The sequence below is a fragment of the Rhinolophus ferrumequinum genome, chromosome 14 (assembly GCF_004115265.2).
Source record: "Rhinolophus ferrumequinum isolate MPI-CBG mRhiFer1 chromosome 14, mRhiFer1_v1.p, whole genome shotgun sequence".
Classification (NCBI taxonomy): Eukaryota; Metazoa; Chordata; class Mammalia; order Chiroptera; family Rhinolophidae; genus Rhinolophus; species Rhinolophus ferrumequinum.
The window spans coordinates 4418969-4540864 of record NC_046297.1 but is presented as its reverse complement, the minus strand read 5'-3'; the positions used below and the strand labels follow the sequence as shown (position 1 = coordinate 4540864).

The window sequence follows — 121896 nt, the reverse complement described above, 5'->3', positions numbered from 1 at the left end:
TCATGTTACACAAGAGACTTGGAGACCCTTATGATCACAGAGGTCCAAAGGTACACACTTCTGGTGATACAATAAGTAAGCGCTGCAGGTGTATGGACAGCATGGTGACTGGAGTGAATAACACTGGACTGGTATTTGAAAATTTAAAGGAAGTCAGTGCAGGACATGACATCTCTCAACTTCACACTCACCTTCTCCCTCAATGAACTTGGAGGAACAATATCAAACCCAACCAAAGCTGTGCTTTGACTACAAACTGTGTTTCAAAACTTCCAAGACACAGGAAATTGTTTAAGACGATTACCCCCAGCACAAATGAGTGTGAGGGAAAGGGGAGGAAGGGAAGCTGGCCGACTCACAAGATCTCTCTTCTCCACCAACTGCCCGCAGGTGTGGACCTGACCATTTAAACATCCGCCATTACCTTCCAGCAGTGGGGATGTGCCGGTGGTGGTATTTTGAAAAAGGAAAGAGTCCTGTTTGCTTCCACCTGCAGGCCTCTCGGACTGTGGTTCCCTGAGGATGGCTCTGAGTTTGGAGGTGCTCCCAGTGACAGGACATTGGCAGAGCCCCCGTCTTTGACCCCTCAGGGCCCCCTGTCTTTAGCTCTCTTGGGAGACGGAAGGACTCCGGCTCAGGACTTGGCTCCGGTCTTCTCTTGGCATGTCACCCATTTACTCAAAGTTCAGGGAACTTGACAGACAGAATCTGTTTGTCTGGCAAGAGATGTGAAGAGGCGGGCGAGCCTGTCATGTCACGCGCCACCTCTGTCTGTCTCCTTGCAGGAAGCCTCCTTTCTGACCAGGCTCACGTGCCTGTTCTCCTGGGACCCTTGGCCCTCCAGTGTCCCACTCCGTACAGCATCCCAGGACCCCAGGAGCAGCAACAGTGTGTGTGTGTGTGTGTGTGTGTGTGTGTGTGTGTGTGTGTGTATGCGTATGTATGTGTTTTACTGAAACAGTCAAAAAAACAAAAAGACAGAAGGCTTAGACAGTTCCAGGAAACAGACTGTCTTAGGCTAGACTACCCAAACCCAGCCAATATCATTTCTGAATTTCTGATTATTATTTCTGGTTTTATTCCCCGCCTCCCCACCCAGAGAGTAAAAAACATAAGGAAAACTATGTATAGGCACTAAGCTTTCAAATGACCAATCATTTTCAACTATAGTGTTTTAATGGCATCAACAGAATGGAATTCCAAGGATTAAAGATTATATATTGTTTCTATGAAAAGCAACAAAGACAAAACACAACCACAAAAACCTTTGTGTGAGTCTTTTAAAAATCCTACTTTTTGAAAATAGCAAAACCAGCCGGGTCATGGTCTCCAAGCTGACACGGCCGCCAAGGCATCCGTACCAAGGAGCTGCATCAGGACGATGGAGCCAGTCCCTCTCGTCGCCCTGACAGGACGGAGGGTGAAGGTCAGCGCCGCTTCGGCCCTGTCGGGGCACTGGGAATTGGGTGGAGATGGCGCGCGTGTGAGCAAAAACACCACAAAACATCCCAATGTTTTGAGCGTGGCTTCGTCTTGGTTGGGGGTTCAGGTGGGTGCTGCAGGTCCCTACTGGTTTCTATAGGTCCCAGAAAATGACTGCTGGCTGTCCCCTGGGTCACCGGGGGAGTTTAAAAAAAAAAAAAATCCGCGGAGTCCAAACCACACCGCAAACCAATTCAATCAGAGCCCACAGACACGTAACATACAATTGACCAACTGCACCATGTTGAAGGGTACAGTGCAGTGTCATCAAGGTCATTCACGTGGGGTGCGGCCGTCCCCACCATCCATCTGCAGAACTTTTTCATCGCCTCCAAACAGAAAATTGGTACCACTCCCCCTGCCCCCTCCCCCCAGCCCCTGGCAACCAGCTTCCTACTTCCTGTCTCTATGAAGTGCATCATTCTAGGTCCCTCATATAAGTGGAATCATGCGGGATTTGTCCTGTTGTGTCTGCCTTAGTTTACTTAGCATCATGTCCTCAAGGTTCATCCACGTGGTAACACAGAATTTCCTGCCCTTTTAAGGCGGAATACTATTCCATGGCATGGCTGGGTCCCCAGCCTGCGCTCCTGCCTGGATCTCTGGGCCGAGGGGGCTTGTTTCTCACCCCTCTGTCGCTGAATTAGAGGTTAACCACTTTCTACAGCTGACTTAGAGGCTTGTATCGCAGCCAAAGCGCAGTGTGGATTAGACAGCTAAAGATGTCTTTTCAAGTGAAACAAAGAAATTAATTAAAGCCAGACAGGAAGCGTCTCCAGTGTGGTGTCTGCATTGCAGCCTGTCTCAGGCCTGCAGGTCCAAGGAGGAGGGTGCAATGTGGCAGCTGGTGGTCTGAGCCAGACCTGGCGGTGGACAGAGAACCCCTGGGGGGGTCCCCGGTGGCCACCGCTGTTAGGGCTGGTGAGCAGGCTGGGAGGGGTCCATGCTGTGTGTGTGTGTGTGTGTGTGTGTGTGTGTGTGTGCATGAGCACGCCCAAGCGTGTGTATGTACGCGTGAGTGTGTGCATGTGTGAGTGCTTGTGTAGGACCGGGGCAGGGGGTGGGAGGGGAAGACAGACATTAAAGAGTCATGACGGTGACGAAAGGGCATCTTTTCTTTTCCCTGGTGAAAAGGGGTCTCTGAACAGAGGAGCAGAGAAAACACCATGTCAGGTAAGACAAGAAGTCAGGCATTTCGCGCATTTACTCCTTGTAATCCTTTGTCCCATTTTTACAGGGGAGTAGACTGGCGTGGACAGACTGGCTCTTGCGCTGACAAAGGATGAGTGGTGAGTAAGTGGCATTACTGGGGTTTGATTTCTGGCCTTTGATCCCAAAGCGAGCCTGTGGGCACCCCAGTTCCCACTCTGCTTCTCCACTGGCCCCTTCCTGCAGCCCATCCTTGCATCAGGGAGGGACCTTGTATCCTGGAGACTTAGGAAGTGTGACTCCGGAGGGAAACCACTGTGCCCTTCTCGGCCTCCGTGTCTTATCTGCAAAAGGAGGCCGGTGACTTAGGTGGACACGGATATTCCTTCTGGCTCTGACATGCTGTTTGCAGCGCCTGATGGATTTCAGGAGGGCAGGGCCGGGTAACCCAGACGCGAGACGAAGGTGGATAACTGCCCTCATCGGCCCCAGACACACATACGGACATTTAGTTTCTCGAAAGTGGACTTGGGTCGCACAGCAATGCCCTCTCTCGACTGCAGGCCCGCTGTTCTGAGAGGGGAATGAAGTACTTGCCAAGTCAAGCGCTCGGCCTCGATTTGGTGAATGAAGGAAAGATTGGCTGGAACCCGGTCTCCGTGGGCCATGTGCAGAGAGACGCAGAGCAGCATCTGTACCAACAGGATTTAAACAGACACTTACTCGTGGGGCCAAGTGCTGGTCTGGATGGTTTTTTTTAAAAAGGAAACACAGATTCCGTTTTGGTGGGCTGGTTAAATGGCTTATTTGATGTGGCTACTTTGTAGACCGAGATATCCAGCTCCACTGTTTGTAGCAGAGAAGAAAAGAAGCGAAAGTTTAAAGTCACCGCTTGTTTCTCTTTGTTGCAAAGAGGGAGACCCAGAGTAGGTGGTCTTTTGTATGGAGAGGCCCATTAATTAGTGTTTCAGTGTGTAACTGGAGGACCGGGCTTCGTGGCAGCGGAGAGCGGGACTGCACAGAGTTCAGGGGGGGACCCTGGAGGCCAGGCTGCTCACAGGAAGCGCGTGGGGGGCGGGGGGGGGGCTGCGTGCCGTCCCACTGAGGTGCTTACTCATCAGTGCTGACCTTCACCTTTGGCAGCATCTGTTCCTTTCTCAAATGCTTTGTGTAAGCGAGGGAAATTGAAGAGGTGGGGTCTGGGGCATCATCGCAGACCAGGAAGGAGAACAGTCGCAGGAACCAGGACAGGAAATGGGCGATTTGACACGCGCTGGGGCACTGGCTGTTGAAGGGCCCAGCGCTCCACGGAAGTCGTCCTGGGACAGGCTTGGACGTGCCCGTGAGCACGGGTGGGGTTTGGTGTGCACGTCAGAGGGGGCGTGACCTTAGGTGAAATCGGTGCCGTGGGGTTATGGACTCGTGGGTGTGAGGGACGTCTGGTTCAGGGCGCGCGGTAAAGCAGGGCCCAGAGCACACAGCTGCTCTGCTCCAGGACACCGTGGGAGCCCACCGGTGCCAAGGGACATGAACAGGTGCCACTTTCCCAAGGCAACAGCCAATCTGTTAGTTTTACCCTTCCCCAAGGAACACGATGTAGCTAAATAAGCATGTGGAAGACCCTGGGGACAATCGAAGGTCACTGGATCCCACCGGTTATGAAACGGAATGAAGTGAGAGGCGCCCAAGGGTTGAAGCCCATGTACAAAAAGAGCTAACAACAATCACAAAAGGCTAAACAATAATCTTAAGGGACAACAAGACTCTCTGAACCGAGAACATTTCATTTTCAAAAGCGCCTCAGTAATTAATGAGTAATGAGTGAGAGAGTAGGGAATATGGTTTTGTGCGTGTGTGTATGTGTGTGTGTGTGTGTGGTAAAATGATTTTTAATCTGAATTTAAAAAATGAGAGTTGGTTCGCACTGGCCTGGTCAGGAGAGATGATTTAATCCCGGTACATTTCTGCGTCTCTCTGGCCGCGGGCCAGCTCGCTCCTTCACTGCGTCTTTCTTCAGCGGACACTCGTCTCCATTCACGTGACTGTGGTTTTTCACCCAGCGCTGGCTGTGGTCATGATGGAACATGACACTTACACGCGGCTCTCGTGTGGCCGATCATGCTTCTGTGGAAACTCCATCGTTTCCCAGTTTGTTAGAACTGGACACTTTACCTGTCTTTGCCCTTTGTGCCGTGATATTCCATATCTGTCTCCAGGAAGCTCAGATCCTCCCCACGTGTTAGATGACTCAGGCCTCCCGTGGGTCATCCAACATAAAAGATATCGTCTCTTCCCACCCTCAGCCCCCTCCAATCAAGACACACCCGAGTTCATCACCTTTTTTTTTTTTTACTTTATTCCATCTCATTTATGTTACTCATCACATTCATGATCTGCGATTCATTTTGGTGAATCATTTATCTTCCCCTCTGGAATGGAGGCTTCCTTGGACCAGTGATCCTTGCCTGCTCTGTGTCTCACAGGCTGGGATCGTGCCTGGGCTACTGCATAGTTACTTTCTCGGGGAGTCCGTCCTTTCCTCCTGACCAGAACTGGCTTGCTCGTTAGAAGGGTAATTCTGGTGATGGTACGGAAGGTACCAGAGAGGCACTCAGGATGGGGGTGAGCTGGACAAGGGTGGGGATGACGGAGGAAGAGAAGTCTGGGAGGCCTGGCAGGCGGCCTGTGTTGATTTATGTCACTTGTGTGAGAAGAGCGGGGTTTTCCCGGCCAGGAGCTTGGTGTTGGGGGCATTCTCTGCCTGGGATGCTCTCTCTGTCCTGCTTAACCTTCCCGTCGCCCCTGAACTGTAACCTGCTCACAGAGGCCTTTCTGGACCCCCGTCTAAGTGGGTCTCCAGACACTTGGTAGAGCCAGCGGAGGTGCTGAGTGCTGAGTAGCCTGAATGTTTAAAAGCTGACACTCAGTCCACTGGCAGGAGGGCCCCAGCGAGGCGGGGGTTGGTGCTTCTTTCATCGCTGCTTTTGAGCACATAGTAAGTGCTCAGTACATATTTAGGGAATGGATCAATAGGTGGCTTTCCGGTGGTTTCTTCTGTTTTCCTGTTAGCTTGTTTTTCTACTTTGATGTTGCAATTCTGTATTTTTTTTCCTTTTGGACCTGAGCATTGAAAGCTGTTTGTTTTGAACGACTTGTCTGTTTTAGAAGACAACTCTGCCAGGTGGCGACGCTGTTTATCTGCTTGTCAGATGTTTCCTTCCCGCCCTGCTCCCCCCCCCCCGCCTCCCCCCGCCCTGGCTGCGGTTTTTTGGGCCGGTTTCACTTGGAGGACATGCCTGCCTTGTTACATGGCCATCAGCCCAGAAAGTCACAGTCTCAGAGAGGCATCGGGGAGGGGCAGAGCTCAAGTATAAAATCCTGCGAGTTTATCAGCACGAGTCCGAGACAGGCGCGGAGGACTACGGAAGAGAGAGGTGGGAGAATTCCAATTAGATGAAACCTCTACTCAGGGCTTTCTGTGTGCAGGAAACGGTGCCATGCGGGACACTTCAAAGCTAAATCCTGTCCTCCCCCTCTTCCCCCGGGCAAAGGGGGCAGCTGGGCAAGCTGCACTCCACTCCAGACCACTCGCAGTTTGGGACAACAGCCGGACAGACAGAGAAGGAGCCGTGGAAACAGGTGTGACGCCTGGTGGGCCGTTGGGTTGGGATCACGCACGGTTTAGCCTTGAGATTGTAAGAATCAGCCAGAGGGACAGCAAATATGCAGAATGGTGACCTTAAAGAGGTGCCCGTACCTTCAGTAAGATCCTGAAGTATCAAAGGAGAGGAGGGGAGGGGAGGGGAGGGTAGGGGAGGGCAGGAGAGGAGAGGAAAGGAAAAGACTCATAGTAGGTGTTGTTTTCGCAGAGGGAGAAAGGTGGGCCAGTGAGCAATTGTTTTTCTAACAGTGACACACAGGACAGGCGGAGTATGTCTGGCTCACCTTAGGCAGGCCTCAGAATTCCCCACTCCCCTGGAGGAACACTTGTTAACTGTGCCGTGTGCCAGCAATGGCAGCACACTGCTGACAGAACCGTAGGAACTGTCCCAGGAAGCCTGCCCCAGTGCTGGGCTCCAGAACCCCCATTTCCCCAGGAGCCCGGGTGGGAAAGCTGGTCTGCGACCCAAGGATTCCAAACACGCCTGTACTTCTTAAACTGCAAACGGTCCCAGGAGTGGGGTCAGTAACCCGTGCAGGAAGGAGCTCGTTCGGTAGAAAGAAGCAAGTCGGTCCCTATGAAAACTGGGAAAGGGGTGAATATTTATAATTGTGCAGAAGGGGTGGGGCAGAGGGGGGAGCCTGGAACAGGCCAGAGAGGGAGGCCAGGTTGGAGGGGGTCATACAAGAAGCAGTTTGTGGGTTTTGAGGTACCCTGGAGTTAAGGGGCACAGGTCAAAAGGAGGCAGGAGGATACCATCTGCTTTCCCTTGTGGCCCCCAGGCATTTCTCCAATGACCAGGAAGGGGCAGGCAGGGTCCCATGCTGGGGTCACACCCCCTGCGCCATCAAGCAGGTGGGTTTGACTCATGGCCGGGGTAATTGCGCTGACGTTGCCTTTTGTTACAGGGGTGCAAGCAGTGTGTGTGTCATTAAAAACGTCCCAGGCTGCTTGTGACAATCATCCGTGAGCATTTACAGAGGCGTTAGCATCTGCTGGCTACCACGCTGGCTCTCTCACGGATTCCCAAGACAACCTGGTGAGTGGCTTCTGTACCACTGGCCCTCACTTCTGTGACACAAGGGCACAGAGGAGTCCAGCAGTGTCCTCCAAGTCGTCAGGGACATGGGCCTGCAATGCAGCTCCTTCTTGGCAGAGTTTGAGATGCAGGCCTCCACTCTCTGGCCTGCCCATCAGGCACGCCCTCCTTCCTGCCACGCGGGAGAGTCGATGGTTAAAATCCCCGAACCCTGGATATGCACTAGGGGCACGTAAATTAGCCTGACCTTCCCAAATAGCAAATGAATTTCCACAAGCTGTTATATAAAACTGGCCTTTATTGCAATTAAAAAAGAACAAAGACAATTTGATAAGTGCCTTTAATTACAACGTACCTGCTATTTACATGTAATTCTATTTTTACACACAGCTTGAATAAGGTTCATTACATGTAAACTAGAAGATATTAGAAATTAAACTCCAGCCTTTTGGGAACATTCAGAACAGAAATCCTACAGGCAGAAACACAGAAAACAAATAAGCGTTTTAGTTCCTTAGGTACTGTTGTTGGATGAATGGTTATGATCTGGCCACAGAAGACAGTTGTAAATATGCGTCCAGTTGAAACATAGTTACCGTGACTAACAGTATTGCTATTGCTGAAACCCTAAACAAAATAATTGGATCATTAAAAACAATACAACTTCAATGTATATAGCACCTTTCTTCCCGAGTTCAAAGCATTGGTATTTATCTATATTATCTCGTTTGTCCCCATAACATCCCTATGAGGTAGGCGATGGTTGGTATCATGATCTCCGTTTTGTATTTGGAGAAACTGAGGCACAGAGAAGTTAAATCATTCGTTCAAGGTCACACAGAAAAGTCAGTGCTGGAACAGGGACCAAGAGCCGTGAGCTCATCTCCAGAACCAATGCTTCTCTTTAAATCATAAATTGTCCCCTCTGAGAATTCAACACCTCAATTCACTTTTCCAAGAAATAAAAAAAAAAGGGTGGTTTTTTTTTTTCTCCCATAAAAATTGTTGAAATACTATAGGCAAGAAACATACACTCTGGGGTTAGATGTCAAATTGATGCTACACTTTTCTAGAAACAGTTTATGGAAATCTTTTGTTGGTTTTGTTTTTCCATTATGAAGCATTTCCCAGTTAAAACAAAGTCAGAACTCTTTAAATGAAATATATTTGAAAGGATGCATCCATCTAGTGACCTACAGATTATAGCTTTAGTGGCCATACTATGCTATCCACAAGCCAGGTTTATTCCTGAGTTTACAAAGAAGGAAATATCTAAACAATAATTTAAATCTTTGAGACAGTCTTATGTTTCATTTATATTACTTAAGGTTTGCTCCTTAAGAGAGAGTGGTAGACAGGAAGTTGGGATAACACATTTTCCAGAGACATACAAACTGATATACAAGGGCAGGAAGTCTTGCCCATGTCACTTAGTTCAAATTTTACTTCTGATCCATGCCCGGCCCACCCTCCAGAATCAAGTATGTAGTTGGTACTCAAAAAAAAAAAAAAAAAAAAAAAAAAGACATTGAAAATAAAAGTGTCAAAATCTGAGGCATACAGTACTCTCTCAAATGCTGTTGATTTGAAGATAAAACTTCAGCTTTCCTGATGTATTTCACATGCTTCTCCCTAAGCGACAAGCACGGCTGACTATGCTGCCACTTTCCAGGCCATCGGTGGGCGGTCAGGGCGTCGCCCACCGGAAGTACATTTCTAGTATGGCTCCAGGAAGTACAAGAGAAGCCTATTTTCAAAAAATTAATTGAAAAAAAAAAGCTGATGGGATGGGTCAAGAACATCATGTCAGGTTCGCCGATGGATTCTACGTGAAAAATACGTGAGAACTTGTCAAAGGAATGTTCAGTCCTTTACAGACAGACTCAGGTCTTCAGCGCGAGTTGCGCCTGCCATTTATGAAGACTCTACTACCTCAGTGGGGGGCTAAAGTTAAAGAAAAAAGCATGCTGCATAAGCTTAAGAATGAAAAGGAAAGAGTTTGGTTTAAACGTGTGGTTTCCAACTTGTTGAGTTTAAAAATGAACCAAAACCAGACATTACAACAAGCCTGTTCTGAACTGCAGAGTCCCGGGCCAGGGCTGGCCTCTCTCTTAGCATTCATTGCCCTATTACGGGTACCTAATGGGTACATTGGGTGGACTTTTAAAAATTAAATGTATAAAGAGAATGAGCAGATATCTGTTCTGTTAATTTGGAAAAAAAACTGCATTCCAGAATATCCATTCAAATATCAATCTATGAGGACTTAGAGTGAAATTAAAAAAAAAAAATCCAAATTAAACAAAACTATCAAGACTACAGGTGGTAGATTCTTAGGGTGCATTGAAAGGGAGACCCTCAGCTACTGTGTCACCTCCTCCCCCCCAACTGGGCTGGTACGTAAAGGGCACTTGGCTTCCCACTGCAAGCAGCAGAGCGTTTGCCTAGAAAAGGTCGGATCATTCTCAGTATCCGGCAACTCCACAGTTAGATGCTGGAACCTTCTGGTCTCCCTGAGACCCGGGAGAGTAGCTCAAACTAGTTACAACTAATATAACGCACAAGAGCTATTTCCCAGGGGGCAGGGGATGTAAAAAACTGTTACACTCAATTTACTTTATAAATGATTAATTCTTACAAGAAAGGGTTTTATTTCCCCTCAGAGTAATCAGCGTCCTTCAACTTTCTGGGTAACTATGGGTCTGCTGTCGCCAAGATCTATCTTCACTAGAACTCGAGGAGACAGGTGGCCGTCTCTGTACGTTGTCAGGACAATGAGCCTACCCGGTTAGAGCGTGGTGTGAATTTTCCTGCATTTGTGAGTCTGAATTCTCAATAGAATTTTTAAAAGGTTCTTTTCCCTGGCCCCTTAGTGCCAACCGTGCTCATGAAAGACGTGGCAAGAGTGTACCTGGCTTAGCAGAGCTCACGACAAGGAACCCCAGCATCTGTGTCCCCAGGTGGACCTGCGGCTTTACCTGGGCAACTGGCAGTGCAGGAAACTGAGGGGGGCAGGGCTGTCGGCTCACCGGGTGGTGTGGGGAGGCAGGGGATGGGTACCAAGCACTGCGATGGATCCCTATTGAAAGGATGTGATGGACCGGCCTCTGAGCAGCAGACATGGAGGGGCCGGGGCAGGAAGAGGCCGGGGTGGCACTGTCCAAAGGGCAGAAGGTCACCTGTGCAGGAGGACCCCAGGGGAGGCCGAAGAAGTGGTGCCTTCCTGCCCCCATGCCTCAGCTGGGCTTCTTAAAAGGCCGGAGTCAGGAAGGGGAAACATTGCAAGCTGCTGAAGCCCATAAGAGAGATGTTTGGACTAAAACTCAGGTTTAAAAATTCCCAATATTGAAAACAACTTTCCCATCCTTTTGCGAATTGGACAATTTGACCTTTGGAGACAACGAGTTACAATGTCACTCAGTGTCATGAATGATTTTGGAGGATTTTTGAGTAAGAGCAATACTTTGAAACTGATCAGGGCTGCCTAACAGACAGTAAGTTCACTATTTTTAAGAGGCAAGCAACCCATGAACAATGGAATGTGAATTCCTATTTGCTTAGCAGTATTTCAAACTTCCCCTGAACACATGTTAATCTCTTTAACAGGGAACAACATTAAAACATTTACTGTTGTCAATTTAACATACAGAAGTCCAAGGAGTGACAATTACCAGGCTTTTAATCCATCACACAAGGTGATCTGAGATGCCCAGAGCAAAATATGTTTTTTTAAAAATACCCATAGTATGTAATCGGGGAGCCAAGAAAAATCTCATCTAACTGTATTAAGAGAAATGATTACCACAGCGAATGCTTTAAAAAAATTGCCATTTAAACAAAAATTGCATTTCTCATTTCACCTGGCATGAATAGGATCTGAACTACTATTTCTTAGTTAAATAAAAGAAGACTCTGGAAAAACAATACTTTATACTGTTTAAAAATACTTTATATACAGAGGGTGCCAAAAAAAACCACGTATACACATTTTAAGAAAGGAAAAAGCTATTAAAATTATAATACTCAATATACACCGATAACAAAAGATGAATACAAGTCACGTTTGACTTCTGCAATTACAAGAGGTGCTCAAAGTGGTTCCCATCAGCGTCCAGACACTTCTGATGACGGCAAACTACTGCTTGAGCAACTTGGACCAAAGTGTCCACTTGTAGACATTTTTTGGGCACCCCCGGTATAATCGAGGCTGGCTGTAAACACAGACTTAAGAATGAGCAGTAGAAAAACAAGCACTTATGAATGTTTGTTCTCTTCTGGACCATGATTTTATTCACTTTACTCTGGTAATTCCAGATGAAAACTTGAATGTATCATGGTTTCTGGAATGATCTCTGTAAGTCAGACCGCTGTCTAAGTGTGTACAACTTGTCTACTGTCAACAAGAATGCACTGAACAAAAGGTACAACACAGAGCAAGAACATACGACCACAGGACAAGGAATTCAGATTTCACTGCAAATAAAGCCATATTCCATATTAGAGACACACGTTCCTATTTTCACATCAGTCACTTATTAACACTAAACATTACACTTTAACTTTCCCCAGTTACACGGTACAATAAGCCTGTCAAGATTTCCAGGAAATAACCATCAGAACCTACTACGCGTCCAGCAGCCAAAGAGAAGCTGGTCGGGTACCAGGAATCCACAGTGTCGGAAGAACGGCGTCACTGGATCACACAGAGTCATAGAAGTGATTACAGGGAGTGCTGAAACAAATATCATTTGCTTGTTTAACAGAGTCCTAAGTCAGTCTAGAACTGACAGCCCTGTGGATTCTGGGGGGGTCACCTCGCTGTGGCCCCCACCTGGTTGCTCAGCCCCTGTGGCTTCTGCATCACCTAGCTGAGAACACCTGTTTTCATTTCCTCCCATCAGGGTGAATATATAGTGAGTCACATGTATGATGAAACAATCTGAAACACCCCTGTTCTTCAACTAACAGAACTATGGACATAATTTAGCATCTGAACTGATTCATTAGAAAAATTAAATGAGGGCAACCGAAGAAGGTTTTGCTGTGATTACCGAGTGAAAACTATGGGAGAATTGTTTCTTTGATCCTGCTCTTATGACAACAGTCTTTAGACTAGTTGGCTAAACATTCGATACACATGACAGGATGTATCCTAATTAATGAAGCACCAGAACAACTCTTTAAATATATACATGTGTATATATGTATATATGTGTGTATATACACATCTCATATATATGTAACTTATTACTGGTTAAAGTGAGTAAATGCTGTAATTAGAAAAATGAGAAACAGATATAGTGACATACTGAGGTTAAATTTTAGTCCTTTGTGTTGGCTACATATTGTGCATTAGCACTCAGTTAGAATTAACTCAGATTTTGAGGGCAGATAAATCAGTAATTAAGCTTTTTTTCCCACAAAGGAGAGCAATACCTTCAAAAGCTTTATTAGAACTAATGATGTAATTTCGTGCAGGGCAGGAAAAAAATATATGTGGAAAATATATCTACCAATATGACTTTCTTCTAAAATTTAAAATTTCCTCAAACATTTCACATAAAACAGGCTATGCTTTCCTGCTGACGATATTGGAGAAAAAGCAAAAGCAGCAGAAAAAATTCTTCTACACTTTCCAAATTTCTGAATAAAAACAAAGATCATATTTTTAGGCAAGGTAGGTTTATAATTCTGATTTATAACACAAAAAAATATTTCCTAAAACGTGTTTGTCTTTTTGTATAATTTCACATAACCTAGGTTATTATTATTGAATGATATAATACGGATGTCAAAGTTGAATTTTAAAGATACAGTAAATTCCTTCTTTTTGATAATCACCTTCCGTACATTTAAAGTCTGTAGCATTTAGCTGAAGATGAAACAGTTTTTTTTTTTTTTTTTTTTTTTTAGAAAGAAGCCATAGGCTTCTGTGCAATTCAAAAGTTGCAGCACAGATTTTCAGCAAATAAAGTAGAAGGGACGACATTTATGAAATACTGTCCTATATAAGGTCAAAACAGATGATACGTCAATAAGTATACTTCACCAAGGTGCCAGGGGTCTCAAAGGCAGAAGCGTCTCCTGACGTTTACTCTCCCTCCCCCACCCTCCGGGGCTGTGCTGTTACTCTTTTAGGATCTGTGCTGGAAGGCTTACAGTTCCTTTTTAAGTACACTTATCAGACTTTATAGCCTGGCTTATTTTTAGCACGGGTTCTCAGATCAAGAGAGACGATTCAGTGCATTTTTATGGCTATAGGGCATAGCCTTTATTTCAAAACTTCTTCTGGGGGAAATTCTGCTAATGAAATTTCAGGAGGATATGGCTGTCTGTAAAGAGCTGCTCTCTCTAGAACTGGTGTTACGCTTTGGAGATGACACCTACTTCCCTGGCAATGAGTAAGACGTCATGAACTACAATAAACGTTTGAGCCGTTGGGTGCTCCCAAGAGACGTTACTGCAGTGTGCACAAAGCCAAGTGTGCAATGTGACATGGCTATGTCACCATACGCTAAAGGAACCCCAGGACGGAGAGACTGTTGGGTCAAACTTGTGAAAACCGCCAGGCGAAACGTGAAGGCTATGGATTCAGAGCGCAAGGCCCTTGGACCTTCCCCATCAAGTCCCCGACCCGAAGGTTTTCTGCCATTATCTTCTAATCACTGGTGACTCCTCCTGCCAGCGAAGATTTCACGTGGGAGAGCAGGCTGATTGGAAAATAGTGACAACCAACCAGATGACCCAACAGGGCTCACTTTAAAGCTTCAGAAACGTATTATAGAGTGGTCACAAAATCAAGCCATGAACACAAGGGATGGGAAACACATGCCAGGGAGACGGTCCCTCCAATTTGTAAGACGCCTCATCCTCCCAATTGCATTCTTTGTCATCAAGAGTGAAAACAGCCAGAGTAGCCCACCTGGAAAGTCCCAGCTGTCACAGCGGTCGAGAATAATTGCTTCTCTCTCTCTCTTTAACAGTACAGGGTAGCTCTCTTTCTATAACCCACACTGCATAATACAACCCTTCAACCAGGTTTGTTTCAAAATGAAAAGTGAACAAGTTTCCAGAGTTGGCCTCATAAAATCTAAGGAGATGCTCAAATCCAAACCAAGCTGATTTCTCTGTCTGAGTTATTCCAAATACTGATTTTTGTAAAATGAAAGGGGAAAAAAAATCTCAACAGATAATTTGCATTTGCAAGCACTGGGACTGAAGAACCCATCACCGTTTCCTTAAAAGTGTAACTAAACTTTAGGTGTTGTATCTTCATGAGGTTCATAATTCACAGTCATCCTTAGGCAGGTTTTGTTCTTCTTTCCATTCTCACCTTTTCAAATTTTTCAACATTGCCCACCACAAACCACTGAAAATGATCATTTGGATTATTCCACTTATTTTTCCAGTGAGCCAGCTGATGCTAAGAGCTCCAAGTACCATTTGAAGAGCTGAGTCTTCAAAAACCTTCCATGTTTTAAACACTTGGTTGGAAAAATGATAACGACTTATAACTACCTAAGCTTATGTGCTTTATGGTGTCTTTTCAAAGTGAGAATATAAATCAGTGTACATAAAATCAAAATAGTTAATATACATTTTTTTTCCTGGCACTTTCAAGAAATTAGGCGTTAAACATAAAACATCTTATAAATTTATATAAGAAAAATAAATGTTTACATTTTAATCTCAGATAGATTACCTTAGGGCAGCAGTTAACTTAAGAAACCCACACTGCTGGTGTGGCCGCAGAATCGTCAGAAGCACACATTCCAGTCCACAGCCCTTCAGGGACGATGCCACGGCTGCCGTCCAGATATGTGGTCTGCGTCCCAGCATAGAGATTAAGGCTCTCTCTTCTGGAGGAATGAGATCTGGGCTAAAACAAGTATAGAGGTACCACAGCGTTCGTGGAAAATACTGCACAGGTTCTGAAGAGTTTCAAATACCAGCGGGGGAGGGAGGTCATGTTTTGACTACAAAAATAAAATGAAAACATCTACAAATGACTTCAGGTACTTTGGGGGAAGCGGCTGACGTGGAGTCCCTAAATCAGACACTCAGGAGGCGCCCCAGGAGACGATCCGGTGAGTTGACGGTACCAGCAGCCGGGGTTTCTTACCATCTTCAAACATCTCCGTGGCTGGCCAAGGTGAGGCCTTGTGGGAGAACTGCCTTGGACTGAACCGTCAGAATTCGGAAGGTTTCAAGGGGCAATAGCAGACGGCCACAGCAGAAGAAAGGAAGGCGACCTGGCTCCTCTGAATGGCAGTGGTTTAGGCAGATGGGGCCGTCTTGGCGGGAGTGGTTCTCCCACTGACACCGGGACCTGTCCCAGGGCACGGGGCGTGGGCTGATGGGCTTGGGCGTGGCAGTGCCCGGCCGGCAGGCCACCCTGGGACACAGCCAGCTACGTACCTCACAGTCCCCGAGACTGAGACATGGTTCCAGCATCTCCGTTGTCTTCAGTTCACGGAAGCAGCATGAAAAGTGTAGGAAATACCGCTTCTTCTCTTCCATGAAAGAGATGTCCCGGCCAGCTGGTCCTGGGCTGTCTGGGGCTGTCTTCTGGGCTGCTAGAGCCTGGTGACATCTCTGCACTGCTGCAAGTCCCCGATGCTCTCGTAGTCGTTCTCCTTTAGGAAAGGGCCATGGTGGCCATTGGTTTCCAGGGGGACCTTTTCTTCCTCTCTGTTCAGAGCCTGTATTGCTTCATAATCAGGCTCCAGCTCCTCCCGGGGTCTCCCCGCCAGTGGAAACGGGCTGACGCTGTTGGGGGTTTTCTCAAAGTCCTTAACAGTGGCATAGAGGTCACTACAGGAAGAGGGGGACCTCTGAGCAGCTCCTGGGCTTGAGGTGGAGCTGGACTCTGGCACTTTCAGCGACTGTCCTGATTTATTCCCGGACTGTCCAGGTTTATTTACGGACGAATACATGGCCGAGATCTAGAAAACAAAGGGTGAGTGGAATAAAAAGGCTTCAAGCTTGACTTTCTCTTCCCCCTTTTGGTGACAAGCTAGATACTTAGCACTATGGGCGTGTGTCCCTTTAAGATGTTTTCCTCTGATTTCCCCCACCCCTAGCTTTATTAAGCTTTCTCTGACATACAACATATGTAAGTTTAAGGGGTACAACATGATGGTGTGATACACATGTGCTATATTGTGACACGATTACCACAATAAGGTTAGTTAAACCTCTATTACCATATGACCATTTTTCTTTTTTTTTTTTTTTTTTGTTGGTGTGCTGGCTGATAGTTAAGCTCTGTCCTTTTAACAACTTCCAAGCCTACAATACACTATCGTCAGTGCTAGTCACTCGCTGCTCATTAGATTTCCAGAACTCATTCGCCTTAGAGCTGGAAGCTCGGACCCTTTGACCAGCATCTCCGCAGGTCCCCCAGGGTCTCCACCCCTGGTCACCCCTATTTTACTCTGTGTCCAGAAGTTCGGCTTTTGTAGACTCCACATGTAAGTGAGATCACACAGTATTTGTCTTTCTCTGTCCGCCTGATTTCACTCAGCATAAGGCCCTCAAATTCCATCGTGTCGCGAATGGCAGGGTTTCCTTCTTTGTTATGGCTGAGGCACGTTCCATTGTGCACGCGTGTGTGCCTGTGTGCACATATTACACTGTACACATTATATAATAAATGGCCTATGCATATGTACATAAAATCACATTTTCTTCAACCATTCATCGATGGACACTTAGGTCTTGTGAATAATGCTGCAATGAACTTGGGGGCACAGATATCCCTTTGGCATAGTGATTTCATTTCCTTCCGATATACACAAAGAAGTTGGTTCTTTATCTGTGCTAATCCTGGAGGAGAGTTCTAGAGAACAATTATATACCTTATCTGCAGCTTTGTGAGCAGACCAGTCACATCAGCATAACTACATGAAAACCTGTATTGGAAAGGCAAATAAATTTATGGGTTCAGGCCGGACCCCAGAACCACTGAGTTGGTGCTCTGGATTCTGACGCCCACGAACGTGTGCGAACCACTGAATTAGACTGTCTGAACCACTCTTCCCACTTCAGTGGTCAGAGCAGGAGCTCCTAGATCCTGGTTGGCAGTACACATGGATTTGTGAGAGGATTGTTTTCCATTATTATTATTTTTTTATTTCATTGCATAACTGTGGGTTACATAAACATTTACAGACAGGGCTAAGTTTTCCTTAGTGGGAAAATTCATTCTTATTTGCATCCCGCCAACTCCAAAATGAAATCGGAGGTCATTATGGAAACATTCTGTCCTATGGGAAAAGCAGGCGATTATCCAAGCACACCTACTCTGTCTCACTCAGCCATCCCATACAACCTCTAAGGCAGAGAGCGACCCAATTTCCATTGGTAAGGAGAGAGTAGATATAGTGGTTAAAAGATTATTTGGGGGGGGGAGGGTATGATTTTATTGTTAAAATCATGGCTGGAAATAAGTAAAAATATCCTTTGTCACCTGTACTTATCTCTGCCATGGTGATTGATTTATCCAAATAGCCAGGAAATAAATGAACATACTTCATGGCAGACGCTTGGCAAGTGTGGGGAGAGATTTTCCTGCCTCCATATTTCTCACATGCTGTGGATGAAGCTCCAGCTGGCCTCACAAGCTTCTTAAGACCAGCCAGCCTCCTGCTCACTGGTCATTTGCATGAGGACGTTTCAAGACAGGCCGGTGTGACTCACTGGTGCCAGGCTTTGACAATCCAAAGCTTTAGAATCACAGAAATAATCTTGGGGAAAGCCTGGCCATGCAGATCGGACCATCCTGAGGAATATTAAATTAACACTCTCACCTCAGAGGTTTTAATGGGAAAACGACTCTCAAAATGAAGAATGATAATTTCTTTGAATCCAGGAAGAATAAAAACAATCCTCGGCTTCTGGCAGGGAGGTGCAACCATAGGGAACTTTTTATCCCAAAAGTAGTCCAAGCGAAAAATGTGGGCAGATTACAAAGGGAGGGTTCATGGAGGGTTGTGATGAGGGGAGCCAGCATAACAGATACTCGATCTCACCTTTAGGTGGAGCATCAGGAGGACAAACACACCTGCACCTGGATTGTAACAGTCAGAGTCTGCCCCTCACCACCATTTCTGTTTTTCTCCTCACCTTCCTTCCCCAGGGTCCCTGCCACTAACACCCTCTCCCCAACTCTCTGTAAGTACTTGGGTCTTCCTGGCCTTCATACTCCTGTTTTTTTTTTTTTTTTTTTTTTTTTTAATTATAACCTCTTTTAACTTACAGCTTAATATTATGTCTAGGCACGAATCTAATGCACAGAGGGTGTCACTGTAAGTTTGAACTGTTGTAAAAGTTTATGACGTCTTCAAGTCTTCTAATATTCCTTTTGAATATTTGTTTCTATTTTGTATACAGGTTTCTCTTCAAGCCTCCTTGCTATTAGGCTGGTGCAAAAGTATATGTGCTGCCGAGGCGAGCACAGGTCGGTGCAAAAGTAACCACGGTTTTTGCGATTATTTTTAACCTTCTAAACTGCAATTATTTTTGCACCAACCTAATATTTAGCTTTGCAATTTTTCTCTTTAAAATCTTCCATCTTTATTACTCCGTCTGTAAGTCGTGCTTATGCCCTCATAAATTACGTTCCTCCTTCCCCACCATTTCTCTTTTAATAATCAATCCTTTCTCCATCATTCGGTTAAACTCAGAGAACAGTACTTAAAACTCAGGCTCAGTGTCAGCCTGGACTGTCTCCCATTATAGTACATGAACAGGAAAATGTGGGAATCATTAAGTCTTCTTTCTAAAATGAGTATATGTGAATCAGAGTTCTTTATTCTATGTTAAAAACTGACAGTGTAGCTAGGTCCTAGTTTCTTTTTTTAATTAAAGTTTATTGGGGTGACAGTAGTAAAGTTACAACTAGGTCTTATTGTCAAAAGTCACAAACAAATGTAAGATAAGAAGAGAATTAAAAAATTGACATGGTCTCAGTTTATTTTAAACAGGATTCGTTTCCAGATCTCTCTCTTATATGTTCTATTTTCTTATCCCCAGAGGTATGGCTCTGGCACAATGTGGAAAGGCGGGAGGAAAAGCTGCCCCAGGCCGGGCAGAAGGGCACTGTCACAGTCTCTTGAGGGGCGGCCACAGGGAGATGGAGACAGGGGTACAGGAAAGAAATTGGAGGTGGAATTGAAGGGACTTGGCTGCATCTGAGCTCGGTGAGGAAAATGGGGTGTCAAGGGTGAGCCCCAGGGTTTTGGCTTGCGCAGCTAGGTGGCTAGATGGCAGGTCCATTCCCTGGGGAGGACACCTGGAGGGTGGGTTACATCACCCATCGAAAGCACTCCTCCTCCTTGAACTTTCCGTGTGGGATTGTCGCGTCTGCGTATTTCAATACTCAGGGCCCTACATAAGAGGTGACATAGCTGCATATGTACATCATTTCTGTACGTGGACAAAATTTACTGTGCTGGGGAGGCCAGATAGACGCTATCTGCAGCCAGATAAATTAAAGCACTCGGCGCTCTGTCTGAGCCTCGCTTGACTTACTATATATACAGCCTGCCTTTTACATTTTGAACGCTTCACTCGAATTTGACCAGTGAATTTCCAGCCCCGGTGTTTGGGAGAATGTACAACCCTTTCTTGTTGGCTGTTACGCCTGACGTAGCTCAGGCTGGCACCGAATATCCCCAAGTTTCCTGCTTTCTGCCTCTAGCATCCCTCGTGAAAAGTACCTTCCACCCACCTGCTCCAATGTCCTGTAGTTCCAACCCAGGATTAACTTCCTCCTCGGATGGACTTGCGAACTGCCGACCGAACTCCCATACCTAAATGTCTCTCTTCCCATTCTTTTCTCCCCTCCTCTTTCGATTTTTCCTGGTCCTTTCCTACTCAGCTTCCTTTACTTAGCTGAGCGGCCCATCCGCCTTCTTGCCTTACCCTCTCCCAGTCAGTCTCTCTGAGCCATTACAAACCCCACATTCCTGAACCCTGAGCTCCACACAGTAGCTTCAGGGAGCATTTGTGCTTTTCCAGACAAAGGGTCACATGACAGTGCATTTGGATTCAAGAGAGATGCCCTGTTCTTTATTACAGGAGCTTTCTTGTTATTTAAAAAGCAACAAGACTCACCTCTTCTTCTGTGAGATTTGGGTCTTCTTCCCGGGACTTGTAAGACAGTGAACTAAATCTCTGTAGAAAAACATAAACCGAGGGAAGGTGGTGTGAAGTCAATACCCAACCTTTCTTTTGTGTGTGTTTTGACGCATCTATCTATAAAAATGTTTTCAAATGATTTTTAGGGAAGAAATTATTTCTACGAAGAAATTATGTGAAACTCCCGAGGAATAAACACACAAAAAAATCTGTGTGATGGTTTTAGATACCAAGCCGTAGTAGAGAAATTTCTTCTAATTTTGTATTTGAATCTGCAGGTACTATAAATAAGTCAAGTAGTTATGTAGACCAGTGTTTCGATTCCTAATTGTCACCGAAGGAGTGATCGTCAGTGAAGGACCGATAAATAAAAAAAAACACGGCGTATCTTTATCAAATGCCTGAATTTTGTCTACCGTTTGCCTGAGCCATCAGGGGATTCTTAAGTCATCTGGAAACTTTTCACAGCTAATGGAGAAATCGAGTCACGTTTTGTGGCCTACCCTCTGCCTCGTGTCTCAATGATTCTGGCTCCTGGTCCACCAATTCTCTCTCTAATGCATCTCCTGTCTAAATGAGATTCTTCCTGATTTGAACAAACATGTATCCTTTCAAACCTAGGCCTTTGGGTCCTCGACCTCCCTGCACTGATCGTGTTCTCACTAGTCATCTTCTAGTCTGCACCCCAGATTTTCTTGTACCTCAGACCAAAGCTACTCCAGCACCGCAACTCCTTGCAACCCTCTTCAGACCAGCACTCATCGTTCGAGCTCACCCATCATAATGCAGTTCCAACAATCCTCCAACAGTGCTGGGCTCTAACCACCTTTTTCAACGTCTGCTTCTCCTCGGTGTCTTTCCTTTCTGCTCTACTGAGCTTATATGAGCTTATACTCCAGAGTCAGTGCCATAATCATACTGTAAATACTTGACTCCCTGCCTGGTGACCTCAACCCTCAAGTACAAAAGCTTCAACTGCTTCAGGCAGCGTGAACTTTACATCGTTTTACTATCTTTGGTTGTACAAAGGGAAGAAAATTAGACTGCCTGTCTGTATTTTACAACTATATTCACAAACGCTTTCATTGGTGGTCTCGACAGCCGATTTCATGGGTGGTATGAAAAGCTGAAATGCCTCAGCGACCACAACAAAGAACGACCTACTTGCTGTAACCTATATAATCATAGCCAGGGTTCACCTTTTGACCAGGAACTCCAGATATTTTTTTAAGGCTACTCGTGACTGACTAATCCTTACTTGGCCTTCTTACCAAAATCTGAGAAGAGAACCTTGCTTTTGTGTGTGTAGAGAATAGAAATTAGCTAACAGCTGCCTAAAGAAGACTGAGCCTGGTTAAATCCCATGGAAATAAGGACAATTGGAGGCGTGAACGTCAAGCTACTGTGCGACGCATCAAGTTACCAGATGTACCGAGAAGGCTCGGAGAGCGTGACTGCATTTTAGAGCCTTGCTGAATATTTAAACCTAAGAGGTACAGGCTATCATTTAGAAATTGTCGCCAAATAAAATCTCGTACTTGATTTATATAAAAGTATATACATAGTCAGACACAACCAGCGGCAGCTGTGAGCTGGTTTCCTCTTGTGTGACCCTTGCTTTGACCTCTGGCATCTGGGAAGGGTACAGGTCACCTTGCCACTTGAGGGGGCAGCAATGGAAGGGGCTAACTACATGGCCAAGAGCCTCGTCTCTATCGAATTCCTGGCCTTCAAAAGGGAGAAAACAACACTGGGCCCCAATTCGACGTGATGTGAAACCTGGAAAATATCCAGGGAAGGTGCCAAGAGAGAAAGATTTTATAAACATGCGTCTTCAGTCTTTTACTACCTGGGGGGGCGTAAGGGCGTGTGTCAGGGGTCAAGACCAAGAGCTTTCCTCCTCCACCGAACCTGTGTGTGTATACATTTCCCGAAAAGTGTGCCAGTAAAAGCCCTGGATTAGCTAGGTCCCTACTGTGACGGAGCCCGGAAGCAGGGCCTGCCCACCTTGTTGGTTTCACTGGTCCCCTCCGGCACGCTGCCTTCTCCTGTCTTCTTCTCTTCCTTCTCCTGCAGGTTTTCATTCTCATCCAGAAGTTTAACGGGCACAGGGGGCGGGGCCTCCTCGTCAGGGTCCCGAGGATGTCCAAGGATACTCTGTACGCTCATACTTTGCAGCCCTTTCTTGTTTCTGTCCACGGAGGCGTATTCAGCAAAGTCGGCTGTGCCCTCGGCTTGGGGCCCCGGAAGCCCTTTCGAAGCCGGAGGGCACTTGGCCCGGCTGCTGGGACCCTTGCCCGGGGGTGCAGCTACAGCCACCTCCTTAATTTCCTTCACGGTTTCGTACAAACAGTCCTCCACGATGTTTTCCTGGGAGGCACTGTCCTTGAGCACTTCATACGGCCCTTCCGTCCCCACCCCCGGCTCCCCGTCCACGCTTCTCGCGCTGGCCATCGTGTCCACCTCACTGTCAGGAGGGATTCTGGGCAGCTCCCTGCTCTGAGGACATTTTGGCTTTCCCGTGCTGTCCTGGGAGTCCAGCAGGTCGGACGCCGAGGTCTGCACCTCCTCGTAAGGCTGCATGCAGGTCACGGTACTGTCTTCTGAGAGAACTAAAGCGGCACAAGGATTAAAAGTGGACAAAGACAATTCCTGAAATAAGGTCAGGGACTCACAGTGTCAAGTTAACGTAAAGTGTCCACCTGCTCGCTCGGTGGCTCCAGGCTGTATTACAGACATGACGATTGCTGGTGCACATTCTTATTTCAATGATAGTTTAAACCAAAGGCATCTATCTATTACACATCTTTCCAGTATAATACTTAATAAATTGTCTTGGCTACACATTTGGTTCACAGTTACTTTCACTCCCTGTTGTCACTCCTGATGGGACTTTTGTAGGCAGAGGGTCTCATGTAACCGACTGGCAGCTGACAATGACATTCGTGGGGCCAGACTGTGGGAGGCGGGGCACGGGGGGTGGCCACTCTCCCTGGCCCCACTGGCCTCCCCTGCGTGGAGGGAATAATTGGCGGCCGTCCCCTTCCAAAGGTCACTTTTGTGTGGCAGACCCGATGGAAAGGATAGGGCCAAAACATGCCCTCCACAGGGTCACAAAGGGACCTGCAAACCCTGTCCCCCGCCCCCATTTCCACCTCAAATGAGAAAATCCAAATGTGAAATTCTTGGGTTGCCACAGAGATGTTAGTTTCCGAGCCCTGAGCCATCCCTGTAGCGAATGTGTTCTGAGTGCTCACTGTGTGCCTGGGGGGCGTAGGGGCTGGATATGCATCACCCAGAAAAGCAGCAAAGCAGGGTCCTGTCCTACTGTGTGAGCTGCCGCGAACGAGTGCTCCACTGCTGTGTATCCCGTGTACGTTCTTTCCACGGAAGTACGAAAAGTTATGGGTAAGCTTAACTATGTATTTATACCCACATGCTCATACATATATTTATCTTATATCTTCTGTGTGCTCGGATTCCTTATATTTTACATATATGTGTGTGTGTTTCTAACTTATAATTTTTTTAATTTTTATTTTTTAACTGACTAGACTGGGATTCCGCAGGAGCCCTGGAGTCTGGGACAATGCGTAACACACGGCAGGCACCACTAACTGTTTTTGCCTGAGAAACTGAATAAATGAATGAAGTGCTCACCTCCTATCTTGAAAAAAAAGAAAGAAAAAGACTGTCTCTCTTTGGGGGGATTAGAAACAGTGCCCCTGAGCGGTGACTGGGGAAAATGATGATGGACCCCCAACCCCTCTGAACTTGCCCCCCTTGTGCTCTGTGTCACACGTACAGGTGTTAGCGCAACAGCACCCAAAGAGCCAATAAAGAAACCCTAGCTTTTCACCCCAGTGACATCATTTTTGCTGAAACCGGGCGTCATCCCGGAAGGGAGCAAGGCGACATCCCCAGCTGTCGAGCTCCGTTTTTGGGAACCTCGTCCTCTCGGAGGTGCTGAGGCCGCGTGGGAAGCTGGCATTTCCCAGGAACTTACTGTCGCCGTTGGTGAGAGCGCCGTTCTGTTCACTGCTGGCAGGAGCATCCGTGGTCAGGCTCGTGACGGACCGGCTGAGCATCTCCTTGTCCGAAGGCTGCAAGACAAACTGCACTGAGACGGGCTGCCCGGGAGGGGGAACATCCAGGCCCTTTCCCACATGCTGAACCGGCCACGACAAAAGGCCACAGCCACAACTTGGGTTTAAACGAGTGGAATGAAATAAAATGGAGGCACCCAGTTGTCCTCGGCACCTTTCAAGGGCTCAGCAGCACAGTCGCTAGTGGCCCCCGTGTCAGACACACACATCCATCCTGGAAGCTCTCGTCCCATGGGGCCGCCTGAATCTCTGCTCCTAGGACCTGTCCCCGTCCATCTCGTGGAATGCATGGCCTGCGGGACCCAGGAGGGCGCCCCACCGCACTCCAGGTGCCACATGGGACGTGCTGACGTAAAAGGCCCCAGGAACTTGGCTTGTTGGCCTCAGACATCCTGACTCCTGGTGGACCTGCCTCGCAGTGACAGAGCGAATAGCTCGTGCTGTGTCGTCATCTGAAAGCTCACTGGGATCCAGCTGTTCCAGCTCCTAGGGGCAGGGGGCCCATGAGGTGGATCTCTGTGTGAGGGCCCAGGAATTAGCGACGCAGATGCTCACGTCATAGAAGTGACGTTACACCTGGGCAGGTGTCAGGTGTGATGGAGGAAGCCTCCCAGGTTGGCCCGTAAGCATAACACTCCATCCCAGCTGAATGACCGTAACCTGGGCTCTCACCACCATTTCTACTCTTAGCGTCTATGAGAAAATGCGCATGGGAACTGGACAGCCAGAGATGCTGACCGGGGTGAGACAAAGGGTGAAGGGGGTGGTGCCGAGAACCCAGGACGGCTGCCGGGGCACAAAGAGCAGAAGGTAAGAGACCCCCAGGGGCTGCCAGGAGGAGAGGGTCTCAGCGGGCCATGGGCATGAACCTGAGTGGAGGGAACAAGCAGGCCCAGGACGACCAGGCCGCCCCTCACCAGGGTGGATCTGAGATGCCCTTGGAGACTGTCAGGATGCATAAGACACCCAGGGCCACGGAAAACCCAGCAAGGCTGGGCCACAGCTAGAGCATGGGGGTCCCAGGCTCTGGTAAGCTTAATGGCCAGCTGGTATGGGTTAACTGTATCCTCCCCAAATTCTGATATTGCTGTCCTAGACCCCCAAAACTTAGGATGATACGTTATTTAAAAACAGGGTTGTTGCCAATGAAACTAGTCAAGATGAGGTCATACGGGAATGTTTACAAAAAGGGGAAGAAACTTAGACAGAGACAGACACACATCAAGGGAAGAGATGCAGGGAGAACAGGAGGTGACAAGGAAGGCACCAGGGAAGGCCAGATGGCCAGCAAGCCACCAGGAGCAGGGAGAGAGGCGGGGACAGGGTCTCCCTCAGGGCCGCAGAAAGGGCTGCCCTTCTGGCATCTTGATCTGGGACTGCCAGCCTCCAGACTGTGCAGCAGCACATCTCTTAGCTCCGTTTGTGGTCCTTGGTTATGACAGTCCCAGCAAACCCATACACCAGATACACTGTTGGAGCTGGGCAGAGGCACAAAGGAGACATCTCTGCTATGGGCTGGGCTCTCGGATCTTCCTGGCAGGAGCACGATCACGATGACACCAAGTCAGAACCCCTCCCACCCAGCCAGGTGACTGCACAGGCCGCCAGCCTCCGCGCGTCTGCAACTACAGAGAAGATCCAGCCCAGGCAGCCAGGGGACGCTGCCTGGGTTCTTCCCTGAAGGAAGTCGTAAGCTTGTAGGAACATGCTTAGATCACTGGCGGATGTTTGAAAACACACACACACACACACACACACACACACACACAAACACGTGCGTGCATGCATGCATATGCAGACATACACACACGAAACATGTGTGCACACATACACACGCAGAAAGGTAAGCGCACATGCACACACGTGCACACACATGCAGACTCATGTGCGCACACTCACACATGCACACGGGCTTACCACGTTCATCAGGTTCTCATGGTCCCCGCTATGTTTTCTCGGCTTCTTTTCTCTGAAATGGAAAATAAAACATCGCTGCAATATCAAACGTGCCATCTGAAAGCAAACATACAATCACTCCCCTTTCCTAGCCTACCTTTTATCAACATTTACAGCTCTTTGAAGAACCAAGTTCATTTTGCCAAGGAAGCAAAAGCCCGACAATTACTGGTCACTCCTGGGCGGGAGGTTGGGTCTGAGGGGGTCCAATCACAGCAGGGACCGTCACCTCCAGCCCTCCCATTCCTCGAGGAGTAGAAGTTACAAGAGGACTGAGGAAGGATCCTGAGTGGAAAATGATTAGATCTCGAATACTGGGAGGAATGATGCCTTTTAAAAAATTTTTTTTTAAAAAAGAAAATCTAGCCATCGCTTCACTTTGCTTAACTCGGAGTCTTTGCAAAGGCACACCCTGCAACGGGGCTGAGAAAATAACCAAACGAAATACAAATTTTGGCATGTCGGGAAGGGTGCATGCTCTCAGGATGAGTCATCTGTACTTCCAGTTTGTGGAAAAGTCCGTGGATTCAAAATAGAATTTATTTTTACTCAGCACCAAGCCCCCAGTACCAGAGCACGCTTCCCGCAGCGGTGTGGGGCAGCGGCGCCACCTAGCGGGCGCGTCAATAACTACCGCTCTCCTGCCTCTCCTGAATCTTCCCGGCCAGACCCTGTGGCAGCGGCGCAGGCCTGGGTCCAATCTGGGCAGGGAGTAGGTTACTTGGGTTCAGGGAGTCCGGCTTTTCCCCTCCTGACTGACGCTTTAGGGTAGGATGCCATATACAGACTCTTAAATGACACTTTTTGAGTTTCTTCCCAGGCTATTGGGAAGAGAATTTGGAACAGGGCCAGCTGGTCTACCAAGCTGCCAGGCAGCCGCAGATATTGTAGCAGTGTCAGAACACCTTGAAAATTAGTCCTGGTTGGAAAGAACTCTGCTTCTCTCTGAGCAAAGATCTGTTTTCTGGGAGATACAGATATTTTATATGAGCGAGACATAGAGGAAGGGGAGGGGTAGAGAAAGAAAGAGAGAGAGAGAGAGAGAGAGAGAGAGAGAGAGAGAGAATTCTTAAAAAAGACAAGATGATTATTTCATAAACAGCAGGTCTCTTATAGAAAAGCTAATAGGTTTCTTAAGAAACTGTAGTTCTATCTAGATTAGAAATCTTTCATAAAACGATCCCTCCCCCAAAGTCAGGAAACAGCACACATTTTCAGGAACTCTTCAGTGGCAGCAAAAACAGTATCTTGAATGCACGTCACACTTAGATTTCCAACGACCCACAGACGGAAAAGACAACAGGAACTTCAACCAGGGCTCACTCAGCAGAACAGCAAGAATTGCATTCTGGGAAGTTTGGCACACATGGGCTCTTCCCGTTGCTCCCCAGCAAAATCAAATATGGGTTTTCACTGGACGCTGAGGACAGGGCATGGGACCCCCTGCAGCGAGGGTCTCTGTGGACGTCCACACAGTGGGACCTGTGTGTGACAAGTTTTCCTAAAGAATCTCCTGGGGGCCAGGGACGTGTTACCTTAAGACTCTCACCTGTTACACGTGGAGCACAGAAAGATGAGGAAGGTGATGAGGACGCAGGTGGCGACAGCTGCCAAACTTGACCATAGGATGACCTGCGTGTGTCCGGGGCCCAGCACGTCCCCGGAGGGTCCCATGGTGGGGACAAGAGGTGGCGCCAGCAGCTGTGTGAGTCAGTTCTTCTGAGCTGGTGGCATGGGGGCCGAGGGCTGCTTCTTCCTGCAGAGACACCAAAGTGTTTGAAACAACATGTCCTGTGACGACGGGCCAGCGTCTCTAGTCTTTGTGGGGGAAGGCTTTGTGTGGTCAGGGAGGTGCACGCACTGGACATGAAGGGACCTTCGTGCCCACGTCATCTAGGGCCTGAAACCACACACTGGGACCATCTGAGTGCCTGCACAGGTGTGAGGTGATGGGTGTCTTATTCTGAAGTGCCTGGAGATAGATTCTTCATGCCTTCGAATAAAGTTAAGATTCCGGGTTCTCCATAGCAAAGAAATAGGGCTTATTTAGATTCTTCTCCCCCCTCAGAAAAGTGTAAAGCATTCATTACAGCTTTCACAGAAGTCCAGTACGCATCTTCCCTACCTGTCTCCCTAGCTTCCCGAACCTGCGTTTCTTAGAGAAGGTTTAAGGTCACTGCAGTTAATGAAATAGCAGGCCTTTATATTCACCTCTCGAACAGTTACCTGCTCTGAGTACGTAATTGTTCATTTTCAGGGCCGGCTTTCACTGAGTCTCTGAGCGCTCGATAAGCAATTTTCTAACGAATGGATGAAAGTCTGTGGTAAATAAGACCTATTTGTGAACAACTACAAATTAAGCATGAGAGTTGTACCCAGCACATTTAGTGCCTGGCATGTGCTAAATGCTTTCCTCATTTAATCGCTGCCCCAGCCTGTGAAAAAGGCATGGCTCATCCCAGGTTTTCAGACGAGGAGGCTGAATGGCAGAGACTTTGTGTAAGTCCTCCCAGGGTGTCACAGTGGCAGGGTGATGTCCATCCAGGTCTGACCCCAAAGCCTGTGTCTGTGCTCCCAAAGGGCGCCCCTTACCCTCCTGTTCCAGCTACAATGCTTCTAAACAAAGGCACATGGCCAGATGCATTTTTCGAATTAAGTTACAGAATTTGAAAAATAGAGTAGTATATCAAAGTAAAGACTGTCTCTCATCAGAGAGGCCTTGTTTAAAGAGCATTTACTTTGCTCGATTCTAGAACATTCCAACTTACAAGAAACAGCCTTTAACATAATCACAAGTTTAACAAATAAGGCAGGCAGATAAGTGTTTTTGTCTTACAATAACGAATCAGAACTCAAAAAACTGTTTTTCTGGAAGAAGACTGTCGATGCTTCCATTTTTGTTTGCTTCACTGAAAGAGCTGTAAGTATATTTTGCCATCACTGGGTAATGACATCAAGCCAGCACTTGGTGGCTTCGTGGCAAACAGGAGAGGACCGAGAAAGGGGGGAATAAAAGACATTTCGGCAAAGGCACTTCAAGTGGACCAAATGTCCAGGTGAGACACGTCACATCCATTTGAATATTTAAGGTTGAAGAATAATAACAAAAAGCTGGAGAAAAAAAACAGAACGCTGTATACATCTACAATGTATGAGGAAAGAATTCTAGGAGACTATGTTGATTGTTTCCCTTCGGCCCTTGAATCAATAGGAACCCTAGAGCCCTATGAATATATAAACGTACAACTTCCTGTGCAATACGGGACGTCCTTCTTCCCAGGTTGGGAACATGAACACTACAGGCCTACAGTTATGGACGGTCATGTTGATTTGGCATGTTAGCCCCTGGGCGGCTGTAAGTGAATGAAAATCACCACCACTTCTCTTGTGATTTGTTGAAACCACGAAGAGTTCAAACTTAGAGTACAAATTGGCAGCACAATAAGTTATTGAACTACCCTCAAGCAAGCACATATCATGGCCACCTATGAATATATATGGGATACCATTTTATATATAGGTCCAATGCATAGCGCATTTTAGGAAGCACGAACAAAAGACATCTGTTGTGCAGGCGTGCGTTTGTTCTTTCATTCATTCACGCAGCAGAGTTAATCAATGTCTCTCACTAAAGTGACCGGTCTTGAGAATATAGTGTGCTGTGTGAATTATTCAAAGCCAGATATGCATCCAGTAGCTAGTGTGGGGTCGGTAGCACCCCTCCCCATTCCTGTACACTGCTTCTCTTCTTTTCTCTCTCTCTCCACAGGGGGAGGCAGATAGAATACAATGAGAGATGCGAGGTGCCTGGCCGATAACAGCAGTGTAGGGAGAACGAGGATGAAAGATGATTGTTACGAGCTACTGCATAAAGGCTGTGATTTGGACAAAATGTGCCCAAACTCCCCTCTCACTCCCCTTCAACTAGAATTGGCTGAAAAGCTACTGAAAGAAATACTTTTCCCGAAAGGTCTCATCGTGGACAAAAAGTCTCACAATGAAAAGCATTATCATCCATTGGGCACATGTGTCGGAGTCTGATACTTTGTAATCCCCAAGGACAAGGGTGTCAGTTGTTGGGGCAGCTTCCACCTTCCAGAAACCTCTAGTGCGAGTCTACAGGAGACCAGGGCAGCACAGCCCCGTTGGGGGCAGGCGCGAGGTCAACAGGAGCAGCTACCCTGGGAGGGGCCTGCAGTGGGGTGGGCGGGGCCTGCATTGTGGTGGGCAGGGCCTGCAGTGCAGTGGGAGGGGCCTGCAGTGAGATAGGCGGGGCCTGCAGTGAGGTAGGCGGGGCCTGCAGTGGGGTGGTTCTCCACAGTCCTTGGACCTCACAGCAGACCTCTGGGTGAATTACTTCTCTTTCAGAGAGGTCTGCACATCTGTCACCCTTCTCTCCTGGTCTCTTTTTCTGGACTTCTGTTTCCATAATTCTCCTGCCTGTCCCCTCTCTGGTCATCTCCAACTTAAACTTTGGTGGCTTATTTACAATTGAGATAGAACTGCCCTCCCCCCATATGTGTAGATGGACTACCCCCATGTGAGGAGATGTACCTATGTGACATCCACGTTGGAGATGATGGTGGGGGCCTCTTGTGAGTGGTCCAGGGCTTTCCTAGAAGCGGAGTAGCCTTCCTCCCAGGGCTGGGCCCTCACTCACTGGTTCCAGTGAGCTTCAATGCAGTGCTCAGGGCCCTGCGGTGAGCAGTGAGGGATCAGTGTCCTTCCCCGCCACCAGAAGGCTTCTCTCCGGATAGAGACAGAGAGTAAGAGGCAGGAGGCACAGTGTCAGGAAGTAAGTTACCCTGAAAGGAAGGAGCCGTATAAGGGGGGCAATGCTCCAGGCCACTCACTGCCCTTCACCAACCAGACGACCCGCGGCTGCGAAGTGTGTGATGTGCTCCTGCCCGAGGACCGTCTTACGTTCTGCGGATTCCTGTGTCAAGTGAGCTATTTTCTGGGTCTGCAGCAGGAATCCCTGCCAGCAGGATGTGCGAACAACCTGGGGTGCTTCTGCTGATGTCTTCCTGGCGACACCTAAGCCTGGCTCTCTCAGTCCTGTTGTCACCTGCCTCAACCGAATTGCATTCAACTACAGGATGTCATTTCTCCAAAGTATAAAAAAATACTCCACTGTCTGACCACATGCTCTGAGGTAGCCAACACGGGGCAAATGGGGGACCCATCACTGCATCTCCACTCATGTTTATTACGGAGCCCGAGTGCCCATGGAGACGAGCTGCAGAAGGTAGTAATGGAATAGCTGATTTCGTTTATTAGTTGTACACCAATTCGTCATTCTTGGCTGCACTGATGTAAAACCAAGGCCGAGACTATAATTTAATAGAATTGTGTGACACTGCTGCACAAGAGGCAATGGTACATCCCCCACCCCAATTTTATGTAATTTCAGACTACGGTGAGAACTTGCATTGGGGCCTGAGAAAGGTCAGTGCCTTAGGTCCTAGGAGATCTGTTGGGGATCCTTACAAAAATGAGTCTGGATAATTATTTTGGACTCAAATATTTCGGATGAAATTATTTTGCTCCCTAACCTCTTATCTTTTTATATCCATTCATTGCATGATTTTAATCAACATGCGATTCAATCAGTAGAAAAGCCGATGGCCTTGTACTTGAAAAGCTGGTGCACTTTTCCCCACAAGGTGGCAGTATCACGCCATCGCAGCCCTCAGCCTCGGGCTTCCTTCCGGAGGAGACACGCGGAGCTTGCTGTGTGGACCCTATGCCTGGCGTTTTAATTGTCTTCCTCAACCAAGAGTATCAGCCTCCCAAATCAATTCCAACAGGAAAGAAAACAGAAACCAGATGACATTAATGAAAGGTGCCGACCAAACGGCAGCTATTTGTTTTATGGGCCAAACCCTCTTTACCAGGTCTGACCACAGGAAATTCTGCACATAATAATTTGCTGGAGTGGGATGGCCGGCGAGACGAGCTAGCGAGCAGACACTTTGTCCCTTTGAAGTGGGTTTAGGACAGTAATGACAGTCATTACCACTGTCCAGCTGTCCTGATGGGCCCATCATTAAGCATGAGAGAAGCCGCCTGCACTGTGACCAGGACTGGCCCCATGAGAACGCCTCCTTCCTGGTCACCACCAGGTGTGGGAACCAGTGGGAACGTGACACTGTCTGAGCTGCACAGTCACCACATCAATTTAACAATGGTGAGACGCCCAGTTCTCTGCGGGGCCCCTGTCCCAGGAGGTGCCCGGGCAGGTGCACAGGCCGGGGCTACACGAACCTGTCCACAGAATCCGCGGGTCTCCTGAAGGGGTCTAAAGGGTTTACATTCAGGGAGATGTCTCTTCAGATCAAAGGCAAGCCCACCACGCTGAGCTCGGTCGCCCAGGGCTGCTCTCAACACGGGCACCGCCATCAAATGCCCACTGTCCATCCTGCCCAAGCACAAAGGTTCTCTGCCCGAAAGGTCGTCACAAAGATCTCCCCATTTCCTGGGATGACACCACCGGGAGCAATGTCTTGCCATTTCTTTCTGCAGCAGCTTAAGCGAAGCACGAGAGGAAGGAATCTGGAAAGCTTTAATGTCACCCTGCTGACCTTATCGAGGCCAGCTGCTGAAGGCAGACGGAGCGCGGCATTCATTCTGAGGGTGAGACATAAATCCTTGAGGCCGGCTGTCAGCGTAACCTGATTACTTTTCCTACAAACCAAACCTATTGATCCACAGAGGAAACCGCTCTGCTGACCCTTTCAGGGGGGAGGGGTCCGGGGGGCTGTCAATTGTCACCAAAAACACATTAAACGCACACCACAGAAGTCCTACAGTTCATTGCTTGTGAAAGCCCTGCTGCCATTTTGGTTTCTCCTTAGAAAAGCCACTGGGGCAGCGACTTTGATGGGTAGGAAAGGAATGGCTTGTAAGGTGGCTTTTGCTCATATGCAGACTTGAAAACCAATCTCCAAGTTTCATTTTTTAATTTTTTTAATGATAGACCTGGAGAGAGAGGGAGAGAGAGGAGAGAGAGGGAGATGCTGTTGCTTCTTTGGAACACAGGTAAAGGGGCTTCATTTTGCCCAAGCAGGTCTTCATGGGATGTTTCAGAAAGTGTGTGGTTTGGGCTTCCAGGTCCCTTTCTTCCTCCCAGCAGGTCTGCTCGTCTGATGGAAACGAGCAGTGCCCTGCGGGCAAGTACAGGCGTCCACCTTGTTTCCCACCAGCTCAGCCATGACGTGAGCTGGCACACCGAGCCAGTCAAGGCAGCTACACACAATATGTGTTTCTGTGGGAGGGATGACACGTAAGCCGACTCTACATACAAGGTCAGTTACTGATTGATAAGGGAAGGGAAGGAAGGAAAATACGAGAGACGATGAGCTCCTTGCGCAAACAATTCACCACTAAGCCACGTATGTGTGAAGGCAGAACCGTTAACTCTGGAGTGAACACAGCGCCTGGCTTCTCTGCACGGTCACCGAAGCCGCTGACCATTGCCCGGGAAAAGGCACAACGCTGGAAATGTTGGTTTTTCTGGACAGAATCCTCAGCACAAGCAGCCTGACTGCGCCCCTAAACTCAGCGTCCCTCTGACCCCCTCTGGGCAGTGATGTCACACGCCCTCTCCACCGCCTAGGAGCCCTGATGCCCACCTTTCTCCTCCCCTCTCACCTGGGCCTGGCCTGACAGTTCTCAGCGGAGTGACCAGCTCGATTAGAATGGTCAGAACTTGTGTTTGAAAATCGGGCTTCAGGGCTGATCCTTCAAGCTTTCTGCCAGGAGAGGGGACAGACAACTGAAGGGTGTGACTCTCAGGCTCCTTGGACAGGAAGCAACAAGGCTTTGGTGTTTATAGAGCAGAGGGTCGTCCTAGACCAGATGCCTCAGTGCCATCTGGGAACTTGTCAAAACGCAGAGTTCCGGGCCCTCCCCTGGGCTGAGGAGTCAGAGTCCGGGGTGGGACCCGGCCATCTCCGTTTCAACAAGCCCTCCAAGTGACTGCGATGGATGCTGACATTTGAGAAGACTGTTCTGGACGAGCCTGAAGGTCACCCGGGGATTCTGGTTAAGGCGCAGGTTCTAAATTCTGCATTTCTCTCTCTTTTTTTTTAAAATGAACATTTTACATAAAAAGTTACTTTATTATGTACAGCCAAGTAGTGCTTCTCAAAGGGTAGCACCATTTCTTGGCTGAAGGAGTGGAAACAAATCATCTTAAGCGTTTTTCAAAATGTAACACTATCGACCCCTGGAAACACATTCTAATACACCGCTGTTTTGTTTTTTTTTTTAAGCTTTTACAGACTTTAAATTCTAAGAATTTACAGACTTTAAATTCTAATAAAGTAAATATCAGTCTTTAATATCCCACATAAAAATTTCTTTGGGGGCCTCCCCTTTTTTTCAGAGTAAAGGGGTCTTGAAACCCAAAACTGAGAACACCACTGTAGCTTATCCTTAGCCACACAGGGTCTATTTCTGGCTCTGAGCTCATAAAACACCGGTGTGAGGGAATTACCCGTAGCTGCTATAGGAGGCCCTGGCTGGGCTGAGCTTTCTGTCCGTTATAGCCCAGGAAGCTGATTTGTGGGGACCTGTTGGACTTGGACCTTTTAGCTTGTTTTCTCCTTTTTCCCTTCGTATATATAGTCAGTGTGGTTAGTATAGTTATACTTATTAGCATAGTTAGTAACATTGTTGCTACAGTTAGTATATTTACTGTAGTTAGCATAGTTATTATTAGCGTAGTTAACAATATTGTCGATACAGCATAGTTAATATAGTTATTGTTTGTTAGCACAGTCAGAGAGCATAGTTAGTACCGTCAGTGAGCGTAGTTAGCGGGTCACCATGGCACGTGACTTTACACACATCCGTGTGGACGGGAGCCCCTCAGTGCCCATTACGAGCTCCGGGGAAGCCTCGGAGAAGGCACCTTTGCCAAGGTAGTGTCGGGCACGCACATTCTCAGGGAGACGAAGGTGGCTGTGAAAATCATTGACCAATGGGTCTCTGACAAAATGCAAAGATCTCTCCTGCACGAAGTCCGCTGCATGGCAGACTTGCACCATCCTAATATCGTCCAACTATTGCACATGATCAGCTTGGCGGAATCCCTCTACCTAGTCATGGAGCTGGTGCCCGGAGGGGTCATGCTGGACTACCTGTGTGACCACGGCCGCATGTCGGAGGACACGGCCCGCGGCGTCTTCTGGCAGCTGCTGTCAGCACTGCACTACTGCCACGAGAAGGGCATTGCTCACCGGGACCTGCAGCCGCAAAACGTGCTGTTAGACGCTCAGATAAACGCTAGACTTGCAGACTTTGGACTAGGCGCATCCTCCAATGTCCATCGACTCAGCACGTTTTGTGGCAGTCCCCTGTATGCAGCCCCAGAACTGTTCCTGAGCGAAACACAGGACGGTCGTGCCGCGGACATCTGGAGCCTGGGAGCGCTGCGGTACCAGATGCTCACGGACACAGTCCCTTTCGAGGCAAAGAGCTTGGAAGAGCTGCTGACGAAGACAGGCAGCGGGCAGTATGCGGTGCCAACCTATCTATCCATTGACGTGGAAAACTTCCTCAAAAACCTCCTAAACCTCAACACTGAGCAGAGAGACAATCTGAAGGACATCATGCCAGATCCTCGGCTAAACATGGGCCAAGAGGAAGAACTGAAGCCTTACGCTGAGCCACCCGGTGATGTCAGAGACCCCTGGATAATAGAAGAGATGGTGAATCTGGGCTTTCATTGGGAAGACTTCAAGGACACACTGTCAAACAACACATACAATAACATCGTGGCCACGTACCGCATCTTACACACACACAAACCAAAACCCCAGTATTGCACCATCAAGGTAAAGCCCTTCCATCCCCCTGCGTTCCAGAGCCGCAGGCCCTCCCCAGCCCAGGAAGTTCAATCCGAGTGGTCCAGTTTCCAGCGGGCATAGCAGCAGCCTGTGGACCACGAGCCAGGGCAGAAGGCCCAAGAGTCCGGCAGTCCTTCAGCCATCCTGGAGTCCAGCACCACCATTTCTGAGTCCAGCACCCCCACCCCACCATCCAGCACGGGATCCAAGACTGTCACTCCTGAGCCCAGCTCCATTCCTGAGCTCTCCACTCCCAGGCACTGCTGGTGCTCCAGGACCGCCACTCCTGTGCACAGACCAGGCTCCAGGACCGCCACTCCCGAGCTCAACCCTGGTTTCTGCACCACCAGCCTTAGCCCAGCCCCCCGTGTCACCCTGGGGACTCTCTCTCCAGCCACAGCACCACCAGCAGCAATGGAAACCCAGAAGAAATCAAGCAGAGCAAGCGGCGCGTGGTTAAGAGGTGCTTAAACTTTTTAAGAAAACTCTTCTATCTGCCTCCCAAGAAGGGGTACTGCAAATGCAGTCAGGTAATAAAGCCTCTTTAGAGTTTGGACGGCAAAGGCAGGGCTAGAACAAGACTCCGGGGAGGTCAAGCCTGGCTCCCTGAATTTTAAAGGCTGAACTGGATGAAGCTGAGGTCCAGGGAGCCCGACCTTGTGGTGGGGGAGATCGGCCAGAGGCTGGATGCAAACTGCAGGTTGCAGCAATACAAGAAATACACATGGTGTGTGCAAGGAGCCGTGGGAGAGAGGACTTGGTCCAGCAGACAATGGAGATGTGACCAGTGCCATGGCATCTCTGCGTGGGATTCCCAGCCAGGGTATCTGGCATCGCCGTGGCATCCAGCATCGCCGGGGCCTTCAGAAGGACCTCCTTGGAGGACGGCCTGGAGCTCCTTGGCAGACAAGAGGAGGGACCACCCTCGCTGCAGGTCCACCACTTCGGCTCCCAGCTGGGTGAAACTTCAGAGACTGGACTGTTTTTCCTGGGGTCCTTCTTCCCTCCCCTGCTCTGTGGGAAGGGGATGGTTCTTATTAAAGTACTTGGTTTTCCAAACCTTTCAATAAATGTCTAACTTCAGAAAGATGTGTTGGGTATTCTTGTTTTGCATCCTCCAGTTTGAGGAGCGCGGAGTGATGTAATACTTGGACTTAACTGGCACAACTCTGTACCTTGGCATGTTGTACCCTCTTGGTCTTCTGTTCCCTTGGCTTTGAGCCCTCAGCTCCCTTGTCCATTTCTCCTTTGTGGCAGGATGGTGTTGCCTGTTCACACAGCACACATGCTGCCTTCTTCCTGTGGATGCTCAGTTGGAAGGAATCACAGTTGGTCCAAGTCGGTTATGGCAACCACTCTCCTCCCCCAACCCCCTGCTAGCGACTGGATGAGGCAGGGACTCATGACCCAGTTTTGGCCAATGAGATATTACAGGAAGCCCACGGAGGCTTCTGTGAGAGACTCTCCTTCCTGGGCGCTGGATGATGGCAACAGGACCTGTTCGCTTTGCCTCCTTCCCTCGGTGCTGGTGAATTCTGCATTTCTAACCAGCTCCCAGCTGAGGCCCTGGCTGCTGGCCTGAGGACCACATTGGCGTGGTACGCAGGCAGGTGTGCACGTTCCTGCCAATGGGGTGGAAGGGTCATCCCGCCAGGTGCCTGCGGCGACACTTGGTCTTCATCTCAAAGTTATGCAAAGAGGAGGTCCGAGCTCCTGTGTCCTAGGAGCCTTCTTGATTCCCACGCAAGTATTCAAATACAAGGCCACCATTTACCAGTGCAGAGTCTGATGACACGGCAGTAAGGGGACACGGCCCCAGTATGTGCGGGCACAGCCCCGGGCTCCGCTCCTTTCCTGTCCACTACGTGGCTGTGCAGCCAGAGGCCAGTCCCAACCTCCTGGGCCTCAGTTTCTCCTACTGAAAAATGAGGTCTCTCCTTCTGAAACAGGGGGTCATGTGTAAGGTTTCTTTCCAGCTCTGAGCTTCCATCACTCCATACAAGGAGCTGATGGCCGAAGGTCTAAGGCAAAAGTTCAGGACTTTCCCACACAGGGAAATGTCGACCCTGCAAGCACCTGAAATTCTCCGTGTGATCAATGGTTTCAGTTCCCTGGAAAGCATAGTCCTTCTAAGTCCCGGGAAAAGCTGATGAGGTCACACCAGTGACAGGAACGTCAGGAGATGAAATTGGTGTCCAGTGCCAGGGGCGGTTCCAATAGTCCCTACTACACAGCCCCGCCTCTGGTGCCAACGCCACCGTTGCACGTGACTGCTGGGCTGACTTCAGAGTCTCTGTGTTCTCATGAACGTCTAGTAGGTATACAACTCACATTTATAACAGCTTTTCAACCACACTCAACGATGAAACCAACCTATGCAGATGGGCACACAGAGGTAACGTAGAGAGAAAAAACGCTACTGCAGCAGGAAGCTTCCGGGGCTTTTTAAAGGCAGATGCCCTAGTTTAGGAAAACCTTACAGGAAGAGCAAGTCTAAAAGGGATCCATTTAATTTGCAGTCTCAGCTCCTGATAAGCCGGAGGAGTTTCCACACGTGATAAAACATTCTGGAGAGTTTTTCTGCCTCTGTCATAAATGATAGTCCTTTGGGTGGTTTCACTGGCATCTTGACTAATACCTCTGAGGATATTTCTTACTCTTTGACACTAAAGCACAGCGTATGTTACTCTTTGACAGTCTGCGATTCATTAAACATATAATTGCTAAATACCTACTATGTGGCAAGCACCATTTCATCTTCACACCTCGAATACGAGATGACCCTGGTCTGTTGCAATTGAGTTGCAAAAATTAATTTGTAAGAGGTGAGAGATATTTAGATTGAAATTCCTAATACAGAGGTATATGTTGATGGCAGGTGAAAAACCATTGACTGTTGAGTTCCAAGCATGTGAGACCAGAACAAAAATCAAAGGCCCCAAGTCCTTTCACTTCCGCCATCTTGCATCACAGACTCATTTAGTCACAATAATTGTAGCCTGATTCTGTTCAGCTTGACGTGGCATTGACACAGCTGCAGTCCCCTTGGACTGGTGTTGTTTCAAGCTGAGAACTGTCCTCAATGTGTCTGTGGATTCTGAACACAGCCTCTGCACGCTCACAGGGTGGGGAGGGCCGCCGGCCACGCAGACACAGGCTCAGCCAGCCGCTGAGGACGGGGGAGGGGGTCAGGGGGGTGGGTCACACGTGACATCGAGGACCTGGGAAGGTGCCTGAAGAGAGTCCCGCAGTCCCTCCTGACTGGGAGAAAACTGCTTTCATTTTGCAGTTAAAGCAAAAGCTCAAAGAACCAAATATTTGGGAGGGCTGTGGCTAGAGAGGCAGGAAAGGGGACCCACCTGGGAGGCTTTCCCGGTCATCTTTTCCTGCTTTGTCACTTTGTCTATAGCTGGCCTCAGTCCACGGGGTACTTTGTGAATTTAAGAATGACTTATGTATGTACATGTCTACATACTTCAATACATTAATTTTTTTCTCTCCTCCTTTGCCCAATTTCAGGACGATAGAACTCCATAGATGGAGGTAGAGGAGCTGGTGAACCAGGGAAGCCACCCCAGTGAGGCGTCTGCTTGCACGGGTGAGTTGTCGGGTCCCGGGTGGAGACATGGTGGAGGGTAGGGCACATGTCACTTCTGAGCCAGGGAATACTTCCTCAGCTTACACGGATGCGTGTTTTCTGTGGCCTGACCCAACAGCTCACCTGGATTTGCATCAATGTGCACGGCCACCCCTCCCCTCCGTCCATCAGCCTCACCAGTGGGCCTGCCTTCCTTCCCAGGTGTGAGAGCCTCAGCCACTGCACAGATGTCCCCCTCACCCCCCCAGGGTCCCATCAAGTCCTGTTCACAACACCTGATGTCCAGCCTGATCCTCAGATATTCTTATATCACAGAGCTAAAGAGGGGCCCAAGAATCTGTACTTTTCACCCACATTCTAAGTGATTCTGAAATAAAGAGTTCGCTGAAAACCCTTTGCTCAGAATGTTCCGAGCCCAAGGGGAATCCCAGTGAGGGGGAGTTGCTTATCTTACCAAGCCTTCAGAAGGTCAGAATTCCTCAGGACTGACACAGCATTTGGCCAAGGGATTCCCTGGAGAAGGAGTTAGGAAAGCGTGAGAGGACACGTTTGGGCACACTTGGTTTCTACACACTGTTCTGTTTTCATTGGCTCGTCCCGTGAAAGGCACAGTCTAACGCTCCAGTAGACAGAGGCGGTGAAACTCTGGGAAACTCGGGGGGGGCCTCCACAAGGCACGTCTTCTCCTTACGACGCCACACCGCTAATGTGGTTGTAAGACTTAATGAACGGAAACTAATACCGTTGTGAAAGTCTTCGTAGCTAATGGAAATCACCTCTCCTCCCTCAAGATTTTCCTCTTTTTTTTCCCCCCTGTTTGTAAAGCACGGATAAAATGGAAGTTATAGGGCTCTGAAGCGTCTAGTATACTTTGGAGAGTTTTAGGTGTATTTTGAACGTCACAGTGGTTTCCGAGTTGGAGGATCCCATGTGGAGCTCTCACTGTCTGCCACAAGAAGTAAGAGCTTCTCTTCAGCGAGACCGAGGCTCTGGATTCATAACACTGACATGTTAAAGACAGCCTTTTCCTCCGCTGCGTTCAAACCACGCTGAACGTCAGGTAGTCCGCACGGTTACTGGGCCCTGATTTCCATGTTCTTTGGAAAGTAGGGAACAAAAAAGAGCCTTGAGGTTGCACAACGAGAGCTCCTATCAGGGCATGGCTTTGGCCCCCCCACCCCCCCACTTCTCCAGGCCATGTTGTCACCTCTTTTGGGGAAGGGACATTTCCAAGGCATTACACTGACAAGGAGGGGAGTGGGCTGAGGGCAGGGGCAAGCTTGGCAGGCTGGGAGCGGCCCCTCGTGGGGATGTGTTGTGTAAGCTCAGGGAAAAGATGCCAGGCCTGTGTCGACTGCCCAAGTGAGTGGATTTTAACTTTAATTTATTAGTAAAAGAAACAGATAGTAATGGAGTATGAGAGCTTTAAAAATGGGACATGAGAACTCAAGGAAAGTTTGCACATGGAGACAGAAATGCGGGTTCGTTCTTCTGTGCCACTGAGGCCTTGAGTAGCTCTGGTCCAGAATGAGAGCACAGACGCTCACGTGTAAGTGGCGCCCCCTATGGGTGGGGGAGTGCACGGCCCAGCTGTGATGGCAGCTCCGGAGACACACACTATGGGAAAATGGAACAGTGGGATTCGATCTTGAGACCGTCACTGGTTAATTATTTCTCATGCCTCTATTGCAGGACAACTAAAAGAAAAACACACTTACAAAATGGAACAAGAAGGGGTGTTTTTTTCAGACACACACACAAAAAGTTAATTTAATTAAAGTGATCATTTTAATTCACTGGATTAAATCACCGAAGCCGCATGGCTTCGTTCCAGTCCTTTTTGGAAGCAATTGTTTATAGTGGTTATGTGGTTTCTCAACATTAATTGTAAAACAATACATTACTATACCTTAAATTTAAGAAAACGATTCAGTCTTTTTTACCGTACTTTTCTTGGGCCTTTCTCCAAAGTCTCTGACATCCTACTTCATTTTACTTCCTAATATGCTGCCGTATTATAATGTGTCAAGAACAAGCAGATTTGAGGAACACTGTCCATCAGTAGGCACCGATACCCTCTGTTTCATCTAACTGAGAACATGATAAGAACAACCTTACACGTTCCGCAACATTCACTAACCTACCTAAGACACTAGGGTGCATGATTTCAGTACCGTCCCCAAATCGTCAATACGCTCTCAAAGACTGTGCTATGATTCTACCACTGTGAGAATTAAAAAGTGTAGGAATTGGCTGAAAGATCAAATGCCAATCTCTCCCATTTCCTAAGGGAGCTGTGATCTGACGCCTTTCCCCTAATTTATTACTGGGTGTGGCTTTCAGATGATCTGAAGGATACCTGCTCCTCTCACTGCTGACCTGAACCCTAATTCTTCCATATTACAGCCGACATGGTGCTAGTACCCTGAGCTAAGGGCCACATTAGGTAGCAGCTGAACCCACTGACTAACTCATGTCATAAAAGGGTGGCTTTTAGGAAACAGTCACAGAAGAAACTGTCATGATGTTTATCTGCATTTTTTGGTAAAACTATTAGTGATACTGTCCTATTGTATAGTACTTAAAGCTTTGTGTGCCTGAGTGATAAACACAGAGATTTTAGTGCCTGGAAGGAGAGTTTTTTTATCCTGACAAATTAGTTGCTAATTTTTTGTTTATAACAACTAAACTGTACACACAAAAATCATATTTCCTTTTTCTCTTTCCTGCTCCTATGGCGAGCTGGAAGCTCAAAGCTGCAATTATCCTCCAATGACAGCAATTACCATAGTCTAGATCTTTCTTTCCTCGCTCTACACCAACCCCAATGACAAGTTTTTGATTTCACACTGTTTGAAGACTCTTATGTAAGTGTCTTTATTACAAGAACCTCCATATTTCTTAGAGGCAGATTTTAATTTCTAAATATGGCATACATAAAGCTTTATATTTATTAATAATTACCATGGCCCTTTATAGATTTCAAAAGTTCTCAATGTTCAGATTAGGCTTTGGAGGAAGATACATTTTTAAAAAGCAAAGGATGAAAGAAGGCAAAAGGAAGGAAGGAGAAAAAGACTTTCCCACTGAATTAACCTTTGAGAGGGTAAGTTCTGATCTCTAAGCAAATAATGAAAGAAGTATGCAGATGAGCTGCAAAGACTAAGAGGATTTAAACCAAACAACTCTATCCGACAGGCTATAGAGAATGATTAAACTCCTCTGGATTAGACAGGGTTTTCAATCCTGGCCGTACATGAGAATCACTTGGGAAACTTTTTACAATACACCAATGTCCAGATCTAACCCCAGAAAATGGCTTATTTGGGCCGGGATGTGGTCTGACATTGATATTTGTAAATACGTCCCAGGCCATGTGAATATCGAGTATAGTGAGGGCTGAGAATCCCTCAGCTAGACTATTCATTCATATTTCTGAGCTCTTACCTGGCACATGCGACCTAGTTTATTTCTTACAGTAGTAGTGGAACATGGCATGGTCAGGGCGTGATAACACAAAACACACACAGCTCATTGCTCCTCTTCCCACACACCCCTGCCCTGGGGACCACCTGAACCAAGCCTTCTGCACATGCATGTCCTTCGAACCCAGGCCAAAATAGAGCACAGAGGGAGTCTGTTTCAGAAAGTGGTATCTGAGCTTGCAACAGAAACACGTAAGCTCAGAATATACAAACATTCAGCCACGTTCCTTGATTGTCTGCTACATTATGTCTACATATTTTTTCTGCCTCCCTCAAAATACTAACCTAAACGTTGTATGGCTCAACATAATTGATTAGATAAATTAAAATAGTACCACCTTAAAGTATTTTCAAACACAGGCATTTCAACAAGAAATATTAAAGAAAATCACCTGGTCCGTTATTGGTTCTCACGTACCAATGTTTTTAGGTTGCATGTCAAAGCTGATCTAAAATACACTGTCTCTCCACTTGCAAAATGATCCATAATTCTTGAGGTAAAGAGTGTTCTGGAAACCAGTACATTACTATGACCATTCTTTTCCTTATGCTTTAGGTGACTTAAGCTTTTCTCTTGATCTTCAATGCTTAAACGGACACAGTACCTTTGGTTCAGCTCTGTTTGACAAACATTTATGGAGGGACGACCACGGGCCAGGTGGGTCCAACCCCTCAAGGCTCAGCTGGTTCCTTAGTCTCAATGACCATGACCTTGCAATCCCACAGGCTTTTTCTATCTAGCTCTTGAACACGTCGAGTTTGCCCTCAGCCTGGAGCTGTTTACCTTCAGGTCATCGGGCAGCTTGTTCCTATTTTATTTTATTTTTTGTCCCGTTTAAACAGCATGTTCTCAGAGAACCTTTCAGTGACCAATCACTGTAAAGTCGTCCCATCTACCCCGTGTTCAGCCTCGATCCCAGCACCCTCTCTTCCTTTCCGAAGGCATCTTATCTATTGGCCTTTGTGTTTACGGCTGCACGATGCCCTCTCGAATGTAACCTCTGTGAACACCAGCAGTCCTGTCTTTGCAGCTATCACTCCAGCACCTACAACAGTAGTAGGTTCTTGATGGGGTGGACGAATGCGTTATCTTTGCAGTCTTGCCGGGAAGAGTTCCGAATATAGTCCTGTAATCTTCGAGGGTGAAACGACTGATGCTAATAGATAATGAGTGTGTAAGGTTGCCACTGTAACGTACCGACCCCACGCAATATGCACGGGTTGGGATTTCAGTGAGAACCACGGAACCAGCCACTTTGCCGAGACAGCGGTTTGGACCCTGGACCTCGCTGACCTCTGGCTGGCTCTCAGCTTCTGCCGGAGAAAACTTTTCCATTTGCAAAGCTTGCAGTCTTGGCTGTTTCTTTCAATTCCCAGCGGAAGTCAGCTAGACATTAATGTTTGAAATTGCACTATCAACCTTCTGTTGAGGTTTCTGTAGATCACTTTACGGTGGGGGCAGGGGTAACACCCTGTTTATTTGGCGTAGGGTCCTCGGTCTCCCATGGGAGAGTTTTGGGGTCTCTTCTATTGTTCATTCCCACCCACATCTGGCTTGGGCCAGGAGTTACGCTGCAAAAAGCAACCACTTAACATTGGTGGATTAAGAGCCTGGGAGCTTTTGTCCACGATCTTACTCTTCCATTATTACCACACGATACTAACAGTACTGGCCAAGAAGTCAGCTGTAATATCTTCAGGACAAATCCTACTGACATACGGAATCGACAGCTGGACACAAACTCTGTTTTGAGGTGCTTCCGGTATCAACAACTTCAAGCCATGTTGCTACCACCCTCTACCACCCTTTCGAACGCGTGCCTGCGTTTGCACGTCGGCTCCATTCCGCCTCTGCAGTATTTCAGTTTCCAGTCTGTGTGGAAAAGTGTATTTGAGGTCACTATCGAAATCAGCCCCGTTCGTGTCTTGGGCAACACGCACGGTTGAGTGCTCTTGCCCTGAAAAGGCTCCCGACACATATTAGTCCCTTCTCTGCTTTTGTGGCTATTCCAACAAAACTTAGGTTATTCCAAAATATACCTAAGGAAGAAGCTGCATCTTTTAACAACTCAGGTATACAAAGCATTCAAATATACAGCTCATCTGTGATTGTGTCTCTTGGTTGGAGCTATGTTAAATTCAAATGATAAATTGTAATCATTATTGAGATCAGAATCAGGGACTTCAAACTGCGGAATTCCGGTGACAGAATCAAGTTCTAAGAGATGGTGGTCTTTGCCTCAACTAACTCATATATTTAGTGTATATATACTAGTGTATATATAAATTTGTATTTAAAAAAGACTGGCGTTATGAAATGATATGAATGTTTTATAAAACCCACTATTTGAAAATATGATCAATTCGAATTTGTTTAAGATATAATTCCATTTCAAATAGACTTCTACAGAGATTTGCAGGAAACTATGCCATGCACTGCAGGCCATAAACCCTCACACAGCCAACTCCATTATTTCTCGGCTATGACTATCCAAGGCTGTTCAAACTGTACGATTGAGGGACGCTGGTAGTGGGTAACTCGGGAGGATGCCACCCGAACCCATGGAGGAATCTCAGCGTCACGAAGAGAGGCACAGCCAGACCCTGGGTTGTGTGAAGCAAGAGGAAGCCCTGGCGGTGCAAGCTTCTTGCCAAAAATGTGAACCTGAACCGATTAGGCCCCTAGATGTGACCGCCAGGCTTTTATTTACCTATTTTCACTTCTACCACGTAAATGATAAAATAATAATGGAGGATTTTCATCTACTCGTGTCACTTAACTCACATTCACAAGCGTGTGAGGTTGGTGCCTACGTTTCTGGATGTCTCTCTGTGTAAAAAAGAAAAAGCAGAACACATTTTTAATGTGCAACTTGTATGACTAGCCATCAGTGTGTCCATTAAAATGCCATCGTGTCATATGTAAAAAAAGGAAAATGACAAACCGTGGGGGTAACCACACATTTGAGAGAACACACCCACAGCTTTCTCCTCGCCCTAGTTGTGAAATCCTGTGATTTTTGTTCTTTGAGGTTCAGCCTTAGGCCCTTTTCTTATTTTGTGTCCTATTTTCTTCCTGGTGTCTTATCCACACCATGGGCTCAATTTCTCTGGGGTTGCTTTGACTCCCCATTTATATCTGCAGGCCCAGCCTCTATTCTGAGCTCTGGTTGCACGTCCAGCTGCCCCCTGAACGCTGAACCCTCCCCCAGGATGTCCCAGGCTCTCGGCCTCAGCGTGCCGCAGGCTGGACTCCCCATGTGCCCTTGCAGGGCTCCTTCCTTCCGTGAACGGTGCCACCTCTGCTAATTGCACCAGGTCACTTCCCAGGTCCTGTCATTGACCCCTTCCCCCTGCCCATATCTAGTCCAACACACCTCTTGGATGACTTGCAAATCCCTCTCTCCAACTCGTCCTTTTCTCTGCACCCCAGAGTCAACCCCTTGCCCAAATCACCAGCATCTCTTGTCTTGGCGACCGTATTCTCCCTGCGGCCCTCTGATCCCCTCTTCAAGCCTCAGCCACAGGGGTCTTTTCAAAAAGAAAACCTGATCACACCAAGCCGTCTGCTGAAAACCCTTACACTGACCAAAGGATAAAGAAAATGAAACCATAGACCAGCCTGCTCCTTCCTGCAAGTTCAGGAACCTCCCCTACCTGAGTTCTACCCCCACCAGATGCCAGCGTGGCCTTCCCAGGCAAAGGTCACCTCTCATTGCCATGTCTGTGTCCTCACTTTCCTTTGTCCACCTACTTGTGTAATCAATTTGACTCAGGTTTGTCATTCCTACCAGATGGTGTGGAAACCCTACTATGAAATCACACCTGAGCTGGCCATCAGCAGATGCTGTGTTCTGTCGTGGGTGGTAGGTGGCGACCTCTCCTCCAGTCACGTTAGGGTAATCTCGCTGGATCTGGACAATCTGGTCCGTTTTTGTTTGTTTTTGTTTTCATAGTTAGTTGTGAACCATGAGGTCAGATTCAAAAGAGGTCCCTTGGCATCCTTTGTTCCTTCAACAGCCCTGCCATAAAGCGTCACATAATTGTTTCCATTTTCTCGTGTCAGACCACATAATGATTTCACGAACTTCTGAGTTCAAACTTATGCAAAACCAAAACAGCACAAAATATTAACTAATGTGGATTTATAAAAAGCATATCATTTCAGCCTGACTTAGCACTTTTCTTGTCAGACAAACGAAAAGGACAATAAATGTCAACATTAACACAGCAAGAGTGCTTGGGCTTGGAGTCTGAGGGACAGGGGACAAATCCTCTCTGTGGCACGTCCCCCAGGATCCAGGCTGAGCTTCCTCATGAGTCCTGCTCATCTGCAAAGACCGAGAACCTTCTCCATCTTCCCTCACCCCACGGACTCAGAGCAGCTATTTTTATTACCTTATTTTTGTGTAACACTTCAGAGTTTATCAAACATTTTCACAGATTTTACTTTTTGAGTAGCTCAACAATCTCGTGAGAAATTTAAAGCAGCGTTCTTTTTTTTTCTTCTTTAAATCATTACTGATGTTTTACACCTGAGAAAACAGTAGCCCAGAAAGCTTAAGGGGCTGCCTGAGACCCATCCTGAGCCAGGAGGCAGCAGAGCGCTGTTTTCTACTCGAAATCCCATATTCTTTCCTTGTTACACATCGTACCGGGGGAAAAAGTGGTTTCATGCCACGTGACAGTCTCACCCCCATGCCAGGAAGGCAGACACCACACAGCTGCCAGGGGCACAGCCTCCAATGCCGCAGGGTCCTCGCGGGTCCTGCCAACACAGCGGCAGGCCCGGTGGGTATAAACCGCGTAGAATCTAACAAACACCAAGTTTCTCACTTTTCTTTAATGACATGACCTGCTCATTCTATCTTTTTTTTTTTTCCTTAATTCTACCTGAAGGAAACCACAGCACAAAAATAACGAGACATGGTGATCGACACTCATCTTGATGGCTGAGGGTCACCGAGCAGGGTGGGCGCCGGGCCAAACTGTTCTCCCACCCCCTCCCAGCTGGGTGTTGGTTGCCATTCTTTTACACGACATGGCATCATTAAGAGGTGGAACCTGGGGTGCCATTACCCAGTGTCAGCCTGTGACAACTCCTGGGAACACTACAGACATTTGGGACAGGACTGGTATTTACGCTTTACTAATCATCTGAAATCTGAAAGGTGAAACACACGATGCTTACCAAATTTGTGGATGGCATGCATTTGAATAGCGTTCCCCACAGCTTTCAAGACATGTGCTCAGTGTGAAATGTTTAATATACTGTAGCTTCTTTATAGAAACAATTTTAAAAACCTTCGCATGTCCAGGGATCTTTGAGATCTGCTCCAACATACGTGCATTTAATTTTTATTTGTTAAAAACTGTCATTGCAGTAACATAAGATAGCTGCAGGGTTTGCAAGGGTAAAATTCTCTTACCTTGAGTCCAGAAACCTGTGGACAACGTCTCGTTTGGCAAACCAATGTCAAAAACGATGGAATCCCCCCCCCCCTCAAGATATCATGTGTAAATAGAGTCATCCAGTTTAGAATAGCAAGACCCAGATGGTCTATCAGTATCAACAAAAACTACTTTCCTTGCCAAAATGGATTTGATAAAGCAGAAGTCATCTCAGGCACGCGGAGACAGACATATCAAGTCTGCAATACTTATTACCATATGCTCGGGACCAGGCGAGGTACTCTGTTATGTGGTCTGTAAAACATTGCTTTAAAAACAAACACTGAGTGTTCAAAAAGTGAACCAACCGTTCAATCCTCTATAGCAAAGGCCCTGAAGGCCTTTTGGACAGAGCGCCCTGTAATCGTGTGTTTTAGAGGGACGCAGGTTGGCAATGGCAAATGTGACTCGCACGGAAGCAGGGCTGCGCGCAGACCTGTTTCTATGGGGCTGTTGTGAACATTTAAACCTACGCTCCCTTTTTCTTTCTGCTAACCTAGATTTCTGAGATTCAGTCTTTAAGTCATTGTTAACAAAGGAACGGCTTCTCGTGTGATGTAACTGCCATGTGCACACAACTGTCCTTGTGCCATTACTGACAAATAAGAAACTGAGGGTTACAGACTTTCAGTAGCTCCTGGCCCACCCCGCCCTGCCACTCAGAGAGGGAGAAAGTGACAGAGAAGAGGGAGGAGGTACCAGTCTTAATCACTCGTCACAAGGATTCCCTATAATCACGAAAGGGACTGCAGGATAACGGAAATTCAGCCCTTGGAAACCGTATGCAGCAGGTAGACCAGGTCTTCTGGGGGCTTTGGGGGGCTCTAGAGGGGGAGGGCTGGGTAGCAAAGGCTGGCATCAGGACACAGCCCGATGACCATCTGAGATCCCTTTAAAAAGCTTGAAAGATCCACAGTTTTAGCACTGCTGTCGAAAGCAGACACCATCCTCAAGAAACAGTCGCCATGTTTCTACATGACACGTTCTTGAATAAGCTTTGATGTTCTATTTATTTCAAAGAAGATAGATTTTTTTTTTTGGGACCCAGTTCACATCACTGATTAGAGATATTCTAGCTGCCAGATAAATAAATCTCCACTGAACCCCAGTTATAGGCTCCAAGAGCAGTTTGCGGATCAATCTGGAACTATGTGGGGGCTTAGCTGGTTTGGTGAAAATACTTATAATACAACAGTGAGAGAAATCAATATGGATTTATGCAGGTTTTTATTCTTTGCATAGGCGTAGAAGTCGGTTTGGACCCATTAAAAAGGCCTTTGATTTGTTTGGAATTGACATATCGCACTTCCCTGTCTCTGGTTCTTTCCTTGAGTTGAGACTTCACATCGAGTGGATCCTGCTCCTGGACAGGTGTGCCAGCCTCACCAGGTGACAACACCTGAATTCTGTGCCCAGGTTCACAGGAACTTACTACAGGCAATGAGCTGTCCCCTGCTTGGATGATCTTTCTGAAACAAGGAAAGGAGGCACAGCGTTTACCCTTTGGGAACACCCCTTGGAGGCGCGTCTGATATTCGTCCAATGTAAGCAATTCAAGAATTTGGCTGAAAATCTGATTTCTAACATATGGAAGAAACAGTTAATGGCTTCCGCTTACAAAACATCCACTATTTGCCAGGTACTTTTTCACGTAAGAGTCTCACCTAGAAATACCAAGTTACACTTAGCTTATTCTTCATGGCATTGTTGTGAGCTGTAGGTGTAGGAGATGGTATAAACAGTCACAAGTCTTCCCCTCCCTGTATCTTCACTCCTTGCAACGTGACTTCCAGCAAGAAATGTCTGTTTCTCTCCCCTAATTCTCAGAGGGCCGTGTGACTCACTGTCTGTATGGATCACAGGGGAGGCCAGTTCTGAGATGGGGCCTCACGTGTTTGCATACTCCATTCTTTCTCCAGGTAACCCTAACTGCATCACGTGAAGCAGTCCAGGCTAGCCCTGCGGAAGAATGAGAGACCCATGGACCAGAGATGGAGCCAGGTGGTCCCAGCTGAAGCCCCAGACATGTGAGAGCCCAGCCAAGGTCAACAAAGCCAAGCCAGCGCTGAGCTCGTGGCACGTGGAAGCCTGCTTGAGACCAGAGGAAACGCCCAGCGGAGTCCCGCCTAAATTACCAACTGCAGAATCAAGAGCTAAACAAATGGTCAAATTAGGCCAGCAGGCTTTTTATGAAGCGAAAAATAAGGGATACAGCCCCTTTGCACTCTTCTGGTATTTTCAAACTTCTTTTTGGAATAGCACGTACATTTGATAAATGTTTATTGAATTCATGAATAAACGATGAAATATTCAAGTACAGGGAGATAAGATTTCTCTAACGCAACAGAGCTCTGCCCTTTTATCCTGAAGTGAGTCACATCTGTCTTTCCCAACCGTGAGACAGAAACAGTGATGTTTAGCATGGGGCCTGATACGTACCAGGCATGCTCACTCTGTGTGAACTCTCACTGGTCCTGTATATGAACCAAAATACCAAACAAACAAACAACCCAGCAACCCCACAACGAAACACAAAAGCCAGAGCAAACTGTAGCACTGAGGTATGCAGGAGATGTATTTCCTAAATCCTTTTAGAAGCAGAACAAACTCTCCAGGTATTCGTGAGGTGGACATTTAGGGCAAGGGACATGTTTTTTCCTTTATTAGTCTGGGCAAGCTTCTTTGCCTTTGAAAGTCTATGGTCTTTAAATGACCCATAGCTATTCCAGTCACCCAGTCTCACAGAGGGGGAGACTTCTGCTGCAGACAGGCCATCCCAAGAGGCATTCCCCACTCCTCCTCAAGGCTACTAGTTCTCAACTTTGGCTGCATCTTAGAAGCGCCCAGGGAGTTTTTAAAAAAATGCCTCCAAGAGATGGGCTTAATTAGTTTGGAGTCCAGCCTGCACGTGGGGACTTTTAAAAGCCGCTGGAGTGATTTCATTGAATTGTCAAACTTGAGAACCACAATTCAACCGTCCCCAGAGTGTTTCCACCAGCCAAGTTGTTATTATTGGGATTAACTTTCAAGGCAAACCTAACTTAAGTTTCTTTTTCATAGGTCTCTAATCGAAACACAGCACTGAGACATTATAGCTAGAAAACACACAAAAAATATAAACAGAATATAGAAAATAATTTCTCATGATGGACAGTGACTCAAGAGGAATTAAGAAATAATTATCAGACGAGTAACATCCAGATGATTAATTCAGCAAGCATAATATAAACACATGTCTTAAAAGCCGTAAGCATAATTACGTATTCAAAATGTTATTGTCCTAAGTTAAAATACCACATAACACTACAAACTCTATTAAATAATAAATTCAAACTAAATTGCATTTAAATGTATGAATCTAAAGCACATCAACCACAATCTTTAAGTGCACCTTACATGAACAATAACACTTTATCACAGATTAACGTATAATTTAATATTTTAATACGATTTTGAGTTCAGCATGGGTAGTTTAAATAACCATGGTTTTGTCTTCTTAATGCATAAATGACTCTCACATGGCAACAATATTATTTTCAGGAACTATATCTTTTTTTTTTTTTTGGCCGACTTCAAAAGTGCTGAGAAATAATAAATAATCTTATGCTATAAGCTATCTGATGTATGCAAATTGCTTTAGTGCCAAAATTTCCTCCTCAATAATTCCCATAGTTACAATCACAAATAAATCGCCAACACATATTCAGAGAGTCAGAATTTTCTACAGTACAGATTCCCTGAGAGAAACATGTAGTTGGATACTCTGGTTTTATGGAAATGGGAAATGAAACTCCGAGAGGGTAAACAAACCAGCTGACGGCTGGGAGTCAGCCCAGGAAGCCTGAGCCTGTGCCCTCACCTCTCTGAAGATGGGACAGGGAAGAGAGCCGCAAAGTGGCTCAAACTCCCGGATTTTGCCGACTTCTGCCACGGACGGCTGTGTTCAGAGAGCGACCGGAGAAATCGTTACCACTTTCCACTTCTGATCACAAAACAGGCTGGAATCCACCAGAGCCATGTAATACATTAGTTATCATCAGAATTACTGGTATTTTTTTCTAGTGTATTACTAACGTTTTATATTAACATGGTACAATTAATGAACCAATATTGTACGTGATTATTAACTAAAGTCCATAGTTAATTCAGATTTCCTTAATGTTTACCTAATGTCCTTTTTTTAAAAAAAATTTCAGAATCCCATCTAGGATCCCACATTATATGTAGTTTATTTTTCCTTAGTTCAACATCGTGTGTGTGTGTGTGTGTGTGTGTGTGTGTGTGTGTGAGAGAGAGAGAGAGAGAGAGAGAGAGAGAGAGAGAGAGAGAGGATATGAACATCTTTCTTCTATTCAGCCAATTAAGGGCAAATCCTACAGATTACTGTTCTCATGTTCCCTAACGTAAAAGAAAAGGCAAATGTTAATATATTAGTCTGGAGTTTTAATTATGAGAAAAACGCTGCAGATAAGAGGAAGTTTCGGTCCAAACGTTTTTGACATTTGGAGGGACCTTGAAACATGGTCTGATTTCAACGTGGATGAACTAAATCTAAAAAGCAGAGTGGGACAGAGCGGTGTGAGAACTCAGTGGACTCGTAGGCTGCTCACATCGAAGCACAGAAATTCAGAAGAAAGAGGTAATATTGTGCAATTTGTCATCCTTTACTTGAGGGGAGTTGGCATTTTAAAAATCCACAGAAATGCAGTTAGAATTTCCTTGCCAATATTTGTATAAAACATTTTCCAAACAAGACTGATTCAGCTTACTCCAAAATGAATTGTTAGATCACAACAGAGAGTGTGAACGACTTTTCCTCCCTTATAGAAATACCAACCGCCTTACTCTGCCTGATGCTGTACCATGAATAGGGAAATTCAAAGGCTAAAAATATTCTCCAAGTTGCCAAACATAGTTCTTTAGCATCTACTTCCTAGTACAAATGAGTCAGTCTTGCAAACTTTGAAAATGAAAGCTAGTTACGATTTGCAGAAAAATGTTGTAGCGTACCCCAATTAGTGCAATGGAAGACGTGTTTCATTTATGTATATTTATACCCATCGAAATGCTTCTCTAGACTTGCACTGAGGTTTTATTTAAAGGTGGGCTGGAAGTGAGGGATCCCAAACGCCGCGTGTTGATTTTTCTTCAATACCTGATTGCCTGCTAAGACATGAGGTTCTCTCGTCTCTCCTTTTCTTAAGACAGCACTACCCGATGGATGTTGCCACATCTTTCTCCCCACGTGAGTGAATAAACAGAGGAAACTCTACATTCTACATCTAGCTGTGAAGAGTCACAAAAAAATTCTGAGAAACCAGCCACAGGTGAATCGATTTAATTTGTTTAACCCGCGTCTCCCAAACGTATCTGACCATAAACAAAGCCTTTTTCCTTTCCTTTTGTAGGGGCATGGTGGGGAGCTGCACTGTTAACCCCCCGTTATACCTGGTAAGGGCTGGGGGAAGGCAAGGCCCCAGAAGGCAGCTGTCGACATCCCCATGCAGCCTGAGGAGTGGCCTCTGTCATCCTGGCACGTCAGGCAACAGTGCAGACCTCAGCACCCATCGTATGGCAGGAGGCACGGGACCCCCCGATGACAAAGGTGTGGAGAAAAGAACCAGCCGTCATCCTTGGCCTGTCTCGGGTGCGGCCAAGGGGACCCCATGTAGGCATATCACACAGCACAGCTCAGCACCCCTGACAGCCGTGGGGTGCGGTGCCAAGGATTCTGTGTTTTCCAGGCAGCATCAATGCACCCCCACTTTGAATTCGAGAAATGACAAATTCTGCTTCCACTGACAAAGTATGTACTGTTCCCAAACCGACAGTGTCACACGGCATGGGAGCCTCTGTGGGGACGGCAGGGTGTTTCTGGACCCCAAAGGGACATGATGCCTAAGCAATCTCCGCCGGTGCAGGATGTACCTGTGGCTGGACGCAGACTCGGGCAGACGAGGCCTGGGCCCCCACTGTCCTCCTTTACCGCCTGTGGGACCTTGGACAAGCCACTCACCTTCTCTGCACTTCAGTTTCCTCTTCAGTATAAAGAAGAAGAAGAGTAAGACAGCCAGGTGGATTAAATGATTTCACATTTGCAAAGTGCTCAGGCCAGTGCTTGCTGCCAAGTCAGTACAATATTAAGTGTTTGTGAAAAGAAGTGGTGTCATTAAGTGTCAGTACACATTTCCTTTCATAACAGACAAAGATGACAGGTGACACTGAGGGACAAGACCCTGTCACTCCCTGTTTGAAGGCAGGCCGGCCCGACTAGTTACAAGGCTACGAATGTGCAGACCTGCACAGTCTGCTTTCAGGGGTGCACATGCTGACTTAGCTGCCTGTGGGACCCCCCACTTTCTGGGGGGCTGTGGTCACATGCCATGGAGAGCCAGGCTGTCCCCAGTGCGTGCTAAGGACCAGGCCTCGAGGACAGTCGCCGTGGATTTCAGCAGAAAGGGAACACGACGGCAGGGCTGCCAGAGTCACAGATGGGTCAGCATCACTCTGCAAACTGTCACCAGGGCTCCCCAGGCCTGCTGCTCAGGCCGTGACTCCCAGGAGCCCCTGGGGGGAGCAGCGGGACAGGCCCCACCTCTGCCTCACCTCCCTCAGTGACCCTCAGCTCCGTTGTCAAAAATAATCAAATAAAAACCACTTTAAAACCAGAGAAAATAAATGCACCAAATTGATTGAAGCAATAAAAGGAAAAGGTTTGGTGACACCTCAGTTAATTTTCCTGGATTTCTTTGGTACTTACTTGAAAATATCAGCATATAAATATATTTTCTATATTTTTAAAAGGTTGTACACACGCAGCTGTAAAACGGTGGTGTAATAGATGACAAAACACTGAGAAATTTAAAAAGACTCTGACCCACTGTATACTGAGTCCATCACCACTGTAATGCTACAAGTTGCATAATCCATATGACAGAGTTCTTGTAAAAATATGCAGGGAGTTGTTGCAAACACTAGCCAAGATTGGGAACGAGGGTAAATCTCTGTCTGATCATAAAAACGAGAGGCCCTTGAATGTAGCCACAGCACACCTTCTCTGGGGGCCATCCTGGTCCCCAGCTTACCTGCTCTGTCTGTGAACACGGCAGCCTGCAGCCTGGAAACACCTTTTTCCGCTCTAGTAAGAAACTCACATGCGTGTGTGCACACACAAAGTCCCCAGCCGCCTGGGGCTATGAGGGACCACGCATCACACAGTTCCTGCACTGGGGGGATGGTGGCAGTGAACACACAGCCGTAAGCCACAGAAATGCAGGCCTCATTTCGGACTCGGGCCACGTTTCTGCCAGTGCAGTTTGCAAGGAGCGGTGGGCACTCTGCTTTGAACCTTCGTTTCTGCAGTGGCTGCCTTACTATCCTAAACACCTGGGCGTGGCACCCTCAGCCATCCCTGGCCGAGCACTTCTCACCTCAGGGCACATCTTGCCATGTGTCTCTTTCCCCTACTGCAGGCAGCTCCCACTTGCTCTGTGAACCGGCAGATGACGTGCAGAGGTTATTTATTCTTCTCTGATGCCGACACACAAACGCTGACGCACAGCCAGCGGGCTCAAAGCTGGCCTGGTGTGTCCATAAAGTATTTCTAAACTTTCACGATTCTCATTCTTGTTACTGCAGTATTTGGGTGGCTCATGGCTACCTCAGAGACGGTTTCTGTGTTGTCCTTGCATATGCAACGGGAAGCAAACCATCCCTTCAAGGAAAGCGATTTCCCCAAATGACGACTTGCCTCTTCAGGAAGGAGAAGCTATTAAACTATATTTTAAGAAGCCCTCTAAGGGGATTCAGCGCTGAGCATTTTGAGGTCCCCCCCTGCGTGGCTTTTTTTCCCATTCTGTATGCACAGCGCAGATTTCGCCAAGCCTATTACAGCGACCAAACAATGTCTTCTCTGTCAAACAGAGAATGAATGGGATCACGAAATTCCCCTCCAATGTACAGCCTGCATTCCCCCCACCCAACCCCCTCAGGAAAGAAAACCCGGGCTGAGGACGGATGAGGAAAACACAGCTCTCCCTTTGTCAATGTGAAATCACCGTCTAGCAAGCTAGGGACCAAGTCATGTCAGCTGCATAGTAACTGCTCCACGGAGAAAGTTGACGAGTTTATTTTCTTCTAAACTGGAGCGTATATTTTTGCACTTGTCTCTCTCTCTCTCTCTGTCTCTCTCCTCTCTCTCTGTATGTAGAGGAAGACATTTATCAGGGTGGAAGGAGGCAATTCACCAAATATCATTCAGGCTCAACAAGAACAGCTTCTAGCAACAGCTCGAGCAGCCACAGAGGAACGTCACAGGAATGACACAGCGATTTGTGTTAAAATATTGGCAGCTAACTCATGAGTGCTGAAGCTGACTCTGAATTCAGGGGCCTCTGTTAAGCCTTTCTTCGCGCTAAGCTCATGATTCATAAAGAAAGTGGCTGGAATTATTCCTCTGAGACATTCAGTACGGTGCTGATACACTTCCCTTTGGTCTGTCTCTCGCTCTCTCTATCTTGCTCTCTCCCCTTCCCTTTCTCCCATCTTCCCTCCCTTTTCACACACACACACACACACACACACACGCACAAACACACACACACACCCCTCTTCCTCTCCCCCCCAAAAAAAACATTAAAATTACCATCTTCCAAAACAAGGAACTTCATGAAGCATTTGTCACCAATCCACGAAAAGCTTGCTTAGTAGGTATTTTCATAAAACAAGAACATGGATTTCTTCTAAAGTTCCATATTTGCAAGTCTTAGCTGGTGTAAAATATTACGATTCAGGTTTTTCCCCCTAGTGATGTGACTAAGCGCATATATAATATATATATATATATATATTTTTACCCTTCAACGGGAATTACCCAACTCTTTGCTCATAAAAGTCAGAATGCTATTTTAATAATCAAACCACAGTGGCTTTTGCTTTCACAAATATCTAAGAGAGATTCACAGGAAGAAGAAAAAGTACGGCTTTGCCTCTCCTCCCTTTTCCCCACACATTGTCAGCAGAGCTCGGTGGGCGCCCAGATTCTGGCTGCATTCTCCTGGTAACACATTGAGAAGAGGCTGCAGGGCACCCCAACAGCTCTTTCTCCTCCCCCTCCCTCTTTCCCGCCTATCACGCTAGGTTTGCATTCGACTCAACAAGGAAGGCTCTGAGCCGCCCCACTGCGGCAAGCCGTTTGTAAGCCGGCGCTCCCTTATGGGGACCAGGGTAACATTTACCTTGGAGAAAACTTTGTCCCAATAAGGAGTCAAAATTCTGGCAATGTCATCCCTCTGAAACGTCGTGGCGAGAGTCTTCTCTTCCTTCGCAGCCTATAACCAAAGATAAAAAAATGTTAGGAAAAAAGGCCGGTGGATAAAGACGGTGAGAGACATGTGTCTAGGTCACTGGGAATACACTAGCAAGTTTATGCCAAACGCTGAGCTTTATGGTCCCTTTGGAACAAAGCAAATTGCAAGGCAGAGGAAAAACCTCTCATAGCGATGAGTAAGTCAAAAGTGTTCTCCAAAATAACAGCCAACTCAATGTCTAATCAAATACACATCAATTGCTTGCTGCCTACATGTTTTCCATAGTTTTATGACAAATAAGTCTATGTACTATTGTAGGAATAGTAAAATTCAAACAACTGTTAATCTGAATTGGAGATAAAGGTAACCTGTGATTTCCTTGGGAAAATATCTTATTAAAGTGAGAAGCTTGGGTGCAGCAGGAATCGTGTGACCTGAATGCCACGCACGTCTCCTAGTCTTGAGACCTTCCTTCATCCATTCCACCGAGGAAATGGGGAAGATCGGAGACGTGGAGGCGGCGACAGGGATGTTTCCCTTGACCTCCCTCCTGACACATCAGCGCCTCTTAGTCCATCCCATCCTGTGTCGCTCTGGTCGATTTTTGGTTTCCAGCCTTTCCACCATCCCTCTTGCCTCGCCAGTTCTTGTCCATTAATAAATGTCCCCTGTATCGAACCTCTGTTTTATATAAGACACAGGATAAGTGCCGTGTGAAAGGCAGGAAGGGAGAAGGATGGAATGAAGGAACAAATGAATGTGTTTATACTCGAAGGAGAATATCCTGGCTGTTGCCGAAGATTGAAAACTCCCTTCATTTAAGACTGAGGTACGATTCCTGATTTGCAGCATAACACACTGGGCAGACCAGGAGCCTTCCAGGTTTGTGCCTCGTGATATCCTCTGGTTGGGACCACATGTGATCGTCTTAGCCAGAGCGCTGCTTTCTTCCATAGCAGACTCAGCGGGTCATTCATAAGACCTTGAGGTCTCTCTATTGTTCCCCTAACAGGTACCAAGGGAGAAGTGACTGCCTTGTGTTTGCCACTGCATTCAGCTACATTATTATTTCTGTTTTCTTTTTTGCAACACAATCTTGGGCTGTCTTCCTCCAACCCAACTCCAGGTCTCCTGAACCCTCTCTACCCCCCCATGTGGACATGGTCAGTCCCAGAGCACGCTCCTGAATGCATCAGAAACATGAGCAAGATTTGATGATCTAAATCGAATTGCTGCAGTAGCAAAATAAAATGAATAAACACGTTCCTTAAAAATGCCAAATCTTCTTAATATGTGTCAGAAATAATATGTTTGCGTGTGCACTCTCTACTACTAGACAGGAGCAAAGAGTCTGATTTGGAAATTGAACACACGACTTGATCATTAATTTAAGAATATCAAAAAGTGGTACACAATTTTGCATTTTCCAAATGTACATTTCATGAATTTAAACTATTCCAAGGAAACAAAGTAATGAAGACAGTGTGGCACCAGCACAAGATAGATATATACATGAATGGAATAGAATTTGGCATCTGGAATAAGCCCATCTATCTGTGGCTAATTGATTTTTGACAAAGGTGCCAAGACTATTAAATGGGGAAAGAAGAGTCTTTTCAACAAAAGGTTCCAGGGCAACTGGATAGCCACACGCAAGAGAATGACACTGGATTCTTAACTAATACCATATAAAAAAGTTAACTCAAAATGGGTCAAATACATTTAAGAGCTAAAACTATAAACTCGTAGCAGAAAACATAGGGTTAAATCTTCAAGAGTTCAGATTTGGAGTTTCAGATACAACATCAAATGCACAGGCAACAAAAGAAAAATTAGATAAATGGGACTTCGTCAAAATGAAAAAGATTTGTGCTTTAAAGAACACTATTAAGAAAGTGAAAAGACAACCTAAAGAATGGTAAGAGATGGGAAAAAATCATATCTGACAAAGGACCACGACCTATAAAGAACTCTTACAGGGGGATAATAAGACAATCCAATCAAAATAGGCACAGGATCTGAATAGACATTTCTCCAAATAAATACACCGTGTTTTCCCAGAAAATAAGATCTAGCCAGATCATCAGCTCTGATGCGTCTTTTGGACCTGGTCTTATATTATATTAAAATACGACCCGGTCTTATATTAAAATAAGACCCCCTGATATTTATTACATTATGTTATATTATACCTGATCTTATATTGTATTAAAATAAGACCCAGTATTATATTACTATATTATATAAGACATTTCCCAGATCAATCTTAAAGAAAGGTGGCAAACCCAATGTCACTTTCACTGGAGTCACTGGGGTCGTTGCACTGACACAGGACCGCCTGGCCCCATTGCGAACTCATATTCTCACTGAGACCATCTGAATAAAGAATAACTCTGCATGGACCCAGTGCTCCATCAGGCCCCCTGTCCCCCTCGCGGCTCTCTATCTTTAGTATGGACAGCCATAATGACTACAAGTGATCATTGATCCAATCAAACAGAAATCCTTCGCTTCCACCAATGCTGATTCCTTTTCCTGAGTGGGATGTCAGGACTTCTGAGAACAGGCAGCTCCTCACATATGACCCATCCCTCACGCCCCGCAACCCACATACTAAGTCAGTGGAACACCGAGCTCAGCACCATTTCACACCTATTTTGCTGACTGACAGTTTTCTTGAGGACCGTTAGCAGGTTTTCAACATGGAAGATGACATTCGTAAGAAGGCTGAAACACGTGAGCTCTGATCACTCATGATGCCTTTTGCCAACTAACTGGAAGGCTTATTCTAGCTAAAGCCACTCAGAAGAACCAAAGTAGAATTCAAGATCTGGGTCACTGGGCCCCTGAGGGGTGGGATAGGCACCTGACAGAGGGCCTGGCCCACGCTCCGGCTGGCTCCACTCAGGACAGCTGGGGGGACGCAGCATGGTTGGAGTTATGGGTTATGGTGCCTCCTGGGGAAGCGGCAGTGACATCCCTGCAAGGATCTGGTAGCACAGACTTGAGCAACCCAACTCCAAATTCATGCCTAACTGTGAAAATCCACACTTGGAGCCAGGATATCTGCTCAGTAGGAAACTAGAATCATGACGCTTCATGAACGATTCCCAAATTTCAAAGAAGCTTAAAGGTGATCTATAAACCATCCCCATTCGACACTTAGACCCTCTCTACAATGTCTGTGACATCCAGTTTGCAAGGGCCAGGCCAAAAGCACTTGTTAAACGTAACAGTTGACAGCACAGAGCACTGAATAAGTCCAGTGCCCAACATATAATAACCACGCAATATTTACTCACTGATGGAGTGAATCCATTTGAAAAAAATCAGTGCAGACGTGAGGATATTGCTATAAAAAAGCCATGCTCACCTGCAGTCCCCAAAGACAGAGAAGTAGGATGGCAGGTCGCTCGTGATTGGTCTATTACCACAGCGATGTACACACGTGCGACTGCCATCCGAGAAAATGCTTCTGTTTGCCTGTGTTGCAATGGACACAAGCCAGTACACAAAACGGAGACGGGCTAATCCAGCCTGGGCTGATGCCCTTCCGTAACGAGGGTCTCCCAGAAGATCCCCTTCCTGTCTCTGGGAAGCGCTGTTAGATTCGAGCCTGGGTAAGGAAGGTCCTTCTGCACCCAGAGGTGTGGAGTCCTGGTTCTAACTTCTAGGGCCACGCAGGACAAGCCTAATAGTTTCCCCACACGGCAACCTTTTCAAATACTTGAAGACACTGGTTTGAAGAGAATTGTGGCTCTTACCCCAAGTCACTTCCCAGTGGCCACGTTCTGTTGCTGGACTAGACCTCCAGGATGGTAAGGGGCCTCCATCCTGACTTCTTATAGTAAAATAAGACCGGGTCTTAATATAATATAATATAATAAATATAATATAATATAATATAATACTGGGTCTTACATTAATGTTTGCTCCAAAAGACACTTTAGAGTTGATTGTCCGGCTAGGTCTTATTTTCAGGGAAACACGGTACCAGAAACCCTCCTCCAGGAAGAGAGCAACTTATTTATCCAGTTCCCTCTGGATATACTTACCAAACCAGTGATTAATCCAACTCATGATACACCCCCCCTGTTTGTCCAAATGATAGATATTAGCAATTTCATACTCTTATGGTAAAAAAAAAATCAGGCTTATCTATAAATGAATGCACGTGATTTCTTATTAATCCATCCGAATTCTATGATGGGTTTAATAAATTGTCAATGTAATAGACATTGACCTCAAAGCACAGACATTTCCTTCCATTAAAATGTCAGTATTTAGTCTTTCACAATAATCATGCAAGAGAACGACACTAAATATGCTCGCTGGTACCGCAATTAAGAGGTTGGCTGAGACGTGGCATATGGGCTACGAAGCGCTGGGCAACGCGGCGAGACAGAACTCGGGACACTTTCTCCTCCCTCGTCCTGTGCGCTGGTGTCGCTCGGGCTGCACTCCTCTCCCTGCTAAGCTCCCTTCTGCTTTCTAGCCGCTTTTTCTTGCTGCTTCTCCCAGCTGTGCCTCTCATCTTTCCCACACCCCAGCTGCTGTTGCCCACACTTCTAGCCTTCCCAGCACTGACTGTGTTCACAGTTCTCGTCTTCATGCCATCCGATGCCTCTTGCTTCATTTTTCACACGCTCTGACAGCTGCAGCCCCTGATGCATGCAAAGTAACAGCCCATCAGGAAAAGAGCGTTTTCTGGGGTTTTATTTTCCTCATCGAGAATGGAAGAGGCAAGAAAGGATAGTTTCCTGAGCTGCCAACGAGAGGTCACCATCAAGATAAAATGAAGTCCAATACGACTACTACTACTACTACTAAATAATTAAATAAATAAATAAATTGTACGCATCAAAAAGATTATGACACTGGGAAAATAATTCCTTCTGAAAATCCTCTTCAGTAGTCCAGTTGAATGAAAAGAGTCTCCTTTCCAAGAAGAATATATTTTTTTCTTGAATTCTAAAGAGGCAAGGATACAAACCCTTAAACATGTTTCCTTACACCATCTACAATCTTCAGAACCCAGGGAAGCACAGATACAGTTATAACACAGCTACTGAATTAGTAACAAATGACATTTATTCCCAAAAACCTTCTTTTTGTAAGTATTAGGTTGGTGCAAAAGTAATGGAGGTGAAAAGGTTAAAAGTAATTGCAAAGACCGCCATTACTTTTGCACCAACCTGATATGTTACATGACAAGAGGCTTAAAATGATATTATGTCCTATAAGCCTGCATCCCAAGCAATGCTTAGATATGAATTCTTTGCAGCGTCAATATTAACAGAGAAAAAATCAAAATGACCAAAGTACTCAACAACAGGGAAAAACCTTTTACGTTGGCAGAGAACAGAACAATTTATAATATGCAAATTTAATGTATTTCGGGAAAGTTGCCTGCATTTCAGCCATCTGACATAAAGCAAGCCAGCATAAACACCAACGCTGTAAAGATTGGCTTCGGAACAAAGATGTTGCTTTCGTGAACAGAAAATATATACATCGATGCCTCTAACTACTAGTTTAGAAATTGGTAGGAACAGAAATATTTAAAAACATCCTCTCTTAGGCCATGTAAATACACATAAAATAATGACCAGGGCAACCAACCAATTAATTCCCTTATTGACCTTCCAATGTTATTTCCTTGCTAAAAAGAACAAAAAGGAAATACTGCTCCAGTCCCTTCCACGCTGAGTATCTGGGAAGCTGTCTTTTGGACAAGCTGCCGTTGAGAGAGGCTAGCGCCTCTCACGATGGCGTTTGCCTCACGATGGGTGCTGATGGGTAGCTACCTGCCTTTTCTATCACAGAGCCTCAGCTCAGCCTTCAGACGTTTCTCGATGAGAAATACCTCTTGTTTTATATCGTCTTGGGATCACCCGTGGGGTGGTAGCGTTGGACGGTTGTCAATCGCCGAGCTTTTCCAGAAGTTATGTCAATGGGAGTGCTTGTGTGTGGGGTGGGGACAGGCATGCAAGAAGACGTCCTCTTGCCCAGGACGCGGAGGCTGGCGTGTGCCCGTGCATGCCCTTAAGATCCAAAAATGTATAGAACTCGACTTCCTGTTAGGGGTTCTAGTCACAGAGTAACTTCCAGGGCAGAAGTTACTTAAGCTTCTGAGTTCCTAAGCTTCTGCAGAGCAATGGTGCTGCCTGCGGGTCACAGGAGACAGAGGCATTTAAGCTCTAGTCGTCTTCCTGGCAGCGCTCCTCCTCTTTGAGAGGTTGCTGTCTGAAACGTCAGCCTATCTAATTGATAAGGTGGAAAAGAGACTAGGAAATAAGAGAGAAAAGAAGAGGGAACAACCAGGCTTTCAAGACTTTGAATTCTCTTAGACAAAGACACAGCTTTATGATGCTTGGTAAAAACCATCAGACAATAAACGCTCCGGGGTAACACGGTGGCATCTTAGCAGATAAAGTGGGACCAGCTGAGGGCAGTTTCCACATCCATCGGCCCAAATGGAGAAAACTGGTACCCCCTGGAAGCCTATAAGGAATAAAAAAAGGCCCCCTGGTTCTACCGGGAAGAGCCAGAGCAAGAAACCCAGGAGCAGCTTCCTGGCTGCAGAACTGCATTTGTTTTGGGTCTGCCATCAACAGGTGTTGCCATGGTAACTATCTAGCAGTTCAGAAGAAGAGGAGGTAAGAACATCTATACAGAAACACCGCAGAGAAGAAAAATAAGGGAGGTGGGCTGTAGCGAAACTAACCTCAGACCTAACAGAACGAGCAACCTAAGACACGCTTAGCCATTCGTCAGGTCTTCGTGTGGTTTGAAACAGATGCTGCAGGGACAGGTCCTCAGCCCAGGAACGAGGTCCTGCAGAAGCCAGGGAACTCCCAGCGGGGGCTCAATTTACCTTCGGTGCTAATTTATAGCCCCACTCCCACGTGTGTACTTTAGCTTTTTGATGACTTCGGGGTGGGGGGGGTAGTGGGGAGAGTTGCTGTTGTGTCGTGTTAAGTCCAGAAACTTCTAGAACATGAAGGAGTATCACTGAATGACTTCCTTACTGTACTTCTATTTCCAGCAGGTAGTAAATTTGGAGACAGTTTCTCTGCTTTCTTCCTTCAGAGGGAGAAGCTAGGATTTGCATGCTATGAATTAGGGAAATAGTCCATGAATAGCTCTTTCTTCCTGTGAGTGAGCATAACCAATATTTGGAACCCTGGGACCAGGAAGTACCTTGGAGCCTGCACAGTCCGAACCCCTTTTTTATGGTCACAACTTATCAGGGTAGCCCATATAGTTAGCATCCCACATATGTTAGCATCACGCATAATGACATTCAATCATTATTATTTCTAAAACTCTGCATTTTCACTTTGTAAGCCATTGTTGCTGGCCCCCCGAAAGGGCACACTTTATCCCCTTTATTTACCAAGCCTTTTATTGCTGTTCAAATGACCACTCCACTCAATAAATCACATAGATTAATATATTTTGGTAACTTCTATAATTCTTCAGAGTTAGGACAGCTGACAAAACAAGTTTTTGAAGGGTAAAGTCGGAAAATTTTAGCCTGAGGGACAAATCATTGTGGTACCGAGGATATTCCGCTACGGCCAGGCAGACATCAGATTGCTGTGAGAAAAGCCAGCCGAGGCATCAGCGGGTAGGGCTCTGAGACCTGAGTACCTCCCTTGCCCATTTCTGGGACTCGGTGTCCCATTGTGTAAAGAGATGGAAGCACTGTCTCCTTCAAAGGATGGATGTGAGGCTCAAATGAAAGGGTGCGTATGAAAGCGTTTTGTTCATAAACAAGAGAACACCAGGCAAATAAAATAAAAAAATGGATGTTGGAAATCTTTTTTCCCCTTATCTTTCAAGCTTTCTGCTATGTTAATATTATGTTCAGGTCTCTGATGATAAGTAGGCCATGGACGTTTCACGTAAGGTCTTTGGCAGAGAAATCTTTCCTCGCCCTCATCTGAAGGTGCCTTTCTGATTCGGACGTCTTTGTCTTCTATTAGTTCTTTTTCTTTCCACTGTTTGTTTTCAGGCTGGCAGGTCTGTGCCACGGGAGCGGGTGAGAGAGTGTGTACGGAAGAGAAGAGGGTAAGGGAGGCAAGAGAGCGAGGAAGGTCACACGGAGAAGGGAAAACGAGAGGAACAAACGAGTTACCACAGGGGGAAGAATCTCCCCTTGCATTCCACAGGCAGGTTCTTCTCCCTGAGGATGTTGCTTGATTTGTTTGCCATCTCTACATCACTGCGCTGAGCTACTGGTGGCCTTATACACTCTTCAGCGGAAGCAGTTCTGGGGATGACACCAGTTTTTGCAGTGACCCTCATCTCATGGGGTTCCGTTTGTCCATTCTCCTGCCGGAAGGCTATGCCACGCGTAGCTGAAGATACAGAAATCCTTGTTTCTCAGACTAAAACTCCTACATCTCTTTTGCAGGAAGATACATACCTTCTGTCTTTTTTTGTTGGCTTGTTCTATTAAAAACATGGTTCCCACGTGAAAATGGTGCCCGTTTGCTTCTGAGTGTTGTGAATCCATGCCTTTGCCTCCCGTCCCTTCATCCACCCACTTTCGTATTTCCTCACCATCCCGCTGGTCACGGCACATTCAACTGGTGGCCAAGTCTCATGGGTGCTACCTCCTTTAATGTTTGTAATAGTGAATTTCCAGTTCTGTTATAATACATGCTTATCGAAAAGGCTCACAGAATATAAAAAGATATACTATAAAAAAACGAAGGTTCCTTTTCACCTCACTGCCCCAATCCCACTTCCTAAGTCTAACTGTAAGCACGGTTAGACTTGAGTACACTTGAAAAAAGGTCTGGAAAGATTCAAAGGTATGTTTTTTCTTTCTTTGTTACATATACGGTACCTTACACTAGGCACTGCTCAAAACTTTCATTGTATTCATTTACTGTATCTTGGAGAACTTTGCATGTTAGTACACAGATAGAGAGTTATCTCATTCCTGTAAATAATTACAGAGCATCCAATAGCGTGAATACACTATGATATATTTGGGCATTTCCATGTCAATGGATATTTAGATCGTTTTTGGTTTTCCTCAGTCAGAAACAATGTCACAATGACTACACACACACACACACACACACACACACACACACACAGTCCGAGTCAAGAGACATCTGGGGCTACAAGAACTGAAACAGGCCAGGAAGGTTTCAGAGGGAGCATGACCTGCCAACACCTCGATTTGAATTGTAGCCTCCAAAAATGCGAGATGAGAAATTTCTGTTGTTCTAAACCACCGGTTTTTGGAACTTGGCTGCAGCAGCCACAGGAAAGTAACAGTGTGTGTAGAGTCTGCCCTCACACAGTACCTCTTACACGGTTCAGCTCGTGGTCCCAGCAGGCCTCCCATTACCTTCCCGTCCTACAAACACCTACTGTCTATTCCCGCATGTCCAAAGGCTCTCGGACGCTACCTACCTCCTTGCTTTTGAACACACTGGTTCCTCTACCTAAATTCCCTTCTCCCCTTGCCCCCAGCACACCCATGTGCCTTAGCCAGTCTCTGGGGCCCCTCCTTTCTGGGCTCTTTCTTTCTGACACCGTCCTTCCCCCGCAGTCTCCCCACGCATGACCGACTGCCTCTGGGAGTCCCCTCTGTGCTGTACCTACTGGTTTATGCACATCCTCCCCCTGTTCTACGCTGCGAGCAGCTTGAGGGTGGAGTCCTTCGATGTGTCCTAGCAAGGTCCTTGCACATAGCGTGCCCTGAATGGCACTGTGGGTGAGCAGTGCAGTGCCGTGAACGACATGCGGTTTATTATAGACTTGAGTCTGTTAAACCTCCTCGGGCAAAGAGGTGCAGCGGGGTAGGTCAGGGCTGACTGCACGTGGGTGACGAACAGAACCGACAGGTGTGCTTCCCACATGCCGAGCTGTGGCCATTCTCAGCGTGTTATTCTTTGGGATGAGATTCATTCTTCCAATCAGTCACGCTTAGAAGCCTTAGACGTTCCCACCGGATACTGTAAACTCCAGCCGCTCCCACCATCCAAGGGAAGCGTTTAGCATCCACTCCAAACACAGAGGTCCAAGGCTCGTTAGAGACAGAAGGTGGACCAGTGATTGCCGAGGGGGGAAGAGTGTGGAACATGGGCCATGGTGGGGGTGCACTGTGGTGACAGCTACGGAGGGAGGGGTTTCCTTTCCGAGTTAAAAGAATGCTCTAGAAGGGGTGCGTAGTGGTGACAGTTACAAGCATGTTCTAAAATTGACGGTGAGGATGGTTGCAAAACTCGGTGAAGACGGAAAGCGATCAACCTGTACACGTCAACTGAATGAACTGTAATGGTATGTGAATTATAACTTAATAAAGCTGTTTAAGAAAAAAAAATGATTCATTTAATCCAATCCAGACCACAAAAATCACTATTAAAACAAGTCACTTCTTCAGTTGCCAAACATCCACCCAGATAAAATAAAATAAACCTTCCGCACGAATGAAAAACAAACAGCCGCTCCTGTAATGCTTAGAGCCTCCGAAAGAACATGTGACGAACACCTGGGTACTTCACGTCAGGTCCGTTCAGTCTGCCGTCCTATCGCTCAGTCATCGCAACATAAATGGCACCGGAATTTTCCTCTCATCTTCAAGAGTCCGATTCTCTCTGTGTCATGTTAGAGATACACTGAGTTCCAAAAATGTGAGCGCTAGGAGGGAACTGAGCTAGAATGATAAGTGAGCGCCAAGAAGGGGAGTCATGAAATCTGTAAGGGGCTGTGGGTTCTCTGGTGAGCCAACGACCTCTGTGAGTCAAGCCTGTAACACGTATCGGGCAAAGGGACACAGCACCTTCAACACCTGCCAGACTGTTCAGTAAGTCTCCTGAACGATCGAGGTGATGAACGACTAACAGCAGGCATCCTAGGGTTTCTTCATGTACGGTTGTACCTATCATGCGAAGGCTTGTCACATCTCCCCAATGAAATGTTAGACTCCTTGAAGCCAGGGGAGGTAGCTAATGGGTGTTCTCTCTCCACCACCCCACGCCCAAAGCAAGGATCACAGAGTTAACAACTGCTTTGTGGGGTGCAGCTTATGCCCAACTTAGAGTCTCATGGTACCAGAGAGATTTTTTTGTGTCCTTCTTAGGAGCACTGTTTTGCAGCAAACATGATTTAATGCATGGGATGACAAAATCTACATAGCAAACCGTTCCCTAATTGAGGGTTACTGTTCTTTGAAGCCCTATTTTGAAGGACTTTGTTTTGGAGGAAGGTAACTACAGTCACCTGAACCACAGAAGAAGCCCTCCAAACCCGTGGGCTAGTGGCTTATGAATGTTCCCGGCAGGACTTGGTGAGCAGGACTCCACTGGGTCCACCATACTACACCCTCCCACTGTGAAGACTATCTCAGAACGAAATCTGTTTTAGAGGTGGCTTTTAACATAACCACCAATAAGATTTTATCATGAAAAGGGAGGAATAATTTCTCTCTGCAACATATCCTTACATAGGTCACACACTCCCCCAAATTACAGACTCTTTGCTATTGAAATCTGATGATTAGTCACCGAGTTCAACGTATAGTGGGAAAGCCTACAATTAAACACAATTAGCCAAGATAAATTATAGAGAGAACCATGCAAATATATGAAAAAAACACTCTTACAGTTCAATGGGTGAGGACGCAATAAAGAAAAAACGAACACCTCTCTTACACACATTCACAAGAAATACCCAAGGGTGACCCTTCTGAAAGCCCCCCAGGCAAGGATGGAGCTTCCCAGCCTTCTGTGACCTGGTCCCGCAGCCCCAGGCCCTTCCCAACACACACGCACCCTCCCCTGCCTGTGGAACATTCCACCCCCTTCTCCCCTGACAATTTAGCTCTAAGCCCTGATGGTCCTTTGTAAGCCTTACTCTTTGCCTTCTGTCCTTAGACTCTGTCCAGTTGATTTGACATCAACTATTACCTTACGGTCCTATAGTGGGGGTGAATCCTGCCCCACCCCCCACCCCCAGGGTTCAAGCAGATAATACTTCCGCCTCTTCCCACCTCTTCAGTTACTCCATTCCAGGGGAGATGGGGTGACTCATTGAAGGGGTGATGTCGGGATGGGTGAACTAGCACCCTGGGCTCAGTTCCACCCTTTTTCCTTCTGGGATGTGAGTTTTCCCCTGACCCTCCATGTTTCAAGTTGGTTCTTTGGGCCCAAACAGGGGTCTGTCCCAGCCGGGACGGCCTGTGCTTAATTCTGGGGTTCCAAATTAGAACAACAAGTAAACCCTGCCATCCAACCTGGGCTTTACAAGTAATAGAAGTGATACTTGAGCCACACCTGCCAATTCTTTTATCCTCTCTCTTAATATCTTTTCAGAACTTGGGAAGGTCACAGGGGGTGTCGTTATTGTGGTTTTGGTCAGAGTCCAGTGTCATTCGTATACATAAGTATCCATCTGTTGATCAGATGGCCTTCAAAACTGACGTGAGATTGTGTGTCATCTCTCTGCCTGGACATAATATGGGGTCATGCCGCGTAAGCCTTTGCTTCACTATAATGCCCAATGTGTAGTATAAATAAACTCCATAGGTTCAATCATGAATATGTCATCTAATTAAGGATATAAAGACAGGAGTAAAAGCAAGACAAGACTTAGGACCACAACACTTGCTCATTCCAGCTAATGGTTATGACCTAACATCAAAACAGCGTTTTTGGCATCACTGATCAGCAGTGTCAGCATGGAGTTAACATAGGCAGCGTAAGTATAAAACTACTATAAGCTTCACAGTGTGATCCTGTAGAGTTAATTTAATTGCACACTGAGCAAGAAGAAAGAATAAAAGATAAGGCATATGCTGATTGATTTTTCTCATCAAAACCCACAAGATCTCATTTCAGCAAAACCCCGTCATTACATTTACAGCATATCTGAGAGTGAATTTTGTGTGACAGATATCCAAATCTAATTTCCAAGCAGCGACGGCACGCCATCGTAAGCCATGTTTTTATTTACAACATCTGAAATCTTCATAGCAGATGCTACATTATCCTTTGCTCAGACTTACAGAAAAAGCTTTGCGTGTACTTAAAAAGCTATTAATGTCAAATGTTCCTGAACAAGAATGATTATGCTGTCTAACTATATGTTTTTGAGTGTCCCCCTGGCCCCCCCCATGAAAAACCAAAAGTGAATTAAATACAGAAAGGATTACAATAGTGTCAAAATAAACACAGTGTTTCAAAAAAGTTAGAGGTCAATGAATGTGATTACACTACCACTTTTTCTTCAGTTTTATTTTCAGCACACTATCGTGTTCCATGGAAATATGCATTTGTGGAACGCTAACTGGACAATACTATGAGGGACACATGGTACAAACAGGTGGTACATAATAGCACAACAGTAATGCTAAAGACACAAAGACGTGTCCCGTCGTTTCCCTTGGACACTCCCCGTCTCCCCTGCTAAAACGGCAGAGACAACATGGTCATCCCTGCTTTATAAATGGGGAAACTGAGGCTCAGAGAGGTTTGCCGACATTCCCGAGGACATTCCCGAGGACTAGCAGGGCTGGTTCTCCGGTGCCGACTGCTGACTCCTCGTAGACAATCATTCATTTGGAGATTCAGCAAACAGTCACTGAGCACCTGTTACGCAACAAACCCTACCTTGGGGCTGGGGACAGAGATGGTATCCGCTCTCCTGGTCTCTCCCCCTGGTCGTCCTATTTGACACCGAACCTATCATCAACATGCATATGGCATCCTCAACGTATCCCTTTTATTTTATATGCGGAAGAAAATAAACTTGCAAATATTTTTCCCATCAAAGCCAAAGTAGGGAAGACTGACTTAAAATTAACGCAGTGTAGTCATTTGCTTTAGAAATGAGAAACATGTTTCAGTGTTACTCTTCGATGCTCATCTTAGAATGACAGGCGTTTCAATTAAAACCGAAACTCCAAATTAAAAATATCCTTTGGCGTTTTTCAACGACGCCTTTAATCTTCTATCAAATAAACGAGGATTTAATCACGTAAATTAGTCTACCTCATTTAGGCACCAAAATGTCAGGATTTATCCAAGGAAACAAACTTAGGTTTAAACATTCACAGGAACAGGGATGAGAATGTTCCTTCGATGAGAAGACCCTTTTTGAACTTCAGCTTTGAGTTTTACGCATCTATAGTCACAGGGGTCTGAGGTCCCAGCACCATCCTGCAGTTCTCAAGCCACAGTATTTACAGGAGGTTCCCCCTTCGTAAGTGCAGTTGCCATAAAATGTCATAAAATATGGGAGAGGGAAGACCCATGCCCGGTCCTGAGCTGACAAGGAATGGTACGCACATTGCTTTTTATTTAGTTTTGCAACTTTGTAAGTTGATTCATGAGTCGTCAATGCAGTTAGATTTAAGGCAGGTTTCCTTCCAGGTAGGGAAGCTGACAGACAGACAGACAAGCAAATGTGATATAGAGACACCCAATGAGACAATGAAAGGAGAAAAGTTGGTGCTTGCCTCAATCAGCCGGTGAGCTGATGCCATACTCCTGGCCTCTCTGCACTCTGGCTGAGCAGCTAGAGAACACAGTAGGATGTGTGCTCCTTACCCAGGAAAAACAACCCCACCCGCCTGACGCCTCCGAGTCCTCAACCTCCTGGACCTGAACAAGAAGAGTGACGCCAAAGGGCCTTTCAGTCGCCCATTTCCTCCCCCCACCCTTTTTTTATAGCATTGCAACACTGTAACTCTGCATTTGTCATACACTTTTACTTGTCTTGAGAGAAAGCCTATGTACACATTTAAAAACCTCGAAATAAATGCTACCTTATTTCTTAGGCAGTGTACGTTACTGTGCCAATCTGTAGGCTGTGCCTGATATTTTGAATGCTGGGGTAGACAATGGCGATATCCAACGCCCACATTAAGCTCCAGCCACAGGCCTGAAGACATCGCTTTCTTGTGTAAAGTGAGCACGACTGCATGAGAGTCCCTGTTAGATGCAGAAAGAGGAAACAGAAAAACAAGAACATAGAGAAGTCCTAATTCATATAAATCACTGCCGGGTGCCCTTTCAAAACTAACTAGGCGTTTTGAAACCATCAGGCCCCACACTGCCGCATAAATTACTAGAATGATGTATGTACTTATGCATTTCTCTATGTGTATTGGATTAATTAAAAGTCTAAATCTCTGTTCGATGCTCCATCGTCTTCGGCTAATTGTACCTACACAAGATTTTGGCCACCAAGAAACAGGCAAATAACAGAAGCGGACTAATTTACCAAAATTTATCTTTGAGCGTGTCAGTAGATCACCAAATGCACTCTGTCATTACAATGACAAAATGAAGGCTACTACATTCTTAAGACAAATCGGTCATAACAATTCTTACAAAGTTAGACAACTTTGTGGAAAACAGAGAAGCCAATGAGCATTCAAAACCCTATGTATTGTATCCTGAAGTTTCCTCCGATCTTTAATTTTATAGAAATATTTACAAAGTTGCCATCAGCAAAGAAACACTGTTATGTACCATTTTCAATTACTTTGTCAAATATGCATCTCCATGTTTCAAAACAGACTGCCTATGTCATTGTAAGATGACACAATGGTACATATTTTTACATCCTTCGTCACTTCCTCATCATTGCGGCAAGTTGTTTCCAAGTTTTCATTTTTTAAAAACAGGTGCTGTTGTGACTCTTTTCATGATGGCTATTGCCCATTTTAATCAATGACACCAAGTCATGATGTTATATGAGAGAAAATACGGCATTCTGAAGAAGAGCCATTGCTCTATCAAGGTTGAGACCTCTTGTCCTGCAGTTGGCTGATGGGAGCACCTGTGAGTGACAAGGCTGAGCTCAGAAACCCGAAGAGAGGTTGTATAATTAACGAGCGAATACCTCAAATACGGGGGTCATTGTTATTATCACTATTATTGCAACAATGACCCCCACGCTCCGTCCCCCAGTCTCACAAGCATCTCCCACCGGCCAGGTGCTTTGAAAACCTTATGCCTATCCCTCCTGACTTTTCTGAATTCAGGATTGTTGCTCCCATTTTACACACAGAGAGGGGTCAGGGACTCAGGTAAGGTTATCGGGGATCTCATCAAACCCACGCCACGGAGAGAGGTCTCTCTGTCTCTTTGCTCTTAGAAAAGGATTGCTGGCTGGGACTATGGACCTGCAGAAATCTATTCGCTCAAGACTTGGAAGTCGTTTTGATGGGAGGCCCTTGCAAGGAGACTTCACATCCTGCCCTCAGGCGTGGGTGGGAGGTGTGCTGGGGACACCACGACCGCCAGCAGATGGAAGAGGGCCACGTCTCCTCCCCAAGACGCTAGCCAACCAGCAGGACACCGAGGCAGTATTTTAGCTAACGTCCTCAACCACTTACTTTTCCGCCCCCTCTAAGTGTTTCAGCTATTTTGAAGTCTGACGGTGGGTGGCATTTCCCCCCCTAAATCAGAAGGTACACTCATCTTTAATTTGACAGTAATTGAGCTACATCGCTTCTTTACATGTCTGGTCAAAATAGAACTTTGAAAGTCTGCAGATAATTAAAGTCTCGGGAAGTATTTCGAGAAGCTTATTAATGTATTATATAGTCATTAACCAAAGAAAAATATTAATCTTTGAGATCACTGTTGAGCACGGGGAACTATCGTTTCTTGGGGTTCCCGTGTGTGAACAAGTCCAAGTCCTTACGCTCCACAAAGGCTACTGTTTATGCTCAGAGGATTAGAATTAATTTATGACCCTCTGCTTTTGACTTAAATACTATAAACATCTCTGTTGTTCTTGAAAACAAAGGCTGCTCCTGCATAATTTTTCAGATCGAGAAAATGAAATTAAAGTACTATGAAAATATTTACTGGATAAAATAAATGCCAAGATCAGAAATGCTCCAAGACACTGAGTGTCTTATTATCCCCACTAATCCTTTCGTATTTCAAAGTTTATTTATTTTTACTATGCTCGTCATCAGTTATTATAGCTTAATTTTAAATTCATAGGAGAGAATTTAGAGCTAATAACATCATGAGCTTGAAAATAATATTCAAGTATTACTGATGAGGATGGAAACGCATTGGTTATCTGATTATGTTCTTTGGATGAACCAGAAAAAAGGGTAATGTAATGTTCGAGTTTTAACTCTCCTTCTCCCAGCCCAAATGAAGCCCAAAGAACAGTGATTTATTTTTAAAACATCCATGATGAATAGTTTCAAAGGGGCAACTCAATGAATCAAATAGCCATGCGCTCATCAGCGTATTCAAATAACGAAAGGACACATTTTATAATATTCTGGCTTCCAACTATTCCCAAACTCCTGCTTATGAGGCAGTCTCTAAAGCTGAGAAATGGACGCATCTCTCCATGGTTTCCTTGAGGGAGACCTACCAACTGTTATTTCTCACTGAATATACTTTATGGCAACTTCTAAGGGACTGGAAAAGGAAGTCTGGCCTAATTGCAGGTGGGGCCTGAGATGGGCGAGTGATAAGCATTGTTTCCTTAGGAGCCTAGATTACTGTTTTCAAGGTGCCCACGTACTTTGGATGGTCAATGCACCACACTGGTGACAGAGCAGGCATGAGTAATGGAAATGAGAGAAGCACCTTGGGCAACAGATGGTGGTACCATTAAGTGGGACAGGAAATTCAGAAAGAGGAACCGAGTAGGGTGAGCAACAAACAGAGGGAAGAACTCGGTTTGGTAAGTGTTGATTTTAAAGTGGAAGTGGGGCACGGAGGTAACGACACCTGGCAGGTGGTTAAATTTAGGAATCAACATCTCAGGAGAGAGGCCGGACGTAGTATGCAGGCATGCGAGCATTATCTGTAATGCCTCAGAGAGCAAGTGTTTTGGACGTTGAGGGCCATGTGATCCATCACAGCTACTCCATTCTGCCACGCAGCCAACAGCAGCCATACACAACAGCTGAAGAATGAGTGTACTTGTTCTCCAGGAAAACTTAGAACTTAGAAAAACAGGTGCCACTCGAGTGTATTTGCCTGCAGGTGACAGTTTGCCAACCCCTGAAGTAGGCGACAAAGGAAGCCCTGGGGATGGATAAGATCACCCGGGAAGGGCACACTCGAGGCACATTAGTATGATACCAAGTTGGAACACACGCAGTTCTGAATGTCTACTGAGTTCAGGAAGGACATGTGCTACAAACAAGCCTTGCAGTGCCACTGGTGGTTCAGAGCCCTGCCTCTGGTTCTTACTCACTGTGAAACTGGGCAAGTCTGAAACCGAACCTCTGAGCCCCAGGGCCCCGGGCTGCAAAATAACGCGGATGGTAATCATGGCTAACAGTAGACATCGTGCTGAAGACGAGGTTAATATTCATACCTCAGACTTGGGTACCATTGTCAGCTCCTTTTATACGTGAGGGAGGTCGGCCCTCAACCCCTCGCGCTTAATCATACCCACCCCCCAAAAGTCACGAGGAGGATCAGACGAGAGACAACGAAGCCTCTTATCACTGCACTTGATGTGCAGAAAGAACCCAATAAGTGGTGGCCATCCCTATCATTCTTCTTCTTCTCATCATTACTGTTCCTCTGAATGAGGTGAATAGACCAAGCATACAAAGATGCAGCAAGAGGTCGGTCTCGTCCAAGAAACTTGCCTTCACTAACCTTCTTCCATCAGCTTTAAAAGTGCTCCCAGATTCAGCAAACAATTCAAATACGCCTTGGGTGCTGTGTGAGTACCAGGGATTAAAAGATCGGTATTCACAACCCCCAAATTAAGCATAGCCCCTACCTGGAAGGTGTACGTCAGGGTTTCTTTACCTGGGGCTCTGGAGACAGGTACCAAAGGGTCTTTGGCCAATCTTGTGAGGGTCTGTAAACAACCTGAAATTATATACGAAGCTTCCTGTGCATTTCTCTGTCCTTTTTCAGAGAACCAGTCTAGAACCGTCATTAAAGTCCTGAAGAAGACTGTTCTCCCCCAAAACTATGGGGTCTACAAACAGACCTGTGGGACGTATGCTGAATCTTCCTTAAAAAGCCTAAGTATTTTTTCAAACTCGCTATTTCCCCAGGAAAACTTACCTTAACTTAGACTTTTTAAACAGGTCAATGCTTTCAGGGCTCTAAGAGCTAACTGAGTTAATTAGTAAGCCTTATCTTTAATATGCAGGGTTAACTTTATTTAATAGCTCAAAGAACACAGCAGTACAATAATGGCTTTCTCAAAGGTTATTTTTTGAAGTACATCACAGCAAGTTGATGGCAAAATTAAAGTAAGAATTGAGAACTCCTGCTATTCCATTGGCTAGAGTCCATCTCATAAATCAAAGACATTTTAGCATCTCTTGGGAGAGAAACCTATTCTTTCCACAACAAAATAAATGTCTCTCAAGGAATAGATTTGGAGAGAGTTTACAGCACTTACAAAAGGCTTTTGCTCTACCCCCCTGCTAATTCCATTTTCTTCCTCATCTCTGCTAACACCCAGGACCGATTTGGAATGCCTTTCCACATTACTGAAAATCGGTGGGCTGGACATCATTAATGCTTTCAGGTCGGCAAAATGCAAGAGGTTACTACCCCAAGGTGGAAAATAAAAGATGGTTAAAAACGAGCTGACCTTCCTCAATTAGTAAATGAGTAGCAAAGGCCCTGGGATTCCAAGGCTGTTTTCTGTTTACCTGAAACCATCCACGTGATGACCACAGAACCAACACTTCCTGTGCTCACCTGATGTGAGGGACCATAAAATCACCTTCAGTTTCTGCACAGCTTCTCCGCTCTCTGAAGGAATACTAGGATTCCGACCGGTTCCAGTTCGTATCTGTTCTGCATAAATGTAGCAGCCTTGTAGGACAGACTGGGTTCATTATCATGGAAAATACAGTCATTAGCAGAAAATCTGGCAAGGATATTCCCAGACATAACAAGACCAGACTCAGGTTTCTGGGCTGTAGCTGGAGGGTGGGAGGTGGAGTGTTTCTAAAAGCAGAAAGCTTTCCTTCTGAAACTTATTCACAGGGCTACATGAAATAGCAGCACGGGAAAAGGAAGCTCCCTCAGGCCATTCCTCCAGCCCACCCTCTAAGCAGAACATTCTATCAATCGATTCAATCCACCCTCCGTGTGATCACCAGTATAGAGGTAATTCTTCAGTGTGTATGCATTTCTCTCTCCAAATCTTTCATAAGCTCTCTGGTAGTTGGAAAATCTGATAGGAACCACTTGCTTCAAACACCTGTCATGTTAACCCACAGACATGTGTTATCTCCGTGCCAATCACATGCTACAAGCAGGAAATACTCAAGGCTTGATGGCAGAAAGGCAGAGTGTAAAGTACCCAGGATTCCACAGCCTGGGGCGGTGACGGGAAAGCCTGATTCCAGGGAGTGATGATGAAATGACCCCAACATGGGCACGACGGGAAGATCCAGAGAAGAAAGTTGGCACATATTTGAGTCTTACCAAATGCCGGGGCTGCCCCAGGCACCGAGGGTGCCAGGGGCACAAGGCAAGGAGGTCTCGGCTGACCTCAATGGAGGCGAAGACTGACTCCAGTATCAGACAGGAAAGTAGATTTGAAAATGAGAGGGGGATGAAGTGACAGAGGACGGAGGGACTCCTGAGCGAGCCTCAGCTGCTGGGGGACGTCCCTTCTGAGGGTGCCACGGGGACGCTGAGGTCTGAATGACAGGAAGGAACATCCTTTCAACCTGTGAAAACTGTCTTTGATGGGAAAAGGATGACCGGTGGCAAATCAAAGAAGGGTGATTTTGTCTCAAAACTAATTGTAATCCATGTTAAAAAATTTATTTCATGTATTAATTTAAAAGGTAATTTACTTGAAGAGCAAATAGGAAACACACATAAGCAGAAAGCGAGTATTTCTGGAATCACACGTGACTTCCACAGCCTAGCTGCACAGAGAGCTGCTCTATATACTTTATTACACCACGAAGTACTCCAAGGTGAACACACTCGTGGTAGCTGCCCCGTGGGTAGAAAAGCCCACCCTCCGGGCTCTCGACATTCTGAGGCAAAATGCAGGGTTTCCATCCACAGGGCCAGTGCGTCTTTCCAGAGTGAGCTGGTGTCACCGCTGAAGCTTTGATTCTCCCCAGCCTGATGCTCCACCTCTAGTTACACTTCCCTTAGGTCCATTTGAAACGTGACTTTGAACTAGATGGTGTTCTGACAGTTCCCTTTTTCTCTTGGAGGCTCAACAAATGCACCTTTTCTGGCTTCTGAGGTTCCCCTCCAGCATCAGAACATTGATTTTTGAGTCTTACCAAAGCCCTTCTCGTTGTGCCCGCAGCACAGATTTACGGAACTGCTGTCAGACGCCACTGCAGCTTTATGAATAAATAAAACTATGCCCTCGGGAAAACGGATTGAAGAGGAAACATCGATACCCATCTAAGCTGCAAGTGGTAAGCTTGAGCTGGAAGGCTATTTCCCCCCGAAGTACAATGTAATACTAAGTGCAAACCCATCCTTTTTGCTTCCTAATAAAAGGTGAGTGAGGGTGTGTGAAATGGGCAGGCAAACGGTTGCTCCCACCGTCCTCAGTATGTCAGGAAGCTCCTTCAAAGCCGTTAGTGGATACTTCCAACAAGGGACAGAGAAAGATGGGACGGGTGAACCAAGGGTGGCAAAATCTTGGTAACCTGTGAATACAGATTGTGAGCATAAGAGAACCCACTACACAATTTATCCTCTCATGGGCGAGAAAATTTTCATAATAAGAATTTTACAAGTATGTGCGTGTTTGTAGAAAACTCTCTACGGCTCATTATCAACCCAGAAGTTGACAGCGGTTCTCTTTGGGTAATGGCCTCCTGGGGAAGCTTATTTATTTATTTTTGCTTGGGAGGTTTATAGTTTCCAACTTTCTGTAGGGAATATGTATATTGCTTTTATAATTCAGAAGGATTATTAAAAAAAAGATTAATTTAGACTGATTGCAATTTTGTATTTTGTTGACTACGGGCCTAGGAACAGCTCAGATTTACACTGTAACACTTATTTAAATTCGACTCTTTCTTACTACTCTTGGATATTTTTCAGGGCACAAGCAGATTGCTAATTCAAATGGACTGATTTCAACAATAAAGCTAAAATTAAGGAACGCTTTCAGCCCTGCCATCGCCTTACAAGCTCACCCTGTCTTCACAGCGCAGACAGTTGTGAGAGTCTGACGGGCTTGGGGTAACGTCTGATGACAAAGCCTCTCCAGCAAGACAAGGCTCTCGCTTTCTTGCTCAGAACTGGTTGGACTTAAAAACAAATCCTATTATTTTTCCTTTCTCTCCTCAAAGATGTGGTTCGTCTCATCAGACAGTTCCTGATGCTGTCCTCATTCATTGCTTGTCTTTCTGAAAAGGGCAAAGAACAACCCTGGAAAGTCGAAACACACTTCCAAAACACAGGCACACTAGGAGCCCGAAAATGGGTGGGGGGTGATTTAAACTTTGAATCCCCAAATAAAACATCACACAAATGGCTACTGTTATTACCAAAACTGGTAAGGATATCGGCTGACTGTGCTTCCCAGATGGAAACAGGCCTCGGTTACAAGTTCCCAACGCGTGTAGCCCCTGTGCGAGCACGGACGTCAGCAGAAAGGGGAAGGGGCCACACGCCGGTTTTGGTGGCTTTGCTCTAACGCAAGGATGCTAAAAGCGTAACAGAAAGCAAAACATTGTTGGTGGGTCAGAGAAAAGCACAGGGTGAGATTACTTTTCACAAATACTGTCTTATTCTTTATTCCAGTTTCAGAGATCCACCCATTTCAAGAAATCCAGGCATCTACTGTGTGCTACTACGTGCAAGGCATTTATTATAATAGATGTTGTAGACGCAAACACAGTAAGATCCGAATCTTACCCTGCAGCGTGGGGTCTGTGGGCGGGCCAGACGTGTCAGTGCATAACTGAATACAATGTGATCAGGGACACAACTGACGAAGTGTGGGAGCCCAGCCAGCCAAGGGGGGATCAGGCAGGGCTTCTCAGAGCAGGAGGAAACAGGTGGAGCTTGGAGGACGCACCGGAATTCATCAAGAGTAAAGGGGCAAGGGCATTCTCAGAAGTGGGAAGGCCAGGTACAATGGCACCTGTGCCTGAAAGGGCACGACGATGGGGACAGGCTGCCAAGTTCTGTCCTAAAGAAGCACAGGCTGCAAAGCACGGACAGGAGGCCAGGCATGGAGGTGCACACCAAGGTGTGTGGGGCTAGTCTCTAGGTGACAACCTCCCACAGAAGCCACTGAGCAGGACATCACGTGGTCCATTGGGGAGAAGGGGACCTAGAGTGGGGCTGTCTCCTGGGAAAGAGCTACATTATTAGTTCAGGATAGCCCAGAGCTGGTGAAGGCCAGAACTGAAGCAATGACAGTGGGAGGCAGAGGAGGGGAAGATCAGAAAGATATTTACAATGAACCTTTGTGTGAGCTGGCATTAAATATTTGACCTCACCAAGAGCCGGCCACTGTTCTTGGAACTTTCATGCATTGTCTGAAACCCAGAATCTGCTGCGGGCTGAATGCAGAGGGTGCAGCGAGGTCAGGATGGAGACTTCTAGCCTGAGTTATGGGTCACAGGGATGCCTTTCATTGAAATATTGATTCCAGGAGAGGGGATCGGTTGTAAGTAGAGGATGAATGAAGGGGCGGGGAGGACGCTTTCGTTGTATCCATATTAATATCGAGAGCTGCTTGGGGATAGACACATGAAGATAACCAAAACATGGAGGTCAGGAATTTGGCAGAGCACGGATGGAAAGTTCTGGGTTAAACTTAAAATAAAGGCAGAAAAATCACCTCATAGTAGAGTTTAAGAAATCAGCCATGTACAAAACAGTAGCACGCAATCCAGTGCTTTCCAGAAATGTAAAAGGACCGGGACTCCACTGCAGAGACGTAGAAGACCTAAAATATATGGATTCTTGCGTTAAATCTTAACCCCATGCTAACTGCAAAGGGCTCGAGATTGCAGGCCCACAAATAAAATACGGAAGGTGAGCAGCTGGAGTGGCAAAGGAAGTGCAACGGAAATGACAGTCTTGAACCCCCGAATCAAGGTTCTTGTCAAATGTGGGAGATCAGAGGAAGGCATTTCTGGAGTGTGGCTCATCCCAGCTCATAATGCACTGATGCTTCAGCGGAAGTTCACTAACAAAAGGCAGGCTGTTTTCTGGGATCCACAGTTCTATTTAGAAAGACCTTCGAGGGAAACCAGAATGACCCTGCAATAGCTCCCTGCTCCCCTAAAAGGAAAAGGGTTACTCTGATGAGGGCAAAACAGCTGAAGTTGAAGGCAAGATTTAATTAAAAGACAGTGGCCTACTTCACAAGATTCCTTCTGGAAGGAGATGGGGACTCCTCAGGCCAGACGCCCTCCTTCCTGTCCAGCCCTGAGAGGAATTGGACAACGATGAATAATGGATACGGGTCAGTCAGGTCACAGCGCTTAAAGTCTATAAGTCTTTTACATGGGTGGACACAGCACTTCAAAGTGTAGGATTCATAATAAAGATTGACAACCATGCAGTAAACTAGGTGCTAAAATTACATGTAGCCTGTCTTTGTGTTAAGTTCTTGTTCTTTTAGGTCGGATGCTTTTTCTTCTGGATTTGGTTTTCTGTTCAAAGATGACCCAATGTCATTAAGGAATTTTGATAGAACTTGATTATCAGCACGAAATGAGACCACGAATACCACTGATGGTGATCACAGTGAAACACACCCTCGTGTATTTGTGTTGGAGACAGTGGGATGAGCACTGTTTGGAACTGGAAATCCATGAGGTTCTCCAGTGATTCTCTCCATCTCAAAGACCAGGAATCAGATTGCGAGAAGGCGGGCATTTTGCCCAATCTCGCGCCGTGTTACAAGGTAGAGCCACGTTTCGGTCCATCACTGACCAAAGGAACCACCACATTGTAGGAAGCACACCTGCTGGTGTCTCAGCATCTCGGGCAGAAGACACGCATGCTAAATTCAAAACAGGACTAGCTAATAATACCCTTGAGCTTTTTCAGTTTCAAACCTGTGTGTCTGCCGTCCTGCAACTCAGCATTCACAAACAAACTCTCGATGCCTATACAGAGCTGAGCTAAAATCAGGCTTTTGTCAGCGAGAGTGACAAAACGAATGAGCTAGATATCACCTTGACTATCTTGAAGCCACTCTTTCTTTCCCAGGCTCTGAAGTGTGTGCTCAGCTGTTGAAATAAGAGAATGGCCTTGCGTTTTCTGGAAAGGAAACATGACAGGAAGCAGTTTCAAAACTGCACTGGACCAAAACTGCAATACCCCAAGGTGAAACGATTACCTTGTCATTTGCTTCTTAAAGTTCTGAGGAATAAAGAAAGCAACCGACAAACAGTTGCTTAACTAACCTTTAGTGCTTCCATCCTATACAAAAGAACGCCGAACAGCACAAGTTGAAACTTGGTCTTCAAATACTCACACCACTATGTTATCATGAACGTTACATGTGAAGGAGAGTAGACACAATGGCATGCATCGTGTGATCTCAGTGACAGATCATTATGCCCATGCTTTGTTTTTGTATGCATTGCTTCATTCCTCCTCTGTCACAGACCCTGTTAGTCACTCTGCTTAATACACCTCAAACATGGACCCTTCAAGCTGTGCAAGGGACCATGTTAACACAAAAACAAAAACGGCTGCATGCCTTCAGAAGATGACACGTTTGTCAGGGCAAAGAGGGCGGAAACACAACTGTAGAGAACGGTGTGATAATTGGTATAATAGATGGAGCCATATTCTTTTATGTCTTCATCTTGAAACATGCCACGTTGGTGTTAGCAGGTTTCCTGTAGTTTCAGATAAACCTGTATCACTTTACAAAAATCACTTTCTTTAAGAGGATGTGTGACTCAACCTTGAGAAACGTAATCTCAGATCTAAAATTCTGTTTTTGTAGACTGTGGAGGTAAGACGGCATCTTAAAATATGCTAAGTGGAGAGAAAAAGCACTGAGAGTGAAAGAATGACCCAATACCATGACTGAATACTCTCAGAAAAAATGCCCACTGATGTGAAGCAAGGCATTTTTGGGGGTCTTTTTTGGTAAAGTTTAAAAGGGAAAAGAAAGACCCATTTCTTAGAAAGAAATAAAAAGTGAAGCGATGCTGGAGAGACCAAAGGGAAATACTAAAGTTGACAACAAGCAAGGTGGTCCCTCCATGATCTGCGTGCCAGACTCTCCAGCGGCCAGTGAGACGAGGGTCCCCCACACCTTGCCCAGATCACGGGGCCCCTGCCCACGTGATCAGAGCTCATGGCTGTGAGCTCCAAGAGAAATGTGCAGCAGAAGGTGAAGGAGGGTCACACGTCAGGGGAGAAGGAAAGGGGGCAAACACACATTCACCAAGAGTCTGCTTTCAACGAATGGAGGCAACGGAAATTCTCTCCCCTTTGCCTTTTGCTGGGGAAGCCCCATTCTGAACTACGAAGCATCCGATCAGCACCATTGTGGGTTCTGGAAAGTTTCCACACCATCATTTATCAGACCAGGAAGATGCATTTCAAGCGCTCAGCAAGTTCATCAGAAACAAGTGTTTGGCAACAAGTGGAGAGACAACCATCGTGAGATGTGGCCACACCTGTCTAATAACCACTTGCCGAAAACCCTTGGTGCTGTGCAAAATCAATGATGATAAGAAACGGTTCGGGAGGCCAGGTTCCCAACGTGCACAATGCAGAGAGGCACAGTGGGCACAAGTCGTGAACCCAGTACAGATCCGAGGACCCCACACGGGCAGCTCCGCTCAGGTCCAGGGATAAGACCCCAGCCCTCAGCACGGTGTCACCAGCTCCCCGCCACGGCGCCCGCCAGCCTGGCCGTATCACATCATCCTCACCAACCATCCAGAGCTCACCCAGCCGCTGCCACGGTGTGTGTGTGCTTGTTTTCTTTTCTTTTTTTTATTAAATAGACTAAACCACAAATATACAAACTAATGGCGAATAAAGCACTTGTTTTTAAGCTGGGAACGATCTGTCCTGTGCTTAGTGAGGGGCCATGGATCCTGGTAGCTGGGAGGTGGGCCCCCCAACTTGTACCAATGTGGGTCCCCACCCTGTCACATCCTACTCAATCTCCTTTTATTTAGAGTTCAATGAAGAAATAAATGGTAAATACCAGTATAAAGCACAGAACAATGCCATTTGGGGCTAGATAAATCTTTATCTTGACGGGCTAGCAATCCCTCACCCCCGAGCTGTGACAACCAAAAATGTCTGTAGACTTTGACAAATGTCCCCCGAAGGGTGCAATTGCTCCCCAGGGGAGAGTCACTGGTTTAAAATGAATGATGACTTATTAGACATAATATTTACACCCTAACTTCCATATTATGGACCAAGACAGCAATTTGGATGGGGATGATGAGAAAGAGCACAGATGAGACACAAAGGCCTATAGATCGGGCGCCAGCTGCAGCCTCGGCCCTGGGTGACGTCAGTTACCTTATTCAACACTCAGACCTCCCCTCGGACCCACTGGGTCCCAACCTGCATTTTAACAGGCGATTCACGTGCACACTAAATTTGAAGAACTGCCTTACGTTTGAGCCACACTGGCACGACGTCCCCTTGACCAGAGCGTGCAGGCGCCTTATGGAAAGGTGCTATGGCATAGGTGTGCGGGATTAGGGGCTTCCCTGGGGCTCTGCCTCCCACCCCCACTAGACACGGCTCGTTTGGGCCTCTTGGTTTCCAGCCAGCGGCCTCACGTCCGTGCTCTGTCCTGCTCTGCCGCCTCACAATATGGCTGTACATTCTACTCCCCAAAGAACGCTGCTCCCCGGAACACTTCCTCACATCCCACGCTGTCTGTAAACACACGGCACCTCCTGCTTCCTGAGGCTGAGTTCCAGACACTCACCTCTGCTCTCATGTGCCTTTGTGGGGGCACCGATACTGGGGACCCTCCACCCAGGGCACGGTCCATGTGCCACACAGATCTATTACCAGGCACCAGTGCGGCAATGGAGAGGACTGCACAGTGGCTTTTTCTGGGTTTAGCTTCCTGCCAGAATCATCACTCAGGCTTTTAGGTCTTCCTTAGTCGGAGCAGACTGCCTTCACATTTCACACTTAATTTTATAAAACAGCAGCTATATACGATGTTACAGAATGAAAGAGGAGGTGGAGCCTAATTGATGCACGTTTTGCTTCAACAGCTTTATTCCTAATAAACAGGGCGTGACATTTTCATTAACCCAGATACAAACTCCCGTGCAAACACACACGGGACGTCGCAGAACAAGAACAGACTTAGAATGTGTCGCTCTTCTCTTTCAAGACCCAAATGATTTCAGATGCTGTCCCCTGTAGGAGTTTTATTGTGATGACTAAGAGTTCCCAATGATCCTGTGACCACTTTCCCTACGTCCTCGTTGCATGCAATGCTCAGGAGAATTCCAGGGCGTCTGGACTCCTGGATGCTGGTTCTGCAGATGGGGAAACTGAGGCTTGGAAAGGTTAATACAGCTAGTGAGTGGTGGAGCCAGGTTTCAAACCCAAGTGGGCCGAACTCAGAGCAGTGCCTCCCTGACAGAGCGCTCTGCACACACCCTGAGAGTGTGGCCACGGGGAGTTTTCTGTGCATCCCTGGGCACATTCAGTCACTGCTAAATATGATATGTGCTTACTTGAACCGAGACTGTATTGACCAACAGTCTCACACCCCATTGTCGGTGAATATTGCATACAGACACCCTGGTGACCATTTTCTACATCTGTGATAATTCTTTTAGCTTCTCTCAGCTACAATCGATCCATGAACTGAGCCAGCCTGGCATCACACTGCTCCACAGTCACTTGGCCGTCACAAACCTGCTCCCTGCCACGGGGACCGGCATGCAGTCCCCGGTGGGTGAGTGACCCGGGGGCCGCCCAGAACAGAGTGTGCTCTGCTGTCGGGAGGACACCCTGGCCATCACCGCTCACCGCTCCCCGTCCTCCACCAAGGCAGCCCAGCCCTCAGGCCAGCTTAGCCAGTGTACAGAAGAAGGAAGGAGAACTGAGTCCAAACCTTCCTGTGTGACTTAAGTACTACGAGACCTGGACCCACTAGCTTGCCTCCCTGCGTCATTTAACTGCCCGCGATTCAGAGATAACCAGGCCGGGCCGCCTCGGCTTCTCTAGAACACAAGGTGTGGTGACCTGATGGGCCCAAGGCCCTGGGTGGGGAGAGCGGCGGTTAACAGGCCTGTGCTCCTTGTCCACACACTGGGGCATGTGGGGCTGATAACATCTCTCTTTTGAAGTTAGTGAGACCACAACACAGCAAACAACAGCAATAACAACCAAAGAAACCTCAGAAACCGGCCCTCTCAGTCCCCAACCCCCACCTGTAAAACAGAAACAGAAACCTCTTGTTTGTAAGTAAAAATTACAGGGCCGTCTTTTCCGTTTCCCAGATTTTTAAACGGAACAAAATCTGTAAGAGAATAAACATCCCAAGGTCGGTGCTAAATCCATCACCTTTAATTGTATAATAATATGCTCTGGATGGATGGATGTTCACCACTCCGTATTGATCACGGTCTCTATGCGTATTTCTCTGCGCCTCCGAGGTAGGTTGTCCAGTGTGATAAGGCAGGGCCCAAATCTATTTAAATTCTTTTTGTAAAGCATGTGAAACGCTTGTGGGTAGTGGGCACGTACAGGGGTTTTGGTGACGATGATGATGAAGAATGAGAAGCGTCAGCACCGTGGTGAGCAGGTTTCCGGTCTTCGTGAAAGGCCCCGATCTAATGGAAGCCCCGCCTGGAGCGCACGCCCAGCGAGCTGAACCCCACGCGGCCCGCGCCCGGCTGCGCCCCCCCTGAGGCTGTTAGAGAGCAAACCTCCAGCCCCACCCCAGAGCCACTAAACCAGAATGTGCAAGTGACAGGATGTCCGGGCAGCCCGCGCGCTCACCCGAGTCTGAGTCTGAGCAGCTCAGACTAGAGAGCCACGGAGCTCACCGGCTCCACTTCCAGACGAGGCCCCGAAAGGCTGAGTGACGCGAAGGGCGAAGGCAGCGAGTGACACGTGGTGGCCTGGGCCTCCTGCCTTCCAGCCCCTCGGGTTCCTTCAGGAGTGAATGTCCTTCCTGAAATTCCTCTCCTGTGGGTCTACCCAGAAATGAACCACCTACAGCCTGCCGAGAACACGGGTGGTTTTGTTGGCCACAGAGGCGTTCTTCTTTCGGCATCCTGGACACGCACGTACAAGACGAGGGAGACACGCGCAGGAAACCCTCTGGCCGCAGCGCGCCCGCGCACGTGCCGGTGTGTGAGCTGGGGGCTGCGCTTCGCGATGGAGATCTGAACCCCACACGTGCGCACATTTCCGGCCCAGCGATGCCGCCCCAGCGGGCCCCCCACCTCCCACCGCCGTTCCCTGCGTCATTCAATGCTCCTGCATCCTGGCTGACGGGTACGACTTCCAAGAAGAAGAAAAAACAATCCTATTTGAAGCCTCCTAAGAACTTCTTGGAGTTGCTGTTGACATGCTGGTTCCTCCTTGCATCTTGTACACGAGTTCCCTCCCCAGCTTCCCTATGCAGGTATATCACACACTTCCTATAGCAGGATCAGACACTTTCCTCTCTAAGTGGGGGGATTTTACGGTGCATTTTCCCCTTAGACTTCAGCCACAAAAATAAAACAAAACAAACAAAAAACAGTGGTTAGGAAAGAATATTCGATAATATTCAAATTCCATCACTATTGCACCACTGATATTTTCCAAAAGGACCCACATGGGGGTCTGCATGGGCAGACACATTTGTTCTGACTCATATCTGAATATAAGCTGGCCCCCTCCCAGCACAGGGTAACTTTTCTGGAAACAATATTAATTTCTCCAGGTATGAAAAGTTCGGCTATGTATTTTCCCACAACTGTTTAAGTTTTGTTTTTTTTTCTACATGTTTAGAAATCAGAAAGGAATGTGTTGGCTATTTTTTGAAAAAGGCACTATGATAAAGAAGGCATGTTTAAAAAACACAAATGATTAATAGAATCAATAATACAAGGTTTGGAGTAAAAGTGTGAAAGAATGTGAGAACTTGGCCGAAAGCAAAATGTTTCAATTGGCTGGTGGCAAAGACAGATGGACCTATGCTGTAGGTGCCACTTGTAAATAAACCTGGAGAGAGACCACCCTACCCAAGACAGCCAGAGGACACAGGCTTGCCTTAGAGGCATTCTCCTCTCTGTCATGACAGCGTCCTTCAGAAGAGAACCTCATCCTGTCATTTGGGGTACACAGTACCCCAGAAAAGACCAGAAAGGATGAGGAAAAAAAGGACAAAGGGAAGAGACCACTGACCTGCACATCCCAAGGAGCCAACCATGCATCAGTTGAAGTCTGAGATTTTAGGGAACTCTGACTGTGTTTTTGGGGTTCGGTTAGATCAGGGTATGAAGCGCTGAGTCAGGGCCCAGTGTGTGCTGAGTGGACTGTGGAATGTATCTGCACTGCATTCACACCCCGAAATTCTCAATGAGCATGAAAAGCATGTCCAGTGCAGAGGTCGCTGTTTCCGAAACACTGAGTGTTGGGTGCAGGAGAGAGAGTGCCTGCCTTCTGTCTTTACCCAGTGAGCCCTCCGTCCTGTAAGAGCAGACACTGATGGAGGGGGCAGCGCTGACCACGTACGCCAGGCCCCTTTCTATGCAATTGTCACATGACGACAACCCTTTGAGGGAAACATGATCATTATGCCCATTTTACAGATGAGGAAACTGGTGTTAGAAGTTAGTTACTTGCTCAAGGTCACACAGCTAGTGGGGGGAGGGCACGGGCACGACAACAAATGGTCAGCACAGAGCACATGCACACTCTTAGCCTCTCAACCTTTGACTCCATTTCTCACCCTTTGGCTCACTTCTCTGCTATCTTCCTCTTGTCCGTCCTGCAAATGCTCGAGTTTCGCCCACAGCGGCATTATAAGCTGAGACGTCGCTGAATTTGCAGTAGTCGAACTGAAGACACCCACAGTATTGGAGGAGCTGAAATCTAGCTCTGGAAGCTGTTCACGAACCTCAAGTAGGCACGCACGAAATAGAATACGCCTTCTCGGGCATTTCTCAAGTCACTAATAACGAGTATAGCGCTTACTTTCTTTGGTGGTGGTGAAATGCTAGCCCAGTCTCAGCCTTCTCAGATCTTCCCTTCAAAGAAAGACAACATGGACTAGCAGCAAGATGGGCAGGAAGAGTCCACAGACTGATCCCAAGCAGCCTTTCCATTCCTGGAATTCGCCCCCTCACCGCCGTCTTCTCTCAGCACTAGTCAGGAGCCCAGCCTGAAAGGCTAGTGTTTTCATAGGATTTTTAGTCATCCTTCGATCCTAACACTGTTTGTGCAAACAGGCAGCCCCACCTGTCACCTACTCCTTGATGGGGAGTGGGGGGGGAGAAAAAAAAAACCACCTCCAACACACTTCTGATTATAATACAGTGTACAATACCTTATCTTCCCACAGTGTTGAATGACTTCAGACACAATCGGTTCACTTCTGTGTCTGCTGTATAAGGAAAATGCGCCAAGTACCACAAAGCCCATCTATGTGAATGACTTATGCAGCCTTTCCTCATGGTAAATCCCCCTTCTGTGAGATTCTTTTATTTTCATTTCCTGCCAGGTCAACTATTTCAGACGAGTATCTGAGAATCAGGAAAGACACTCAGAGTTGGGCCCCTGAAGAGAGAGACGAGGCCTCTTAGCTGTAAAACCGAAAAACACCTTGAATACTGAAGAGAACCAGACGCAGAAGAAATATCTCTCACAATGTATACGATGCAACATGAAACCAAATCCGTTTATAAGCACCTCAGGGAAACGCCAGATGGAACCACCGGAAAGGCTTTAGCAAGGAACGGTAAAGTAACTGTAAGTAACAGTGAAGAACGTCAGAGCATAATAATAATAATATTCATTCTTAGTGACTTGAGAAATGCCAGAGGAGGTGTATTGTATTTCGTGCGTGCCTGTTTCATGCTCGTGAACAGCTTCCAGAGCTAGATTTCAGCTCCTCCAATACGATGGGTGTCTTCAGTTCGACTACTGCAAGTTCTCTGTAATCATGGAGGTTTTCAGAAATGGGACTTTAAGGAGTTTATAATTAGGGAAGATCAAACCCTACAAGTTGCTAAAAGGAAGAATATTAAAGCCATGAGGAAGAAATGTGGCTTATAAGAAAAACATTTTATTTATTTATTATTATTATTTTTAATGAAGCATGCATGCACTTTAAAGAATGAGTCCCGTTTGGGTAGCTGAGGACGGGTGGAGACCGTGGTCCTCGCAGAGGTGGCAGCTGTAGCAGTCATGAAGCAAGAGTAAAAGTCACACATTCGAGTGATGGCCCTATGTTGCACCAGCGAGCCAGAGGCACGCGAAGCCTCCCCGGAAGGCCTACGATTTGGTAGACAGCTGGGTAAAAATGCTACTTGCCTCTACTGTGTTGTAAGAGAAACCATGGTGCCACACAGCGATAAAAAGGTGGCTGATGGCCGGCTGCCTTCTCCGGGGAAAGTGCCTGAACTTCCCGAGGCCCACACCTCGATCCACAAAGATACTCAGAGATCAAATCGAACAGGCCGAGAGTACAGACGTTAAAAAAGGACTCAGGCTTTGCTATCGGACTGCCCAGTCCAAATGTGGCCTCACTACGCATCAGGCAAAGTATTTCCCCTCCGTGTGTCTTGGTGTCCACTTCTCTAAAATGGCACTGACCTCAGAGGATAGAGGGGATTCAACAAATATTAACTATTTTGGACACCTATGATCAGTATAACAGAATATCTTGCCTTCCTTCCCAACCCCCACCAGACGAAGAATAATTTGACTTGAAAAGAGGCAATTTTGCACTAACGTCTTCCTGAATTTGGATATGGAACGTTCTTCGCAGTATGACACTGAATCACATTTTCAAATGGAAATGCTCTGCAAGAAATAAAAAGTTCCTCCCTTTCCTTCTTTTGTTGTTTAACTTTTTGTTTTTAACTTTTAGGTAAGTGTAGACTCGTCTGCAGTTGCGTGCAATACAGGGAGAGTCCACGTGTCCACTGCTCAATTTCCCCCGAGGGTAACTCCTTGAAACACAATAGAACAATATTACAATGAGGATATCGATGGCGACACAGTAAAGCTACATGTCCATCAGCACCTGGATGACTTTTGCTGCCCTCCTGTCGTCACGGCTGCTTCCCTCTGCCCCTGCCACATTCTTAATCCACGAATCTGGTCTCCATTTCTGGAATTTGTCACTTTTGAAAGAATGTTATATAAATGGTACCATACAGTCTGTTGCCATTTCGGACTGGCCTTCTTCACGCAGAATTCCCTGCAGATGTCACGCACATCGCCGCACGGGGGTGATAGCTGGTTTCTTTTCAATCCTGAGTAGGACTCAGCAATAGGTAGAGATGCCACGTGGCATAGACATACCACAGTTTGCTTAGCTATTCATCACTGAAGGACATCCCAATTGTTTCTTGTTTTGACTGTGACAAATAAAGCTACTAGAAATATCCATGGAGAGGTTTGGGTGAGAACATACGCATTTATTTCTCTGGGATAAATTACTGGGTCATATAGTAGCTTCATGGTTAGTTTTTTAAGAAACTACCAGTTTCTCCACATCCTTTCCAGCATAGTGTTGTCACTATTTTTTTATTTTAGCCATTCTTATAAGTGTGTAGTGACATTTCAGTTTTGTTTTAATTTGCATTTTCCTAATGGCTAATAATGTTGAATACCCTTTCATGTGTTTATTTACCTTCTTCAGTGAAATGTGTGTTTCTTTTGTCCATTTTCTAATTGCATTGTTTGCTTCCTTTTATTGTTGAGTTTTGCTAGTCCTTTGTTAGACACACATGGTTTGCAAATGTTTTCCCACTTTAGCTTGACTGGTCATTCTCTTAGCAGAGTCTCTGGCAGATCAAAATTTTAAGTTTCGGTTATGTCCAATTTATTGAATTTTTCTTTTATCAATTGTGCTTTTGGTGTCAAGTCTAAGAACTTTCTACTTTTTACGTAGCTCTAGATCCTAAAGATCGGTTCCTATATTTTCCCAAGAGTATTATATTTAAATCCATGACCCATTTTGTATTAATATTTGTTAAAGGTGTGAGACAGGTCTTTTTTTTAACATATGGATGTATAATTGACCCAGTACTAGTTACTGAAAAACTTAACTTTCCTTTACTGAGTTGCTTTTGCATCTTTGTCAAAATTCAGAGTACCTTTCTGTGGTTTATAAGCCACACAGTACATGGTATTCTGAAATAGCAGCCCAAAGACACTAAGGCCGCAGCTTAAAATATCTCACATGTAGAAGCTTACAGATCTGGAAGTCAGAAGACCCACTACGTTCCGTCTGGAGGCTCCAGGGGAGAATTCGTTTTCTCTCTTTTCTCGGCTCCTAGAGGCTGCCTGCAAATCCGGGCTGCACGGCCTTTTCTCCCTCTGCTTCCAGCAGCACATCTGTCTGGCCCTTCTGCCTCACTCTTCTAAGAACTCTTGTGATTACATCGGGTCCACCCATATGATCCAGGATATTACACTTCCCCGTGCCCCAATCCTTAAATTGATCACCCCTGCAAAGTTCCTGTCACTATGCAAAGCAATGTGTTTACAAGGTTCTTGGAATTATACTGTGAACACCTTTAGGGGGCCACCATTCAGCTACTGCACTTTGCTTCTTGTATCTGTATATTTATATCTTCTGCCATGTTTGGCCAGGTTGCAGCCATTAGCTCTTCAAGTACTTTTTTAGCCCCCCCCCTTCTCCTCGGACTCCAATGACACAAACGTTCCTTCTTTAGTTACAACCCCACAGGTCCCTGAGTCATTTTCGCGTTTTCTTCTCTTTCCCTCTTAGTTCAGATGGGATAGTTTCTATTGTTAAGTCTTCGAGGATGCTGATTCTTTCCTCTGCCCCCTCCATCCTGATGCACAGACCATCCACTGAGATTTTTATTTTGCTTGTTGTCCTTTCCAGTCTAAGACGTCCTCCAGGTTCTTCATTCGACTTCCTATTTATTTGCCGAGACTTCCCGTTTCTCACTGGTACCCAGCACGTTCGTAACTGCTCAACGAAGCATTTCACGATGGCTGCTTTACAATCTTCATCAGAGGGTTCCAACATCTGTTATTTCCGTGTTGGTCTCTGTGGATGGCCTTTTTCTCTTTCAGTCTGTGGTCTTCCTGGTTGATGGTATAATGGGTGATTTTTAAAAATTGAAAGCTGGACATTTCGGGTAGTATGGGACTCTATATCTTACTTGCACCTTCTATTTTAGCTTCCTTCGTCTGGTACCACTCCAGCCGGGGCAGAGGGAGACTGTGTCATGATTGCCAGGTTGGAGAGAATCCGGTTCCCCACCACACCTCCAGTGACACCTGAGCCAGGGCTCCCCCCTTCCCGCTGGGCAGGGGGGCGTTTTGATGCCCCACTGAGACCTTCCTGTCTGAGAACTACTTCCTACTGACCCACCCAGTGGTCGGGAGGGGTGAAAATGCAGACTCTTCATGTGGTTTCCACTCACACGGGGAGGAGGTGGCAGGTTTTGTTGCTCCCCAGCAGGAAGCAAAGTCCTGGCTCCCCACTCCTCAGCCTTCTGTGGCATCACCCAGTGCAGGGGCTGGGTGCCCAGACACAGCCTGGCAGGGGTGGACGTCTAGGCTTTCCACCAGCCTTAGCTGGCAAGTGGGACCACAATTAGTTATTTCTGTGTAGAGTACAGCAGTTGTCTAAATGTTCACTGTCTTGCTAGGTGTCCCTTTTCTGGTCCTTTGGCAAGAGGAGATAGGCTTTGCCATTTTTTGCTGTTGTCACTGTTTTATGTGTTCCTGTTGGCATTTTCTGACAGCCGACTTCTCCAAATCTGGGATGTGTGAGGCAAAAAGAAAACCCAGGTAACTAAGTGTCACATCATCCCTTCCGCGTTGAGGTCCGTACCTGTTCTGCCTTTTCTCCTCTGGTCCCAGTATTCTTATGTTTGTTTCATACAGTGTCCAGGGTTTTCAGCTGTACTTTGTGGAAATGACAGGGGCAAGTTACGTCCACCCCATCTGCCCAGAAACAGAAGTGGTCTTTCCTTTCATTTTTTTTTTTTTATGTTTTCTATTTTATTTTATTTTATTTAAATTTATTGGGGTGACAATTGATAGTAAAATTACATAGATTTCAGGTGTACAATTCTGTAATACATCATCTATAAATCCCATTGTGTGTTCACCACCAAGTCAGTTTCATTTTGAGGTTAAAATTAGGAACCTTATCAAGCAAGGAAATTGCATTTACCATGTTGAAAGAACTCCATCAAGTAGGAGCAAAAGTTTACATGAAATCAATTTTAAATGCTTATCAAATAACCTTAAGGAAAACTTTAAAAATGTCCCATGGTATTTAATCCATAAGAAAACCAATTTACAAGGAATATGCTTTAAATGTTCTCAAAAACTACTCAAATGATTTCAGTTAATTTTTTTTTTCAAGATAATTCAAGAAAAAGAAAGGGACTTTTTCTATGTGGGTAGTGTTTTGCAATAAATTATCTAGAATAGTAAGGTTATTATTTTTTTTTCTTTTCCTACTTCAGTAACTATTTGAAAGCGTTTTTGCTAAGATGTCTGTAAGAGGTAGCTTCACAGGTCTTATGTATGATTTTATTTATATTATCTGAAAGCTTTTCTCCCAGATGACCCCTTTATAGGATTTAAGAGAAGCAAATGTATGGTAAGGAGTAGCAATTATCACTAAAGAGAAAACAAGGTTCTAATATTACATCTATTTTCCTTAATCAATCCTTAATTTTAGCGGAAATGGACAGAGTGGCAAAAGCCCGGCTAAAATACACTGAGATGAAGTCTGTTTACAACAGAAATTCTTGTTCTTCAACTTTTTTTTTTTTTTTTTTTTTTTTTTGGTTCAAAATGAAAGGTTCCTCTTAAGAAGAAACTTAGTTCTGAAAGGGCCAGAGTCAAATAAGATACAGTGAGTAGTAAGAGACAGGTAAATTAGAATAAATAAACTTCACTGCGATGAAGACACTTGAAAACAATCTAAGACTAGCTCTGAGTTCAGACAGTTGGGCATGTATGTGGACCTCTCCTGGGAAACCCAGGGTCCTGACCCCCCTGTCCTATTGGAAGCACATGGCGATCCCTCGGTGGACTCTAAATCCACCCCATGCCTGCCTCACACAGCCCTCTTCTCCTCCCCGGTGAACAGAAGGAAACTGCGTGGTACAGTACTCCGTGAAGTGTAAAATGAGGATTAACAAGCCAGTCTGCCGATTTAGCAAAATTAAGCTCCATCAGCCAGCTTGACTCACAGCCAATCTGGCCGAAAGCATCCTAGAAAGAAAACTAACAGTGAAGTGACAAGTTGCACAAAACATTAACTCACAGAAGCTTTCCAATCATGAAAAGGTGCATTGTGGGATTCTGGGATCAACCAAGTCCATTACTTGAATAACAAGAGTCCATTCTGCACTCAATATGCAAATCCAAAATAGCTCGCTGGCCCCTGGAAAATCTGCCCAGGAAATAAACACAATAGAGCCCTGCCCATCTCCACAGGAGAGAATTTACCAAGGAGCAGAAATGAGTAAGATGGTGTTGTGATTTATTTTCCCTCTGTCTGAAAAGCACACGTGAGACATCTGGACAGACCTGGGGTGTGGCGAAAGCCACCTCCAGCGGCCTGAGACCTAGAAGACTGAGCAAGTCTGGGGTCTGTTTAGTCTGAGTAAGTCTTCCACATACAAAACTGAATTGTTAATACGGTCAGGTAAACTTCAGTGCAGTCTTTGAATGCTGAAAGCTATAGCATACCTTTTGGTCCATTATGTTTCTTTGCTTTATGGTTTTTTTTTATATACAATTCTAATTCCTCTAACAAGCAGTCATGTTTTTTAATCTGGCTGGTTTACATAGGCTAGTTAACAACAGGATTTTGCCTTATTTAATAGCTATCAGATATTCTAAATCAGAATTTAGAGCTGAGAGTATTGCAACAAGTCATCTAGTTCATTTTCCCACCTTCAGGCTACACTACCGTGGTTCAGGCCCAATGTGAGCAGCTCTGACTCTCACTGATAAGGAAGAAGAAAAAGAAACATGTGAGTGTGTGTGTGTGTGTGTGTGTGCGTGTGTGTGTGTACTTAAGCCTATTTCCAAGTGTCAGTGTCTCCTAGTCTAAGAATAATTCATCAACATCTCCCCTTAAAATGCTTGAGTACTATAATTCAAAATACTAGAGCCAACTAGTTGGTCATGTAATTATTAGATCCTACCGCACACTGTGTGGGAACATCAATTTCTGGTAAATTAAACAATAAATATGAATGGCAAAACCATAACACTTCAAGATAATATAGATGGTTTCTTATGACCTCAGGGTCACAAGGGTTTTCTGAGGACACCGAATGCTATAAGCTCCATTCTTTTATACATATATATATATATATATATATATATATATATATATTTATGTATAAAACATATATTCTTTAAAATACACATTATTCTTTTGTATAAAGAGACTACTAAATTAAACTAAGTTAAAGTTAAGATCTTTAAAGTTAAGTTCTTTGAGAACATACCAAAAAATCACTGAATTGTACACTTTAAAAGGTAAGCTTTATATATCAATTATATCTCAATAAGGCTGTTTTTTTTTCTTCACTTTTTTAAGACATCTCATAAAAAGGATGCAAAAGTAAGAGGAAATATTGGAAGCACATAATAGCAAGAGCATAGTATCTAGGCTATATAAAAATTCCTACCTATCAACCAGAAAAATGCAAATAGTCCCCCCCCAAATATATGTAGGCAAAAGATACAGAGAGGCATTTGACAGGACAGAACGCACAGATTGCTCACGAATGTAAAAAAGGTGCCTCACTTCACTGGTAATCAGGGAAATGCAAATTAAGACCCACAATAAGATATCCTTTCTTATTCCCCCAGACAAACAAATTAAGTATGATAATGTTGGGTTATAGAGTAGAGAAAGCACACCAGACTCTCCTCATACGCTCCTTTTACTGGAGAAACCGGTATCAGCAAAGTGTCTTGTGGCTCATTAATATGTGTGTATCTATAACTGCTGATACACAATTCCACTCCTAGGTATGTATCGCAGATATATATCTCAGGTCAGCAGACTATGGCCCACAAACTAAGAGTAGTTTTTCACATTTGTAAGGAATTATAAAAAATAACAATAATAATAAATAAGAAAGAAAAAAGAAAGGAAGGCAGGCAAACAGGCAGAAAATCCAAGAGAGACCACATGTGCCTGGCAAAGCCGGAAATATTTACTACCTGGTCATTTACAGAAACGGTTTGCTGAGCACTGTTTTAAGGAAACCCTTGCACTTGCTTAACACCGTGCTCACAAGAGAACAGAATGCCAAACCCAGGGGTCTGTCAGTAGGAGACTGGCTAAATCAGTTGTGGAATTACTCATACAACAGACTACTTCTGTTCAGCAATGAAAATAAAGTACAGCTAGATGCAACCTACTTGAATCTCAAAAAGAACTGAGTGAAAGAAGTAAGTCGTAGGATACACAGAGTATGATTCCACTTACACAGTTACAACACAAGCCCTGCCAACGTTTCCGGGCTGCGTGCACGGGAAGTGGAGCTGGTGAGTACCTCTCAGGACCAGGCAGTTGGGTCTGTGGCAGCGGGGGAAGGGACCCCCAGCCTGGAGAGGGGCACTTACCAGGACAGGCAGCCAGTTCTGGCGAAGACACAGAGGCGGCTTTTCATGCTGCCCCCCAGGATTTTAAGAATTTAGGTGGTTATAGGAAAGGGGGTGTATTTTAGTGCCATTGTGTTCCCGCCAAAATATGTCAACGATCAGTGATAAAACACTGATTTAAGGCTTAAAGATTCTCAGGACCAAGCATGTACTCTGATTTTAAGATACTTCTATGTTGACTAATTACCTCATGTTTCATCAAAAAACAACTTAGTATCTATTATGTCAAGAGGGCTTCAGATGGGAGGTGGGGGGGGTGCTTCTTTGATTATGTACTACCGGTAGTTACATAGTAACTCCTTTCTAAAAGGATGTGACACAGCCTGAGTGATTTATAACTTTAGGGAAAAAATGTAGCAGACACAAGAGAAACATTGTGTTGTTACAGAAGTTCATTAAAATGAAACTAGGTATCGATGTCATTTTTATGATTTTTTTTTAATCCCGCAAAGTCCATTTCTCTGCAAAAGAATAGCTCCTGGAATGAAAACAACAACGAACAAACGCACAAAAAAGAAACATTCCACAATCCTAATTAATTGGGGATTTTTGTCACTTCTCTGTTTTGTTCCATCTACATGGATGAGCCAGGAGTCAAGCAAGCAGCTAGCACCTGAGGAGATAACTTAAAACAATTAATTTTCAAAAAGTCCTGAGGCGCGGCCACAAAGTCTAGAAATCGTGACTACATATAATAAATGGTATATTAATGTTACCTTACGGCCCACAATATGTTCTAGAAAATACACGCCTTTACAATTGTAAAGTTTCCAGACTTTACAATCTACAAAATCAACACTTAAATGCTTTCACTGCAATCAGAAAAGCTGAACTCGCCTCCCTTTACAAATCTGCCCTTCTTTAAACCACAGTGAAATCTTTAGTTTTCTTTTCCTTTCCAGCTTGTCACTGAAGTTCCTCTTTTGCTGACAGATGCATTCAGGCACGGATGGGGGGCCATTCTGCGTTCACAATACAACGCCTCTGCGTTGCATGCTATGCACCCCCAGAGGTGGCCCCGAGCCCACCTTCCACTGTCAATGATACAAATGAATCTGACCACCAATGTCAAGCAATCAAGCGTCCCCCAGGGAAACCTCTACGTGAAAATTCACCTCTCTGGACAGTTACCCCCTCCAGTGGCAACCCACGCCCGATGGCTGCTGATGAAGACAACCTCAGGAAAGGGTGTGCATCCTCTAATGATCTGTCACCACCAAAGGGGCAATCTGTGCTGCGACATCATGGTGTTGTCTGAAAATAAAAACGCCTGCCTTTGCCCTGCCGACTCTGCCTGTGCAACAATCAGGCTGCAGGGGGGCCGGAGCCCCTCCATCAAGGCCAACTGTGCTCATGCTGAGACAGGCCAGTCACAGCCGGAGTCCCGGGGGCGGTGGTGGGGGACAACATGCTGAGGACCCCACCCCACAGGGGCAGGGGCCAACACAGGGGCGTGGAAGTGCATGACAAGGGGGCACCCCGCTCTGGGAGAAGTTTTTCTTGTTCGTTTTAAATGCTCTTCCTCTCTACATATTCCCTAGGGTGGTGGAGCGGGGTGGTGGTGGTGGTGATATGAGCTGAACTGTGTTTCCTCAAATTCAGGTGTTGAAATCCTAACCCCCGTGACCTCAGAATGGGACTGTACTTGGAGATGGGTTCATTAGAGAGGTGATTATGGTTAAATGAGGTCCTTGGGGGCGGATGGGGGGGCTGATCCAGTAAGATGGGTGTCTTTATATAAAGAGGAGCTCGGAAGACACAGAGAGACTCCTGGGGCACATGTGCAAGAGGAATGAAGAAGAGGTAGTGAGAGGACAGCCACCTGCAGGCCACGGAGACAGGCCTTGGAGGAAACCGACCCTGCAGCCACACTGGCCGTGGCCCTCCAGAACCATGGGAAAAGCAATTTCGGTTTTAAAGCTAATGTTTGGTTAGGGGTGCCCTGGAAGTCAGGCCAACCTGAACTTTATTATAGAATTAAATCTTCCAGATAAATGCACTCAATATGCCAGCAACAGAAGAAAATAAAGCTGGAAGCTTCCTCACACTTTCGGATGAGGGCAGGCAGGCAATTTATTTAAATAAATGTGTTTTCAAGCCAGCTTTTAACCAAGATTTCTAATTCTCAGTGTGCTTTTCGCGCAGCAAACCCTCCTCCAGCTCTTCAATACCATTTTCATAACTCTTGGCTCAAGAGGCACTTAAATAAATCATGGCAACAGAAAGCATAATTTTCTGTGAGGCCTAATAGGTGGCTTTCTAGGCCTATGGGTGATTGGAAAAAAATAAAAAATGCTACCCCAACGCTCTTAACTAGTATAGAGAAAAGGCAAAAAGAGACCCAGAAAACTCTATGAAGATCAAATCTCTCCTTTGCAATATGCAATATACATCCTCCCTCCCGTCCACCCCGGACTTAAATTCTGCCTTTAAGGAACAAAAGTAAACGTTTCTTTCAGAAAAGAAAAGCAAGCAAAACAAACAAACAAACACAAACACACAAACAAAACATTTCTGGGTCTATCTTAAGATGGGACAGACATACTGAGTCGTGGATTTGAGGACCACGTTCACTCACAAGGCACGTTAACCCACAAAACTTTTCTGCATGTTGCAGGGTGACCTCCCCATTTTCGGGCACGCATGGCACGCATGGCTGTCTACAAAAAGGGACAGATTGCTTTGCAGTCACAACATGCTCCAGCCGTGTGACCTTGGGCCAGATGCTTAATCACACTGAGCCAGTTTCCTAATCTCTAATCTGGGGAAAACACACTGCTCTCACAGGGTTGCTCTGAGAATGAACTCAATAAAGGAACAGCCCAGTGCTTAGACACAATGTTCCTTAAAAAGTGGTCCCTGGACTGTGCCTCAGATACCGGGAGGCTTACTGACGGAAGCCTTGGGTCCTGCTCCGTGTCACCTTGGCCGGGATGGGTCAGACATGGGCATTGTAACGAGTGAATTAAGGCTGTGAGGCCTGATGTAGGTGTGGCCAGAGGACAGACAGGAGCCCACGGCCAGGATGTCAGCACCCAGCCTGCTGCCTGTTCTGGCTCCAGGATCTGAGTTCCGTCCGAGGCCCCAGCGTCCCTGCCTCTGGGTCCATCTCACCATCTGTGCTGCTCCAAAGCCATCTTCCTAAAACACAAACCTGCTCCCTGCGCCGGAGCCCCCGCCCTCAGCTTTCTCTCCCAGTGGCCTCTGGCTGCTGTGTCCAGGCTGCTCTCTGCATCCAGCCAGCCCTGCTGGTTTCATTCACATTGCACCTGGAATGTCACCTCTTTGGAACAGCTTTCGTAACTGCCTGGTCACCCCAATAATGTCAACATACTTGACTTCTCCGTCTAGAACGTGCTGGTTGATGTGGCTGTTTTCTCCCACCGGAAGGTCATTGTGTGGAGCGCATGCTATCCATGGCCTAGCAGGGTGCCTGGCACACAGTAGGACCTCCATAAACATAGGCAGAATAGATAAACACAGTATTGAATCACTGACCTGCACACTGGGAGCATGAGGCTGACAGAAAAGTCACATTTCTTACATGAAACAGGACGGCTGGGGTGGGGGGCGCAGGACTTGCTCCGGGCAACACATGTGCTCAGAGAAAGTTGACAGAAATCCAACTTCTGTCCATGGACCCATGACAGAAAGCGGCCATCTGAGCCATTCCTATAGCTTCACGGAAGTTTGCAAGGCGAAGCGTTTCTTTTTCATCTTTATTTGTTTGCACAACCGGGTTTCCCATGAGTTCCACGTGGGATCTTTAGAACAGTTAGCTGTGCGGACTTGTTGTCAATTCCAGAATCACCTCACTTAAACTTTCCGACTTGCTGATAAAAATGAAAGTATTGTCTTTGGAACAACACATCCCGAACAATAAAGCAGCAGGGTCCAGAGAGAACGGGAAGCCCGCTCGTGTGCTAACCATTCTCGGCCCCTCTGGGAACCGTGGGACAGTGGGGCACAGCCAACAGAGCCTGCGTGGCTCTCGGCAACACAGACATGCATCCCGTACAGGCGGTGGGGAGAAGGGGCTTTGTAGAGAGGACGCCCAAAGGCCTTTCTGCCCGTCTCCTGGGATCTCCGCTGTGTAAGGAAAGAGCAGAGACCCACGGGCACATTCAGAATAAAAGGAAACTGTGACTAGATGAAAGTTCAGTTTTCACAGTGGCCTCCCTTCTCCCACTCATTCAGGAAAATTATATTCTACACAGCAGTTTCCCAGCCAAGGCCCTGCCACCCATTTTTCTCGTCAGGGAAAAGCAACGTGAAGATCTCCACTCTGGAACTTTGGTTGGTTCTCCTGCGTGCTGCGGTCCAGTGAGTGAGTGCCAAGGGGGTGACAGTAGACGAGGGAGGTGGGCGCGTGGCTTGGTTTCCAGGGATTCCAAACGGGAAGGATGGAGCGAGTTGGCTGAATGGCAGGAGGCCACATGCTGAAAGGAACGCCAGGGCGTGGTAGCCAGCCTCCCGCGACAAGTACACCCTTGGCCCCAAATGGCTTCTGGCCTGTTGGGGACACATGACGCCCCTTTCCCCCCGGGATTTACTAATGAGAACACAGTCCAAGGGGGAGAAGTGGTCCCAGCAGCAGGGTGGTGTAGCTGCCATTCCAGAAACCCGTTCCCGGGCTGAAACTGAAAGCAAACAGGGACGAGACGCTGTTGTGCAGTGTCTTACCCTTTTTCAACCTTCCCTGAGCCTCCGTCCACAGTGGCCCGTTGTCTGCAGTGACAGACAGGTGCCATGCCCTCTACACTGGTGCTCCTCAGTGACGGTGGCATCGCCTGGGACGCTTTCAAACGCCACCAAGGTCGAGCCCCCCAGGGCACATAGTAGCCACAATCACGCAGGGACTCGGGGGGCATCACTGTGTGTGAAAGCTCACCTGCTGATGATCTCAGCAGCCAGAATCAGGGCTGCAAAGGCAGCTGGAGAGACAGAGGGAGACGAGGGTGAGAGGGACGTGGTGGTCCACGCCGACACGGCGGGAGAGCCTCCCCAGAGCACAAAGAGGATGGTGGGGGCTCTTTAAACGAGGGAGAAAGTGCAGCACTGACAAAGGGAGGCCCCCGTGAGGCTCTCAGCTCTTTAACAACAGGAAATGTGGTAACAAGAAGCCATGTTTGCAGACGCAGGAAGACGCTTGGCCAGAGGAGACAGGTGCAAAACCAAGACAGGGGACGTGCAGCTCTTTAAAGCTGGGCGCTAGGAGAGAAAATGATACCTGCAAAGAGGTTGCGAGACGTGTGAGGAGACTGCGAGCTGCAGCTGGAGGAGGAGGTGCGTGGCCTCCAAGACGCTCAAGAATAAAGGCTGCGGTAGGAAAGGCGGGTATGTACTTCCCCGACCAAATGGCAGTGAGTCAACATCTTTTCACATTGATGGTTCACCTTTAGATGGAAATGTTGGTGTCCCACTTGAATCAATTAAGAAGTTGGGGGTGGGGGAAGTAACAGATAGGAGCACTGTGGTCCCTCGCAGCTGCTCCTGAGAGCCTGCCCAAGAGCCCAGATTCACCACCCCTCCACTCGCCTGGATGTTAGCACACACGCCCTTTAAGACCTTCTTTCTGGCAAGACGCTGTTTTGAGTCTTCTGAAGGCAAAATTCTTGCATGTCCCCATAAACATGCAACTTTCCTCTGACGCTCATGCAACACTACGCTCTGCTGTCTCCTCTAATTTGCAGAAATTGGGTCGCCTGGCTCATCAGTGGGTTCCACGATCTGTAGTGTGTTCAGGCGAAGTGACATCGCCATGAGAGCATGCATGGTCACCCAGGACAAAAGCAAGTTTCACTCGTGGACTGAAAATACAGGGGGTGCTGGAAAAATGTATACACATTTTAAGAAAGGAAAAACTGTATTAAAATTGTCATACTCAATATATACCGATACCAAAAGACAACTACAAGTCACGTTTGATTTCTGCAATTGCAAGAGCATTTCTGAAATGCTCAAGGTGGTTCCCATCAGCGTCCAGACACTTCTGATGATGGCAAACTACTGCCTGAGCAACGTTGACCAAAGTCAACGTTGGCACCCTAGGTATTCACTCACATTCTTAGGAGTGCATGGAAACCAGTTAAAACCTACTGCCAGACAGTTACAATTTTCTGAGCGCCACCACTGGAATCTGAAAGTTAGCAGACATGTGGAATTTATGGTTAAAAGACTAACAAGGCTTGCTAAATACCATCAGGCACATTATATAAGACGATCGTGTAGAATGTGTAACAAATTGGACCAAGTCTGAAATGTCTTACTTTGGATGAGTGTCCCTATTTCTAAGTGTGACTCCAGTGAAGAACCCCACGCCATTTTCTGCACGTCTTTTTCTTTCTTGAATTGGAAATATCTTCATCTCAAGAGACTTGGCTCTAATGGATTCTCTGCTTTGGTTTTCATCTCCTTCTATCGTTGTTTAGTTTTCACTGCCCAAGACTTTTGTGATGGGCATGAAGGGTTACCAAGCATGAGTCTGGGGCTACCTGGAATGACAGCTGCCATGGTTACCTTAGCAATTTTCTTCAAGGATGTCTTCTGACCCAACAAAACCGTCTTCACCGTCCGGGACCCTGGGCCTGGGGGGCTGGAGAACATGAACCTGGCTGCTCTGCAGACCTATAGAGCAGGAAGTGAAACCTCACGCCACAGACGGCAGGTCTGGCTGGTCATCACACATCCATACCTGGCCTTCATCCCCTGAAGCGGAACAGCGAACTTGGCATTTTGTCAAGTCTGGTGGGAAGTTAATGATGTGAAAGAAAGACAAGGACACCCACGGCTAAGCTTTATGAACGTGTGTGATGACGGAGGGCGGGAATGGGAAAGAGGAGGGAAGCGATCGTTTGACATGAAATATCTTGGGATACGTTGAGACAGGTTCACAGACCTGTGTCCACAGTTCTGAAATGCAAAATTTCTGAAAGCAGAGTTTCTTTGTTACTTGGCTACCCAAGGAGTTTGCCCCAAAAACTGCCGTGAACTGACACAAGATTTATTTGGTCTTTTCCTGTCCAACTAAAGGTGAATGTTCATCTACTTTGCTACAGAACTTACTGTGTTTCCTGAATCCCATAGGAATATTACATGACATACAGTAAAAAAAAACTGTGTTACCTTTTGAAAAGCTGAATTCTGAAAGACATTGGGCCTCAATGCGTTTGGCTAAGGGATGGGTGATGCGTACACAAGTCCCCAGACAGGTGAGTCCTCTGGAGTTAATCCTGCAGGTATTTACCTGACCGCAGCTTTCCAGTGATTTCTACGACATTATCACAGTAGACAGATTCACCGGGAACAGAACAGGACAAAGCTGAAACAACAGGCCTTTTTTATACCCCATACCTTTAATGTAGCACCTGTGCTACAGGAACACACGTGCTTCTCTTCTCCTTGCTCGCATTTTCACTTTCCTCGTCTGAGCGTTCTGACCACTAAGTGTAGCCAAACCTGCACAGTAACATGCGTCTGGCACACGTAGTAGGAAAAATATAAACATTCAAACAGGAGACTTTTATGGCATGTAAATTATCCCGCAATGGTGAGGTTAAAAAAAACCAAAAAACTAATACATTAAATTTCTAACGTAACGCTTTTTATGTCAACACCTCCTCTTTTTTTCCTGACGTTTCAAATTAGTACCAATTGAAATGGGAGGATAGGAGGGCAAGAAATGGGACCTATTAATGATTATTAAGGGAAAATGAGAAATTTCACCCACAAATGACTCATTTTACATCTAGGCAGAGAATATGATTTCTTCCAGACATTCCCTTACAGTTAGCAAGTGAAATCTAAAGCATTTCTAATTTTCACACGTCACGTAGCTCTCTCTGATTACAGGGTGCGTTGTATTAAGCAGTATTTTATTTCCCAGTCATCTTGCCAAGAGACTGTCAACTCCTGAACGCTGGGACGATGTCACAGACTTCACTGTAATATTTTCAGGACTTAATAGGTGTTCAATAAATGCTTATACCAAACGCAATGATTTCTTTACTAGAACCGTCTAACACATTGGCTTGAATAAGATAAAGCAAATGAAACAGACGTTCCCTACCTAGATCAGGGGTTCTCCCCAGCACTACTGACATGCTGGACCGGAGTCCTCCCTTTGGAGTCTGTTTTGGGCACTATAGGATGTATAATAACGTCCCTGGCCTCTACCCATTGGGTGACAGTAATAACCCCTTCCCCAGTGGTGACCATGACTTCAGACATGGCCAAACGTCCCCTGGGGGGCAAAGCTGCCCCTGGTGGAGAACCACAGCTGGACACAGAGTACAAGACAGATCAAACCGAACTGAGGCTTCCACACCTTTCATGTTCTCACTTCCTGAAGCGAGTAAGGAACATGGAGAAAGAAAAGGCATCTGACGAGCAAAGGACGATCCTCTGGCCACAGGCCTTGGTATGTTCTGGGAAGATGAAAAGGGCAGGAATTGTTTTTTTTCTCTGTGTAACAGTGTGGATGCAGAAGGCTTGTTCTCCTCCAAGACTGACAATTATCAGGACATGTGGAGCTGTGAAAATACCCACGAGAAGGGGCCAGACGCCAAACGGCCTGTGGCTATAAAACAGTATAAAGGAAGCATGTTTGTGGCCAGCTCCGGGCTGTCTATTGCGGATTATATCCAGAACAACTTTGAAAATGCTACTGGATATTTACTAAAAGGAAAGATCCATAACAATTCAGTTCCTGACATGCTACTATTAGCAGGTAACTCAGGCGGGTGGAAAGGTTAAGAACCGTGGTGGCAGAAACCATTAAATTAAATGTAAGTTTAATACTCTGGTGTTTCATTTTCCTCAACAACCATAGTGGTTTGCGATCCTGGTCCAAATGCCCCATCACAAAGCCTGCAAAGCTGTTCTCCATCTCGTAGGCTTTTAACGAGACTCCAGATTTTTCGTGTCGATTCTACCTGGGCCGTCCTGAGCACTTCCCACTGATGTTCAAGGTTAAGAGGTCCGTTTTGGGCAGAGTGACTATTATATAATAAAGCAGAGGAAAAAAACACTCTTCACACCCTCCAAATATGCTTAAATATTTATCAAGATTCATAATACTTGACTCCAACGCATCTTTCCTTTTTATTTAGGAATACAAAGGAGGACACTTCTAATCTCAACAGCAACAATTTGGGTACCATACACGACACCACACTAGCTTTCAGCCATTTCTGGATTTCTTATCAACCTGTTACATATAAGAAAAAGCCACAGTAGACAGGTACGTGTCAATTCCTAACATTTGGAAAGGAAGCGTATCTTCTTAAATCCTGTTTGTAAAAACATTTACATTTCTCTCTGTGTGCCTATTCAGTAAACATAAGCAGGCTGAAGACTCTGAAATAGTAAGCATGCACTCCCTAAATCCACAAAGAGAACGAAAATACACAATATGCAAAGGCGCTCTATTCAATCAAGCCCTCACTGTACACATAATTATGGTATTCAAATCAGATGACTAATTTAGACATGTTCTGTGGTGTCAAGGATACATACCATAAAAATGCCTGAACAAAATTCAATAGGAAGAAAAAAGAGGCAAAAGCAATTTAATTACTCTTTTTTTAGAAAATGAAAACGCCTGGTACATAATATTAAAATATATACTCGTGGCAAAGTTAGTAGGAAATGCAGCTTCATTATTCATCTTGGTAGTGAGCAATACACACAGCAGAGACAAATCACCTCCACAGAATACTAATTCTGAACGCTCGATTATCATTTTTGCATTTGGATAAAATCAGGATACATGAGGCATGAAATGACCAAATTAATTTTCATGTTACTTGACTTGCGTTTCCTCACATATTATTATAAATGCAAACATGCAACAAAATCATATAGAAAATACCATATTACTTTATATTGTTATTTAAATTTTTGTATGCCTGTATTGTGATTTCTCAACTTCACTGGACGAGCCTACCATGTGTAACGATAATTACTAGAACTAAGATAGTTGCCTAATGTTTCTATAAAACTTTAGAAAATTGACAAATGTGTGATTATTTTTAAAAATCAGCACTAATAACAAAAGATCTGCCAACTGAATGTCACAAATGTATAAGCCCTTCTGGATTCAATTTGTCCTACCATAGCTAGAATGTAAAATTGGCACCATAAAGCTTGAAATTGAGATTTAAGGATAAGCGCTGGTACCAGCATTTTGCTGCTTTGCTAGAAATTGCTTTTATCTGGAAACTGTCATTTAGCAAGGCTGAGAGAGAGAGAGAGAGAGAGAGAGAGAGAGAGAGAGAGAGAGAGAGAGAGAGAGAGAGAGAGAGAGAGAGAGAGAATATAAAGATAAAGAAGCCAAAAGGTAAATTTAAAATAAGTAAAATATAGCGTCATAAACTTTTCAGTCACAAAATTCCACGTACATGTCATGATTCTAACACTACTGAATATTAATAGCTAATATCTGCTTTAACAGTAGCAGCATTAACTAAATTATAATTATAGAATATCAGGAGCCAAAATACAAGTTGTAAAACTAAAATAAACCCTTTGGATTTATCCTGCATCATTTTACACTGCTTAAGCAAAAGACAAAGGCTTTAATCTTTAGCATTAAATCGGTAACATGATCACTGCTTTGGCAAGATAAAGCAAGCTGCATCACTTAATGTGTTTGGAGAATTCAAGAAGGATATCATAAAAGGAAAACCATAGCTTAAGCTTAATGTGGCCGATTTTTATTTCATGTACACACACAAAACGTTTCTCACACACAACAGTCATTCCAACAACTGAAAAATAAATTTCCGTGTAGCACCAATGGCAAGTTCAACAGTAATAGTTTTGCAGTTTAAAATACTGAATCCTTTTATTCCATAACTCAGGTGCTTTTTGTAAAGCGTTTAAAATAAGAAAAAAGATGTTCATTTGTGAAAAAAGATTTTCCCTCTCAGTCTGACTTAATCACACACATTTGCATCAAATATAGCGACTGAGGCCAACTCAGTTTCTACTGTCTTTGAGCAGATTAACAAGAAACAAAATCTCTTAACTATCCCACCCCCTGATTTTTCTTTAGTAGCTGTTCATCAAGATACAGGCAACGTGATGGCATGGCAAGAACCCAGAAAGTGGAGTCAGGATGCCTCATTTTGGGTCCTAGGAGCTCTGCCATGTACTTGCTGCTACCTCTGCAAAGTTGTCTGAACCCTGCGTCTGAGTTCCCTCGTCTCTATAAGGGAAGAGATCCTGCCTCTGGGTCAAAATTAAAGGACAAAATGAGCAAGGATTGAGATGCATATTAACTCAAATACACGGTCATTTTTTCCCAAACACTCCAGTTTGTCTGTGACGTAAAGAGGCCTCTTTTTATAAGACAAATGAAAATTATAGGAAATAGTACTTAATATACCTCAGAGAAACCAATGAGTCAAGAGGCTCATTGATAACTATAAAAGGATTGGTGCAAAGGTGCAAACCCTCTGAGGATGCTATGGTCATGATAAAAGCTTAGTTTTTGTAAACTGCCCGGTAATGTCATGTATCACTTTCCCTTGCAGTGTGCTCACTCATGCACGCAAGACATGCCAGCTTTGGAGAACCAAGCACTTTATGCCCCAAGAAAGTGGTTCTTTCATTCCTCCCACTTTCCCAAGCACGTATGCCCAGCAGTCAATGAAGGAGAAAAATGAATGAAAAAGGAAAGCAAGAAATGACAATTCTATCCTTTACACAGCTTGAGACCCACGGTCATGAGTTTATTGCTTATTTCTTTCCTTTACCCCTATCCCCGCCCTCCTTCCACATAGTAGGTCTTCATGTTTATTGACAGGCACTGAAAGCCACATGAGAAACAGCTTCCACCATCTATGGAGTTACAAGCAAGTTAACAGACCTGTGTGTCCCTTTGCTCCCTGCCCTTCTGCCCTTTCTGTCCATTTCATTCCTCTTGTCAAGAGGCTCCCTTGCCATCGTTCTGCTTTGCCTCTGGCCTCTGCTACTTCATCTCACTGTCCCATCTCCTTTCCTTCTGCCTGCCGCCCTGGCCGGCATGTTTGTTTCCATTCCACACGTTCTCCCGGGCAGATCCCAATCTCAATAACTTCAAAATGCGACCCTAGATTTCCAGCTCAGCCTCTGTCCTGAATTCCAGAACCCCAGGCGGCTGCAATGCCGCCTGAATCTGAAGCCTTACACATGTCACCCGGTGCCTCCCAGCACATAAACCCACAAATGAATCCGTCATCTTCCCCTGCAAATACGTCATCCTCATGCTGTGCTGACGGGTGGTCCCTCTGTCCGTCTAATGACTCAAGCCAGAGCCTGGGAGTCACCCTTACACTCACCATCCCCTCCCTGCTCTGCCCTCCTCCTCCTTTCCCCCTTCTCATCAGTCTGAGGTCAGACCTTACATCGGCACCAGGATTCAACGGCTGATTTACAGGCTTCTCTTTGCTGCCCCTACCCTACCCCCAGCCCCATCCATTCTTTACAAAACACCCAGACTGACCATTCTAGAAGAACAAGCTTAAAGTGCTCAAATTCGTCTGGACAAACATGGACCACAAGCGCCGCTGTGGGCTCCAGGCTTACCCACCGCCCACAAGGAGCACCGGTCACATGGAAGGACCAGCTGCGCACAGACAGCCGCCCGGACCGGTCCCTTCACTGCACTGCTCTCTGCTCCCTCTGCTCGGAATGGTGTCTGCCAGCCTACTCCGTCGTCAGCTGCCATCCCCTCCAACTCCACTCGCTGTCCAGACGAGGATCCAGCCGGACCTCCTCAGGGAGAGCCACCCCCTCGGAGACAGGGACCCCTGCAGAGCCCAGCGTCTTTCAGGCACTGGTTACAACGTACGGTGCACCGTTTCCCCTTGGGAGAACGACATTCCCGAGGGCAGAGACAGGACTCTCCTCACGTCTCCGGTGCACCATCCAACAACACGCCGGATACGAGATCAATAGATGTCGTGCGAGTGCAGAAACGAGTCCATATCACTCCCACTAAATTTGACTCTAACGCTGCCCAGCGGCTGTGATGGATTATGTGTGAATTTGAGGTTTGCAGCTCTCCTCAGAAGCTGTCAGGGGAGAATATAACAGTAAGGCTACTCTTATTACTGGTCGCAATTCCCAAATGCTGACTGCAGAGATCGTGGTGTCCTGTGTGTAGCTATGTGACAGACTGGGTTTTTTATTTATTTATTTTTTTATTTTTTTATTTTCCTAAATTAAAAAAAAAATCATTGTCTTGTGTGGTTTCATTGCCTCTGACTAATAACGTGGGCGGCCTCAAAATGAAAGTTTCCCCATAGCTTCCGCGTGTTCATGCACAGTGGGGGTGATGGACGGATGTGTGCCGTTGGCAGGGAGGGGCTGGCAGAGCAGAAGGGACAGTCAGTAATGACAGAGTCACCAGTACAGCGAGCCCAGATGCCCCAGCACGTAGCGGGTCACCTCCAGGCCTTAGAGAATACATTCACGGACAGGCTTACGGATGCAACCTGGGGGCTCCCGAAAGACTCCCTTGACAAGAGAGCAACGCTGACCAAGTCACACCTTTTGGGACTTCTAGAAAATCAGTGCTGATCACTTGCGAATGAATACATGACATGAGATGGAGGAACTGAGTCCTGTGCAATTGGACAGGAAGGTACAATACTACTGCTGATCAATTGAAACGTCTTTTTTTTTTTACTTGCCTACTTCGTAAGGTTCTTAAGGTTTCAAATGCTCTTCGTGAAAGCTCCCCAACCCCACTCCTCCACCAGTGGGGCCAAATTTCCCTGTCCTTTGCCGTAAGATCTACACTTAGAAAACTGAATTTTTCATAAGTTTTCAGCCACTCACTGGTTCAAAAATTGCACGATCCTATGAGCACAGAGCGGGAATGGCCAAGAAAACAAGATATGCTAAAGTATTATGACAACAATAACAACTCAAACCCCAGGGATGAAGAAGTCACTGAATGAATGTTGGCTCCTGTGTAAAATCAAGAAAAAATAGCGACGACGTGGGGCTCAGGACAAGGGTTTTGAAAATGTTACAAGTTGGTTTTGCATTCTGTATTCAGAATTCCACAGTTAGAGAGGCTATAAAGCAGACACACAGCTTTGATACAATGTTCCTATTCTGAGACAACAGTATGGATTCATTTCCTTTAAAAACCTTAGTCTCATTGTGAATGACACAGAACACTACTGCAGTGTATTCATCACTGACGCTTTTTTTTTTGATTGAAATAAACTTTTTTTTTTTTTTAAATCACCTGAGAAAAATCTCAGGCCTGTACACGTCTCCTCTCATTAGTGAGAATGAAGCAAGTCTATGACCCCACACAAATAAAGTGAACGTGCCTCTCCAGTACGTCCCCTTATCACCTGAAGGCTTTACACTTCCTATGTCACAATGCCAGCATGTAGTTTGCGTGTTTGAGCTCATTGAATGAACTAAGCTGAAGCTCTTCGTGCACGAAGAGGCGGAGACGCCACCACCTGGGCAGTCAGGGCCAGCTTTCCCCCCTCCCTTCAGCCCTGCCCCAGCATCCTTGTGGGGACCAGGTGAGACGGAATAGGATTACTCTGAGAAGCGCGCTATGGGACACGTACGCAACCCCATGTAACCCTCATGAAGGCTCCCAAATTGTAGGCAGTAGATGCTCTGTAACGACTCGTCAGACAGCCCTGGGCTCCACTCTTGGCTCCGAAACTCACTAGTGTGATTTGGCCAAGTGCACTGGCCTTTACGGGCCTCAGTTTCCACTTGCAAACGAGGATAACAAAGTAACTACCACAGAAGGTCAGCATGAGAATTACAGTAAATCCTGTACGTAGTGTTATCAGCATGGCAGCCAGCACGTGGTAAGTCCTCTCTGGGTGTGATTCATTCCCAACTCTACCCAGAAGCACAGCAGGAAGGACTAGAAACATGGCGCATACATCCCACTCAGAAGGTGTCTTCCTCCCCACTCGCTCTGTTCTCTTGACCTCAGCAGTGTCCCAGCCAGGAGGGCCTGTCTCTGCCATGTTGCCCGTGAACTGCTGTACAACCAGGAACCTGTGTTCACCCCCAACACACAGCTCATGGATGTAGGCAGCAAGAACCCTAGAAATACGATCAGCTCCTGACATCCCAAGCCCAAAGCGAAGATAATGGAAACTCAGAGAGTAAATATCATTCACTTATGTCCACATTCAACGTGGCTTGGATTTAGTGTCCATGACGACAGCCAAGAGAAAGCTGCACGTCAGAGGACAGGTCTTTGGAGATGTGCAAGTGGCCACAGATAAGCCAATAAATAGATATCCCAGACAAGAAATAAAACAGAAATATATGTAAGTTCTGAAGAATTCCGTAACAGTATATTACGGACCCAGCTCAAGTCACAAAAGTGATCGGGGAAGATTTTACTACAGAATAACCCAGAACGGAGGAGCATTTGAAATGTAAAGTAGCTGATGGAGAAAAAGGGAATGAATACCTGTACTCTGGAAAGGAGGGCTAAACCTGACGTAGAAGATATTTCAGAGAGATGTGGAAAGCCTCAGTTGCTGACAAGACCTCCTTCTGGCACACTACCTGAGAGACTTTAGTTTCTTTTTAAATTTTATTATTTGATTGTATTTAGTTTACTTTATATCGGGATACAATTGACATGTAACGTTAAATTAGTGTCGGTATACAATGTAACGACTCAGTAATTTGTATATGTTGAGAAATAAACACCGCACTATGTCGGTTACCATCCGTCACCACACACAGTTTACACATTCTTCTTCTTGTGATGAGAATTTTGAAGGTCTACTCTGTTAGCAACCTTCAAATATACAACAGGGTCAGTACTGCTAACTAGAGTCTCCATGTTGTACAGAGTTCGGATTTTAAAAAAAGAAAGCTGCCGTAGAACATCTGCCTTGAAGTCCTGTCAGTGGCAGGAGACATTAGCTAAGAGGTTTAATTAGATATCAAATCCATCTGTTGCTTGTGTGCGTTACACAGCCATTCGCTTTTCATATCTAGAAAAGAGAGTCAGGGCTTGCCAACGGCTGGAACACTGCTTAGTATCTGGCGGATAACCCAGGCAGCCACAAAGCTACCGTGGCTGTCCATCATTCCCACGTGCTGGTGGTCCGGTAAGACATCCAACAGGGCGCGGGCCAGGTGTTCACGCAGCGCTGCTCACGCAGGACCCGATACTGCTCCCAGAGACACGGGTCCACAGGCCAAGTAGAAGCAAGCTCACTTAACGGGACGGAGATGAATTACTTCCATTTCTGACTATACAGTACCATATGCGGCAAAGGGCCAGGCCCCTCTCTCTCTGGCCCTGAGAGTTCTCCAGCTGGGACTAAAGTCATGCTCAGGGATGACCTGGTGCTGTCTGGGGACGGATTGCTGCTGTAGGGGGGCTGCAGGCTGCATGGAGCTCCCACAGCCCCACCTGCAGGCAGGAAACCAACCGGGGACCAGCGTCCTCCCGTGGGAGCTGTAACATCCCACCTTTTTTTTTTTCCTTGACTCACTGAATTTATGAAAAAGGAAGTAAAAAGCAACTGAGTCCACTTGAAAGGGAAGGAGGACACCCACTTCACCTGCTGGTGCCCCCACGACGTGCCCAGCTGGGTGAGGTATTCAACAATACCTACGATGATGATAATACCAGACGGAGAGCCACGGTGTGACTGCATTCAGCACTCTGCCTACTTTCCTGCGCAACCTGATTGTCCTCATCTGTAAACTGAAGTTAATAATGCACCTATTTCATTACATGACTGAGAAGATGAAAGGAGAAGAGATGGAGAAAGCACCTTGCAAGTCGGGGCAGCAGCGTCAAAAAGAACAGGGTTTGAAACAGACAGACACAGGTTAAAGATCCCAACACTGACTTCTACTCTTTGATCTTCCCGCGCTTTGATTTCCTCATCTCCAGAGTGCACGTGGAGCAACCCACCTCAGCAAGGAACTGCGGGAGACGGCAGGTCAGACACCAGCCGGCGTCTGCATTACTGGGAGGTGCTCAGTAAATGCTTACACCCTCTCCCTTATTATACGTGAGCTGATTCTGTTCACCTCCGTCAGCAGTCTTTCAATGTCGTCCACGGTTTCCACAGATTCTTTCCTAACAATGATCATTTGACCCAGTTTACTGTGCCAGACACTGGTTTTCAACAGCTTCCCATCTGTGAACTCGTTTACTCCTCACCATAATCCAGTGAGGTAGGTGCTCCTATTATCCCCATTTCACAGATGAAGACGCTGAGGCACAGAGTTTAGGTCACCTGCCCAGATTCAAACATGGTACCAGAGCCGCTAGCCCACTTCGCTCATCTGTCCCCCTCACAGTGATGCAACAGTGCTTTTGGAAGCCAACCTGTTTGAGATCCCATGCCCGGATGTAATCTCCTTTAGAGATTAAGCCGTGGACGCTCTCACAAACTACAATGTGTGTTGACTAGACTAACTTTTCGACTTTTGAAATAACAGTGTGTGTGTTTTCTTTAAATAAAACAAAAACAAAAAACTATGACGTTTTAAATGAGGTGCCTATAACTAGTTCATCTTGTTCTATATGCTGAGATACCATAAATAAAAGTGCTGCTTTCTTTAAAGATTATCTAAATAAACCTTACATTAAAATACACCCCTGAGTTGTGGTTTGCACAACTGTATTACAAATCCAAATTAAAAACTACACATACGGCAGTCTTAATGTTCTGTGTTTGGTTAAACCAATGACTTCTATGCCAAAAAAATCTGAATATTCTCCTTATTTCTAATATCCACTGTCTTCGTAACCGCAGTGATGGATGGTATTTCCACGTATTCCTTTTACAAATTTAATCAACCCAACATTACTACATTGATGATTACTAAACAGCAATGATGACAACCTACTGCTCTACTTGAAAGGAATCTCGAGAGGAGCGATGAGAAAGAAAGGTTAAAAAATTCTATCCTTCAAAGTGGACCAGAGAGCTACCTATAAATCATGCTCTTTGTTTATTAAGACAACTCAGTCCATCAGTACACTGAACTTTCAGACTCAACAATTGTCTGGCATGAACAATTTCCACTTTTTCTAAAACAAAGGGGATGTGTTCAGAAGTGGTCCTCTGCAAGCTCCCTGTACAATGCGTGCTATTTTTAAACATGATTTATGCGGCTAATTCCTGGAGCTGCCTTGAAAAATTTACTGGGTTCTTTTCCTCGCATGCTCCCTATTAGGAGAAGACGCTGCAATCTGAAGAGAGCACGCTGTTTCAGGCTGCAGGCTGCTATACCACGTCAGCTTTTGCATTAAATACTGTTCAAGCTGGACCTTAAACAAATGGCATGGAGAGCCACAGCTGCAGCCACTGCAGAGAGAGAGAGTGATCCCCCACGGGAGGCTTACGTAAGACGCGCAGGACAGTCAGGGTGCAACTCAAGTGTCATCTGTATCCTGTTTCTTTGGGACCTGCCCACATTCTTAAAGTGGATGAAATTGCGTGAAATCACACAGACAGAGCGGGCATCTCATTGTATCTGCCTCGTAGCACAAAACGCTGGGTTGACGTTTAAGTTGCTTTTCCCCCCGCAAAGGACTGCGCTCCAATTATGGAAACATGGGCAACTTCTGCCCCAGGGTAAGAAAAAAGTGGGATGCGCAGGAAGCCTGGAGGCCTGGCAAAGCTCGCATCCCCAAAGCGCTGGCACATTCGGGACTATCACAGGAGTCACTCCCCGGAGGACTTAGGGCAGAGGTGACAAGACCCTGCGCTGTCCTCCCTCTGCGCCCCCCCCCCACCCCCATCACACACAGAGCCAAGAAGCTCGGAATATGCAATCAGCAGCAGGCGAGGCGCCCTCCCAGCACCTGTCCTCTCACTGCACATTTCCAACTGGCACGTTCGTCCGAGGCTGGAGCCAGCCCGCCCCGGGCTGCGGCCTCTCCCCGCGTGCCGTGTCCGCTTCTTGCCCCCGGACCTCCCCAAACTGCTGCCCTGCGAACACGAGGTGCCACCCCCAGCTTCCCACACAAGAAGATCATTAAGAAAAACCTACCTGCCCTTCGCACGGCTTCCTCGAACTTCAGAAACTGTAGTCAACTCCCGGGGACGCAGGAGCCAGGGCGCCCTGCTGGGGACCGCGCTCGGCTGAGCGCCGCCGGTGGCCCCGCACCGCGCGGGCGGCTGCTCTGCACCAGCGCCAGGGAGCCGCGCGGCGACAGCGGCCGAGGCTGCACGGGGCCGCGCCGAGCGAGAGCCGCGCTGCCGCGCACCCCGGAGGGCGCGTCGGAGCCCCCGGTGCGTGCCTCCCGTCCCGCGGGGACCGCCACGCCACCGCGAGCGCGGCCGCAGGGAAGCCGAGGCGCCGCAGCCGCAGAGCCGCCAGTCCCCTCCCAGGCTCGATCACATCGCGGGCGCCCCGGCCGGCGGCGGGCGACGGGCGCGCGGGCACCGCAGTCCGCACTGGCCGCGGCGTGGCGGAGAATGACAGCGCCGAGGAGGAGCGGCCGTGCGGCGCGGCCGCCAGTGCGCATGAGCCCGCGCGTCATCGGGGGGCGGGGCGAGCGGGGAAGGGGCGGGGCGAGCACGGGGGGCGGGGCGAGCGGGGAGGGGGCGGGGCGTCCCGGCGCCAGGTTTGGGCCCCCGGAGGCTTAGCGGGTGCGGCGTCTTGCCTGCTTGCCACGAGGTACTGGCAGTCTCCTGCTTCACATTTGGGAAGCCTAAATCTGGGTGGCTGGACTTGTTTATCTCCAGAGTCCACTGTCCCTTCAAAACCACTGTTTCCTCTAAGCAGTCCTTAGGGCCTGGGCAAGCCATGAAAGCCAACTTAGCTCAGGTTATAGCTTAACCCATAAAGGTCTGGAATTTAGTGGACAATGGTTCTCTGTCTTGCCTGCCTATTAAAATAACTTGGGAAGCTTGTAAGAGCCCTTTGCCCTGGCTGCATCCCAGAATCTTGGGTCGCGCCCGGGTATAGTAGGTTGTAAAGCTTCCCAGGTGGTACGACAGAGCATCTCAAACCTCTACTGAATGGCAGAATCATCTGGGGATTTGGTTAAACTGCAGGTTCCGATTCAGTAAGGGGAGAGTTTTCATTTCTCACAAGCTCTCCGACGATGCCAGGTCCCGACCACCCCATCCTTGCTTCTCAAAGTGTGGTCTTAGAATCAGGATCAGAGGTTCTGAAGCATTCGTGTGCTGAGAACCACGTGAGTCGCTTCTGAAAAATGCAGAGCACATTCCTTACTCCTCGTGGTTGTGGTTCAGGTGCTGGGCAAAGGTGGGGCTCTGGAATTCCTTTCTAGATGAGTCTGATATGGGTGTTGTTTGGGCCAAACTTCAGGGTATGACCAGCCACCTGGAGTTGGGAATAGACGTTTGCAGTGAAAAGAGCCGAGCTGGGTGGAGCGCTCAGGATGTTTGGCCAAGTCGAAGTCCAATTTCAGCTGGTGCTTTGTTTGGCTAGTCAAAATTGTCTACAACGAACATGCATTCCTTAGTAGGAAATACATAAATTACATGAAACACACATACTCTTTACAAATATCATTAAAGGGGGCTTAAAGTTATCGTTAGGAGGGGAGGGTCCAGTAGGGAGCAGAGGGATGGGGCAGGGATGTTAGATGGCCTGTTCACAGTGCATTGCAGAAGGAAGGGCACCTAGGAGGAAACAAAGCTTGGATTCCACCTAGAGCCTGGAGAGACACGCCTTGGAGAAGAAGATCTAGAGCCCAGGCTGGGCCTCCTCCTCGTAGCACAGGGTGAAACTCAGGGGTCTGAGAGTTTATGAATGTAAGCATCACACACATTCATCGAAATCTCACAACAGTCTCGTAAATTGGATATAAAAAATGTTCTGCCCATTTTACAGATTCAGAAAAGGAAGCTCTGGACATTAGTTACCTTTCACGAACAGTAGAATTTGAACAAGAGTGCAGAGCTGGATGTCGGACGTGGCTTCTGTAACTAAGGAAAACAGTGAAGAAGCTCTCACAAAGAACATGGTGTCTGTGTTTACTATTCACGTCCTTGAAAGCCTGTGCCTAAATACTGAGTGAGAAAGGCTTTCATTTTTGTAGGGAGGGAATGCATCTTGTGTCTGGTTTTGCGACTCTATGAACTGGGACGCAACATGTCATTCTAAGACCATCTCAGTCGTAGGACTTTGCAGCTTCACAGTGCAGATTTCACCTAGAGGCTCAGAAAACAGCACTCACATTTTCTGGTGTTAAGTGTCATCACCATCCTCATTCAAAGAAGCTAGTGCTGTAGACAAATATCCAGGCAACAACAAATCTCAAGCCCCTGTCCTTTTCCTCCGCTCTCCTTTCTACAAATGACGTCCTGAACACTGTTTTTCATACCAAGATCTGCCGTCAGTAAATTAGAACCAAATGTATTTCAAAGCCACTCCTTGATACAGAACCGGAGTGTCAGGAATGGTTCTGGTGCTTGTGATAAATGCTATGGACTGTATCTTCAACCCGAGTAAAGCTTTGGAAGAAAGTGTGTGATGTTTATATGCAGTCTCCTAATTGAGAGGTTTGCCTGGGAACGCTGTACTGTAAATTATGGCCTACCCACCTTTATATTTCTGGCCAATGTAACTCTTCCATTAGAGCTACTCTTCCGTGTGATTATGAAATGCATATTTTAAAAAGGAATGAATGCCTAATTAAAAGAGAATTCTCTGTGGATGAGGGAGCTGGTTGTGGAATTTTGTTAGCTCAGTTTTTAATAAGAAAATATTTTTTAAAAACAAAGGTAGCATGTTGGGACTTTTAGGAGAAGAATCCATCCTGTTTTCTTAGGTGTTGCAATCTCCAATCAAAATATTTATCTGTACGGTCTATGAGTTCATTTACATATTGACTTTAAGAAATCCAGGATTTAATTATATAGAACGTTAGTTAGTATGTCCCACTGCCATTGCATTTTGAGCCACTGTTCTTGGCAATAAACACATGAAGTGTGTGATGTTGGATTCATATTGACTGTCAATACTGACGGTGTCTGATTTAGAATTTGTTTCTCATTAGCTACTGTTGTCTGGCAGGTATAGCTGCTACGTTTTTTTTACTCTCTCTCTGAAGTCTGTATTTCTTCCTCATGGGTCAGCAAAATCTGCTCTTTGGCTGAGAAATTCTTCATTCAATACCTCTAAAAGACCCAAGAGTGAGGATATCAATTATCCAGGTCCCAGCAACTCCTTTGATCCTATTCTCTGCTCCTTCAACAAGCTGTACCTAGAATAGATGTTTATTCATCCCTTTCTGTTAAGAATCACAGGCTTCTCATGGAGCTGAGAAATTTTGGCCCCCCAAATTCTCCATATGCGTTAATTACATTTCTTCATCTGTTTTACTCAAAGGGATATCTTGAACCTGAAAATCTTCCCACCTCTGCCTACGTCATTGTTACAGTCCAGATAAGAGCAGTGGGGAGAGTCCAAGGTGACTGGCAAAGCTTGGAAATGAAGAATTAGGTTTCACTAGGGAAAAAATAAGGTTGCCATAAAATTTAACTCAAGTTGTGCTTGGTCCTTGGACATGGTTTATTATGTTTGCCTTGTTTGAACACATGCAGCTGCTCGTAACTTCTCTGGAAACCATAACCAAATCCATGGTGGGACGTGGGGTGGGAGTAGGGGAAGGGATAGGGAGATTAACATTCTGTCTTTTTTTCCTGGGAAACTTTTGAAAACGATTGGAAAGCCGAATTCCTCTTGCCCTAACTCAGGACACTTACAGAGTGCCTGAATTTCAAATGTCTACTTCTGAATGGTTTGTTCTAAATAATTTGTTTAGAACTCGGAGCAGTCAATATAATGAATTTTCAGGCTACCTCCAGAATGTTTTTTAAACTCACGAATCGGTTAATGTAGTATGCACTGTAACTGCAAGCCTGAAAGGAAATACTGTG

General features: G+C 46.3%; 1 protein-coding gene and 1 long non-coding RNA gene across 3 annotated transcripts; one reads left to right on the top strand and one right to left on the bottom strand.

Annotated features, from left to right (window-relative positions):
* Nucleotides 1-5931: 5931 nt before the first annotated feature.
* Nucleotides 5932-8854, top strand: LOC117033892 (uncharacterized). Its single transcript, XR_004424978.1, has 2 exons — nt 5932-6270; nt 7201-8854. It is a non-coding gene; the product is annotated as an uncharacterized LOC117033892 (long non-coding RNA).
* A 2553-nt stretch (nt 8855-11407) lies between these two features.
* Nucleotides 11408-118197, bottom strand: PAG1 (phosphoprotein membrane anchor with glycosphingolipid microdomains 1). Of its 2 annotated transcripts, XM_033126366.1 has the most exons (8): nt 118031-118197; nt 58161-58253; nt 28086-28292; nt 26498-26549; nt 24481-24577; nt 22482-23086; nt 20451-20510; nt 11408-16276 (listed from the first exon to the last, which is right to left on the bottom strand). In XM_033126366.1, the coding sequence occupies exons 3-8, from the start codon at nt 28208-28210 to the stop codon at nt 15908-15910; spliced, it is 1308 nt and encodes a 435-aa protein (XP_032982257.1). In that variant the 5' UTR covers nt 28211-28292; nt 58161-58253; nt 118031-118197; the 3' UTR covers nt 11408-15907. The 2 variants fall into 2 exon arrangements, with proteins under 2 accessions (XP_032982257.1, XP_032982258.1); XM_033126367.1 differs by lacking the exons at nt 28086-28292; nt 58161-58253; nt 118031-118197 and adding an exon at nt 26634-27298.
* Between the last annotated feature and the right edge of the window lie 3699 nt (nt 118198-121896).

Excerpts from the sequence above, each read along its gene's own strand:
- PAG1 (XM_033126366.1), bottom strand. The coding sequence starts at position 28,210 with ATGGGACCCTCCGGGGACGTGCTGGGCCCCGGACACACGCAGGTCATC. Across the intron at positions 26,550-28,085 it reads CTGTGCTCCACGTGTAACAG|AGAAAAGAAGCCGAGAAAAC; the intron begins GTGAGAGTCTTA and ends TTTCCATTTCAG. Across the intron at positions 16,277-20,450 it reads CAAATCTCACAGAAGAAGAG|ATCTCGGCCATGTATTCGTC; the intron begins GTGAGTCTTGTT and ends TTTGTTTTCTAG.